Below are 144179 nucleotides of genomic sequence, written 5' to 3' on the forward strand. Positions count from 1 at the left end.
ACGTTTTAAAATTCTCCTAATTTTATTGTTTTAATTATTCCCTTTCAAACTTGCCCCCTCCATCAGTGCGCGTTATTGCAACTGTCCACCTCTCCCTGCCTTACGATTTTTCTTGTCTCCAAATTTTTTTTCTGGTCAAAACTAAGTGTGGATTCGTTTATACCAGACACTAGACAATGTCATATAAAAACATCAGTTGATTTAAAAATGTCGACCAGCCACCCCTTGGTCGATCTTATCTGAAATCACCCTGCAGTAGATTCCTAGCAAACTTCGCTCGTCGCCCGGGAGTCGCTCGCATGCGATCTTTGGCGCTGAGCCTCGTCGGTCATAAAAAAAACATCGTATTCGATTGTTGGGTGCATCGGAATAAATTACAGCACACAACCTATGGGTTAGCTTGAAAGCCTTGCGCGAATAAGTAGTCGCAGGGCCGTTTCTATACCATCAAGCGGCCTGGGCAAACTCCGGCCGTGGCGCCTCCCCCACCACGCCTTCTTATATGCCCCTCGATGCCCCTGACCGCACAGGTCGCACAGCCGATTTTGATCAGCCGCTAATTATGAATATGAAAATGTGCATTCTTAGCGACGGAGGGTTCGCGGCCGCAGCGATTCCCGTTTATGATTGTGTTTTCTGCAGGGAGAGAGCCCATACTTAGTTCCTACATTGCCAAACTTTACAAATCGTAATATCACGGCCACACGCATTTGAGATATTTACTCTTGGCAGAATATCGTTTATGTTCTCTTATAGCAAAAACATCTACATTTTTTTGTTGCATTCGTTTATGACAACATGATTTCAAGAACGGACATCGAAGTTTTGTCCGTTAGACGCTGTCCACGCTTCCCACTGCGGTCGCTCATCTGCACCCGCAAGCAAGGTTACCGGAGTTCAGGACCAGGTCAAAATACAGGCCGACAATGGCGGCCTTCGGAGCGCGCCGGCTGGTGGTGGCTCGGCTAACTCACGCACTGGGAGGAGATCGAACAGTCTCGCTGGAGGCGAGACTGTTCTTGTTTTTTTTTGTTTTTTTTTTGTTGTTGTTTTGTTTTTGATTATAGAACTCGAAGATGTCGATTCGAAGGCCGCCCCTCGTGCGACTAAAGCACTGGTCAGAGCGAAGCGCTCGTGCCCAGATCATGCCAGGCAAGGTTTAATTTCTTTGTTATGCTGTGTTGGAAAACACGGGGCTCAGGGGACATCAAGCTCGATAAAGCGCCCCCTACAGTTGGATCTCCTGCCCAATACGTTGTGGGAGACCATACTTGGGTAGTAATTCAATTACAGTAATTGAATTACTGTCATTTAATTACTTTTTTAGTGATTTATAACTGTAATTAATCACTTTCGGCTAAAAGGAATTGTAATTGTAATTTAATTACTTTCTAGCATAAGTACTTCCAAATTAAAATTACCTTTGCAAGACTTTGTGGAGCCGACAGAACCTCCCTGAAAGCCTCAGCGTTCGCACAAGCGGCCTAGCGCTCGGTGACACACTCGCAAACATAGACACGCACGCACATGCACGCATGACAAAAATACTATTGCGTTGTTTGTTGTTTTTGTTGCTTACACTGCGGGCTGAGCGGCAATCCTCTTTGGAGTCTACTTCAACGGCACCGTGTGGCGCCGTTGAAGTGGACTCCAAAGACTTCGTCTTTTGATCGGTCTTTTTAATCTATACAAAGTTGTATAAAAATGTTATTTGCATTTTGAAATTCTTTCTTTTGTAGCTTCATGCTTTTGAACATAATTTTGTCAAATTATATCTTGTATAAACCCGTGTAAAACTGTTGTGATCTAGACTATTGGATCATGCCGCATATATGTATCTAATACTTATCTGTTTTAGTATGTCTAATTCTATAAAACTGTATATTTGGCAGTATTAAATTTTGCTATTGAACTTATATGAATTCAATGTGTATATACTTGATATGTATGATGTGTTATATGTATATGATGTATTGTAATGTACGTTGATGCTCGCTGCATACCAAGAGTGGACTAAGGCCTTGTCAGGCACTCGTGCCTTTTCGCGACTCCAACTAACTATAGGTGGCGCCACTCATTTTCTAAAATGGCGGTTAAAGTGAGGATCGGAGATGCGTGCCGCTCTTGAGTCTGTCTAGTGTGCTGGCTTTACTGAGCGGCACAAATTATTTCTGGTAATACGAGGAAGCTATAGGGTGTTATGGGCGCAGGTCACCTCTTTATCCTCAAAACAAAAAGGGTGTTTAGCGTAATATTTACGCAAGGATGCGCGTTTTAATTCTGGAGCGAAACCGAAACTAATCTCTATTATGGAATGAAAAAACGGTTAAAGTGCAGGCGAGCTGGTAAGTTATACATTATGATTGAAAACCTGAGACTCTGGTTTGAAAAACGGAAACTCGTGAAGTAGAAAGAAAAAGGGACAGACAGCGCCTCAAACGCTGTCTGCCCCATTTTCTTTCTACTTCACGAGTTTCCGTTTTTCAAACAACAGTCCCAGGTTTTCAATCATCCTGTATACTCTATTTTGGATTTAATTTCTCGGTATAGGTCTTAATTTCGGATTCTTTCATTCCTCAAGATGTGTCTCACATCGTAATTATTTACTTAGAAAAGGTGTTCGCGGAACCTTTATTTTGTTACATGCATGTTCGATCCAGGCTGATATTTTTAGTTGTTTAAAAGATCAGTGTTGATAAATGTGCGTTCTCGCTACCTTTTTTCGCTCAGATAATTGTCATGGGAAACAATGAACTGCGAGCCTTTTAATGGGTTTTTGGGTGTTTAGATGATTACTTTTTTTAACATTATTCCTAGCACAGAAATAAGAAAATTCCAATTTTTACAAATGTCCATAATAGGTATAAATTAATAAACGCTGTTCTAATTGCAACAACCCACAGACGGAATCCTAGTCGGACAGCTGAAGTGTGTGTGTGTGTGTCTATAGCAACGCGTGACGCATAGGACTTTATATTACATCCAGTGCTTGACTGTTGGTCTATCTTGAGAACGATGTCAGAATTTTTCATATGCTAAAAAGAAAAAAAAATTATACCTTTCTGGATGAACTATGATCTTGGCGTTAATTAGGAGCATACGTTGCCGCGATTGGTATTAATAATGATATTAAAATTCAGCCATTGTAATACGTAATTTTTCAAGCGTTGCTTATAATCTAATTTCAAACGCGCGAACAAATATGACAACCAAAAGTGTGGTAATTATCATCACTGGTGCCAATTGCAGCATTTTAAGTTACCAAGTAATAAAATAAAAATAGTCTAAAGTCAGTGCAAACATTCTAGCTATTGTGAGAAATCCATTTAAAATTACGTTAATTGTTGTTAAATTATATTTTCCTATAACAGTCGCGACTTCTGACAATTAGAAAAACCTAAATCACCGCCAATATCCTTCCAAACCAAATGACCAAAAGATTTTTTTTTTAAAATTTAATGATTACTTTTTAATAAAATTTATTTATTTTCATTTTTACGCTCCGTCGTTTTTTTCAATCTCAGCCTTTCCAGTTCGAAGGAATGCCTACCATGCTTGCACGTGTGATAACTGCAGCACCTTTCGTTGGCGTTGGAATTCGGTGAAACAGTATTGAGTTTTAGTATTGCATTTACGAGCGAACGCAAGCGCTGTGTGTTTGCGTTAGCTTTGCGTGTTCACACTGCGTGTGTGAGGAGACCGAAATTGCGGTCTTGGATGGCGCATGGCGATGAGGCGCAAGCACAACGTGGGACTTTCAACTCTAACGCAAACGCACACCGCTTGCGTTTGCTTCTTTGCGCAATATTAAAACTCTCCAGTAAGGTACAATCCCGTACCAGCTGCAGCGCTACATTGGGACAGTGAAGAGTGCTGTTTGCATTCGGAAATGAAATTTCGCGAGCCATGATGGCGAGCAGTTCCGCCGTGCCCTCTAAGCAGGAGAATCGGGGGACCCTCACTAGTGCGTTTCTCGTTTCCGCCGCGGGAGGGCGAGCGTCGAGCTGGACACGCAATTAGGCTTAGACCCCCTCTGTGGAACATGTATCCGCAGAAACAAATAAATAAAGACATGTTACGTCATTATAGGAAATTTCCCATAATGCAACGCGAAGTTACGCCGACAACCGCTGACGCCGGAAACGGGCGCCTAAGTGCTGCGCTCTAAAAGAAGGCACATTATAATTTCAGCCCAAATTTACAGTTTCCCCGCTAAATTTAGCGAGAAAAATGACGTCACATGACGTCTGGTTCCGTCACCGATGAAAAAATTCAGTTTCTCCTCTAGATTTAGCGAGAAAGTTGACGTCGCGTGACCTCAACACCAATTCCATTCCCCGCTATATTTAGTGTGGAATTGAATTGCTGTTGGGGTAGTTTAACTCCAATTACAATTACTACTACGTGAAAAGTATTTAATTTCAATTAGAAATTACTTTTCAAAAGTAATGAAATTATTTTACAATTACTTATTTCTGAGAGCGACCCGACTTTGGCCATGTAACTTTAAACGAGTTGTATAGAATGCAACGGATTTGTTCGTTCCTTGCCTGAATGTTGGAGGGGGCTTAAGCATCGCTGCATAAATGTCACGTATGGTACTTTCCTTTTATGGATTTTGTTAAACTCGTGGTAGAAATTGACAGTTTGCGGCAATGAAGTGCTACGTTCTTATATTTTAATAAATAATATAAAGTAGTTCCTATACTGGAAGACGCCAGACGGCTAACGAAAAAAATTGGATTGACAGACGTTGTTCGCTCGGCAAATAAAAATGTGAAAATTGATCATGTATAAATATTTTGCAAGAATTAATAGAAAACTAAACTCCACACGCGCTATACCACCGCATTCACATACAAACAGCATGATATTATAAATTATTTACACCAAGTTAAAATTATAATGGCTCAAAAATATATAAGAACCGAATCGGGACTTCCGAATCATTGGGGACAATATTCACAGGTGCGAGGTCAGTCTCCAAAATGCTTATGCAAATAATATCCGAAGTAAAACCACCAGGAAATAAACTTGAAAATAATGCAAATACAAATATGCGACAGTACTGGAAGAAGGACCTATAAAACTGACAGAAAAAAAACGCAGACAATTAAAATTCCCAAGCTCAACTAAAAGCTGAAGCTCTTTTTCTTTTTCTTTTTTTTAATGTTTATGCTATTTAGTTTTGCTCGCTCCGCAGATGGGGCCACACGGCGCCGTTGAAGTAGATTCCAAAGAGGATTGTCTCTCAGCCCGCAGAGTAAGCAACAAAATAACAAAGAACGCAATACTATTTTTGTTGTGCGTGTATGTGGGTGCGTGTCTATGTGTGCGAGAGCTTCACCGAGCGCTAGGCGGCTTGTGCGAGCGCTGAGGCTTTCAGAGAGGTTCCGTCGGCTGCACAAAGTCTCGTAAATGTAATTGTAATTGTGCCTGCAAATTTGCAATTACTGACACTAGAAACTAATTAAATTACAATTATCATTCCTTCTGTCTGAAAGTAATTAATTGCAATTACAAATAACCAAGAAAAGTAATTAAATTACTGTAATTGAATTAGTACCCAAGTATGGTATACGAATACATTTTATAGGAATTCCGTAACGAAGGGCAGAACAAACGTAAGGCCGTATAAAAGTATCGCAACCGGCGACGGAAATTCGTCGAGCTCCATATTTTGCGTGGGCTGACGACGTTTGTGTCAGGTTTTATAACAGTAGCAGCTTTCACGCCGCCCTGCGAAAAGCTCGATCGTGTAGGATTGCTTCGAACAGCAGCGCTGATGTGTGCAGTCACTCGTTTTTTCTTGAACGACCTTGTCGAGACTTCTTCAATACCGGCGTCAAATAAAAGCGATCGTGCTGGGCATCGTATGCTTCCATTTTATTCGGAGACCGTCTGGCACTGGGGAGGAAGCGGATATTGCGTAAAAGCAGCTGAAGAGCCGCATTTATTATTTTGTTTTCTGTGCCCTTCAGTAGGCGCTCCGAGGACTCCAACTCGAGTTACTCTGTTGGATCTGTTCGGAGCTGAGGGAACCGCTACTGAACGCGCCCATTGTTTCATAAAGCTGTCAGCTTGGAGTCACAAGTCGCAGCGTTTAAATTTCGTCTTTGAAGGCATAGATTCTGATAAGCAGAGGAGCAAACGTTATCAATTAGATCCGCCATTGTAAATTGTGTGAAATTATAACACCGAGGTACTTGAAACTCTCCACATTGCTAAAGTTGGCATTTCCTATATTATAATAAAGAAAGACACTTTTTTTGCTTGTTATGCAATATTTGCCAATTTACGAAACTTTATCCGCATTTGCCACTTCTCGCTCCGTTGTCTTAAAATTCCAAATTCCTTTTAAGGTTTAGTTGATCATTCCAGTTGTTCATTGGAGAATAAGGAAGGCACCCATATGCAAATAGCTTTCGCTTCGTTGTTTTCTGCGTATGTGAAGCAAGTCACTGACATTTATTAAAAACACAAATGACCACAAGACTGAGCCTCAAGGGATGCCGATAATTCGGGAAAAAGCAGCAAAGAGACTTTCATTCGTATCAACCCTGACTTCAATTTGATAGATTAGCCTCAATCCACCGTCCCCCACTTTCTTGTACATTAACGTCTCGACGCGTGTAATAAAATTAGAATTTTTACTGAAAAACAACAAACATCGCAATGTTCCAATAGGCAGTAAATAAACGTTTGGACGCGTATGGCTTTTATTTCATGGCTCTGCAAACTTTTTTGCACTTAATCATCTTGGCCACATTCACAAAATTGTCAGTTTCCTTGTCAAAAAATTGTAAAGTTCCCGATGTCTGTAATTTCCTCGGTATCATAGAACGCAAAGCATTTAAAATTTTGATATTACAATGAAAACTTTTCATTCCACAGGATGTTCCGGAACGTTGGCCATGTTCACCACATTACGGCATAAGCCTTATCTTTTAGTTTCCATACAAACTTTGTATGGCGTATACGATCAAAGAGGGGCGGATGCACTGGTTGCCTGAGGGAAAAGGGGGGGGGGGGGGGTTCAGCGTGTCCGTTGTTTAAGAAAACCGCCCCCCCCCCTTTCTCCGCTTTCCCGCCTTAATATTTTACACATACGGAATTCAAAGGGGGGTCAGGACATCCGGACACCCTCTGAATCCGCCGCGATGGTCAAACGCCTTCGTGAGAAGTTTCTACAAGCTGTGTTATGGTCGACAGACCGCTTCCGAAAATCGTGCTGGTGTTGGTATAACAACATCCCGATCTCCTCCAGAAAAGAACACACATATCTCGAAATAATGTTCTTTCGGTATCCTTCTTAGGAAATGGGGACTACACGGGCAAATAACCAATTTTGCGGAAGAAACTGTCTGTTGGTGCTCTGTCAAACATAGTTTTAAGGTAATGGACGAGCCACTCGGAATACCGCTCTTAAAATGCATTTGCTATGTTGTCTAGACCTGCTGGTTTTTTTTTTCATGAAGAGAAATAATTTTAGCAAACATTTCTGGTTGGCAAAATGTTTCTTTCTAGCACAACCGCGCTTTGACATGACCTCACTTGTGTGTCCTTTTTCCCAGTTCCACCATCGAAGTCAGAGGAATCCTTGTCGCCCAGCAAGTCGAGTCTGAGTTCCGTGACAGGCTAGCGTCGGTGGTTCATCGTCAGGAAGTCCGGGCGCTTAGAAATCAGTTACGACGCATAAATGATTCATATACTGGTTATTAAATCAATCAAGGCCTATGTCACATACAAGTTCGAACTTGAAACGGCTCTGTAGAACGCAAATCAAACTACGAAATACGATTCAAACAGAACTTGATATAAAACACCCGAATACGCAACAGCAATATACCTGGCGCTTCCCCACCTCAAACACGATCGAACGACATGTCGGCACTGTATTTAGGGTCAACACAAACACGACATGTTTCTCGCGCCTTATTGTCGTTCGCGCGCAATCCATTGAAAATGCGCTAAATTTGCCTTCTAAGACGTAAAATGGGAAGAACAAATGAGTGCAAGGGAATATATTTTAAAATATCCATGTTTATTTTTTCATCACATACGGTCTATGTCGCACCAAGTTCAGACTTGAAACCTTTCTAAAACGCAAACCAGAAGGCAATCAACTTTAATTTTGACGGATTGAGCGTCACGGCGACTGTACGTTAGAAACCGGCAAGAACAAGATGAACGTTCGTTGCCAGAAGCGTGGATACAATGTACCCACGAAGAGAGCAATGAACTCCGAACTTGTAATCCGAGATATGAGATCGCTAGTAAACGGCACAATAACAAGTGAAGCTGCTACAACCAATCAACGTCATGTGCACAAAGACATCAGATTCCCATCCCTACCGGTTTCGATCTGAGTGAGCATTGTACCGTCGTGCGGTCGTGTGTATCACTACAGCGCGGTGCACGTCAAAACCCCAGGCTAGTGATTGTACTGCTGCTTTGTCCTGCTCGTGCCGTTACTTGGATGGAGAGCAGGGCAATGGAGTTGAATGCGAGAAGGTTTCCAGTAGTGATTTAATGTTGCAGCCGCGCAAAAGGCGGGAGCAGGAAAAGTCTTCAGTAGCAACACAAAAACAACATGGCGCGCATACTACTCCCAAGCAGGGGGTCGCTCCGAGAGCGGCACTCCCCCTGGTGGGTACGCAACAATCCCTCCCCCTTCCCAATTTGCACTTTAGACAAAGCCATTCAAATAAACTGGCCGTCTGACATGGCGAGTACTACGGGAGGCTGTTCGGCTTGTGTCTGTGTGAAAGTCATGCGGCTTAGAGGCGTCACTGCTTTGTGGCTGCTCAGTAGGCTCAGAATCCAAATACCGGCGCCGCATTTGATCCGTGTGTCGCCACAGTTCCCGGCCTTTAGGTGTTCGAGTCCGGTATGACAATGGCCCTACCACCTCAGCAACAACTGCGGGAACCCAGCGTGGTCCAGAAGCATAGTTCCGCACATACACCGCGTCGCCGGACGAAAAACTGCGTGCTGGCTCTTGCTTTTCTTCAGTGTGGACGGTCTGGCCGTGGTCGTCTCTGACCCCGTCTGGGTGCAGTCTGTCCAGGAGTGTCTTGGGACGGCGGTTGAAAAGCAACTCTGCAGGGCTCCTTCCCGGGTTTCTGCATGGAGTGACATGCTGCTGGAGAAGGAAACTCGTTATACGTCGGGCCCAATCACTCTGGATGATTCGCTTCAAAGCATCCTTAGTTGTTCTAACCATGCGCTCCGCCTGCCCATTGGTGGCTGGATGAAATGGGGCAGATGTCGCGTGGTAAATCAGGCCGCTTGCCAAGAACTGTCTGAACTTCTCAGACATGAACTGTGCTGCATTGTCCGATACAATAGTGTCAAGTAGTCCGTGAGTCGCGAAAAGGCGACGCAGGCACTTCATGACAGTGGCACTGGTCATGGAGGGCACAGAGATCATCTCCAGCCACTTGGAGAAAGAGTCCACAGAAATGAAGAAAGCTTGCCCCTGAAAAGGGCCAGCAAAGTCTATGTGAAGACGAGACCACGGCGTCCTTGTTCTCTCCCAGCGGTGCACGGGGGCCCGAGGGGGATCTGGTCTCGATGCCTGGCATGCACCGCACGCGTTCACCTTGTGCTCAATGTCAGAGTCCATCTTTGGCCACCACACGTAACTGCGGCCGAGGGCCTTCATACGGACAATCCTTGGATGCGCACTATGCAGTGCCTCCAGTACCTGAGCTCGTCCTTCAGTGGGGATCACAACTCTGTTACCCCACAGAACACACCCCTTGTACACCGAGATCTCATGCTGTCTCTGATCATAGGCCTGAAACTCGCCACCCAGACGCCCCGAAGGCCAACCCCCCAGTGCCCAGCTCAGAACACGAGACAGCACAGGGTCTCGCCGCGTCAAAACAGCAATGTCTGTGGCCTGTAGAGGAGGCTTTGTAGACAACTCCAGCATGAAGATCTCTAGTAACGGTGGTGGTGCACAGACAGTTGCAGGCGAAGGCAGTCTGCTGAGTGCATCAGCGTTGGCGACCTCCTTCCCCGGACGATGAACCAGTGTGTAGCTGTAGGCGTTCAAAAGGATGGACCATCGGAGCATTCGAGGGGACAGAATGGGTGGAGTCACCTTGTCAGGCACAAAGATTCCCAGGAGAGGCTTGTGATCGGTTACAATAACAAACTAACGGTAACAATAACAATAACAGTATTGTTATAAACTTTTTAGAGCGCAGCTCTTAGGCGCCCATTTCCGGCTCGAGCGGCGTCGGCGTCGCCGTCGCCGTCGGCGTAACCACGCGTAACCCTCGTAACCCTCGTGAGGGTTACGAGGGTTACGAGGGTTACTCTCACGAGGGTTACGGGGTTACTCTCGCGAGGGTTACGAGGGTAACCCTCGTGATCCTCGTGAGGGTAGCAACCCTCGTAACCCTCCCGAGGGTTACGAGGGTTACTCTCACGAGGGTTACGAGGGTTACCCTCACAAGGGTCACAAGGGTTACCCTCACGAGGGTCACGAGGGTTATGAGAGTTACCCTCACAAGGGTCACGAGGGTTATGAGTTACCCTCACGAGGGTCAGGAGGGTTACCCTCACAAGGGTTACTAGGTTTATGAGAGTTACCCTCACGTGAGAGTAACCCTCGTAACCCTCAAAAGGGTTACGAGGGTTACTCTCATGACGTTTACGAGGGTTACCCTCAAGAGGGTCACGAGGGTTATGAGAGTTACCCTCACGAGGGTCACGAGGGTTACCATCACAAGGGTTACTAGGGTTATGAGAGCTACCCTCACGAGGGTTACCCTCACGATGGTCACGAGGGTTACCCTCACGAGGGCCACGTGACCCCCTGATGTCACGTGACCCCTCCCCCCGCCGTGGTCACGTGTCCTCAGGGAGTCACCTATCCCTCAGTACCCTACCATCCTATCCCTTAGTACCCTTCCATCCTTCTCCTCAAGAGCTGCGCTCTAATCCGTCGTTACAGGGAGTTGTAAACGGTTTTCATTTTTTTTTTGCATTGAAAAGATATTTTTGCCAAAAAGAAAATATATTCATATTTATTTCCAACCTTAGGATGAGGGAGGTTGCCTATGAAACTAGGTCTGCAGACGCATGGTTAGTGCCGCACTCCAGAACGAACTACGGAAATCAGACATTGAAATATATAGTATTTCGTTTTTTTAAATCGCCTGAGTGAGTTGAATGTAGAAGTTTTGAATGAAACCATAAAAGATGTACGTTCCATGTTTGTGAGAGAATGCCCCTGGATTTTGTAAACTTGGCTAAATCGATTACTTTCCCCCTTCCCCCCTCTCCCATCTAATGTTGTTTATTTTTGTGCTATAAGTGTGATAGTGAAAAAAACATTTGTATGTACATGCTGTCCTCTTTCGCTGCTGTGGGGAAGCAGAGGCTCGTCAAGCAACAACTGAGTTGCTTTTTTCTCTGTCTCCCCTCTCCAAACGGAGAGAAATAAAGAGTTTAAGAGTTTAAGAGTCTGAAACTCACGACCGTAGAGATAGTAATGAAATTTCTTCACGCTGGACACTATGGCCAGCGCCTCACGATCAATCTGCGCATAATTACGCTCCGCCTCCAATAACGTACGTGAATAAAATGCAATAGTCACCTCCCTGGAGTCGTCCAGCCTGTAGCTAAGCACTGCCCCAATACCCACAAGGCTAGCATCGCATGTCAGGACCACAGGCATGGTTGGGTTGTAGTGTGTCGGAACTGTGTTTGAGGACCGGAGGCTCTTCACCGCATCAAATGCCTTTTGCTGCCTCATTCCCCAGGTTCACACTGTCTTCTCGTTCAGGAGTCGGTGGAGAGGCTCCGCTTTGCCCTTCAAGAAACTGTGGTAGAAATTGAGCAAGCCGTGGAACGCTTGCAACTCTTGCTTGTTTTTTGGAGGAGGTGCCTCGTGGATCGCTGCAACCTTTGCCTCTGTGGGGAAGATGCCGGCTGCAGTCGCACGAAAACCCAGGAAGTCAACGTCAGGCACGTTGATTATGCATTTTTCTCTCTTTACCCGGAGGCCTGCATCCTTGAAACGCTGAAGCACCTCGCGAAGTCGAGAGGCTAGCTCCCCTTGTGTAGCAGCAGCAATGAGAATGTCGTCAAAGTATGTAACTTCTCCGGGAATGTTCTTGAGGAGGCCATCCATTAACATCTGGAAAATTCCAGGAGCACTGCTTACGCCATACTGCAGCCTCTTCACCCGGTGTGCCCCACGATGCGTGGCGATTGTCTGAGCATCAGCTGACACTTCATCAACTGATAGTTTTTGATAGGCCTGCGCAAGGTCTAATTTTGCAAAGCACTTTCCGCCAAAGAATGATGACAGCAAATGACCCACGGCGGGAATCGGATACGGGTGTTGCTTGAGAGCCTTGTTTATTGTGGACTTATAGTCTCCGCATATCCTAACGTCACCATTGCTCTTGAGTACAGTCACTATGGGGGTTTCCCACGTCGGCTGCGTCACAGGCTCCAGCACTCCCTGTCGAACGACGCGGTAACTCCACTTCCACCTTCTGCTGAGTTGCAAAAGGCAGCCTTCAATTTTTCAGGCGGATTGGCGGAACGCTGATATCCAGGTGCAGGGAGACTGGTGGTCCCACATAGTCTCCCAAACCGTCTTCAAATACCTCACTGAACTCCGACAGAATGGTGTCGACTGTCAATTCTTTTTGTCTGGGAGACACCTGTCATGACAATGCCCAGTGGTCGAAACCAGTCAACCACCAGCAGGTTGGTGCGGGTGCCCCTTGCTACCAGTACCGTCAGCAGGCCCACAAGCTCCTTGTATTCCACGTGCACGCTGCAGGCCCCGACAACGTACGTCCACTGGGCTCAGCTGATAATCAACCACCGTCGAAGAAAAGTCAGTCAGCACCAGTTTTCCACCGCACTGCTGGAGACGGCGGAATGTCTCCTCGGTGAGGATCGAGAAATCCGATCCAGAGCCCACCTCCATATCGCAAATCTGGCCTTCAATGAACACCTTTGTTCGTAGCTTGCAAGGCGCCAGTGATCCTCCAGCGCCGACGTGGTTGCTGTAGTAGCACTCGTCATGTGGCAGAGCGGTTAAGTTGTATGCCGCTCTCGAATTCCGTGGCTGTCGAAACGGCAGGTTTCGCTGTTGGCCACTCGAGCTGCCGGCGCGGCAGACTCGTTCGATGCGGCCGGTTCTTTTGCATGCCCTGCACTGCGTGTTCTTGAATCGGCAGTCGGCGCGGAGGTGCGCACCTCCACATCCGTAGCACGTGCCGTAAATCGTAGCCTGCGGTTCCGTCTGCCCGAAGGCGGCCGGTTTCTGTCATTTCACTTGGTTAGTCGCGGGAATGGTTGCGGCAGGGTCATTCTCTTCAGACTGTCGGACAACCCTCGTGCCTTTCGCGGCCGCTTCTGCCGCCAGAGCCTCCTTCTGGGCCACGCAAAAAGTCAACTGTTTCTTTGCGAACAGTCGGTTCTGCAGGTGCTCATTGCAGAGTCCGCAGACGAGGCGGTCCCTGGGCATTTCTTCCAGGTTGGGGAAATTGCAGTGCTGGGCCAGGCGTCGGAGCTCGGCGATGTAAGAAGATACTGTCTCCTTCGGGCTTGGTTCCGCTTGTAAAATGTGTATCTGCGGACTATTTCCGATGGCTGCGGTGAGAAATGGGTCTTGAGCACCTCGGGCACCTCGGCAAGCGTTTTCGACTGCGGTGCCTCCGGGGCTACGAGCGATTGCAGTAAGTCAAACGTGTCCGCGCCGCACACGCTGAAGAAGAGCGCCAACCAACGCTTGTCTCCCGCCACTGTGTTCGCATCCAGGAAGAAGTGAAACCTTGAGACGTAGGAGTCCCATTTATCTGGCGTGTGTTACGTCTTAGCTGCCATCCGCCGTTCGGCCAGGCGCGACGCGAGTATGACACGCTCCGGTGGTAGCCAGTATGGGACAACGCCCCCTTTATTGCTTCGAACACAGATATATAGAGAACGCCACGACTAGTGACGTCAACAGGGAAACTGCTATCGGCTTGATAACAGCGAATAGACAGGATGTAAAAAATGACAATGCAACATTTCTTCTTCTCTTAATATTGCAAACGATCGATCGGTTTCCGTGTCCGCGTTGAGCGTCGTAAGGCTGGCATGGTCTTGACCGTCGGGGGCTGGCACGGCTTGCTCGCTCGGTGGCCCCTGGCTGTCCGGCTGTCCTTGTGTCACAGGCGGCCCGACGTTGTCCGAACCGTTTTTAGGGCCTCCCAGACTTTCAGTCGGACCTTGTCTGCCGCGGACCTGGTCCATGTGTCGACGGACTGTTCCCTCCGGAGTCTCGATGACCAGCATCCTTGACCCGAGCTTGTTCTGGACGGTCCCCGGTGACCATCTTTCACCTTGGCCGAAGTTGCGGACCCACACCGGCGCCCCGAGGTCCCAGGAGTCTCCTTGAACCTGCACATCGTCGGACAATAACGCAGGCCGGAACGGTACACTCATGTCCAGGCGCGAACGAATGCGGTACCCGAGAAGTATTTCCCCCGGGGACTTGCCACACGCTAAAGGCGTCCGACGATAATTTATCAGAAGCTGCGCCAGCCTTTTTCCCAAATCTCCCCCAGTTAACTTAGCGAGGCCGAACTTGATCGTCCTGACTGCCCGTTCAGCCAACCCGTTAGACTGAGGATGATAGGGCGCACAGCGGAGGTGACACACATTGTTTCTTTTCACAAAGTCTTCAAAATGCTGACTAATGAACTGACTAATCCTGTCGACTGCACCAGCAGGTCTTCCAGCTCTCTCGTTGAGCCTGCAACCACGCTTGACACCAGAGGGTCCAGTAAGTTCAGTTTGCCGATTACGTCTCGACCACACAGGCTTGGTCCGGGGCAGTTCACAACCACGAGCGAAGCCGGCACCGTGACGTCATGGACGGTCGCCCTCATGTGTAGCTCCCCGAGGATGGGCAGCTGTCCCAAGTAGCATCGGAGACTCAGCTTGGTTGCCGACAGCGCCGGCCAATGGTCCTTGTGCTCGTTGTACACTTCACGGGGAATAACACCAACAGGAGAGCCCGTGTCGACTTCCATGGTCAGTCGTACTCCCCCCCAGGAGATCTGCCTTCGGACCGGCGGTTCAAAACTTGCCCGTGTTCGACGTTCTACCGTGTACACTGATGCCAAGTCCAGGTCCTCTCCCTCTGACGCCGTCGCAGCTGCAATCGTCGAGATTGGTCGTCCTGGAGTTGCAACGTCATTATGCGCCCCACATTTCTTCGCGAAATGGCCTTGTCTGCCGCATCGGAAACATCTGGCGAATCTGTGCCGACACGCGTCCCGTGCATGTGAACTGCTTCCGCATCGCTCGCATTCTTCTTTTCTTGTATTGTACCTCCTTCCCAGGTCTGGCTGCTTTTGGGACTTTCCGGCTATTCTGTGTAGCTCCACTTCATTTTTCACCTCCTGGCTTTCCATGTTCTTTACCTCCTTTGTGGCTACCTCTGCCGCGGTAGCCAAATCTTCTGCCTCTGCCAAAGTCATGTCTCGCCTTGCCAGTAGTTGACGTTGGACTGTCTGGTTTCGCACTCCGCAAACAATGCGATCCCGCAGCATGCGGTCCAAGCTGTCTCCGAAATTGCAATTTTCCGCGATTTTCCTTAGTTCCACGATGAAGTCTTGCACCGACTCGCCTTCCCGCTGTTGCCAATTGAAAAACTTGTAGCTTTCAGCTATTTCGTTAGGCTTGGGCGCGTAGTGTCGACCCAGGATGCCGACAACTTCCTTGTACGTTAGTTCGTTGACCCTTCGAGGCGCGCATATTCCGCACAGTATTCCAATCGGCCTGGAGCCGAGCGCGGCTAACAACAGTGCGCGCTTCCTCTTATCTTCGGTAATAGCATTTCCTTCAAAGTAGGCTTCAACTCGAACAACATAAGTTTCCCACTTATCTTCTGCGTCGTGGAAGAAGGGAACTTGAAACGCCGTGGCCGCAGTTGCCATTCTTGGGCTGTCCTTGCTTGTTGTGCCCGTTGAGTGAGTTCAGCTCGTCGCCACTGTTACGTCTTAGCTGCCATCCGCCGTTCGGCCAGGCGCGACGCGAGTATGACACGCTCCGGTGGTAGCCAGTATGGGACAACGCCCCCTTTATTGCTTCGAACACAGATATATAGAGAACGCCACGACTAGTGACGTCAACAGGGAAACTGCTACCGGCTTGATAACAGCGAATAGACAGGATGTAAACAATGACAATGCAACAGCGTGGACGTATCAAAAGGCTCGATCTGGCCTAGCGCGGACGTCATTGTCCCGATGAACTTGTAACTGTGCTTGAAGGTAAGCACTTAGACGATACCGTGCATCCTCGCGCCACTGTTGTGTCCTGCTCGTGCCGTTATTTGGATGGAGAGCAGGGCAATGGACTTAAATGCGAGAATGTTTCCAGTAGTGATTTAATGTTGCAGCCGCGCAAAAGGCGGGAGCAGGAAAAGTCTTCAGTAGCAACACAAAAACAACATGGCGCGCATAGTATACTCTGGAACAGGGGGTCGCTCCGAGAGCGGCACACCCCTGGTGGGTACACAACAACTGCACTGGCTAAATTTCTCATCTACAGCTGAGACACCGGACGCCCGTTGAGGTAGACTAAGTTCAGGTTGTGTAAACTTACCCACGCCCCAAGTGTTTTTAAAGACGTCATACACCGCAAATGCGAAGTCGGCTCGGTAATGAAACAATTCACACGGACACCGACGAACCGATCAGATCGACGTCAAGAACGAAAGTGCCGCAACGCGCTCGCTGGTTATAACAAAATGCGATTCCCCGTTGAAAAAGTTCAAACTAACACGGGAACTGCTAATTAAGAGTGACGCAAAGCAAGATTATAATGTGTTCTTGGGGCATTAACGTGTTTTCTATCGCTTTTCTGCTCCTACAACTTACAACATGAAGATATTTCGTTGGCATTAGTTTCTCAGTCGTTGGAAGGACGTTGTCAGTGGGCCTCCTCTTTTTCGTCGTTCGCTCGTTCTCTCTTTCCTCCACACCCATCCGCCGAGACAGGCCTACACAAGGCAGACCGCAAGTTCGTCTGCTTCTTTTGCAGGGGTTGTGGTGACGTCAGAACGCCGAGCTCTGATTGGTTGTTATTAAAGGACAGTGGGCAGACCTCTAGGGAGCTTCCTTGGAGGTCTGCCCAAGCAACCTCCAACAAGCATAAAGGCAAAGGTAGCTTTGCCTTTATGCTTGTTGTCCGGAGTTTGGACTCGCAGTACTTGAGGTACGCCTACCAGACGAGGTCATCATATTTGACGCTCTGTTTACCATGGGTTTTCGGTGTGGCTGCAACCGTATACATTGGGTACTGGCACTTTTTTTTAGAACCAAAGCTATTCAATAGCAGTAAATTGCGACTATGTCCTCTGGGAAAGATGAACTCTTCGTCACCATCATATCCACTGCTGCGGCTATAGAGGGGAGGCCTTCATGTATCGTGACCAGAAGCACCGTTTTGGCTGGGACAGTCCCGTTTTAGGGATTCATACCTTCCGTCCCGTCATTTTGTCTCAATAAACTTCATTGTGAAACCAATACCAAGCAAGTGGATGAACCCCCCACCCCCAAAAAAAATAAAAAAAATTTTTTTCTTGTATTAGAGTAAACGTAGTATAGTATGTTATCTCCTGTGGAATCTATGTACCCGGCGGCAGCCAGCGAGACTAAGGGACCCAGACATCGGCCGCTCGGCGCTGACCAATCGCAGCAAGCGGCAGTGACCCGGCTCCTTGGTCCCGCTAGGTCCCACCGAGTAGATTAGGGCCCCTGTAGAAAACAATATTTAGTTGAAAAAAGACAAGCGCCGAAAGACCAGGACAAGGTAAGAAGACGACGACACAAGGCGCACCTTGTCCTGGTCTTTCGACCTTGTCCTGGTCTTTCGGCGCTTGTCTTTTTCCATTATGAACCAACTGGCCCAACTCACCATTTTGTTGCAATATTTAGTTTTTTCTCCAAGTCCATGTGCCAATATTTTTATTTTTATTTTTTTTTTGCGTAAACGTGCAATTTTGTGTGCGCACAGAGGCCAGCAAGAAAGTTGTTTATTGAATCGGTCGAGGGGAGCAGCCGTCAATTCACGTCGTATAGGTTTTTTAATAGAATCAAAAGTATCAGGGGACACCTGAGCGGCTTTTCATACCGTCCGCGGTGCAGGGCTCTTGCTAGCCGCGTCGGCATAGGTATCTTTTAAGACGATTGAGTCTTTTTTCTTTTTTTTTTGCTTCCTGATAGTTAACGTTTTGATTCGCTTCTAATAACAAGGTGACTTTTTCTGCCTTCCACACCGCGCAGACATAGAAGTAAGCCGGATAAGAGACTTCACGGTTCAGGCACTTTGACGACATGTCTCAAACGTCGGCTACGTGTTCCTTTGACCTACATTTGGTACAAACTTCAGATCGTCGGTAGCTGTGCGATCCTTGGCCGTACCGTTGGCACCGGAAATACCGCTGCCTATTTGTTATGTAAGCTTCCACCCCGCGGTAGACATATCCAGCTTTGACAGTTCTATGGTGAACACGACGTTGAAATGTGACAATTAAATGTTTGGCGTTTCTTTTCCATCACCGACGAAACATAAATCGCCTGACGGCGGCAGCACCAGACGGTCGAAGAGCTTCCAGTATATCGTCTTTACTAATGCCTAGGAGGTCGTCCTTTGACAGCACACACCGCACTGTGTTCGGGATTGCCTAGAGACTCACTTGAAATTTGACATAAAAAATTGTTGTCATTCTCAAGGGCGCAGAACTTTGAGTTCCCGAGTCGACCGCCACCAGAAAGTCTCAAAAATATAACATTTTTACTTTGAAACTGAAACCGATCAAGATTTTCAGAACGTCGGCTACAATAAATGGCGAGAGCTTGGCAGCCGGCTTTCGCTGTCTTCAGAGTGAACCACAACGAACTTGGAAAATGCTTCAGACTTCGGAGCTACTTAATAAGGGGCTCCAGACAATGCTTTACAGAGGCTTGCCCTAACGGTGTTTCAAGAGAGGTACCGCGATAGGAGGGCAAAAGTATTTCAGAAACTGCAGCACACCACCCACCACCGAGCCCAAGGAAACACCCCATAACAAATATGACTTTGCTGAATTCGTCACACTACTCGTATCACTCAGAAGCTATACCCAAGTGTGATTGTAGGAACAGAACCCGTTTCCACCCAAAGTTAGCCGTTGAAACCTAAAAAGGTGAAAAACGAAAGAAGAGAGCGTAGTCGCTGGAAGGAAAGGGGAAACAAAAATCAACAGAAGCAAGGGGAGGGTAGAAGAGTCGACAGAGTGAATCAACCTGGCCGGGCCTTACCACGACACCCGTCGTGCTAAGCAGAGGCCGAAGTGGTGCATTGCCTCGCCCAGAGGTCCCGAAGCGTCCAAACCTAGCCCGGATTCTGCTCAGCCACCAAGATGCTATTTTCCCCGGACATGGGCATGCCACGCAGAGCCGGGCGTGGGTGGGTGAACGCACGTGGCTCCGAATCCCTGATCGCGCCGTCCACCAACCTCCTACCGACGAAGGTGCCCCCCAGGCGGGGACTGGGTGACGGTATTCGACTTCATTATGTGGCGTAGGTGCAAGCCATGTACAATCACTGAGAAGGATAGAACATCAGAAGTCTCTTTCGGACGCCCGGTCTATACAGCGCGCGCTCGTCGCCTTTAGCGTCATCTGGCGTCACGTGAACGCCCGAGACTAACAAGACGCCGAAGCGTGATCGGTGGTAGAAATAAGCCGAATAAATACCCCGTGTAATTCACTGGAATTTTTTTCGCCGAGAGCTCACTTGGTAGAGCCGTTTTGATGTCCTTCGTGTATCGCTGGTTCGAGTCTGGCTTGCAGGGCGGAAATGTTTGTTTTACAGCGAAGCTCTTTTTGGTTAGAGTTCCGTGGAGTTTTCATGTGCGCGACCAAACCCTCTACGCTCGCACCGCACCCACGCGCGACATGTGCAGGCGTCTCCAGCAGTAACTGTTCTAATGCAAAAGCTGAAAACAAATGGCATCTTGCACGGGCGTTCGTCAACGCTTTATTACAGCGAAGATGTTTATGGCTAGGGTTGCGTGGATTCTTTCTGTGCGTGACCAAAAACTCTACGCTCGCACCGCACCAACGCGCCACATGTGCAGGCATCTGCAGCAGTAACTGTACTAATGCAAAAGCTGAAAACAAATGGCATCTTGCACGGGCGTTTGTCAACGCTTTATTACATCGAAGATGTTCATGGCTAGGGTAGCCTGGATTCTTTCTGTCCGTGACCAAAAACTCTACGCTCGCACCGCACTCACGCGCCGCACCGCACCCACGCGCCACATATGCAGGCGTCTGCAGCAGTAACTGCTCTAAAGCAAATGCCTAAAGCAAAAGGCATCTTAAACGGCCTTTGTCAACGATTTATTACAGCGGAGATGTTTATGACTAGGGTTCCGTGGATTTTCCCTGTGCGCAACCAAACAAGCTACGCTCGCACCGCACACACGCGCCGCATGTGCAGGCGTCTGCGGCAGTAACTATTTCAATGCAAAAGTCTAGAACAATTGTCATCTTGCATGCATTTTTGTCAACGCTTTATTGCAACAAAGCTGTTTAAGACTAGAGTTCCGTGAATTTTTTCTGTGCGAGACCAAAAACTCTACGCTCGCACCGCACTCACGCGCCGCACTGCACCCACGCGTTACATGTGCAGGCGTCTGCAGCAGTAACTGCTGTAAAGCAAATGCCTAAAACAAATGGCACCTTGCGCGGGCGTTCGTCGACGCTTTATTACAGCGAAGATGTTTACAGATAGGGCTCCGTAGATTTGTTTTGTGCGTGACCGAAAACTCTACGCTCGCACCGCACTCACGCGCCGCACCGCACCCACGCGTTACATGTGCAGGCGTCTGCAGCAGTAATTGCTGTAAAGCAAATACCTAAAACAAATGGCATCTTGCGCGGGCGTTCGTCGACGCTTTATTACAGCGAAGATGTTTATAGCTAGGGCTCCGTAGATTTTTTTTGTGCGTGACCGAAAACTCTACGCTCGCACCGCACTCACGCGCCGCACCGCACCCACGCGTTACATGTGCAGGCGTCTGCAGCAGTAACTGCTGTAAAGCAAATGCCTAAAACAAATGGCACCTTGCGCGGGCGTTCGTCGACGCTTTATTACAGCGAAGATGTTTACAGCTAGGGCTCCGCAGATTTTTTTTGTGCGTGACCGAAAACTCTACGCTCGCACCGCACTCACGCGCCGCACCGCACCTACGCGTTACATGTGCAGGCGTCTGCAGCAGTAACTGCTGTAAAGCAAATGCCTAAAACAAATGGCACCTTGCGCGGGCGTTCGTCGACGCTTTATTACAGCGAAGATGTTTACAGCTAGGGCTCCGTAGATTTTTTTTGTGCGTGACCGAAAACTCTACGCTCGCACCGCACTCACGCGCCGCACCGCACCTACGCGTTACATGTGCAGGCGTCTGCAGCAGTAACTGCTGTAAAGCAAATGCCTAAAACAAATGGCATTTTGCGCGGGCGTTCGTCGACGCTTTATTACAGCGAAGATGTTTACAGCTAGGGCTCCGTAGATTCTTTTTGTGCGTGACCGAAAACTCTACGCTCGCACCGCACTCACGCGCCGCACTGCACCTACGCGTTACATGTGCAGGCGTCTGCAGCAGTAACTGCTGTAAAGCAAATGCCTAAAACAAATGGCATCTTGCGCGGGCGTTCGTCGACGATTTATTACAGCGAAGATGTTTACAGCTAGGGCTCCGTAGATTTTTTTTGTGCGTGACCGAAAACTCTACGCTCGCACCGCACTCACGCGCCGCACTACACCTACGCGTTACATGTGCAGGCGTCTGCAGCAGTAACTGCTGTAAAGCAAATGCCTAAAACAAATGGCATCTTGCGCGGGAGTTCGTCGACGCTTTATTACAGCGAAGATGTTTACAGCTAGGGCTCCGTAGATTTTTTTTGTGCGTGACCGAAAACTCCACGCTCGCACCGCACTCACGCGCCGCACCGCACCTACGCGTTACATGTGCAGGCGTCTGCAGCAGTAACTGCTGTAAAGCAAATGCCTAAAACAAATGGCACCTTGCGCGGGCGTTCGTCGACGCTTTATTACAGCGAAGATGTTTACAGCTAGGGCTCCGTAGATTTTTTTTGTGCGTGACCGAAAACTCTACGCTCGCACCGCACTCACGCGCCGCACTGCACCTACGCGTTACATGTGCAGGCGTCTGCAGCAGTAACTGCTGTAAAGCAAATGCCTAAAACAAATGGCATCTTGCGCGGGAGTTCGTCGACGCTTTATTACAGCGAAGATGTTTACAGCTAGGGCTCCGTAGATTTTTTTTTGTGCGTGACCGAAAACTCCACGCTCGCACCGCACTCACGCGCCGCACCGCACCTACGCGTTACATGTGCAGGCGTCTGCAGCAGTAACTGCTGTAAAGCAAATGCCTAAAACAAATGGCACCTTGCGCGGGCGTTCGTCGACGCTTTATTACAGCGAAGATGTTTACAGCTAGGGCTCCGTAGATTTTTTTTGTGCGTGACCGAAAACTCTACGCTCGCACCGCACTCACGCGCCGCACCGCACCTACGCGTTACATGTGCAGGCGTCTGCAGCAGTAACTGCTGTAAAGCAAATGCCTAAAACAAATGGCATTTTGCGCGGGCGTTCGTCGACGCTTTATTACAGCGAAGATGTTTACAGCTAGGGCTCCGTAGATTCTTTTTGTGCGTGACCGAAAACTCTACGCTCGCACCGCACTCACGCGCCGCACTGCACCTACGCGTTACATGTGCAGGCGTCTGCAGCAGTAACTGCTGTAAAGCAAATGCCTAAAACAAATGGCATCTTGCGCGGGCGTTCGTCGACGCTTTATTACAGCGAAGATGTTTACAGCTAGGGCTCCGTAGATTTTTTTTGTGCGTGACCGAAAACTCTACGCTCGCACCGCACTCACGCGCCGCACTGCACCTACGCGTTACATGTGCAGGCGTCTGCAGCAGTAACTGCTGTAAAGCAAATGCCTAAAACAAATGGCATCTTGCGCGGGAGTTCGTCGACGCTTTATTACAGCGAAGATGTTTACAGCTAGGGCTCCGTAGATTTTTTTTGTGCGTGACCGAAAACTCCACGCTCGCACCGCACTCACGCGCCGCACCGCACCTACGCGTTACATGTGCAGGCGTCTGCAGCAGTAACTGCTGTAAAGCAAATGCCTAAAACAAATGGCATCTTGCGCGGGCGTTCGTCGACGCTTTATTACAGCGAAGATGTTTACAGCTAGGGCTCCGTAGATTCTTTTTGTGCGTGACCGAAAACTCTACGCTCGCACCGCACTCACGCGCCGCACTGCACCTACGCGTTACATGTGCAGGCGTCTGCAGCAGTAACTGCTGTAAAGCAAATGCCTAAAACAAATGGCATCTTGCGCGGGCGTTCGTCGACGCTTTATTACAGCGAAGATGTTTACAGCTAGGGCTCCGTAGATTTTTTTTGTGCGTGACCGAAAACTCTACGCTCGCACCGCACTCACGCGCCGCACTGCACCTACGCGTTACATGTGCAGGCGTCTGCAGCAGTAACTGCTGTAAAGCAAATGCCTAAAACAAATGGCATCTTGCGCGGGAGTTCGTCGACGCTTTATTACAGCGAAGATGTTTACAGCTAGGGCTCCGTAGATTTTTTTTTGTGCGTGACCGAAAACTCCACGCTCGCACCGCACTCACGCGCCGCACCGCACCTACGCGTTACATGTGCAGGCGTCTGCAGCAGTAACTGCTGTAAAGCAAATGCCTAAAACAAATGGCATTTTGCGCGGGCGTTCGTCGACGCTTTATTACAGCGAAGATGTTTACAGCTAGGGCTCCGTAGATTCTTTTTGTGCGTGACCGAAAACTCTACGCTCGCACCGCACTCACGCGCCGCACTGCACCTACGCGTTACATGTGCAGGCGTCTGCAGCAGTAACTGCTGTAAAGCAAATGCCTAAAACAAATGGCATCTTGCGCGGGAGTTCGTCGACGCTTTATTACAGCGAAGATGTTTACAGCTAGGGCTCCGTAGATTTTTTTTGTGCGTGACCGAAAACTCCACGCTCGCACCGCACTCACGCGCCGCACCGCACCTACGCGTTACATGTGCAGGCGTCTGCAGCAGTAACTGCTGTAAAGCAAATGCCTAAAACAAATGGCATCTTGCGCGGGCGTTCGTCGACGCTTTATTACAGCGAAGATGTTTACAGCTAGGGCTCCGTAGATTTTTTTTGTGCGTGACCGAAAACTCTACGCTCGCACCGCACTCACGCGCCGCACCGCACCTACGCGTTACATGTGCAGGCGTCTGCAGCAGTAACTGCTGTAAAGGAAATGCCTAAAACAAATGGCATCTTGCGCGGGCGTTCGTCGACGCTTTATTACAGCGAAGATGTTTACAGCTAGGGCTCCGTAGATTTTTTTTGTGCGTGACCGAAAACTCTACGCTCGCACCGCACTCACGCGCCGCACTGCACCCACGCGTTACATGTGCAGGCGTCTGCAGCAGTAACTGCTGTAAAGCAAATGCCTAAAACAAATGGCATCTTGCGCGGGCGTTCGTCGACGCTTTATTACAGCGAAGATGTTTACAGCTAGGGCTCCGTAGATTTTTTTTGTGCGTGACCGAAAACTCTACGCTCGCACCGCACTCACGCGCCGCACTGCACCCACGCGTTACATGTGCAGGCGTCTGCAGCAGTAACTGCTGTAAAGCAAATGCCTAAAACAAATGGCATCTTGCGCGGGCGTTCGTCGACGCTTTATTACAGCGAAGATGTTTATAGCTAGGGCTCCGTAGATTTTTTTTGTGCGTGACCGAAAACTCTACGCTCGCACCGCACTCACGCGCCGCACTGCACCCACGCGTTACATGTGCAGGCGTCTGCAGCAGTAACTGCTGTAAAGCAAATGCCTAAAACAAATGGCATCTTGCGCGGGCGTTCGTCGACGCTTTATTACAGCGAAGATGTTTATAGCTAGGGCTCCGTAGATTTTTTTTGTGCGTGACCGAAAACTCTACGCTCGCACCGCACTCACGCGCCGCACCGCATCCACGCGTTACATGTGCAGGCGTCTGCAGCAGTAACTGCTGTAAAGCAAATACCTAAAACAAATGGCATCTTGCGCGGGCGTTCGTCGACGCTTTATTACAGCAGATTTTTATAGCTGGGTGATTTCATTTGAATTCGACCAAACTTGTCGGGGGGGGTCTTTAGATTTAATCGTAAAAAATATATATGATACCCGAATTCAAATGAAATCACCCAGCTATAAACATCTGCTGTAATAAAGCGTCGACGAACGCCCGCGCAAGATGCCATTTGTGATGAAAGAAACTGCCTTTGAAAAAAATTAGAATTGTATAGTTTGAGAGAAAAAAATTCTGAGGCGCTGCAGGGTAGAACACGTCAAATTCCCAATTTGATTTTATCTCGACTTTAGCCGCCATTTACAAAATATCGAATTCTTGCAGAATTATTATATTTATTACGCAATATTTACGCAGACTTGGCTATTTTTAGAGGTAGATTTCTGTCTTCTGTTATTTTAAATTAATTTTCTAAAAAATTTCAAACATGCAACCTAGAGCAAGTGTGACGCAACTTCGGACAGCTATATAAAACGAACGGTAGGGCGCACTGACGTGAGACAGATATCTGTGCGTAGCTATCAATGTAAGCTATCGATTGACATGTATCTTCTGGTTATTGTGTTTACCGTGTTGTTTTTATTCTGCCACAAATATAGACAAAAATAAAAAATATGCAAATTTTGAAGTCAATTTTCTCAAATAAGCCATTTTTTATTTCGTTCATACTTTTTTAATTTATTGCCCAGATTCTGCTTAATAACCGGGTATAAATATTGCTTGACCTTTTTTTGTTGTAGTTTTAGGACAACCAGTTGAATAAGTCATTTTTATCGCGTAATACCAACCTCCGGCTCCGGTATGCGGGCTTCACCGCAACATTGATAATTGGCTCAGCAATATCAGATTTCACTGAAAACTACTTTACCCCGTTGAATTTTTACTAATATATTTTTTAGAAAATCAGTAACGTCATAAAGAAATGAGAGATGGCTGAATTGACGAAGTGATGTCTGCGAAGTCACAGCTTGCATTTTCGAACGTCGCCACGACAACGTTTTACTACTGAGGTTGCACGAAACTTATATATTTAAATTATTTGTTTGAACATTGTGCCGTGATAAACAACAACAAAAGTAAATTTAGTTAACATCAATGTTAACTAGCCTAAGCGAGTGGAGAGATCCAAGACGTTTCATCCGTTTCGATCATGTCGGGTTGCATTCTACGGCACTATCCAGTCCAGAAAAACAATATCCCCGTTTATGCGTTTCAGACAATCTTTATTTTATACAAACATTATCGGAAAATCGGCTCGAATTTTTTAAATTTACCGCATGGCATTCTTTCGCCTATCCTTCATTGGCCCTTAGTATTCCGAGGTACGTGAAAAAAAAATTGACTACATTTTGTCCATCCTTCGGCTTTTGGACTACTTGTTGCATACGTTTAAATTTTTTGGGCTACGCACAGCATATCGGAAGTTGCTTTTCAGCTTACAGTAATCATACTCTTTTGTTGGCAGTATGCAATAAAACATTCATAGGTAACAGTTTAACAAAATCACTCTATTTATTGAGTAATTTATTTGGGTTAACAAGGCACACCTATAGAAACACATAATTTTTCACAGAAGCGCAAATGTACAAGAAGAGGCTTTAACAACAAAACAAAACAAAGCCGTAGATCATCTGAGAGTTCCGCACGTGCACCACAGAGGTTCATGCATTAAGACGAAGATAGAACAGCTCGCTCAAGCTGCACTTCGCCCCTTTCGCGTCGCCACACGTGCGAAGCGCGGATGCCTTTCCGAGTCGGTACGCAACTCCACTCTGTTTTCTTGATTCTGCGGAAGTCACTCACCTCCTTCTCGGTTAAGTTCATGAGAGTTACGTTTTTGACACGCCTTCCAACCTTGTCCACAAAATCTACTGATGTTCGGACGAGCTGCTCCTCCGGTGAACGGAGGTTGTGCACCGTTGCGTGGTGTTTGAGAAGCCCTCCAACCCCGTCACAAGAGTTTTTACCATGCCCAGAGGCAGAAAATATCCACTTCAATTGGGTATGGCCCACTCGTTCGAACTCATGCAGCTGAAATCTATTTTTAAAATGAGCAGGTGCCCCGTCGGATATGTACGTTAGTGAAGCATAAACTGGGATGTGCTCCTCCAGCCAGTCTTCTATAAGTCTCAGAGCCAGCAGCGCATGGGAAGTGTCATGACATAAGTCCTCACAGACAACGCCGAAGCATTTTGAGCCTTGCGACGTGGATGCCACACACGTGAAAACAGAGAGCTGACGCTTGTGCCAGTGGTACTCCTGTATCTCGTGTGGCAAAATTACCGTCCAGTTCTCCGCAAAATCGAAGTGCATGACGATGTGTCTTGAGGTCACACTAGACTTCTCAATCCGTATGGCTTCCCGTTGTGTCCTACGAATAAAATCGTGCGTGGAAAACCTTGTGGCCCATTTCTGTAGCTCTTTCAAAAAGGCGCTGGAGTCGGCAGTCTTGCTTATCAAATTACCATTCTCCCATGTGAAAAATGTAATTTCCTCTTCAGGCACCATTTCCAATGATTCTAAGGAGAGTCTGTCAGTCGAGGGGCAGTCTTTGCATTCGCCTCTGAAACATTCGGACGAGGGTTCAGGGCAGAGGCACAAAGCGAGAATCTCCTCTTTTGTTATTTTTTCTTCTCGCATGCTGTTCAGGGTGGAAAAGCACAAATCGAAATTCGTACAGCACACACATGCACAGACAGTCTGTTCAGGGTTTAGCTTGACCCACTTTGGCCGCAGCGAGTAAAATTTAGTCAGACCTAATTTTGAGTCCGGGTTTGCTTCCTTAAACAGCCTGTACGTCTCTCGGACAGACCTTGTCATATACCGCTTCACGACCACATGTTCTTCGCCATCCTTCAGAAGCTTAACAGCATCTTTTTTGTTTGGGCTCTGCCGAGAACAGTCGAGATCGTCGTCGGTGTAATATTGCGTGGCTGCCCGTATGGTGTCCTCGCTTATGCTTCCACCGTGATAAGGCTCCGGACGCTCCCATACGCCGAACCGTTCACGAAGCTGCTTTGATTTCTTCAGAAGGTACTTCGATGCCTCAGGAATTAGCCGTTCTACCTCCCTAGTGGCTACGCCCTTGGGCACAAGCGTGAGGAGCTGACATCTCTCCTGGTAAGATGCCGCCTTCACAAAGGCCTCTCTGATGTTTGCCCACCACCCGTCGCAGCCGAGGCATGGTTGATCACTGCGAGAACTTGACCCACTTGGCTCCAAGGTATATGCAGTCGCCAACTTTTTTCGTACCTGTCGGCTGTGTGATCCTTCAATCTCCCGCTGTTTTCTTTCAGCATATGCCTGACGGCTTTTCGGGTTTACTGTAGAAGGCATGCGCAAAGGAGTTGTTTCAAGCCCAGCAGCAGAAATCTCTTCGTTAAGACCTTCCACTACTTCGTGCTCTTCGATGCAGCTTGCTGGAGAGCTCGAGCATGGATCACTGACAGATGATGAAAGCTTCTCACCGGTGTACTGGAAGCAGTTCTGGCAGAGCACGTCATCCAACGCAAGAGCCGCGGCTTTCGATGGAGGCAGGATCATCTTCAAGGCGTCTACGTTGAGATCGGTGACATAACGAAAACGTCGGTTGCGGTATACCCTTCGCTTATGTCTCTCGAAGTAGTCCGCGCAACTCTTTCTTTTAAAGCTGAAAACTGCAGCCATGACTGAGTTCAAAATAACGCGTTCATTCCTCGGGAGGTTCCGGCTTTCTGCTTTCGACGCAGTTCCGCAGTTCTCTTATACAAATTCATTGCTGCAAGCCCTCTTCTTATATTTTTTTTATTCTCTTATACTAGATGAGTTTGTCAAATATAGACACTGATTAGCGAATCAACCTAAGGACGCCAGAAATGTCATGGTGCGTGTTATTAGCTTACAAGTAAAAATAAATAATGGATAAGAGAAACAGACAGACCATAGCACCAGGGGCTCAAAGAGGACTACAAACATTAGTTCCGGAGAAAAGCGCTGCAACGAAGACACAAAATGATAAGCCAACCAAACCTTCCTTTTTGTTCTGATGCTCTTGCCGACACTGTGGCCATGTTTGTACTGGTGATAACTTGCCACCCTTGAAACAAATAAGTATCCGCAAAAGCTGTATGTATACAGTTACGACTCCATCGACCGGCGTGATAATGTCTAGTGTTTACTGCATTTGTTTTCTCCTTTTGACAAACTTGACCCAGCCGAGCTACAGAAACTTCGGGCACCAAAGAGTCTCAAGCTTCCGCCCATAAATTTATTGGGAGAAGGACAAGGACTGCTTCACACAGTTCCACTTCGCTGTGATGCATTGCGACAGCCTGTGACGACGCGAGTTCCACTCTAACAAGATTAGTATAACCCTCTTGCAACGGCGCACGCCGAGGTCAACTAAGAGTCGCATGGTAATCTTCATGATAAGAATCGCAGCCTTTTGCTGGCGCTCGCGAAGAGGTTACTGAACCTATACTTCACCTAACAACTGGACCAGTTGCAACTGATGTAACGAACATGGCTCTTTCTTTTGATGTAAAAACAAACATAAAGAAAAGCGCCAGAAAACGTGCATACCCAGCTGGTAAGCAACACACGGGAAATCAATTAAAAAAGTTTGAAAGAGAAAAAAAAATTTGCCTACGCCACTTGCCTTCTGTCATTTTTTGTGACATTTCTTTTTTTGTAAAAAGTATATTACTAGGAATGCAACGAGGTAAAGTGGTTGTCAGTGAAATCTGATATTGCTGAGCCAATTATCAATGTTGCGGTGAAGCCCGCATACCGGAGCCGGAGGTTGGTATTACGCGATAAAAATGACTTATTCAACTGGTTGTCCTAAAACTACAACAAAAAAAGGTCAAGCAATATTTATACCCGGTTATTAAGCAGAATCTGGGCACTAAATTAAAAAAGTATGAACGAAATAAAAAATTGCTTTTTTGAGAAAATTGACTTCAAAATTTGCATATTTTTCATTTTTGTCTATATTTGTGGCAGAATAAAAACAACGCGGTAAACACAATAACCAGAAAATACATGTCAATCGATAGCTTACATTGATAGCTACGCACAGATATCTGTCTCACGTCATTGCGCCCTACCGTTCGTTTTATATAGCTGTCCGAAGTTGCGTCACACTTGCTCTAGGTTGCATGTTTGAGATTTTTTAGAAAATTAATTTAAAATAACAGAAGACAGAAATTCACCTCTAAAAATAGCCAAGTCTGCGTAAATATTGCGTAATAAATATAATAATTCTGCAAGAATTCGATATTTTGTAAATGGCGGCTAAAGTCGAGATAAAATCAAATTAGGAATTTGACGTGTTCTACCCTGCAGCGCCTCAGAATTTTTTTCTCTCAAACTATACAATTCTAATTTTTTTCAAAGGCAGTTTTTTCATCACAAGGATTCGGGTATCATATATATTTTTTACGATTAAATCTAAAGACCCCCCCCCCCCCCGACAAGTTTGGTCGAATTCAAATGAAATCACCCAGCTAGGGCTCCGTAGATTTTTTTTGTGCGTGACCGAAAACTCTACGCTCGCACCGCACTCATGCGCCGCACCGCACCCACGCGTTACATGTGCAGGCGTCTGCAGAAGTAACTGCTCTAAAGCAAATGCCTCAAACGAATAACATGCAATTGCACGGGCGTGCGCCAACGCTTTATTACAGCTAATCGGTTTATGACTGGGGTTCCGTGGATTTTTCCTGTGCGTGACCAAAACTTTACGCTCGCACCACACCCACGCGCCACATATGCGGGCGTGTGCAGCAGTAACGGTTCTAAAGCAAAATGCTAAAACAATTGGCATCTTGCCCGCGCGTTCGTGAACGCTTTATTACAGCGAAGCTGTTTATGACTAGGGTTCGTTGGATTTTTCCTGTGAGTGACCAAAAACTCTAACCGCGAACCCCCGCCCCCCCCCCCCACGCGCTACATGTACAGGCGTCTGCAGCAGTAACTGCTCTAATGCAAATGCCTAAAAAAAATGGCACCTTGGACGGGCGTTCGTCAACCCTTTATTACAGCGAAGTTGTTTATGACTAGGGTTCCGTGGATTTTTCCTGTGCGTGACCAAAAACTCTACCCGCGCACCCCACCTACGAGCTACATGTACAGGCGTCTGCAGCAGTAACTGCTCTAATGCAAATGCCTAAAATAAATGGCATCTTAGACGGGCGTTCGTCAACTCTTTATTACAGCGAAAATGTTTATGACTAAAGTTCCGTGGATTTTTCCTGTGCGTGACCAAAAACTCTACCCGCGCACCCCACCTACGCGCTACATGTACACGCGTCTGCAGCAGTAACTGCTCTAAAGCAAATGCCTAAAACAAATGGCATTTTGCACACACGTTCGTCAACGCTTTATTGCAGCGAAGCTATTTATGACTAAAGTTCCGTGGATTTTTCCTGTGCGTGACCAAAAACTCTACCCGCGCACCCCACCTACGCGCTACATGTACACGCGTCTGCAGCAGTAACTGCTCTAAAGCAAATGCCTAAAACAAATGGCATTTTGCACACACGTTTGTCAACGCTTTATTGCAGCGAAGCTATTTATGACTAAAGTTCCGTGGATTTTTCCTGTGCGTGACCAAAAACTCTACCCGCGCACCCCACCTACGCGCTCATGTACAGGCGTCTGCAGCAGTAACTGCTCTAAAGCAAATGCCTAAAACAAATGGCATTTTGCACACACGTTTGTCAACGCTTTATTGCAGCGAAGCTATTTATGACTAAAGTTCCGTGGATTTTTCCTGTGCGTGACCAAAAACTCTACCCGCGCACCCCACCTACGCGCTCATGTACAGGCGTCTGCAGCAGTAACTGCTCTAAAGCAAATGCCTAAACAAATGGCATTTTTTCCCACACGTTCGTCAACGCTTTATTGCAGCGAAGCTATTTATGACTAAAGTTCCGTGGATTTTTCCTGTGCGTGACCAAAAACTCTACCCGCGCACCCCACCTACGCGCTACATGTACAGGCGTCTGCAGCAGTAACTGCTCTAAAGTAAATGCCTAAAACAAATGGCATTTTGCACACACGTTCGTCAACGCTTTATTGCAACGAAGCTATTTATGACTAAAGTTCCGTGGATTTTTCTTTTTTTGTGTGACCAAAAACTATGCGCTCGCACCGCAATCATGCGCCGCACCGCACTCACCTGTTACATGTACAGGCGTCTGCAGAAGTAACTACTCTAAAGCAAATGCCTAAAATGAATGGCATCTTGGACGGGCGTTCGTCAAAGCTTTATTACAGCGAATCTGTTTATGCCTAGGATTCCGTGGATTTTTCCTGTGCGTGACCAAAAACTCTACGCTCGCACCACACCCACGCCCCACAATGCAGGCGCCTGCAGCAGTAATGTTCTAAAGAAAAAGCCTAAGCAAATATAATCTTGCACGCACATTCGTCAACGCTTTATTACAGCAAAGCTGTTTGTAACTAGGGTTCCGTGGATTTTTTCAGTGCGTGACCGAAAGCTCTACGCTCGCACCGCTCCCACGCGCCACATGTGCTGGCGCATAGCCTCCTCTATGCTCACAAAGCGATGTAGTTCGACGATGGAGCCAGAGCGTTCCCGATCGCAGATTTTGTGCGCGAAGAACCTGTGGCACAGAAAATTTCTCGGGGAACCTGGACGTCAGCGCACAGCTTTTTCAGTGGCGAGGACCCGAAACGTGGTTTTCAAACCCGACGAGAAAAGACGCGGTCGCGCGAGGAACGCCAGGAACACGAGCGGACATTCTGTCGCTCGGGAGAAGTGTGTTTCGGCGCCTCGCCGCAGCAGGGCGCCCGTCACGAGTCTCTCCTCTAATCCGTTGTCTGCCGCTCTACCTTTTCAATTTCGGCAGCCGCTTCTCATGGTGTTCTGCTAGGCTTTGTCAGAATAGAGGAAGCTATGACACGCGTCTGCAGCAGTAACTGTTCGAAACAAAAACCTAACACAATGTGAACCTTGCACGCGCGTTCGTCAATGCTTTATTTTGGTTATTTACTTCGAATCTTATATACAAAGAAGGTGTTGAAGCTTGGGTAATTTAGCAATTTTCGTGTGCGTGACAAAAAACTCTACGCTCGCACACTTCTATCTCTGTCGTCGTTTCAAGCGCTTGCGTGCCTAGTTTCCTATCCTCCCGCTCTCCCGGAGTAGCGGTCCCGTTGCGCGTGTCTAGTTTCCGCCGGGTGGTGGAACCATCGCGCCTGTCTAGTTTCCTCCGGCTCCTCGGGGCGACGATAGTCGTCCCAGCAAATGTATATTAAAAAAAACTTTCCACCTTTCCACTATGGTAAAATAAGAAGACCAGCGAGGCTCTACTATGGTGGGTATGAAGTAATGGTCGGCCGTAAATAGGCAAGCCAGAGTGGAAATACTGAAAAGGTTTCCGCCATCTATGAGCGACGGCGGCCACCAGAAAACCGGCAAGCCGGATGTCTGGTTGCCGCCGTCGCTTATAGATGGCGGTAGCTGTGGGGAGTGTTGTGTCGACATTTTTTCGCTGACGGAAAAAATCCTGGCGTTGTAAAGACTAGAAAGACAAGCTGCCGTTTTCCATCGTCAATTTCACTTTTTTCGTCGTAATGAGGAGGTCGCGTATATTCCGGGATCCCGAAGAGCAACGCGCCTACGAAGAGCAACGGCGGGAACGGCAACGAGAATGTTAGCGGCGGCGGCGGGCCGCCACTAACGTTCTGTGTGTGTGTACTTTTCGTTACAATGACCATGGGATCAAGACAATGCATGTGTTCGTATCTTTGCTCAAAATTATGTGTCACGTCTATGTCGTGTGCTAAACAGCTTCGCTGGGCATCCACCTGCACAAAGTGAAATGGCTCCCAATTTTGTTTTTCTATGTATTAGCATTAGAACGTTAGTTTAAATGAAAACCCTTCGGTGTCTTTAGTTTGCAAGCGCCAGGGAGAGCGGGATAAGGAGGGGAAGAGGGTGACGCGTGCGACGCTGCCATTGGTCCGAAACGCTGATGTCAGCACACGTAAACCTTTCCCTCTCTCTCCGGAGCTGATAAACAGGCAGACACCACCGGGTGAACAAAAGGTAAGGGCACAAACGGGCTGGTGGTGGGTAAACATTTCGAAAAAAACCCGAGACTGGGACAATAATGGACGGACAAACACAAAGTCTCAAACACAGCTGAATTTTATTTGACAACGAAGGGTGCTTATATAGGCGTCAAATCCTACACAAATCAAAAGAGACGAAAGAAAGAGAGGGAGAATTGGGGAAACCCGTGCCACAAGCAGTACAACAAAAAACAAGTATTACAAAAGAACTGAGAAGTGGTGAGATCGTTTATACAAAAACAAAAGCAAAGCACAAGGACTAAAGTGCATTAGTCGTTTATACAAAAACAAAATAGAAGGACCAAAGTGCATTAGTCCCCAAGAAACCCCAACACTATAACAGGAAGGACGCAACGAACAAACGACCAGAAAACAATAAAGCGAAATGACTTAAAATCGGACAAAGGCCTCAACAGAACAATTGACAAGACGCGCAGACATCAAATTTGTAGGAACTTTCTTTGTTCTTTATATATTGTGAGGAATGGCTTATTTACCGCATTCCCATGATTCATGATTGTCATAAATTCTTTTATCAAACGCTTCCGATCATCCTTTTCTTATAAGATGACTGTTGTTGAGTCCCAGTTAGGTAGACAATTATTGCATTCAACTTCATGTTTTGATACTTCCGAATAAGGATCTTCGTTTTTGACACAACGTTTGTGTTCGGTGAGACGATCGTTTATACAGCGCTTGGTATGTCCTATGTAGCATAATCCGCAATCAAGCGGGATCCTGTATACTACTCCCGACACGCAACTGACCTCTTTTAGAGCGCAGCTCTTAGGGGCCCGTTCCCGGCTTGAGCGGCGTCGCCGTCGGCGTCGGCGTCGCCGTCGGCGTAACCAAGGTCATCCCAAGGTCACGTGACCCCCAAGGTCATCTCAAGGTCACGTGACCCCACGTGACCCCCTGAAGGTCACGTGACCCCTCGAGGTCACGTGACCCCTTCCAAGGTCATCTCAAGGTCACGTGACCCCAAGATGACCCCACGTGACCCTTTGAAGGTCACGTGACCCCCAAGTCACGTGACCCCTCTGAGGTCACGTGGTCGCCTCCCCAAGGTCACGTGACCCCCAAGGTCACGTGACCCCTTCCAAGGTCATCTCAAGGTCACGTGACCCCACGTGACCCCCAGGTCACGTGACCCCTCTGAGGTCACGTGACCCCTCTGAGGTCACGTGACCCCCCGAGGTCACGTGACCCCTCCAGGTCACGTGACCCCAAGGTCACGTGGGGGTCACCTTTGGGGTCACGTGGCCTTGAGGTCACCCCCAGGTCACGTGACCCCCTCCCCGAAGTCACGTGACACCCCCCCCCCCCCGGAGCATATTAAAGAATGAGGGGAGGAGGAGGAGAAGGGGGAGGGGTCTACCCTCCCCTCAGTACCCTTCACTCCTCCTCCTCAAGAGCTGCGCTCCAATTCGGCGTTACAGGGATTTGTAAACGGCTTCCACTTTTTCCTTGTGTTTTTAGTGCACCATGCTCAGGTGGAAGCAAACGGAGTCAACCGATTCAGTCTGTAATCAGTGCTGAAAACCGTGCTAATACCATACTTACTACCAATGGATATAAGATTATGCGAAATCTGGCGAAAAAACGGAAGAACTACACGCTTTGTGGGTTGAAGAACACTTTGGCACTTTTTTTGAGGGAGATGAGAAACAACAACTGATTGAACACGTAATCTTGAAGGTACCCAGCAGCTTTAAAACGGTCAAACAGGCGCTTGAGAGCAGACTCAATGAAGTGAGAACATGATTTTTTTAAAGCGCTGTTGACCAAATTGCGTACTATGCCAGCCTTTACATGTTTTGAGTGACAACTGTGAAATGGAAGGAGAGGTTTTGCATTTGGCTTGCCGTATTCCCAGCACAAATTGGATGGATGTTTCAGCTGTAGATCTAAAAATTGCAAGTTACCCCTCTCTGGTCTATCTACAGAAAACTTTCATTCTGGAGAACTGCTAAGAGCAGCCTTTTCAAGTGATGCCGCTAAATTAGAATTGGTACTGCAGATCAAAAGGTCGTCGACGTACCGCCTTACAAGAACGTCACTAGGAGAACGGTTCCGGACAATATAATGGAGCTTTAAATCTAGATAACTTAAATAAATCTCTGACAAAATTGGAGCAACTGCCGAACGTATGCATATTCCACGTTTCTGAATGAAATCTCGATAATTGTGTTGAACCGCAGTTGCTTTTAAATATATATCAAGAATCCTAAGGAAGTAGGCTAACCCAATGCCAGAATGTGACTGGAATCTAACAAGAATGTTTTCAAGAAACTGACCTTACTAGACGTTACTTGAACGCGTAGGTCAGTTTCTTGAAAACAGTCTGTTTTCGAAATGTTTAACCACCACCGGGTATTCGCCAAACGAGCTCTTCGTTGTCGTCAAAGAAGCGTCCCATGGCTGGCGTGGAGCCAGAGAGGGGAAAGCACCGCGGCGCGGTGGAAAGCGGGTGTGCCCAGTTGCCGCTCTGCCGTCGCCGGTTGTTCTTCGCTCTGGGTGTCCGTAGTTGCGGTGCGTGGGCTGTAATATGTGGTGTAGTTATAACGATGAATGTGGCTCCCTCCACGAGTGATATGGATGTGGTTCTCTCCACGAGTGGTATGAATGGGTTCTTTCTACGAGTAATATGGAAACCATGTCCAAGGGCGTCGTAGCACTCTGACAGGCAGAGTGCAGAAAAGGAGTGAACCAAATTACAGGAAGTTTCATGGATTTTTAAGGATTGGGCTAGCATGACCCTTGGGAAGCGCATCACATATCCCCCTTGGGAAAACGCTAACACTGACCCCGTAACGAGGCGACAAAAAGGCACAAAAAATACTGGAACCAAAAAAAAAAAGCCAAAACAATGAAGTGAAGGGGTCAACGTTAGCGTCTCCCAGAGGTAGACGATACTAACGCATTCCCTAAGAATCCACCAATGGATTTTCCTCAAATTTTTCTTGCGAACTCACAGGCAGCAACAACGGCTGCGGGAAATCATTTGATTGATGATATCACCGGGAGTTTTCGCGAACGAAGACCATGCAATTTGCCTGGGACGTTCCCACTAACACCCGTCGCTGTAGAAGGCTTGTAAACGTGGAGTGCAAGTGGTGACAAGCCTCACTCCCTCTGTATGGATGCCACGCCAGAGGAGATAACGATCGAGCAACTTCGATATCCAGTTTCTACAGTCCTGGTTGCAAAACATTGTTATCTGCAAAGTAAGTTAGCAATGATATACACCCCCAGGCTGAGGGCGACCGCCCCCCACCCTCCTAAAAATTCTTTACGTAAGGTACAGAAACCTATTTAATACGACTCTCCCCCGACCCCCCGCGGGCCCATTCCCAGATGTTTGTTGCATCTACGTCCTAATTGGTAATCTTGAATAAACCCCAGCAACAGATATCGACCACAGCAGAATAAATTCGCTTAATGTATTAGCCTGAACATGCACATCTTTAAGATTCAAGTACAATTTGATATTTTAATATTCACTATATTTCATTTCATTTCATTTATTATACTCTCAGGACCCGAACGCATTACAGAGAGGAGTGGAATTATACATCAGTATTAAGTGAACAATGAAAACAAAACGTAAAAAACAAAACACAACGTACAGAATCGCTATGGAACATTATTAAGAACATTAGTTATGGCGGTTTTAAAATCAGCAGCGTCTGTAAGTACGACTACGGATGCGGGAAGGCGATTTCAGTCGGCGGAGGTCAGGGGTAGGAAGGAGGCATAAAAGGTGGAGGTGATGCAGTAGGGGATTCCTACTTTTAGTGAATGTTCGGTGCGCGGAGATGTGTATGATGGTTCTGAAAATAATGAGGTTCGAAGTGCTGGGTTAGAGTGATACATTTTGTGAAATGAGCAGAGGCGAGCTATTTTTCTACGAAAGGAGAGGTTGGGCAAAGATAGAGACGCTTTCATGGAGGTGACGCTGGCTGCACGGTGATAGAAAGTATAAAACGTGCGGAGCGATTTTGAATGGATTCAATGGATGATGCTAGGGATACGCCAGGGTTCCACATAGAGCCTGCATACTCAAGTTTGGTGCGCACTAAAGTTTTATATAGGAGAAGTTTAAGGGAAACAGGGGGCAAGGAAAAAGTTTCTTCTGAGGTAGCCTAATAAGCGATTAGCGTTGTTAGTGATATATTCGACTTGGATGTTCCAGGAGAGATCGTTAGTTATATGAACACCGAGATATTTATAGGTTGACACAGAAAGCAAGGTGGAGTTATTAATACAGTAGGAGGGACAAGTGTTATTTTGACGGGACACTCTCATGGATTTACATTTAAAGGGGTTAAGTTCCATAAGCCAATTATCGCACCAGCGGGTGACGTTGGTAATATGGGTCTGAAGAGCAGATATGTCAGAGTCGTTAATGATTTCCTTATAAATTACACAGTCATCGGCGAATAGGCTCATAGAAGAGCATACATGCGTGGGAAGATCGTTAATATATATAAGAAATAAAAGTGGACCTAATACGGAACCTTGTGGGACACCGGACTTGACACGTGAGGTTGAAGAATTAGTTCCGTTAGCGTGAACAAATTGGTAACGGTCTAATAGAAACGAGTTTATCCAAGCGATTATATTAGGATATATGTTAGGTTTACGGAGTTTGTGAAGAAGCAGCGCGTGAGGAACCTTGTCGAAAGCTTTTGAGAAATCAAGAAATATGCAGTCAGTCCTGGAACCGCGGTTAAGTGTTACGTGAAGGTCATGAGTAAAGGTTAGGAGTTGAGTTTCACATGAATAAAACCGTCGAAATCCATGTTGCGCTGTGTTAAAAAAAGAGTTTGAGTCTAGAAAATTGAAAATGTTAGTGTAAATGATGTGCTCAAGGATTGCGTTGTCTTTTATATTTGTTCGTAAATTTGCCGCGCGCAGGGCCGAGAAAGCAACGCTTGGTCACGGACTTCTAGAAGATTCGCGTTTATTCTTGCTCCGGACGTAAATTCTATCATTTATTCTTGCTTTCTTGTTCTCGAAATTGCCTGTTCATTCTCGCCACAAACCCGCGACGCTCGAGCCATCTTTGCCGAATCTTCAAGAATGTGACGCACCCTAGATAAGGAACCGCCCGCAACCTTGTCAAGTCAGTATCGCTCTCGCTTGCTGTTACGCCACCAAATCGCCGCCCGTTTTTCCTGCTGCCTCGACGCTCGTTGTTTATTTTGTTTGGCACAGATTCTGCGATTTTTATTTTCCATTCACTGTTCATCCTCTCGTCGCCTTCCTTCGTGACATTTCTGGTGGAGATGCGGGGTGCCGCAGCCCATGAAACGTACCCCTCCGAGGCCTCGCAGCGAAAGCGCAGTCCAGGCTCAAGAATACCGTCCATGGAGACAACCTAGATCCGAGGAAGCCACCGAGCTAAGGATCAACCTCCGGAATTCGGACTTTTACCGGAGCCCCAGAGGAAGACGTCGACGAAACCAACTATGACCTTCCGGGGACTGCAAACAGACTCCCGCCGCTGCCTCCCCCGTCATTTACCTGCCCGTCGCCCCCCGTACGCCGACGCCCTTCCACGCCGAAGTCAACGAGGGCGTTGAGGACAGAATCCAACACTATCAGCGCGTGGTACGCCAAAACGGATGGACTGCCGAGCAGTACCTGGATAACCTCTACTTTTTGCTGGAGGGTATTGCGATGCACTGGTTCGAGAACCACGAGGCTTCGCTCACGTCGTGGGACATCTGCGTGGCCGAGTTGAAGCGGACCTTTACGAGCCGCAACACCGCCGGCAGCGGGCGGAGGATCTTCAAACACAGATTCAGGCCCCCAACGAGAGTGTAACCAGCACCGTTGAATATGTGTTACGCCTAAGTGCACGCGCCGGCCCGCAAGCTACCGACGAGAAAAGGTTGCGTTTCCTCATAAAAGGCGTGAAGTGCGAAATCTTCGGCGGACTTACTATTCGCAACCCCCGACGACCGTGGAAGAATTTGTTGCCGAAGCAACAAACGTCGAGCGGGCGCTGGCGGCTCGAGCTCGTCACTATCATCGGCTCAACGACGTCTCCAGACTGGAATCGGTCAGCTACGAGCTCAACACTAGCGCCAACGAGCTTCGCGAGATTATCCCCGACGTTGTTCGCGAAGAACTCAAGAAGCTGCCGCCTGCTGCCGACGCCCCGGCGTCGCTGTCCATCGCCGAAGTTGCGCGGGAAGAGCTTCAGAGAGCCATTGAACCCCGGACTCCTGTCAACCCTGCTCTGCTCGAGCAACCGACCCTGAGCTACGGCGCCATGGCTCGACGACCCCCGCCAACAACCCGCCAGTACAAGCACCAGCACCCCCTCGACGGGGAGCGCCTACGCCGTATTATGCTCGGCGCACTGAGGAACAAACTCCGTACGTCCGATCAAGACCCCCGGCGGCAAGGAAGACGGACGTGTGGCGCACGGCTGACCGACGCCCGCTGTGCTACCACTGCAGGGAAGCCGACTACGTGTACAGGCGATGCCCCCACCGTCAGCTTGGGCTTCGCGGGTTCGCACCGAACGCATCCCGCCCGAGGAGTGGAGAACGACCGCCGGACATCGAGGAGTACCTACATCGCCCACCGTCACCAGCACTCGCCTCCTACCGGGGATCCCGTTTGCCGTCAGGACGACGTCCACCGTCGCCATTTTGTAGGTCCCGCCAAGAGAGCTTGGCTCCCCTATCTCGTTGGGGAAACTAAGCGCGGAAACCCCTGGAGGTGGAGTTGCCGAAGACGACCGTCGAAAACATCTTTCGAGAACGGCGGAGGGTCTCCACTCTAGCGACGACAAGCATCGGAACGACGATCCTGCAACGGTGCCCAACAACCGCAACGTTGTCATCGACGGCCACGACGCGTCGGCACATGTGGACATCAGAGCAGCTTACTCTGGTTTGAGTGGGAAGCTCTCTCGCCGACTTCGAAAAGTCACGATGCCTTGGGACGGCCCTCATATACGCAAGAGGATACCTGATCACACCCGTTGGGACGTGCACTGCTTGCGTCGAAATTCACAGGGAGGCCTGTCCAGTAAAGTTCGTCGTCCTTCAGGATTGTGCGAAATTCACCATCCTTGGCATAGACTTCCTGTGTGAGTACGGCGCGTGATCGACCTTGGAGCAAACAGGTTGATGCAGCGAATGCCCGTCCTATCTCCGGATGGATCCAAAACGACGCCAGCCGCCATCCGACTCATTGGGGACCACGTGAATTATTCGCCGCGGTCGAACATTCTTGTGCCCATTGTCACCGATGCAGTTGCATGCGGGGAAGTCCTTTTAGAAGGCAACGTCCAAATCCTTCTCGGAAAAGGAATAGGCGTCGCAAGGGGCGTAATGGAGCTGCAGGATGCACGTACTGTTGTCCTCGTGACAAACTTTTGACGGGAGGCGCAGCACCTCACGAAAGGTGCCGCTGTAGGCCACGTAGGAGAACTCCGGAACGCCCCCGAAATCGCCGCAATCTCCGATGAGCCCTCGCCATCTCAGCCGTACTGAACACCGCCGCCACAGCTGGACGTTAACCACAAGTTCAGTGACACGGAACGACGGCAGCTCAGGGACCTCCTCGCCGAATACAGCGACTGCTTTGCGACGACGTCGAAAGTGCAACAATCAACAGTTGCAAAACGTCGCATCGTTACCAACGACGATGCGCACTCTGTGCGTCAACCACCGTACCGAGTATTCCCAAAAGAAAGAGAGGCGATTCATGAAGAAGTACAGGAGATGCTCAACGATGACATCATTCAGCCTTCTAGCAGCCCGTGGGCCTCTCCAGTCGTACTGGTGAAAAAGAAGGACGGAACGATTTGATTCTGCGTAGATTACCTGTGGCTCAACGCGGTGACGAAGAAAGACGTGTATCGGCTTCTTTTCATTGACGACACACTGGACCGGCTGCGCCACTCCCGATACTTGTCGTCGATGGACCTGAAGAGTGGCTACTGGCAGATCGAAGTCGATGAACGGGACCAAAAGAAGACCCTTTGTCACGCCCGATGGACAGCACGAGTTCAAAGTGATGCCCTTCGAACTGTACACGGCGCCAGCAAATTTCCAGTGTGTCATAAACACCGTACTGGCTGGTCTCAAGTGGCAGAGCTGTCTTCTTTACTTTGACGACGTCGTGGTACTCTCGGCCAACTTCGACAAACACCTGCGACGCCTTTGGGCCGTTCTTGACGTAATCAGAACCACCGAGTGCACACTTAAGTCGACGAAGTGGCGATTCGCCTACCGCGAACTAACGTTTCTAGACCACGTTGTCAGCAATGAAGGTGTTCGTCCTGACACTGAGAAGACTCGCGCCGAAGCAGAATTTTTTTCACCGCCCACCGACAAGAAGTATTTTCGAAGATTCCTGGGACTTAGCGCGTACTACCGGCGATTCGTTTAAGATTTCACCAAGCTTTCTGCGCCGCTCACGCAACTCACAAAAGACGCCGTCAACTTCGAATGGGGTGGAGAAGAACAGCAGGCATTCGACAAGCTAAAGCGACGATTCAGTCGCCACCGATTCTCGGCCACTTCTATCAATCGGCCGAAACGGAAGTTCACACGGACGCCAGCAATACAGGACACGGAGTGGTACTGGTCCAACAACAAGAGGGCGCAGAGGGCGTGATCGCCTACGCTAGTCGGACGTTATCGAACGCAGAACGCGATTACTCGACTACCGAGCAGGAATGTCTGGCCGTCGTTTGGGCCATCACGAGATTCCGCCCGTACTTGTATGAGCGCACTTTTCGAGTGGTCACCGACCACAACTCGCTGTGTTGGTTAGCCAGCCTGAATGGCCCATCGGGACGCTTCGCTCGATGGGGCCTACGATTGCAAGAGTACGACGTGACCGTGGTCTACAGGTCAGGCCGAAAACACAGCGACGCCTACTGCCTGTCCAGAGAGCCCGTCGAGTCAGCCACCGGCTGTGCCAAAGATGACGGCGATGACGATTGCTTTCTTGGCGCAGTGAGCGTTAAGGGGTATTCACACGAGTGAGAAATCCCAGGAATTTCTCCACGGCAGGCGCATACCGCGACGAAAACGTCAGGCTTTGCGATGTGCAAAAGCATCGCGTTTTCGTCTCGTGATGCGCGCGTGCCGGGGAGAAATCCCCGGGATTTCTCCCTCATGTGATTACCCCTTTAACGGCAGGGCAGCGCTCCAACGGGACGATCCTTAGCTTCGAGCACTGATTGATCTCCTATAGGGACAAGGGGGAACGAGTCCCGAGCCTTTTCACGTGCCCTACCAACATTCAGCGTCCGGAAAGGTATTCCCTACAAAAAGCTCTTCGAGGGCAGCAACTGGACGTGGCTCCTGGTAATCCCTACAAGTCTTCGTGAAGAGATCTTCCAAGCCTGCCACAACAACCCGATATCTGGTCACCTTGGCTACAGCAGGACTCTCGCAAATATTCGAGAAAAGTACTACGAGCCCAAACCCCAGACTGACCACCTCTACACACGATCGTGCCATGAGTGCCAGCAATGGAAGAAACCGCCAACGAAGCCGGCCAGTCTCCTACAGCTGATCGCGCCCCAGCCTGCACCGTTCCAGCAGATTGGAATAGATCTACTTGTACCTTTCCCGCCGTCGACACAGGAAAACCGTTAGATAATCGTGGACACCAATTATCTCACCCGGTAGGCCGAGACAAAAGCACTTCCGTCGGAAACCGCCGTGGAAGTAGCCAAGTTCTTCATTGAGTTTATCGTCCTCCTACACGGCGCTCCCCAAGTCCTGATTACGGACCGAGGCTCATCGTTCATGGCTCAACTGGCACAAGAGGTACCCTGCCTGAGCCATACCGACCACCGCCGAACCACGGCATACTACCCACAGACCAACGGGCTGACGGAGCGACTAAATAAGACCATCGCCGTGACATGATCTTGATGTACGTGAACGTGAAACCCAAGATGTGGGATAATGTGTTGCCCTACGTCACGTTTGCGTACAACACGGCGGTTTAAAAAAACACTGGGATTACACCTTTTCAGCTGGTGCACGGCAGAAAGGTAACAACGATAATCAACGCCATGCTGCCCCACGGCCCAACGGACGACGGCACCGACGGTGCCCAGCTGGCCACCCGACGGGCAGAAGAGGTACGCCAGCTAGCCCGCATTCGCATAAAGGAGCAACAATGTGTCGACGCTGGCCAGTACGGCCTTCGTCGCCCCGACGCGGAGTTCCAGCCCAGAGACAGGGTGTGAGTGTGGACGTCCATTCGCCGCCGCGGCCTCAGCGAGAAACTGTTAAAACGCTGCTGTGGACTCTACAAGGTCATTCGCCGCCTTGGGGACTTGAACTACGAGGTACTCCGCGACGAAACCCGACCATCAGGACGCCGCCAGCCACGACCCGAAGTCGTCCATGCAGTTCGACTCAAGCCGTTCTACGCGCGTAAGGATTGGGACACTGCATGTTTATTTCGTCTCATCGTAAACTTTTCAGCCATTTTTGCTTTCCTTTCGCGTTGCACAGTGACGAAACGCTTTTAAAGCGGGGGGGGGGGGGGGGGGGGGGGGTTGTGCCACGCGCAGGGCCGAAAAAGTAACGCCCGATCACGGACTTCTAGAGAAGATTGGCGTTTATTATTGCTCCGGACGTATTTTCTCTCATTTATTCATGCTTTCTTGTTCTTGAATATGCCTGTTAATTCTCACCCCGAACGCGGTACACTCGAGTTTTCTTTGCCCAATCTTCGAGATAGTAGCCGCGTTCGATTTACTTACGCCTCCTGCACCAGTGCAGAAAGTGTAGGGCGGTGTCCTTCCGGTCCTATCTAAATGCACATACCAGAAGTAGACTGCCCTACACTTTTCTCCACCGGTGCAGGAGGCGAAGTAAATCGAACGCTGCTAGTGATGCACTCTCGATAAAAAGCCGTCCGCGATCTTGTGGAGTCGGTCTCGCTCTCGCTTGCTTTTACGCCGCAAAATCGCTGCCCGCCTTTCCTGCTGCCCCGACGCTCGTTTTTTATTTTGTTTGGCACAAGTTTGCCGAGTAAACCTTTATTTTCAGTTTACTGTTCATCCTCTCGTCGACTTCCTTCGTGACAATATTGCCTAAAAGGACCACATAGGTTGATACGACAGCGTTCCTATTGCGATATATTTCAATACGCTGATCGATGGTCTTTTTTTTCTCATGGGAACTCAACTAATTTTGGAAACGAAAGAATATTTGATATCGCTTTAGAGCACCTTAGAGAATCATAACCAAAGTATGACCTCGGAATGACCCCTGGATCCATATTAAAAATAGCATAAAAATGTAATCATTATAGTAAGTTACAGATCAAGAAGGTAGCGGCAAATGCCCCTCAAGGGGAACCATATATCCCTCCGCTACCTCCGCATCCAATAGCGTCCCATCCTTTCCGTGACGTCGCGGCCAACGCACGTGGAGGGTCCTCATCTTTCGACTTTGACTTAGCATTGTGGAACCCACGAGAGGGAGATTAGAGTCTTTCCCCCCCTATGGAAACAAATACGACTTTCGGGGATTAGGCTCCCCCTCCGATGAATACAAAGGCTCTATCAGGGGCTCGGTTCCACATCCAATGAATACAAAGGTCGCTTTCTTAAAAAGCGGGAGTCGGAGACAAGTTGGCATCACTCTGTAGCCAATATCTATTTATTGAAGCGGAACGAGGAGTGTTTCCAGTGAACTCTTCTTTCGACTACGTAGGGATTTGAAACGGGCGCATCACGCTTGTGGGGTGAGCTTCTCGCACCTTCTTGAATTGTAACCGGCTATAGCATGTTAACAGGTAGTAAGCACAGCACGTCAACCTGCTGCTGAAGCCACATTCTAGTCCGAGCTTTTAACTGTCTGAACGGACGACTGGAACTGCGTCTTGAGAGTGCCATTGGGCGGCGTTTCGATTTCAATACACTGCTTCCAAAACTTCCTGCATGCAGCACAGCGGGAGTTGCATTATGGGACCTCTTTGGCCATAGAGAGGAGTGGCGTGGTTTCGGTTTAGATTGCCCATTGGCGAAATAGTGAATCTCAGCAGTGAAAGAAAATGAAGTCAGCGATCGCTCGCATTACACCTTTTCATCCTCGTGACAGCACTCGTTGAAACACGGACTTCCATCGGCCCTAAGAACCTGTCTAGACTCAGCAAGGAGTAGGAGTGCGGCCGGCCGCGTCCCGTTCCTTTCTAGCGGCCTGGCTAACACCCCAGAGTGCAGCGTGACCCTCACGGGTCACGGATCATTGAAGAAGCTTAGGATATTGAGGAGACAATCGAACATGATGACCAGTCTAGTATACAACTTATACCTGCTATCTTAGTGCTGCGTTTACCTGCGCACAAACTCTGGCACGTCCGGAACCCAAAGAAACGTGCCAGAATTCTGTCCGTATTGGTCGCAACACAACCAGCATTAAAAACTTAAGGAAAGTCACATAATCGAAAGTGCAAGAATGTCATTTTGCGGTGAAAGGATGTGGTGAAGCGAGTTTGGAAAATCGAAACCGAAACTGTCGTCAATGAGATCCCAAGAGGCTTTGCGCGGAACCAAGCAGCTTGGATCCCTTTGATTTTGCAAGAGGTCTATTGCAGAAAATCTCATGGTAGTGGCTTTTGCGACTTCGAAAAGCGTATGCACCTTAGCACGAGAATGACGTCACCAGGGCCATCGCTCCCGTTGCCTCCCAACAATCAACAGTTGCATTAAAAATATATATTGTATAATTTAAATACTTGAGTCGAGTTCAAATCTGTCGTATTGCAAGTTCTAGTAAATTAAGAAGAGCTGTCCTTAAAGGGAAACCAAAACGGTTCTGTGTTTGAGGCAGCACACTTCACTAGTCTTTATATTTGGCCTCCAGAACCTCGAATTTCAAGATTTGTTTTCTTTTTAATTTGGCGCACGGCGGTTGCAGAAAATCATTTCAAATTACCACCGAAGCCGCTCCTTCCCGGAGCGTGACGTCATAAAATGAAGTTACGGAATCTCCCCGCTCGCGCATCTTCACCGCCTATCAAAGCTATGCGCGCGCACTCTTGTTCTTTTCAAAGAGGTCAGAAAAATACTGCACGACTGTGCCACACTGTAAAAAAGTATGTGTGTCTACTTCCACGCACAACACTTGGAGAGCCAATCACCGCAACTTACGGAGGCAGCTCAGCGAATGACGCTGCCCAAACATATGTTTAGACCAAAAGACGCAGTCTGAGTTGTGACATTAAGCAATGCAAGCGTGACGTTTTGCATTACTTAATGTCACAACTCAGACTGCGTTTTTTGGTCTAAACATATGTTTCGGCATTGTCATTCGCTGAGCTGCCTCCGTAAGTTGCGGTGATTGGGTCTCCAAGTGTTGTGCGTGAAAGTAGGCACACAGACTTTTTTTAGAGTGCATCGCGGCGGAATTCACCTGGCAAGCTTGAAATTGCCCGCGCTGCCCACACTAGCCACACGTGCTTTGCAGCTGAAAGATCCTCTTATGACGTAACGACTGGTCGGAGGTATTTCATCTTTTCTCGCGTTTAACTACATCTTCAAAAAAAAGAGAAACGAGCGTGGTATTTAGATTTACGGGATACAACTACGCTAGAATCAACCTTGATGTTATTTTTTTTAAGGAAATGTTTCAGGTTTCTTTTAAATTAAAACCTACACTGTAAACTCCGCTTTACCGTAGAACCTATAACCAATCTTATGAGGGCGTCAATACATTATTTTGTTATTTCATCGCAGTTGTTTCCTTTCTATGAAGAACTCATAAATACGAAGGTTGCACAAAGGTATTAACGTGGAAGTAGGGCCGGGTTTTGAGTGATTGTGTTTAAAATGGCTGATTGGAACGAACGGACGTCCATGCGTCATTTTTTATCCGTTCTTACCAAAACAAGAAATAAAAATTACAAAAAATGTACGCTACAATTTTACAATTGCTTGTGTTAATTTTGCAACCAAACAATTAGGATAATTCATAGGAAAGATTTTACCAGATTTGAAATTTTACACCATCATTCACGTTAAGAAACAGCCCTGTTTTTTTCTAAGAAACGTGCAGATTTTTATTCTGAATGCAAAGTATCCACTACGTAATGATGCCTAGGGGATTGCATCAGCTTGCCGAGGGGTGAATGTCTCGCATAATGTAAAGTTGTTCCTTCACATATGCGTACGTTTAGGAAGTATAGTTCAGTCACCTTCAGGGGTCAAAAGACTCAAAAAGAACAGGCGTGCCAAGCTTGTGCGTTACGGCGTTGCCCGCTAGAGGAACATTGATAGCACGCATGATGTAAAAGAACACGTCTAAAGGCATTTCGGCACGACCACAGCAGCGGTTAAACGAAGCTTCTTGATGCTGTCAGCTTTACAGATTCTTGAAGATATCTAGGTTCGTAAGCACCATAATTTGTCTCAGCAGTGTATGATTCGAATAATAGTTGCTTCCGTGAAGGAATATACACAAGATATTATTGTAGATGTATTAATATATTAAAGTGATAGCTTTATACACTTTAAAAAAATGGTATCACCTTACACCCTTGTCCGATATAATACACCCCAAAACTTCATTTCGACGTACAGCGCCCTATAGTCGAATAGACGGCCCCAAATTTTACGAGGGGCTTGAAAACGATACGATATAACTTATTAAATTGCTAAAGTACGTATCAAAGACCAAAGAAAGAAAACACGGAGCTTTTGCAGTACGGCCAAGAAAACTCCGATAGTCTTTTTTGTAGTCAATAATACGTACATCAGCTATCTTAATAAGTTGTACCACACGGCTATCAAGCCCCTCGTAAACTTTGGGGCTGCCTGTTCGACTATAGGGCGCTGTACGTAAAATTGAAGTTTTGGGGTGTATTATATGGGGCAAGGGGTGTAATAATACACCCTTTTTCTGAGAGTGGCCCGTGGCTGAAGCGGTGGTTGCTGAGGAGTAAGATCTTGTAATCAAGGTCATACAACGCCCACGGCTGAAGTGCTTGTGGCTGAAACGATGGTGGCTGAAGCCTAAGCTCCGGTCGCGTAAGATCCTAGGCGCGGTTGATGAAGCTGACGTGAAGTTGTCTTCAAAGTGGTCCTAGACGCCGTCCTTGACGACGTCCTCGAAGTTGTCCTAGACATCGTCCGTAAGGACTCGTCCTAGACGTCGTTCTCGAAGTCGCACTCCAGAACCTGGTCCTCGGCGTCGTCCATGACGCCATCCTTGACGTCGTTCCTGATGTTTGTATGGCATAGGAAACCATTTCATTACCGTACCATTTCCCTCGTATTTGTTTTCACTAACAAAATTTGTTCAAGGCTACCGCATTTCATTGCGCCGAGTGGATTAAGCAAAGTTGCAACAATTTCTTTTTTTACATTTGGAAATAGCCGTTTTCTTTAGTGACGATGTACTGTTCAGTGAACTTTTAGTGTAGCCGTGCTCCTTGAATAAAGAGCGCCATTTGTCCAAGCCCGATGAGTTATATATCTTGTGATAGTGCGATTTCAAGGCCAGTGCCCGCCGGAGATCGTTTGAGAACCACCAAGCACTTCGGATACTATACTTTACCGGTATAAAGCGCACTAAAGCAGACTTGACAATATCTGTCAGCCGAGAGACGGCACAGTCAACGTCGGTATATTTCAAAACAGTGTCCCAGTAAGTATCGTTCAGATGCATGCACAGTCCCAAGTTGTTAGCACGAGCGTAATGAAACACAGGAGCCCCTATGTTTCAGCAAATAGTAAATGAAAAGGAGGCTATTACTAAAAGAAGAGGTGCCACTTATCAACAGGAATGACTTGATAGGGAACAGCGTCCTTCGACGCTTTGAAGTTAGTCATACACAAATCAAGGACATTACAGGCAGCATTTACGGCACGCTAATTTTTTTTTGTTGCTTTATTTGTTTTGCGGATTTCATTTATTCGCAGGGGGGGGGGGGGGGGGGCAGAGATAAAGGCGTGTGCCTGACAGCGCCTCTGCCCCCTTCAGTTCATACAGCAGAAATAAGATTACAAACAAGTCACAAAGAGAATAAATAAAAAGAACACCATTGTCATAAAAACAAAGAGAAAAACTTATTATTGGAACATCTGCAAATACATAGAATACAAAGTTGCAACCCAAACAACTACACAAGCTACAGTCTTGAACAATGTGGCGCCTCATGCTTTTCATAATTCAGAAGACAAAATAAAATAAATATAAATATAAAAATAGACACCACCTTTTACATATCTATAAGAATATAATATAAATATATATAAATGAATATAAATAAATTATAAATGTATTGATGAAGGCCGTTAAAATTCACGAAACTGACTCATTCATGCTCACATCAAACGCTCAGATTCGTAGTGGACATGCTCAAATCCCAGTTAACGCCAGGTATATTACAATCCCCGAAAATTAAACAATGTACACTGAAAAGTCAATGAAATTAGAAATGTGGGTAAGGGCGTGACCTGGTATAGCAGGGGCATTACGAGGCAGAAAGTAGTAGTTCCCGATAAGCAAGTTAAGTCCGTTGGTGACTCGAACTTCAGTACAAACGCATTAATTTAGCTCAAGGTCAAACCGTTGAAAGCACGATAAAGATTTGCATACTGCCGTAAGCACGCCTCTCCCCAGAGTGGAGATAACCTGTCGACTCACGATCACATCTAAAAACCCAATAATCAGGGCGAAAATACTCAGAACTAGAGATAGATCCGGTTAGCTAATTTTCAGTGATACATAATATATCAAAATCTGAGGTCAAAACCGATGCAAAGAAGGAGTCCGACTTTCACGGGCATCCGATAGTAGATTTGAGTATTACTCATTTTGGTACGTTATCGGTAGTTTCAGAAGGTTCGGAGTCAAACAAAGGACCCCCAAAACACCTAAATAAGCACCCTTCGGGCCACACAGAAGCATCGTTAGTAAGACTAGAGTTAGCAGCTGTGCTACTTATATGGAAACAAGCATAATTATTATATTTGCTACGTAGCTTCTTTCAGGTAAAAGAGCCTACCTCCAATGCGGTAGACACAAGTTCACTTAGGACCTCACACGTAGTAGACGGATGAAGCCTCGAGACGAACAGGGCAGGGTTAGCAGGTGGTCGAGGCACAGAAGACACATGGCAGTGTTTGCGCTCGCCCAATCCGGGAGGCGGACATCCTTGGTAGAACTGAAGAGTTTGTACCCGTCACCTGGTTGATCCAGTCCTTTCGTATTTTCGGCGACGCTAGGACTCGGCACGGCACGCGAAGGTGACTGGCAACATGTTGGCGGTGCCCAGTGGACCCAGGCGCGACGACCAGCCCCTTCAAATGAGGACGAGGAGCAGAAGAAGCTTTCGTTCGTGCCACCTTGAGGTAGGCCGACTCGCTGTTTCTCCGGTGGAACCAATGGCATCAGGCGCGGTAAATGTCAGTTCCGAAATCTGAAAATTCAATTTTTGAAGATCGCCACGAGTGGCAGTGTTGTCATCTCGAAGGAACCGAACTGTGCTGACAAGTTGGTCCCCTCTCTCAATGAGCAACCTCGAAAGCCCGTCGAGACTGCATTGCGCGGCCCCTTAATGCCTTAATGGCAATACAGTTTTCGCTGTCAGAGACGCCGCTCTCGGAAACATGGGCCAACATTGTCTGGGTCACGCCTTTTCGTGCATAAAGCACTCTTGTATATGTACTCACTCCGTCAGTCATGTAGAAGCTGTAGTCGTCCGATTGAATGTTAAGGCACTTGCAATGAAAACAGTGCACTACAAGCAAGGAAGTGTTGTCGACAAAAAACTGAGCGGAGCACTTTCCGCACACACCCTAACCCCCGTCATTCCGGGAAGAAATAACGGGGAGTAAGGACAAACGATTAAAGAACCAACACTTCTGGAAGCTATACTTAAGGTATTTTTTGCTGCGTGTTCGTTTTGACGGTGCACGGCACCATGTCTTTATGCATTCACTTGTTCAAGTTGAGCAGGCTTCCGTTTTTCAATTTACATGGTTATATTATTTCTGTTTACATGCTAGAAAAACGTGTGAATTTTCATTTTCTTGTACAAGATAAAGTCCAGTATAATGTGGACAGGGCCGGCCTTACGTCATCAATCGCCCTGGGCAAACTCCAGCCGTGGCGCCCCCCCCCCTCCCACCGCCCCCTTTTTCTTATACGCCCCTATAGCGACGTGGTCGGCCACTGCTCAGATGTTCATTAACAGCCTGATGTCCTACCTAGTAGATATATCTACTATGCGCGACATTAGGTTGTTAATAGACAGGTGAGCAATGGCCCAACACGAGCGTTTCGTCAAACGAGAAGCGGTGTGTTATAAAAAAAATATTTTATGGGGCGCGGTGGCGCTTCCCTATATTGATGGCGCCCTGGGTGACCGCACAGGTCACCCACCCCTAAGGCTGGCCCTGAATGTGGACCGCAACGGTTCACTTTGCTGTCGTTAAAGAAAGCAAAAAAAAAAAAATGAGGCGTTTTTTAGTAATACGGAGCGCAATTTTGTCTGCTTCTTCCACAGGTGTTCCGACGATGTTAGAACGCCAAACACTTATTGGCTGATTGAGAAAAAAAATGGTGGGTAGACCTCAAGTTCATCTAGCATTGAGGTAATCCCACTCCTCTTCTAATCAAAACCAATCAAAACTTGCCGTCGTTCTGACGTTACTGCAACCCCTGCGCAAGATGTAGGCGGTTTGCTCTCCGCGTTAGGCTTTGGACGTTGCTTGCTGTGTGGACTCCGATCGTAGATTTAAAATATTTGCTTAAGATATTTTACATAATCGAATGCACTTCGTTGTTAGGTCAATTTCGTTTTTCTATAAACTCTGACGGTAGGCGGCGTATCGTGCCGTAGGTCCGTAGGCAAGTTCGGCATTAGTGCATCAAATTTAAGACTTCAGGGCCTCTCGGGTAGTTGACGAACTCAGAAACCGACAGATAAAGCTTGTGGTAATCAGTGTGGTATTCTCGCTCTACAATAATTACTGCCTTATCGGTTTGTGCTTCGCTCGTCTCCCAGGGAGTGACACAACACAACGAGAAGACAGCGAATGGGTCGGTACCTTCCGGTTGCTCGTCCTCGAGAGCCGGCAGTCCGGGCCCACCGACCCTGGTTGTCGCCCTCCGTTCAGAGCTCGCAGTCGGAGCCTGTGTCCAGGTCTGCGGATCGTCCTTCCCACGCCAGCGCTGCGTAGGCTAGCTGCCCCGGGCTATCACAGCCCGAGTCTCGCTGCGGAACTACCCCGGGATTGTCATGGCCCAGGCCGGTATGTCCAGGGCTCGTCGTTCCCACCTGTTTCGCTCCAAATCTCGCTGTTGGACCGCTCCTGGGTTCGCCAAGGGCCAGACCAGCCAGACAGGCTCCGTCGTTCCTGCCCGGCCCCAGCCTCGCGCAGCACGCTCTATCTCGCGCCAGCTCGTGTCTTCTCGGCCGACCGTCTGTCACGTACCCTCCCCCCTGTCTTCTTTCACCCTCGTCTCCCACAAGCTTTATGTATTATCCTTTCCAACAAAACCTCTGTACACCCTGTTGTGACAGAGCGGTTGTCCGGCAACTTTGGGCACGGCAGGGAGTCGAGCCAGGGCAGGAGCTCATGTGGTAGCCGGAATCGGGAAGGACCAGAGAGCAGGAGGGGTGTCTCGTATATAACCCTTTATAAGTTTATATATACATATGGACAGGTTACATCAAGTCAAGAACACATTCGAAAACACCCAGTAGCAGCCGCCTGCTGCTGCTTTTATAACGTCACTTTGCCCACATCCCTAGCAGGAAATCCCCAGGGTTCATTGTTCGTACCGTCCAGACACGCCATTTCGCTCTCCCTCGCGCTCCGCAACACGCGTCACGCACACCGGAGGGCCAGGCGTCCTTGGCCACGAGGTCGCCGGTCAATCTCGGCGGACAATGGCGCCAGCGAAGTTCGGACGGTGGAAGAGCTCCCTAATTGCAGGCGTCCTGGCTTCTGTGCGTTAGGGGATAATGCCATGGGCGATCTCATTTGGGGAAAGTGCGTAAATCCCTTTCCTTTGAGGAAAATAATCCCTGGAGAAGCGAAGGAAGAGGAACAAAGGACAAACACAAATCTTCAAACACAGTTAGGTGACTGGTGAGCGACCGAAAAAATCCGTCTTGTCCGGGTATCGAACCCGGGGCCCCTCCATTATATGTGGAGCGCTCTACCAACTGAGCTAACCAGGGGTCAGACGTCAGTACTCAGTTAGTAGAGCGCTCCACCTGTAATGGAGAGGTCCCCTGTTCCATACCCGAACCAGGCGGATTTTTTCGGTTGCTCACCGGTCACCTAGCTGTGTTTGGACATTTGTGTTCGTCCTTTGTCCCTCTTGCTCCCCTTCTCCAGGGATTATTTTCGTCATTCTTGTCCAGCTCGCTTGCACATTTGCATTTAAATGCATTATGATTACCCCCTCCCTTGTCGAGGGCGTCCCAAGTCTGTCGGGTCGCCGTACGTCGAGGCCAGACCGAAGCAGGGGGGAGAGGGGCCGGAAGGTAAGGACTGATGAGACTGGCGTCCGTCACCTCGATAATCCTTCCTTGGAGGCCACGTCTTCCCTTCGTAAGATGCATGTCGGCAAGGAGCTGGCGGCCGGGGGAGCGCGTGGCCTGGGCGCGAGACGAGGCTCGTGTTTGGAACGGTTGGGAACGACACGTCAGATCGCATCGCTTGCAGCTTGTAGATAATGTAAATAAAAGTTTGCTTGAATGTAACCATCGACGACTGCCAGAGGTTCCTACAAAACATTTAGGACGTGTGAAACTTCAAGAAACAGTTCCTCTCTTTGTTCAAGCAGAGAGGAAAATTGCACTTCTGGCATGATACAAAGGATTTTGCCTGGCAACTCGGCAACTTGCATCTTGCCCGTGTCTCCATCCATAGGGGGAAGTTGTCCGTCTTGTCCAGGCGAACGTCCTGCGAGAGTACTGCAGCTGCAGGACCACGTCTCCTTTTCTCGATGAGTTGAGCCTCGACTTCGTTGCTCGGGCGCCTTCGTTTTCTCTCGGCAGGTTTTCCAGCTTTGCAGAGACCTTCAGCTACAGACAACTTGAAGTCAGCGAGCGGCATTCCTTTTCCATTCCTTCGCCTTGAGAGGAGCCAAGAGTTTACTAATGCCAAATCAAGGACATGAAAAAATATCTTGAGATACCATTTATTTGATCTGATTTGAATTCTTTAAAGCCCTAGCATGGAGTCCAGAAGATCCACACCCCCCATGTAGCTGTTGTAAACTTTCACCGACTGCGGGCACGGAACCATCAGGTATTTTTTTTTCGGTCATACCTCTCAGCTTCAGCCACTGAGCCACTTCCAACATAGGTAGACAAAGTGGTCACCACCTTGTTGTCATACCACGCCACGACACACACATCGACACCGTCGACTATTGCGGCTCGTTCAGTCATGCTGCCACGTCCGTTGGCTTTCAACTCGGCTTCTTTTGGTAGCTTGCACCCAGGCAATCTGTTGGCTCTCACTGTTCCTAAAGGAAGCAAGCCCTTCTTGGCAAGTTGAACAGCAAGCGGCACACTGGTGAACCAGTAGTCAAAAAAAAATGTTGTGCTTCTTTTGCTCAGGAACAGTCTTGCACAGTCGCAAGACTACCTTGCTGCTAGCGCCGAGGTCTGGACAGTCAACCACTACGGTGTTGTTCTGAGCGCCAGCAAACACTTCAATGTCATAACTGAACCCCGATATTCCACTCAGTACAAATGCCTTGTATCCCCACTTGTGAGGTTTTTTGGTGTTATACTGTTTAATTGATGATCTTGATTTTGTCGGAATTATTGGCTCATCTACCGCAAGATACTCCTCTTTTGGAATCAAGTGCAGCCGCGCGTTTAGCATGTCCAAAAGCGGTCTGATTTTGTGCAGCTTGTCGTGAGATGGGTGACCAATGGGGACAAATGTGGTGTAGTCGTTGACATGGAGGAACCGCTTGAGCTCCTCCCAACGGTTTCACGATAGGATGTCCGAAATAGCATGCTGCCCGATGTGACTGCTCCAATAAAGTCTCGTCGCTGGGAGCTTCACAATGGACATGTAGAGAATTGTTCCAAAGAACTGTTCAAGTTCTGCTCCAGTTACACACACTGGCTTGTTGGGCTCACACTGTACTGAGTACAGGTTTGTCTGATCGACTATGTGATCCACAATCTCAGGAGTAATAAAATATTTGAAGTATTGAAGAGGTGTGTCGAGTTCAGTAACTTCTCGTGGAAGTGTGGCACCACCGGAAAACTTCAGGGCCTCAGGATCATAGACGGATGTTTTTTCTTTCCAAGTTGGGATGTTATTCTTCTGCTTTTTGATTCTTGTGGATGGCAGTGTCACAGGAAGGCGGTAGGCCTCCCGAGTGACGGTGTGAAAGAAGGGGACCGCTGACCGAGCGATAGGGCCACGCTCTGGTGGAGAGTCTTACCAATGAAGAGAGACGGATGCGTGTGTGGGATATATAAATGACGTTTAATGCGACCGTCCGCCTTAGAGTTCTCTCTCGCACTGTCAGTCCTGGCGACCCCGCGGTTCCCGCACTCTCTTTGTTCCCACGGTAGGTTGTTGCCCCCTCGGTCTGACCCCTGACCCTGAATCAGGGTTCTTCTAAACACTAAGACCCGCCAGGCAATTCGAGCGCTGACGAAAAACACATTCCAGCAGCGAGCCGCCAGCTCGCCTCGTAAATCTGGGGCTGCAGAGACCTGTGTACCCCCCCCCCCCCCCCCCAAAACCACTCTAGGTTGTGTATAGTACCAAGAAACACCGAACATGCGGTCGCTTCAACGAAGCTCTCCCTGCGTAACCTGACACGCGCCTGGCCGCGAGCTCATCCGCCGAAGGCGGTCGTTTACTTCCCTGGCCATTATTCTTCCGCAGACGTCATCACGACCCCCGTCGTTTTCTGGAACAGCCGGTTTCTGTGACAGGCAGGAGCTCAGCATCATCGACCGATTTTGTATCAGATGATGAGAGGTCATGCAGGGGTACAGTTTCTTTCCCTGGTGGCACGTAAAGGTCGTCACCATCGTCAGACAGCTCACTGTCCTCGCTTTCATTTCCATTTCCAGGTGGTCCCTTGCCAAAGAATTTCCGAGAATTCAGAGGTCTAAGAAGAGTAAAACACGTACATACTTCAATTACAATATTCAACGTCACCATAGCAGACTGCATGTTGTGCCACATATGGCACAAAAATAAAAAAATAAAAAATGTTGCAAACAAAATATCAGGTCAGTGCTAACATAATATGCGTCTAGGGTATCCTAAACAGATTAGAAACAACTTCTCAATTATTGAAATAAGTCACATGACAAGAACTTACCGTATGTGCGATGAACTTTCACAGAACGAACCCACCTGCACGAAAGATTCGGAAACCGAAATAATACGGCTGTCAGTTTAAAATGCCACCGACAGATGGCACTACTTGCTTGGCGCACAAAGCGGAAGTATGTGCCATATCTGGATCCGCATGCAGTTTGAGCACAAGGCATAGCTGCAATATCTTATATATTCTTAACCGGTGTGTTCCATATATGACCCATTATGCGGTAAAGGGTTAAAACGTGCGATAATACACTACACCTTTTTATAAAGATGTAAAACTACAATATTCCTTCTCGTAAAAATGTAGTTACCACAGTACACTTCTTTTTCGGGGTGTACACAGTGGCTGGGGACCCAATAAAATGACTGAACAAATAATTTACACAAATGAGTCGCCGAAACAGCACGTCGGTACGTGGCCAGTGTCGAGGTGATTTTGGGCCGAAAACCGGCTCCAATATTGGCCTGATGTACGGTTTTGCGCTGGGCCTCGTCCCGACGTCCGGCAGGTAAGGGCCTACCGATGCAAATAAACGATTTATGCCTAATAGCACTGGCACCACTGATCTCTCAGTAGGCTGGATCGCGGATAGAGGCCTGTATAGCTGGGGTCCAGCGGCACCACCGGCAGTCATCGCTTGACACGAGCTAATGCATGCTATAGAAGAAACGGGAAAACTCAATTTTATTACATTAGTATGTTGTTCTCGACCACGAAACTTCTATCGTGCTGTCCGCAAATAACAGTTTATATTGTCGGCAAGAATATTAAACGCGTTAGAATACCACTCTTTTTTAAATAAATGTGTGGTTGAGGCTCGAGGGCGACTTTGTTGGGCGTCAACTGTGATGCGTTTAATCTGACAAGGGTTACCGAGAGTTACGGTGGAGTCATACGTGATCTCGAAGTCATCAGAGCTCAGCAAACGATAAGTTAGAAGGCCTTTACTGGGGACATTTGCATCGTTTTAACCGGTTGTACATAGTACTTCTGGTGAAAGCTTTTTCTTTGAACTGTTCTGAGGGCTTCCGTGATAAACTGAAACTCGGAGCGTGCCGTTCAGTCGCTGAACGTGTCATTTATTTAGCAACCGAAGCAAGCGGCGTCGGTAAAGTCAATGGTGCTCCGGCCTATATTTTTTTTTAATCGATGTTTGAACGTTTGACGAATGTCTACTTAATCTCCTTTGGCGCAGTATGGCCATAGCTTTGCGCCATAAAGCCCGTAATCAATCAATACTTGATATCCAAGCATCCGATATAATGTTCGCAGCACGTCATAAAATACTCGCCCTCGAGCACCGCGTACAAGCTTCCTACTTTTGCGTGTTTCCCCCTTGTACTTGCCTATATTGCCTGTTGTCAAGCGATGGCCGTTGGTGATGCCAGTGACGGGCTCCCGATCCGCGATCCAGACTTGCAGTGTGAGAGTTCTAATGTATTGCACCCGCGGAGTGCTGCACGGAGAACCGGCCTCGAACGAACTTGCCGAATGCACCGAGTGCAGACTGATGCTGTCGCCATAGGTGTAGAAAAGTACCGATCTCAAACCGAAACTAGCGCCTTTTTGTTCGACGTGGTGGGTGGGAATGCGAGAGTGCCAGTCGCTGCCATCGTTTATCTATAAACGTTGGTTGCTGCAATGTGGAACTTACATTTGCGATGACTTCCAATTAAGCAACTCGGCTGTCAGAGATATCTACAGACGGCGTAAGTTTCCGAAACCAGCTGACTACAAAACAGCATACAACTGAGACAATTCTTGGCACTATACGCGCTAGAGCTTGCTTCGTTTTAAGCATGGTATTATGAGTGAACCACTGAAAGGATTCGGCTTAAATCTGGTCAGCTGGAATATCTAGCAATACGTTTCGTAAGACTTTTTGTTTCCCTGGTGAGGGTGTTGAGAACGAGAGCTTTCTCAAACAAAATACGACGGGGCAAGATGGGTGCCGTTCCAATATGACTTTGCTCAAGCTTCGGGCAACGTCTCCGTGTTTAGCTTTCCCGGACGCTGAGTGAATGCGTCACAGGCTTCTGCTGTGGGAGCTTTGTCGACAAATGTTCCACTTTTCACTCGCACACGAATGATGTGAGATCTCGCGGCCTCTGTGTTTGTCCTGAGCCTTTCATTACATACTGGTAGGTTTCAGCGTCTGTACGGCAGCATAGCGACTCAAATTTTGCAGATAAAGCACGGGTTGTCGATTCTTCCCTTCGTGAAATATCGCACGCTCACAATTCAAGCTAGCGTTTGAGTTTGTGGCCCGCAGTACGCGATTTCAAGCAGAAAATCTACTTTTTCTTTCGGTTCCGCTGCGCGAATACCTGTTCGTAGCAGACGAACTCCCGTCGTCTGCTCTCGCTTCTCGTCTAAACGAGGCATGACAGGATCGAATTTCGCCCAACGGCGATACAGAGCCCAAAGACCCCCTTGCCAAAGACAGCGCACAGCGAGCGGAGAAAACGCTCGCTTCCCCGCGCTGTCTCGTGCTCTCCTGCACCGCCTAGGGATCGCGGGGGATTTTTCGTCAAAAGTTTCGAAGTTGAGCGCGCGCAGGGAGGGGGAAACTTTGCGGCGTTCTTTTGGTCACTCCCCCTGCTACGTCAGCAAGCAAAAAATGTTTTGTTCCACGAGTTTAGCGACCCAACACTCACGCAAGGAATAAATATCAAAAAGTCACGAGTAAGTGTTGCGCAACAGGCTCAATGCGCCAATAGTCTGTTGCAACGTAATATCGGCAGTAGAAGCTCTGCCTGCAATGCCAGCTTTTCTTTCATAACACTTCTGCGTCTCGTGAGAATGCTCTGCTAAAACACGTGAGAAGGCAACGAAGGAGCGCCCCACGTGGAGTTTCTTCAAATCCTGTGACGCAACAGTCATTTTTCTTTTCTATATTAATTGTTCACCATGGATGGTCGTATGACGTCTTTGTCGACATTATTCAGCAATAGAAACAGTGGAATTTTTTTCTAGCTCAATCCCTCAACTTCGTAGGGGGAACAATGCTCAAGCAGCAAATAGGGTGCGTCTCCACGTCACCTGAAGGCAAATTCCATAACGATTTCGCCTTCCTGCGTCGAGAGCCCGATGATGTTTATAAATCACGTGCATTTTACAATAAACAATTCAGTTGTAAGAAGTCCTCGGTGTCGTCGTGTGCTCTCTCTCTGTCATTGAGGCGCTTAATGTTCTTTCTTGTTACTCCCATTTACGCCAATTCGGTGAGAGCAATCCGCGATCATGGTTTTTCGGTGTGGTATTGGATGCAGTACAAGATCAACACTCAAAGGTAAGCACTTTTTTATGCACGATGATTTAGATATATCTTAGCATGCTTTAAACATTTTTGATACCCTTGTCATCTGACGAACTAAAAGGTGCAAGCAATGTCATCGAAATTAATCTGCATTGATCAATCTGTAGTGACCTTTTGTAGCAGGCAACTCGTGACAAGCGGGCTACTTTGGTAGAAATTATCAATATTTGTTGTGGAATGTTTTCTCGGTTCGAATAACTCTTCGTCTATAAATCTAAACGAATGTTGTTTTTAATTTACACATTCAGAAATAATAAGGATTTCACAAGAAATTAGTACAAATAAGTCCAGTGTTTACAAACGCCGTATAGAAATATAGACGTCGACGTTAAAAGATGTTATTCTTGGGATCTTGTCCCAAAACAAGTTAATTGTATTTAAATCCTAATGATTCTATAACACTATTGAGAACGCACTGACATTACCGTTTTCTTTTAGTGACAACTCTTACAATTTTGTTCCTTGCCCTGGGTTGCGAAAATAACGCTGATACGGAGCAAGATGTTATATGCGATATAGATTTGCTTAATCTGACGCGATATGAGGATGTAATGACCAAAGAAGATTTGGAAGATGCCGAAACAGCGCTTTGCATTTACATCGCAGAAGAGGCTGAAGAGGCAAGTTTGCGTTGGCTTCTTTGATTTTGCATATCATGAAATCGCTTGAGCGCGATCTTAAAATAGAATATTTCTAAATTGAGGTAAAACCTCGTACACCTACATATTTCCATTATAGTGCTCCCAGCAAAATGTATTTGTCTATAATTTCTCCAGATATAACCTGGTTACTTTGAATCAACTGTGATTAGAAAACGTTTGAGCAGCCCGGATATGATATATATTCGTACACTCAATAAGTGGTGCAGAAATTAAAAAGTTTGCAACCGGTAATGTTAAAAAAAAACTCCCAAACAAAAAGACTTTAGTCGAAGACCTCACTTTTTTTTTAAGTCAAACTTTCATAAATGCAGTTGCATTGTCAGGCTTTAAAGTTGACCTCAGCCCTTCACTATACACTATCTACGCTAAGCAAAAATGTTCCAGAAGCAGGAACCAATCGTGATAAAACAAACTACACCGACTTGACGTAACAAAAATAACTGTTTAATCAGACGTTTTCTATACCAGTAACACATCACCAGTGAGGTCAATGTGGCGGGAAGGGGAAGACACGACAATCAATTGTACTATCAAAAGAGGTTCAAGTACTTTTGGGGAAGTAGACCGCGGTTGGCGTTGTAGGCCGATGAATTACTTTGGATGCACCACAGCTCTGTATCTTCGTGAGACTCACCTTTATTCATGCATCGATATTGACAGATTCTCGAAATAAAAATTGTTATCCGTCGTTCAAAAATTGTCAACAAGTTCAGTCTGACTTTGGGCATGTGTGGCTTTCGCCACGTCTTGCTTGTGCTCCTTGCGAAGAGTAATACATTTTCAGTCGGTATCCCTAATGCACGACGAGTCAGAGTCCATAAAGTTCAATTTCTAGACAACCCAACGCTGGAACTCCGAGGGATGCTGTCTTTCGGTCTGGCTAACCAGCAGACACCGGGGCTTTGAACTGCTTTATGTAACTCCCATCATATGTTTAAATCCCGGAGGAAAGCTCACTACTTTCGTGTGGTCGAAGAAAAGCTCACCGGATTTTTTTACCAACCCGCGGAAAAGCTCACCTTGAATGAAATGTTTATGCAAGGTCGTCATAATTGTTTTAAAATGCAACCAAATCTACAGGTGCCTCTGATGCATGCGGTGGCCATTTCAAGTGAGGGTGCTCTGTTGCAACCTTCGTTCCGCTTTCATGTCGACCGTTTTCGTGTGACTATTTAATTCTGACGTAGCCGGGATGCAGAAAATATCAGCGTACTTTCTTTTCCGATATAACAAGAGATTATAATTTAAATCGTAACATTGTACATATTTTGGCAAATGTGTGAAATTTTGACAATGCGATCGAGGTAACGGCAGCCGAAAAATACTTCAATTAAATAAACATGGTTCAGCTCAGTGAACGCTCGGTTTATAGATCTTAGGTGAGCTTTTCTTTGCTTCGGCCAAAAGGTCGGTGAGCGTTTCTTCGCATCCGACGGTTTGGCGGTAAGCTTTTCTCCTGCGAGTTTATCTCTCTTGAGCTTTCCAACGGTTAGCTACTCTTCGCCGCCCCTATATTTGCCTTCTATAGAGAGTTGTTATTATGTAACTTATAAGCTAGTAATAAATCACAACATAAGTGTTTTGCAGAAGGGTTTGGATGTGGGCTAGTTGGTTGAACATGTTTAGGGGTTAAAAGCGCTAAAAACGACGGACGAGTAGGAGAGACACACACCACAGAGCGCTACTTGTAACTGGTTTATTATTGGAAAAACCCCACGTATTGCGAAACCAACAAGACACACATCCGATTCAGTTCCAACCGTCGCTAATCACAATTCTTACTCTTACACCATGCATGATCGTAAAAACGATAACTCTGATTCAAACAGGGTTGTCGATGGGGCACTTACACACGTACCCTCGTCACACTCGGAAATAAAAAACGCTTCCGTTATCTCCCTTGTCTTTCTATTTTTGTTTCGTGCCAAGATGGCGGTGCTGTCTAAATAGGGTACACAGTCACACCTACTGCAATTAACTGCGAGATTGCCAGAGGGGGCTGACCTCAATGACAGGGCATGTTCCCTCAGTCTTTCGTTCACGCATCGGCCCGACTGCCCCACGTATACCCTCCCACAAGACAGAGGAATTCTGTACACTACCCCCACTCTGCATCCTACGTATTTTGTTGCGTGCTTTTTCTGACGAATATCCAACCGTGTGTCACCTCGTTCCACCCTCCCACTTAGCTTGCTTAATTTCTGTGGAGCTGAAAGGAGAACCGAAATGCCATGCTTTTCCCCTACCTTTTTGATGTTATGGCTAACGTTATGTATATACGGTATCACCACTGGTCTTTTATCTGGCTTGCCCCTCCCTTCCCTCTTCCCTCCTCCACGAAACTTTTTTAGCAAGCCCTCTAACACCCCCTTAATGATCTCACAGGGAAAGCCTCCCTCCTCCAGCCTCCTCACTTGTAACCCGAAGCTTTCGGCTACGCTGTGCTGACAGGACTTCGTTAAGGCCGCGTTCAGTCAGGTTGTGGCGATCCCCCTCTTGATAATCTTGGAGTGGTTCGAGTCATAGGGCAAAACACCTTTTTTCGCCCTAGGACAGTAAGTCCAACATACATGCGACGGGAGAAGGGCCAACTTCAGATCCAAAAACTGTAAACAACCCTCCAGCGGGTTCTCACTTGTGAAATTCAAGCCCGAGGCGCTAGTTCTGAAAATCTCCAACATGTCTGACACAAACACTGACTCCCCTTTTTTCCGGAACAGAACAAGGTAGTCGTCCACAAATTTGAATACATGGACGACTCCTGCCTCCAATCTATTCTTAATGTCCCTATAACACTTTGCTATGTACAAATCACTTAACACTGGAGCCACACTCGCACCAATACACACACCTTGCTTCTGCACGAGCTGTACGTCTTTAAAAACAATATATTGTTTTTAAAGACGTACAGCTCGTGCAGAAGCAAGGTGTGTGTATTGGTGCGAGTGTGGCTCCAGTGTTAAGTGATGTGTACTTAGCAAAGTGTGATAGGGACATTAAGAATAGATTGGAGGCAGGAGTCGTCCATGTATTCAGATTTGTGGACGACTACCTTGTTCTGTTCCAAAAAAAGGGGAGTCAGAAAGGGCGGTGTTTGTGTCAGACATGTTGGAGATTTTCAGAACTAGCGCCTCGGGCTTGAATTTCACAAGTGAGAACCCGCCGGAGGGTGGTTTGCAGTTTTTGGATCTGAAGTTGGCCCTTCTCCCGTCGCATGTATGGTGGACTTACTGTCCTAGGGCGAAAAAAGGTGTTTTGCCCTATGACTCGAACCACTCCAAGATTATCAAGAGGGGGATCGCCACAACCTGCCTGAACGCGGCCTTAACGAAGTCCTGTCAGCACAGCGTAGCCGAAAGCTTCGGGTTACAAGTGAGGAGGCTGGAGGAGGGAGGCTTTCCCTGTGAGATCATTAAGGGGGTGGTAGAGGGCTTGCTAAAAAAGTTTCGTGGAGGAGGGAAGAGGGAAGGGAGGGGCAAGCCAGATAAAAGACCAGTGGTGATACCGTATATACATAACGTTAGCCATAACATCAAAAAGGTAGGGGAAAAGCATGGCATTTCGGTTCTCCTGTCAGCTTTACAGAAATTAAGCAAGCTATGTGGGAGGGTGGAACGAGGTGACACACGGTTGGATGTTTGTCAGAAAAAGCACGCAACAAAATACGTAGGATGCAGAGTGGGGGTAGTGTACAGAATTCCTCTGTCTTGTGGGAGGGTATACGTGGGGCAGTCGGGGCGATGCGTGAACGAAAGATTGAGGGAACATGCCCTGTCATTGAGGTCAGCCCCCTCTGGCAATCTCGCAGTTCATTGCAGTAGGTGTGACTGTGTACCCTATTTAGACAACACCGTCATCTTGGCACGAAACAAAAATAGAAAGACAAGGGAGATAACGGAAGCGTTTTTTTATTTCCGAGTGTGACGAGGGTACGTGTGTAAGTGCCCCATCGATAACCCTGTTTGAATCAGAGTTATCGTTTTTACGATCATGCATGGTGTAAGAGTAAGAAGTGTGATTAGCGACGGTTGGAACTGAATCGGATATTGTCTTGTTGGTTTCGCGGTACGTGTAATTTTCCAATAATAACCCAGTTGCAAGTAGCGCTCTGTGGTGTGTGTCTCTCCTACTCGTCCGTCGTTTTTAGCGCTTTTAACCCCTAAAATAAGTGCTTTGCTATCCAAGTTGAAGTTGTGCAAAAATTATTACATTCCCGGCTTAAGCTATGTTCTCTTCCCGAAGTCTATGTTGTATACAATGCCCGAGTCTCTTGATCCACACATAACACGAGGCGGGTCATTCAATGTGACTAAGGGGCCTAGCTTATTAACCAGGAAAACAAAGAAGAAAATCCTCATGACTGAAGAGGGGTATGAACTTGGGCTAGTTGGTGATTCATAGATTAAAGGGCAATCTGACAGTACACTGCAACAGACGTGGGCGTGTCCCGAAGTTTGGCACCACCACTATCTCAGCCAGAAACCAAAATAAAACTACAAGGGAGATATCCGAAGCGTTCATCATAATGAAGTACGTTGAAAGCACGTGTGTCAGGGCTCCATCGATAGCCTTGTTTGACTCGGAGGTGCCGTTTTTAAAATCGAGAAGTAAACGGTAGACAGATAAGCACCGGTGTGATGATGTTGCAGTTATTTCATCACATGTCTTGATTTCAAGGTGTGTATGTGTATCTATATATATATATATATATATATATATAAAACTGAGAAGAAAAAAACCCTTAGTGAAAAACAGCAACAACGGACGATTTAATCTTCGACGTTTCGGCCGGAGTCCGGCCTTCGTCAGGAAGAACTTTTACAGATGAACGCGGGTGGTATTTATACAATGCTACGGTCGAGTCCAAATTTCGGAGGGGTGACGGTTGAAGCTTTCGAGAGAGGGAAGCGTAGGGCAGTTCTTATCCGGGTGAAGAAGCTTGACGGTCGGTGCCAAGTTTCAAGGACGGCGGGATGACGGTTGGAGCTTCTTGAGAGGGGGCGCAGGGTGACTTTGTGTCCGGGCCGGCAGCGGTGACCTATATAGACGATAGCGTACAATAGACGAAAGTTACACGCGCAAACTAAAGTGCTGTCTCAAAAAAAAAAAAAAAAAAAAAAAAAAAGGGGCGGCACGGTCACTTGTGTGCATGCAGGAATGCATGAGTCAAACCTGGAAGGGAACAATGTTAAACCTAGAAGTAAAAAGAAATACAATAGACATCAGAACCTGGAAATAAAAGAGAAGTTGATGGTCCAGTTCCGGCCCCAAACACAGTACCACTGTTAACAACAAAATCTAAAAAAAAAAAAAAAAAAAAAAATGTTTTTGGATTGTTGTTGCTATTCGTCTGTTAGCATTTTAATCGATGCCAGAGTACCGGGGCTTTCATTTATTCCTTGTTTAATAGTGTTAAATCGGTAAATTAGGTAGGATTCACGCTGTTCACGTTCGCGATTTGATTTAAATCCAGATTCTAGGAGCGTCACTGACAATTTATCAAAAGAATGTTTTGGGAGAGCGAGATGTTTGGATAAAGGCAGTGCCGGAAGATTTATGGCGTGAGATTTGTGATTATTAAAGCGCAGTCTAAATGCCGTTCTAGTCTGCCCTATGTATTGCATTTTGCATACCGTACACTCCAATAAGTAAATGACATTCGACGAGGCACATGTTAAGTTTCCTCTAATTTTGATCGAGAACTGCGAGTGCGTGCTGCTGGCCGTGCTTGTGTGCTGCATCTGTTTACAGATTAGACATCCTGGGTGCCTGCAAGGCCTACATTCGTTAGGTGGTGGCGATGAATTTATCCGAGAGTTTACTAGCGCGTCTTTGAGGTTACGCGATCGTCTGTGGACTACCCCCGGGGCGGATGGAAACGCGCGTTTAAGGCGCTCGCTTTGTTCGAGAATGTTATAATGTCGTCTCAAGACATTATTTACATTAGGATGGTTTATGCTATAAGTTAGACATAGATTTGTGCGTTGTGTGGCGCTTTGCGTGGGGCGCGGGCTGATGAGGTCTGCGCGGTTCAGTTGTGTGGCTTTTCTGATTGCATCGTCGATTATACGGGGTGGATACTTTTGTTTCTCTAGCACTGACTTTAAATTTTGACTGCTCGCATCAAAATCTGTCTCTTTTGAACAAATTCGTTTGAAACGATGAGCTTGGCTATAGGGAATGCTGTTCTTGCAATGGTGTGGGTGGTCGCTTTGATAATGAAGGTATTGCTGCCGATCTGTTGGCTTACGGTACAGGCTCGTGGCGAGTTTACTTTCGTCTATCTTAACGTTGACGTCTAGGAAGTTTATTTCGGTTTGAGAGTACGAATGTGTAAAGCGGATGCTCGGATGAGCAGCATTGTATCGACCTATGAAGTCCACCAGCTCCTCCTCAGTGTGCGACCATACAATAAATATATCATCTATAAACCTTTTGTATATTAGCGGCTTTACGGGACATTCAGAAAGAAACTGAGATTCTAATTTTCCCATGAATATGTTGGCATAGTTCGGGGACATTTTGGTGCCCATCGCGGTTCCGCTAACCTGCCTAAAGTATTTATTGTTAAATTCGAACGTGTTTAGTTCTAAGACAAGCCTCGCTAGAGTAGCGACGACGTGTCCATCTGGGGTATCCGGTTGTTTGTGGAGTTCGTACATGTCAATTAAAGAGAGTATTCCATCATCATGTGGAATATTCGTATACAGCGATGACACATCGAGTGTAACGAGGTATGATTCTTTTGGTATGCATAAATTTGATATTTCTCTTAAGAAGTGAGTTGTGTCTTTAATGTACGAATCAAGAATTGTAGGTATATGTTTAATTAAACTGTCTACATATCCTGATATGGGTTCGGTTACTGTACCTATTCCGGATATGATTGGACGCCCTGGGTTACCAGGTTTGTGAATCTTAGGGAGCATATAGAAGCGGCCCGGAGAAGGCTGTACCGGTTTCACTAATTTATGTTCGTTAGCAGTTATTCTGCCCTCGTCTAGGAGATCCTTAAGAACCGAGGTCACAATCTGAGTGTGGTGCGCCGTAGGGTCATCCGCGAGAGGTTCATAAAACTTTGAGTCATTTAGTTGGCGGTTTCCTTCTCGGATGTATTCAGAAGTGCTAAGAATCACAATTGCTCCTCCTTTATCGGCTGGTTTTATCGTTATGTCTGTCCTATTGCTCAGGGTTTTTAAGCTAGCCCGTTCGGACTTAGTGAGGTTATCCCGTCTTCCCGCCTGCCTGCGATATTCCCGCATTATGTCTTTTTGCACAGCGGCTATGTATAAGTCAAGACAATCATCACGGTTAGCTTTTGGCGTCCAGTCGCTCGTTGCACGCTGCTGGGAGGTGTTAAAGCTAGAAGTTTTGTCCAAGAAGTATTCCCGCAATCTTAAATTTCGAGCAAAGTTGTCGAGGTCGCGTAGTAATTGAAATTCGTCAACAAAACCTGTGGCGGGACAGAAATTTAATCCCCTCGAAAGGAGTCTTTCCTCTTCTGTTGATATAGTCACGCCAGATAGATTAACAATTGTTGTGCCACAAGGGGCACTAGTGCTTGACCTATCGTCTGTTATGCTAATATCCGGTTGAGTATGTTCGTTATAGTTAAATGATGTCGTGAGCTGAGGTAAAACAGGGTTAGGAACCTTATCGCGCTGTAGCTTACGTAGCTTGATTGTTGCGAGGTCATGGTGTTTCTTTTTATCAAATTCAGATAGGGCGCTAATTTCGGATGTCGATAAGGGGCCATTTGAACGGAGAAGTGTAGCGGTCGCGGTCGTTAACTGTTTCACTTGTTTGTCACTATGCTGAATCGCTATTTGGACCAGTTTAAGGGAACCTTCAAGGAGAACTTGTTGCCATTCGGATCGGTCATGTTGGTCGAGGTTTGTGCAGGCGGGCGGAAGGGAAAGCGACATGCCCTTCGGGGTAATGCCTGCGTTAAGGTACACTAGCAAGGTTGATTTATGGAGTTCGTGCCTAATGCGTTTATCTGAGAGCTTTCGTACTTTAAGAAAAGTGGTACTGTAGTTTGGAGTGGAGGAACTGGACTCACCGAACTGTCGTCATTCGTCTTTCTTCGGGTGCGGGGAGCTCTCCACGGCGGGCTTTCGCAGGTTGTAGCGCTGCCTTGGGGTACTTCTTGGCTGCTGCGGGCGTTGCCTCGGTGACACACTCTCGGCAGGTGTCGGGTACTCATCGACGTAGTTGACGCTCTCGCTGGCTGCCGGGCACGGTGCTCGCGGGGTCCCCACAGGGGCAGCTGGGCTCTCGATGCTCTCGCTGGCTGCCGGGCACGGTGCTCCCGCGATCCCCACAGGGGCAGCCGGGCTCTCTGGACTGGCGTGGCGGGACCTGGGACCCTCGGGGCGCCTGGGTTCCTCTGATGCGGCTCTCCTGGTGCAGTTGGCGGTGGCGGCGGTGGGGATCTCCGATGACCACCCTGGCGACGTTGTACTTGCTCCACGTTGCAAGATAGACTTCAGGTTTGCGGCGAGGAGGGCGACTCCCGTGAAGCTCGGGTGCAGCCCGTCAGCCGCCAGGACTCGAAGAGGCGGCAGCGACGTGAAGTCGTGGTCCAGGAAGGTCACCTTGCCTGGTTTCCTGCAGTAGCCCTTGACAGTCAAGGGCTACTGCAGGAAACCAGGCAAGGTGACCTTCCTGGACCACGACTTCACGTCGCTGCCGCCTCTTCGAGTCCTGGCGGCTGACGGGCTGCACCCGAGCTTCACGGGAGTCGCCCTCCTCGCGGCAAACCTGAAGTCTATCTTGCAACGTGGAGCAAGTACAACGTCGCCAGGGTGGTCATCGGAGATCCCCACCGCCGCCACCGCCAACTGCACCAGGAGAGCCGCATCAGAGGAACCCAGGCGCCCCGAGGGTCCCAGGTCCCGCCACGCCAGTCCAGAGAGCCCGGCTGCCCCTGTGGGGATCGCGGGAGCACCGTGCCCGGCAGCCAGCGAGAGCATCGAGAGCCCAGCTGCCCCTGTGGGGACCCCGCGAGCACCGTGCCCGGCAGCCAGCGAGAGCGTCAACTACGTCGATGAGTACCCGACACCTGCCGAGAGTGTGTCACCGAGGCAACGCCCGCAGCAGCCAAGAAGTACCCCAAGGCAGCGCTACAACCTGCGAAAGCCCGCCGTGGAGAGCTCCCCGCACCCGAAGAAAGACGAATGACGACAGTTCGGTGAGTCCAGTTCCTCCACTCCAAACTACAGTACCACTTTTCTTAAAGTACGAAAGCTCTCAGATAAACGCATTAGGCACGAACTCCATAAATCAACCTTGCTAGTGTACCTTAACGCAGGCATTACCCCGAAGGGCATGTCGCTTTCCCTTCCGCCCGCCTGCACAAACCTCGACCAACATGACCGATCCGAATGGCAACAAGTTCTCCTTGAAGGTTCCCTTAAACTGGTCCAAATAGCGATTCAGCATAGTGACAAACAAGTGAAACAGTTAACGACCGCGACCGCTACACTTCTCCGTTCAAATGGCCCCTTATCGACATCCGAAATTAGCGCCCTATCTGAATTTGATAAAAAGAAACACCATGACCTCGCAACAATCAAGCTACGTAAGCTACAGCGCGATAAGGTTCCTAACCCTGTTTTACCTCAGCTCACGACATCATTTAACTATAACGAACATACTCAACCGGCCATTAGCATAACAGACGATAGGTCAAGCACTAGTGCCCCTTGTGGCACAACAATTGTTAATCTATCTGGCGTGACTATATCAACAGAAGAGGAAAGACTCCTTTCGAGGGGATTAAATTTCTGTCCCGCCACAGGTTTTGTTGACGAATTTCAATTACTACGCGACCTCGACAACTTTGCTCGAAATTTAAGATTGCGGGAATACTTCTTGGACAAAACTTCTAGCTTTAACACCTCCCAGCAGCGTGCAACAAGCGACTGGACGCCAAAAGCTAACCGTGATGATTGTCTTGACTTATACATAGCCGCTGTGCAAAAAGACATAATGCGGGAATATCGCAGGCAGGCGGGAAGACGGGATAACCTCACTAAGTCCGAACGGGCTAGCTTAAAAACCCTGAGCAATAGGACAGACATAACGATAAAACCAGCCGATAAAGGAGGAGCAATTGTGATTCTTAGCACTTCTGAATACATCCGAGAAGGAAACCGCCAACTAAATGACTCAAAGTTTTATGAACCTCTCGCGGATGACCCTACGGCGCACCACACTCAGATTGTGACCTCGGTTCTTAAGGATCTCCTAGACGAGGGCAGAATAACTGCTAACGAACATAAATTAATGAAACCGGTACAGCCTTCTCCGGGCCGCTTCTATATGCTCCCTAAGATTCACAAACCTGGTAACCCAGGGCGTCCAATCATATCCGGAATAGGTACAGTAACCGAACCCATATCAGGATATGTAGACAGTTTAATTAAACATATACCTACAATTCTTGATTCGTACATTAAAGACACAACTCACTTCTTAAGAGAAATATCAAATTTATGCATACCAAAAGAATCATACCTCGTTACACTCGATGTGTCATCGCTGTATACGAATATTCCACATGATGATGGAATACTCTCTTTAATTGACATGTACGAACTCCACAAACAACCGGATACCCCAGATGGACACGTCGTCGCTACTCTAGCGAGGCTTGTCTTAGAACTAAACACGTTCGAATTTAACAATAAATACTTTAGGCAGGTTAGCGGAACCGCGATGGGCACCAAAATGTCCCCGAACTATGCCAACATATTCATGGGAAAATTAGAATCTCAGTTTCTTTCTGAATGTCCCGTAAAGCCGCTAATATACAAAAGGTTTATAGATGATATATTTATTGTATGGTCGCACACTGAGGAGGAGCTGGTGGACTTCATAGGTCGATACAATGCTGCTCATCCGAGCATCCGCTTTACACATTCGTACTCTCAAACCGAAATAAACTTCCTAGACGTCAACGTTAAGATAGACGAAAGTAAACTCGCCACGAGCCTGTACCGTAAGCCAACAGATCGGCAGCAATACCTTCATTATCAAAGCGACCACCCACACCATTGCAAGAACAGCATTCCCTATAGCCAAGCTCATCGTTTCAAACGAATTTGTTCAAAAGAGACAGATTTTGATGCGAGCAGTCAAAATTTAAAGTCAGTGCTAGAGAAACAAAAGTATCCACCCCGTATAATCGACGATGCAATCAGAAAAGCCACACAACTGAACCGCGCAGACCTCATCAGCCCGCGCCCCACGCAAAGCGCCACACAACGCACAAATCTATGTCTAACTTATAGCATAAACCATCCTAATGTAAATAATGTCTTGAGACGACATTATAACATTCTCGAACAAAGCGAGCGCCTTAAACGCGCGTTTCCATCCGCCCCGGGGGTAGTCCACAGACGATCGCGTAACCTCAAAGACGCGCTAGTAAACTCTCGGATAAATTCATCGCCACCACCTAACGAATGTAGGCCTTGCAGGCACCCAGGATGTCTAATCTGTAAACAGATGCAGCACACAAGCACGGCCAGCAGCACGCACTCGCAGTTCTCGATCAAAATTAAAGGAAACTTAACATGTGCCTCGTCGAATGTCATTTACTTATTGGAGTGTACGGTATGCAAAATGCAATACATAGGGCAGACTAGAACGGCATTTAGACTGCGCTTTAATAATCACAAATCTCACGCCATAAATCTTCCGGCACTGCCTTTATCCAAACATCTCGCTCTCCCAAAACATTCTTTTGATAAATTGTCAGTGACGCTCCTAGAATCTGGATTTAAATCAAATCGCGAACGTGAACAGCGTGAATCCTACCTAATTTACCGATTTAACACTATTAAACAAGGAATAAATGAAAGCCCCGGTACTCTGGCATCGATTAAAATGCTAACAGACGAATAGCAACAACAATCCAAAAACATTTTTTTTTTTTTTTAGATTTTGTTGTTAACAGTGGTACTGTGTTTGGGGCCGGAACTGGACCATCAACTTCTCTTTTATTTCCAGGTTCTGATGTCTATTGTATTTCTTTTTACTTCTAGGTTTAACATTGTTCCCTTCCAGGTTTGACTCATGCATTCCTGCATGCACACAAGTGACCGTGCCGCCCCTTTTTTTTTTTTTTTTTGAGACAGCACTTTAGTTTGCGCGTGTAACTTTCGTCTATTGTACGCTATCGTCTATATAGGTCACCGCTGCCGGCCCGGACACAAAGTCACCCTGCGCCCCCTCTCAAGAAGCTCCAACCGTCATCCCGCCGTCCTTGAAACTTGGCACCGACCGTCAAGCTTCTTCACCCGGATAAGAACTGCCCTACGCTTCCCTCTCTCGAAAGCTTCAACCGTCACCCCTCCGAAATTTGGACTCGACTGTAGCATTGTATAAATACCACCCGCGTTCATCTGTAAAAGTTCTTCCTGACGAAGGCCGGACTCCGGCCGAAACGTCGAAGATTAAATCGTCCGTTGTTGCTGTTTTTCACTAAGGGTTTTTTTCTTCTCAGTTTTATACCCACGCCTTCGGCCTCCCGCCACCATGCCCGTTATATATATATATATATATATATATATATATATATATATATATATATATATATATATATATATATATATATTGGAAACGTACTTTTCAAATAGGTTGTGAAATGTGAAGCTTTGACAATGCGATGGTGATATATAATGGCCGAACATACTTCAATTGAATAAACATGTTTCAGTTCAGTAAAAGCTGTTTATGGCTGGGGTTCCGTGGATCTTTTGTGTGCATGACCAAAAAATCCGCGCTCGCACCATCGCACGCGCGGCACGCGCGGCAGGCACGGCACGCGCACGACTTCCCCATATAAAAGATTCGAAGTAAATAACCAAATAAAGCTTTGACGAACGCCCGTGCAAGATGCCATTTGTTTTACGTGTTTGCTTTAGAAAAGTTACAACTGCAGACGCCGGCACGTGCGTCGCGTAGAACAGCATTCCCTGCATTCTCCTTGATGATTGGGTAATTTAGGAATAGGTATATTCAGCAGATTAGTTATTAATGGGCACCATTATCAAGATTAGTAGACTCTCAGGTAGATAATAAAAGTTTCTCAAAGATTTCCCGCTGTGCGACCCGCGTCGGCCATGTCTACGCTCGCACCGCCCTCTCTTTGTCGTCGTTCACTTCCAGGCGCTTGCAGGGTGGCGTCCCGTCGCGCGTGTCTACTTTCCGTCGGGTGGTGGTCCCGTCCCGTGTATCTAATTTCCTCCTGCTCTTCGGGGTGGTCCTGTGTCGTGCGATAAACAGATTCATTGGTCATCCACCCTCCCAGAGCGGAATGGCTCATGATTTTTTTAGCGTTTTTACACTCTAAACCTGGTGACTGACTATAACATGCGCAAGTTGAAATTCAGCATGAGCATTCTACTGTGGTCATTTGCTGAATTCGCTTGCAAGAGAGGAGTGGACGCTTCCTTGTGTAACGAACAGAGAAGTACAAGCGCCGTGGTCGCTTTCTAAATGGTGCAAATAATTGTTTTATTTGTACTGGGTGTCCCAGATAACTTGCACCAAACTTAACAAAAAAAACGGAGCGCTCTGCGGTTGCGAAAACCTATTGTATGATCTTAGAAAGTGTCCTGGGAAAGTGCACAGTTTTTTTTCAGTGCGCCTAATTAATTAGGTAATTGTGACTAATTAGCTATTTTTAATTATCCGTTCAAGAGCCGATGTGTGAATTGCAAAGTTGTAGAGCGCATTCAGAAAAACCCAATAAAGGTGTTCCTTACATAATGCACTTTGTGCGCTTCTATTTTTTTAGCCTACACAAAAAATGAATGCCGCCGGATTAGGGCGCAGCTCTTGAGGAGGAGGATGGAAGCGTACTGAGGGATAGGCGACTCCTTGAGGTCACGTGACCTCAGGGGGGGTTCACGTGACCTCGGGGGGAGGGGGATCACGTGACCTCAGGGGGTCACGTACCCTCAGAAGGGTCACGTGACCTCGGGGGGGTCGCGTGACCTCAGGGGGTCACGTGATCTGGGGTGTCGTGACCTTGGGGGGGGGGGGGGGTCACGTGACCTCGCAGTTACGCAGACGGCGACGCCGCTCAAACCGGAAACGGGCTCCTAAGAGCTGCGCTCTAAAAAAAAAAGACCACGTGACAACGCGTTAGCGCGTCACGCTTGCAGCGCTCTCCGACGGGCTCTGAAGGAACGAAGTGGCAGCAGGTGCTCGCGTATCTTCGGGGACAATTCAACACGAAGCTCGGTCTCGGGGTCTCGGACCATTCAGAGCACGTCTGAGAGCGCTGCAAGCGCGGCGCGCGTAGAGTGCCTTCATGTTGTTGCGATCGGCCTTGGCCGGGGCCGCGTCTCTTCCTTCGCCCTCTCGTTGTGCCCGCCCGACCGTCTTGTTTATAATCGGAAACCACCCGTCTGAGCCGTTGTTTATGCTGTTATGAGCCGTCTCGATCTCCCTGTGTTTGTGAAGATCGACCTTGCATTTTGGTGCGGACGACGACCAAGCGAACGTCGAGACGGTTGGCGTGCGATCCGAACCATTTTCGCACGTTCAACCGAAACCGGAGAAGCGTTTCTCTTGGGCTCAAGGGCATCAGAACCGACGTTCCCGTCGGTGTGCTTTGTCTACGGAGTCTGCCTTGCGTGTGCCTTCCACGAGAACGTTGCCGTCGGTGTGTTCTGTCTACAGCGTCTGCATTCCACGGAGGCGTCTGCATTCCACGAGAACGCCAGACAGAATCCGACCCTGAGCAGATAGGTAGTCTGTTGTGTCTGCGTCTACAGCGTGCAAGACAATCCCCTACTAGTCGCCCTCAATTCGGAGAAGAACAACGACCGAACATCGGGGTTGAGAGGAGGAGGCTGACGTCGAGGCCAACTTTGGAATGCGGCACGAACCAACCAATGGCACGGCAGCTCCAGAACACCGATTTTATTATATAAGGACCTATTCGCTGCCCATTCGGTGCTCTCCGACGATGTAGAAACTGCTGTATATATGTTATTAAACAGAGTTAATCGTAAGAGACCCTCCCGTCTCCTGCTGATGTTCCTGCCTGGAGTCAGTTTGCGATCCCTGTCTTCGCCTGGCCCTGCCTGAGGCTGCCTCGGGAACTCCTAGGTCGCAACAATGCACATGTTGTAAGTTGAACTCTGACTCGGAGCTCGGGAGGGCAAGAAACAAACAGAAAAACCCACTAAGAGATGGCGATAAATCTTACGTGGTAGGGCGCAGCGTAAGAACGTAAACAGACAGGACGAAAAATAAGCACAAACAAAGAAAAAAGAGACGAGCCCGAGGGAAAGCACGTGGATGCTCAGGTAACCTCGACTGGCACCTGACGGACTGAGCTTTGCCCGCGGCCTCACGTCTTGTTTACACCAGCTCGGGCGAACTTGAGCAAGACGAGATGTCTGCCGCCGCCATCAACCATCTGGGTGTGCGAAAAGCGGACCGGGAAAGAAGCGAAATCTGAAACGTCGGTCGGAGGAGAGAGAAGGGGGACGCGAGCAACAGCAACAGCCCGGTGTGGGAACAAGAGAGATCGAAAAGAAACACCACGAACGACGCCACGCAAAAGAACTCTTCTCTCTTTAACGAAGCTTGAGTTGTAGATTTAGACTAATAAACAGTTCATATCGGGTTAAAAAAAAGCTTTCTGGTGCCGAAACCCGGGATTAACCGCCAACGTAGCCCCGAACGGAGAAATGGCAACTCAAACTACAATCGGCCGACTGAGACGCAGAAGAGCAATGGTCCGAACGTCAACAACGAAACTCCTGAACGAAACCGACGTTCTGCTGGCCACGGTAGACACGCATACGGGTGAGCTTCAAGAAAAGTTTGAAGTTCTGGTGTCCAAAGAATCAACGTTAAAGGAACAGGACCGCGAGATGGAAGCATTCGCGGACTGCGAATCGATAGAAGAGGAGATGACAGGCGCGGACGTTTACCATGAAAGAATCAGCGTAACGAAGACGCGATTGCGAAAGAAGCTGACAGAACGTGAACAAGCCGCTGCCAGGTTATCTTTGATGCAGAACACGGCCGTCAAAACTATCGCAGTTCAAAGACGGATGACTACGACAGTGAAGCTCCCGAAACTTGAGATAACGAAATTCCAAGGCGACATACAAGCATGGCAAGGATTTTGGAGCCAATTTGACTGCACCATTCACCAGAACGAAACTCTCTCGGAAATCGACAAGTTCAAGTACCTCGGAAGCTACCTTACCGGCAAAGCTGCTGCGGCAATTGAGGAACTCGCCGTTACTGCCGAGAACTACAAAATTGCAATCGACCTTTTGAAGGAAAGATTTGGTCAACAGGAGCTGATCAATGAAAGCCATCTGTCACGACTGCTAGAGATCAAACCAGTCCATGACTCCAGGAACGTCAATGCACTCAGAGCGTTATACGATGAAGTGGAGACGGGAGTTCGAAGTCCTGACGCCCTGTGGGTTCAATCGGATACCTATGGAACGACGCTCCTTACCGTTCTTCGAAAGGTCGTGCCGGCCGATCTGAGCCTGGAGTACAACCGGAGGTCCGCCTTACGAACAGCGACAAAGCACGAGCTGAGAGACTTTCTGGACTTCCTGAAAATCGAGATAGAAAGCCGAGAAAGAAGTTTATATGGGTCAGGACATTCCGTGCCACGAACCGAGGATCAAAGAAGCTTTGGTGCAAGGAAAGATCAGCAGAGTCGTTATCCTCCTTCTGCATCTGCACTAACAACGGCAGCAGGCCTGGATGAAAAAAACTGTGTGTTCTGCAAATCAGGTGCTCATCGGACTGCCGACTGCACATCCTGAATGACAAACGACGAACGCAAGCGTGTTCTGAAGGCTGAAAACCGATGTTATCGTTGCACCAAGAAAAACCATCGAGCAAAAGATTGCAGAAGTGCAAAGTGGCTGAAGTGTGCGCAGTGTGCAGGGAGACACGCAAGTGCCATGTGCCACCCGAACTTCAAGCCTCAGCATAAGACTACGGCAAAAGAAATGGCGGACACCGGTGAAACATCAACTTCGGAAGGAACGACACTACAGTCAACGCTCAAGATAAACAAACTTAGAAAGGAAAAGGGGAAAGCGAGTACTTCTGCAGACAGCTCTAGCCTGGGCAGAAGGTGAAAGAGAGCGTTGCCGGATTAGACTTAATTCTCATCGACGGCGGAAGCCAGCGGACTTTTATTCGCCAAACCGGCTCCAAGAGGCTTCACCTGAAGGAACTGGATGAGGAGGACTTGACTATTTTCACGTTTGGAGATGCAGCAACGAAAACGAAATGCAAGCGAGTGGAACTGTGGCTCCGCAGCCAATACGACAGAAGATACGTAAAAATAGAAGCCCTCGAGGTTCCTCATATCTGCTCAGATGTCATGAACAACCCCTCCGAGAAACTGCGGGGGCTGCCCGACGGAATGAACCTCGTGGATGTGGAGCTCGGGAGCAATCCGTGCGAGGAGGAAATAAGCCTTCTCATCGGAGCCGATCACTTCTGGGACATTGTGAACGGCGGTGTCAAGCGCTTGGATGGGAAGCTGATGGCAGTCGACACCATCCTCGGGTGGACACTTCAGGGTCCCGTTACCTCTACTTTGCGGGCATCTTCTAGCTCGGATTCCCTCCAACCCTGTCTCTGGATGAATATGACACTGCAATACTTCGCTCTCGGCAAGAGGGTTTATTCACTCACTCATTGCCTTGGGGGGGGGGGGGGGGGGGTTTCGGGATCGGGGGACGGTCATCAGCGAGGCCGGGGGAGAGTCCGCTGCCACAGCAGCTTCTCCGAGTCACAGCGGTGGTCGTCCACACCGCGTCATGGGGACGTCGTCGTCCAGGGTTGCTGTCCGGTCCGTTTGTCGAGTCCGCCACTCGACGTAGTGCCCGCACTTTCCCCGCGCCTGCGTCCGTCTCCCGCCGAATCCCGCGCCAGCGTCCTCGTCTCATTGTCACCGCTGCACCATCCTTCGTGTCCCGCCGTTCGAGAGCGCTGCCGTCCAAGAGAGGGTTCCTTTGTCCGGCTTCCCCTTTTCAAGCCTTGGGTCCTTTCTTCTGGGAAGCCAGTCTCGTGACGTCAGATGGCTTAGGGGAGTGGTCCAGCCGGACCTTGTGCTGCGCGAGGCCATGGCCGATCCCCCGAGGCATGACGCATGTCGGAGGCATCGAGTGCGAGGTACCGGAAATTGGGGTCCGGAGGTTCGGCGCGGGGGAGGGCAGCCAGATCTCCACACCTCCCTCCCCTCAAGGCTCGGACTCAGGGGGGCCCAGGGTTGCGTGGTCCCCAGGACCTCAGGCAGGGAACTTGCTCAGCAGGCTCCGGCAGGGAGCTCGCTCAGCTGAGCGTCACCGATGATGACGAGCACCCTCGATGATGATGATGGCATCAAACCAACCAAGTCAGCGGTGAACGTTGATTCACTGGGGAGCTCGTGACCGATGGAGCACGGTCCACGAACTGGTCCGGAGCACCACAGCTCACAACACGGGCGGGCACTCAGGCACACACAATACGCCGGCTCTTAAAGTTCGCTTACGTCCCTAATGTAACACACAGCGAAACGCGCAAAAACGAATACCGGCACGTAATACCAGACAGCGCGACGAAACCAAAATCTTTCGATCGTTGGACATGCCACGAAATAAAAACAAAACTCTTCATTTCAATACCAACAGGCACGCAATCATCAAAAACGTCACGCGACACGTTCAAGAGGTACATAAGAGGAAAACCATTCCTTAACTAAAAAGTATGAGCACTCACGGCATACCCAAATCGTGCCTACGCCCACTATACAACGTTTGCTCCTATAAAGCTCAACCGCATTCTTTTAAAACAGAAAACAATCTACCAGGGCGTTAGAACCGCACACCTCTGACAACAATATTAATCTCTAGCACAATCTCGAAAAACGCACAAAACTTCAAAAACTAACAAAAACCTCCCGTAAAACAGAAACGGCCATAAATCCTGTCCCGTTCGCGAGGTGAGACTCGGAAAAAACACGCTGGCAACAGTAGCAATTACCCAAAACAGGCACCCATGCACTCGGCGTTCGCGACACCTGAGCTGCAAACACGCTACAGCCAAGCTACGCAGCACGCCTTCATCAGAAGGGGTAATCACTTTACTGAGAGGCCGTTGTTCCGTGGTACCGGCCACTTACACCAGTACAAAGGGAACAGTACCTGGATCGTGCGAACAGCAGATCTCAGTGGACAGCCTATTTACACGGCTATGTCCGTAACGTCTGGGCATCTACCAGACGTTACCGCTTCAACTCTCGGAGGTGACCTCCCAACAGGAGCGACGAGCGCGTAACGGCGGTCCGCACCGAACCCCGCACGGGCTCGACAACCGCAATAAGCGCATCGACGCACGTTAGAGTTCTCCCCCGGCCAAACCCCGACACCGCATAACTAATAAGTCTTCCAGCTGATGTCAAGGCCGGCCGGGATCGAGCAATAAAGGTACGCCGTCAACGCGTCTCGCAACTCTTCAACGTTCTCGAATCGAGCAACGTGTCCACATACAAGCGCAGTTGGTTACGCACAAAGCTCGCCCCCAGCCAAGCCAACACACCGCATGACTGAAAAGTCTTCTTGCGACTACGAGGACGGGCAGGATTCGAACAATGTAAGTATCCCACACGCGCACCTCTCAACTTCCGCGCAACGAGCGCGATACCGAAATGCCAAATAATCTAACGGGCCATTCTTGGAGATGGACGAGCTAATAAACTATATTTGCTCTGCATAAACAGTTTCTGCAGCGTCGAGGTGTCTACCGCATTTACCGCCGCATTCCAACACCCGCTACCCATTCATGCAAAAGCTGCAGTTTGTACAGCGACGGTCTGACCCAACGCACAACAGTTATAGGCCGCCGACGGCCATGCCGCTGCCATAATTTCTAGGCTTCCCGGGCACGTACCCGCCGACGTGAACCGTACGTTTTCCCGGGCCAACCGCGCATCTGTACAGGATAAAACTATGAACAACTCGTCACATCCTCGCAAGACCACCACTCCCCTCGTGCAGGTTTTCACTGCACGAGCCCAGCTCTTTCCCCACCTAGCTGTCTTTTCTGCCCTAAATTTATAATTTCACTCTAGTCCAGGACTCTGCACGACCAATTACGCTCTCTACACCCTCGCGTCCCAACGCAAACCCAAACACGGCTGAGAACCGTACTGTATCCGGCGGCAGCACAAAGCGCGGGCTAGCCGCCGCTCCTCCGGAGACGTCGAAAGCAAAATGAAAGAGTAACTCCCGCCGCGAGGTTTAGCCATCGATATGGCGGTGTGAGGATCCGGAACCAACTGTGCGCACAATTAAACGGAAAATCAACCTCACGACTCTACAACCAGATACGCACGTGTCATGCCCATCGCGTCAGACTGGACTCCACGGAGCATTACACACGCACAGCCACTGATAAAGTGAAAACGGAAACTCTGTGGTTTTCGGGATTCCGATGTCCACGCACCGGACATCGCGTACCCGGCACGATTTAGTGGGCTCAGCCCCTAAATGTAGCCTCTGGCCACAAGGTACTCGTTGAAAGCGATTGCGGCCGGAACCACAAGAGCGCACCGTACCTTGAAACGCTGTCATATAATGAAGCTCAAAACCGTGCTGACAGCTCAAGCAAGGCCAACTGGGAGCTAGCATGCGGTCAAACCGAGACGCTAGTCTCCTGCCGGACAAAATGCAATACGGGAATAATTTCCAAACACAGTACATGCAACCGCCATCCGCAATGGGTGCGTTCTCCACCCGGAGCGATGCCTCTCTAACGCGTCCGATCGGTAACAAGCGTTCCAAAACATTAAATCGATACGCGAGCAAAGGGGTTTAGGCGCTTCACATCCCCTAAACCGTGATCCCGCATCTTTCCCAGCGGACGTGAACGGCCGGAGGCGTAGGTGGGGTGAAGCCCGACGCTACAGGCCTCGAAAGGTGCGGTAATTTCGACGCACACAGCGCTCTTGCGTAGCAGGATCAACCTGCCAGCATCGAACGGTGCGCTGAACAGCAAATACTCATGGCGCTTCTCGTAACGGGGGATAAGTAATTTCCTGACTGGGCTGGGACAAAGGGTTAATCCCTAAAGACAACGGTCAAAATCCACGCCTCCCAGTCAGACAGGCGATAATGTCAGGGCCTCCGTGCGGCGCTCCCGCAACGAAACTTCGTGCGGCGCTCCCGCGACAAAGATGACCCCCCAAAAGAGCGTGAAACAGTGCCCCAATTCAACCGGAAACAGGTTGGGAATCGAAATGCCTGCCTGATCAAAAATCAGGCCCCACGTTGCGGCGCCAGTTTATGCCGGCATCTTCTAGCTCCGATTCCTTCCAACCCTGTCTCTGGATGAATATGACACTGCAATACTTCGCTCTCGGCAAAAGGGTTTATTCACTCACTCATTGCCTTGGGGGGGGGGGGGGGTTTCGGGATCGGGGGACGGTCATCAGCGAGGCCGGGGGAGAGTCCGCTGCCACAGCAGCTTCTCCGAGTCACAGCGGTGGTCGTCCACACCGCGTCATGGGGATGTCGTCGTCCAGGGTTGCTGTCCGGTCCGTTTGTCGAGTCCGGCACTCGACGTAGTGCCCGCACTTTCCCCGCGCCTGCGTCCGTCTCCCGCCGAATCCCGCGTCAGCGTCCTCGTCTCCTTGTCACCGCTGCACCATCCTTCGTGTCCCGCCGTTCGAGAGCGCTGCCGTCCAAGAGAGGGTTCCTTTGTCCGGCTTCCCCTTTTCAAGCCTTGGGTCCTTTCTTCTGGGAAGCCAGTCTCGTGATGTCAGACGGCTTAGGGGAGTGGTCCAGCCGGACCTTGTGCTGCGCGAGGCCATGGCCGGTCCCCCGAGGCATGACGCATGTCGGAGGCATCGAGTGCGAGGTACCGGAAATTGGGGTCCGGAGGTTCGGTGCGGGGGAGGGCAGCCAGATCTCCCCAACTTCTGCGGCAATCTACTCGCCAACAACTGGAGTGATGAGGGTGACTGTGTCGGAAACAAACGACGTGGAAATTTCAGCCCAGCTCAGATCATTCTGGGAACTTGAGCACATCGGAATAGCTGACAACGTGACGAAGACTTCACAGACGGAATTTCCCAGCGAGTTCAAGAAATCCGTAAAGTTCGAGAACGAACGGTACCAAGTTTCACTGCCACGCATTGAAGAAGGCTGGCCAGGTCAAGTGGAAAATGCTCGCCAGGTTGCGGACAACAAAGCAGAAGAAAAGAAGGCAATGGGGTGTTACAAGTAACTGCACCAGCTCTGTTTCCAGTTTTCGACTTGTTAAGGTACAACTCGGCAACCAAGGTGATCCGCGTAACTGCTTGGATCAAACGTTTCGTGAAGAATTGTGCCAAGACAGCAGACAAACGAAGCGGACCTCTCTCAAGCGAAGAACTGATAGAAGCCGAAACGTATTGGCTTGCCATTGCGCAAAACGAGACTTTTGTACCAGAAATCACGAGCTTGCGTGAAGAAATACAAGTTGACAGAAAATCGACCCTCAGGAACTTGAACCCATTCCTGGACAGCGACGGATTGGTTCGAGTGGGTGGACGATTGCAGCACAGTGACAACAGCGAGAATGTGAAGCACCCAATCGTCCTTACCGCCCTATCACCCTTTCACCACCCTTCTCATCGCTGGGGAACACCGTCGGCTGCTTCATGCTGGGGTTCGAGACACGTTAGGACGGCTACAGGAATCCTACTGGACCATCAGAGGACGACAAGCCGTAAAGAAAGTAATTTACAAGTGTTTCACCTGCCAAAAACAAAGTTGCCTGCCCGCATCCGAACCACTGGCTCCCTCACCGGCGGACCGAGTCATAAGAAGCGACCCTTTCAGCATCACGGGGGTAGACTTCGCAGGACCTTTGATCTGCCGTCAACGGAAAGGAAGCAGCAAGTGCTACACCGCTTTATTCACGTGCGCTGTTACACGGGCGGTCCACCTGGAGCTGGTGAGTGACCTCTCCTCCGCCACATTTTTGTTGGCTCTCAAGCGCTTTGTCACACGGCGCGGGACCAGCACGACAGTATTTTCTGACAACGCTTTAACATTCAAACGAATGTCGAAGGACCTTGAACTAATCTTCCGTGCCATCCGGTCTGAAGAAGTGCAGCCATACTTCTCGAATCACAGAATCCGATGGAAATTTATCGTCGAGGGGGCTGCATGGTGGGGCGAATTTTGGGAAAGAATGGTGCGATACGTCAAGATGTCTCTGCGCAAGGTGTTGGGACGCAGCAGCTTGGATTTTGAGGAACTACCGACTGTACTGGCCGAGGTCGAGGCCGTCATAAATTCTCGCCCTCTGACGTACGTATACGCCATCGCCGAGGAACCAGAGCTACTTTCTCCAGCTCACTTCCTAGTAGGGAGGAAACTAACGAGCCTTCCGCCACATCGACTACCAACGGAAGCGCTACCAGCTGGAGATCAGCTTGCTCCAAGATGGAAATACCGCACTGCGGTGGTGGACAATTTCTGGAGACGGTGGCGGCGTAAGTATCTGCTCGAACTAAGGTCAGCGCACCTGGTCAAACCGACTGTTTCATCGGGACTCCAAGCTGGTGACCTAGTTCTTCTAAAGGAAGACCGTCTACCAAGACACATATGGAAAACCTGCAGAATAGAGGAGACCATTCAAGGAAGGGACGGCAGAGCAAAAGCATGTAAGCTGATCCTACCCGGGGGAGGAAGGCTTCGCCGGCCCATTCAACATGTGTACCCGTTGGAGTTAAAAGAATGACCATGCCCGCTCATTCCGGGGGAGATTGTTGTAAATCGAACTCTGACTCGGAGCTCGGGAGGGCAAGAAACAGAAAAACCGACTACGAGATGGCGATAAATCTCACGTGGTACGGCGCAACGTACGAACGTAAACAGACAGGACGAAAAATAAGCACGTACAAAGAAAAAAGAGACGAGCACGAGGAAAGCACGTGGATGCTCGGGTAACCTCGACAGGCACCTGACGGACTGAGCTTTGCCCGCGGCCTCACGTCTTGTTTACACCAGCTCGGGCGAACTTGAGCAAGACGAGATGTCTGCCGCCGCCATCAACCATCTGCGGGTGCGAAAAGCGGACCGGGAAAGAAGCGGAATCTGAACCGTCGGTCGGAGGAGAGAGAAGGAGGACGCGAGCAACAGCAACAGCCCGGTGTGGGAACAAGAGAGATCGAAAAGGAACACCACGAACGACGCCACGCAAAAGAACTCTCCTCTCTTTAACGAAGCTTGATTTGTTTTTGTTTGGCAATGTATTTTAATTACTTTTGGAAAGTATGCAGGACAGTTGGTAGGACGCTAGTGTGTGCATTCTTGTCACCGTCCTGCACAGGGAAGGGGAAGGGGTGAGAAAGAGATAGTATAGTAGAGGATGTGAGAGGTAAAAAATATTTCAGAAGTTCAATGTCCACACTTAATAAAACAATCAATAAACCGCCAACACTTCAACGTCAAGCCGCTGGAAAGGTGGTATGATCGTGATTTATCTTCATCCCAGAGGAAGAGGTCAGCTGTGCCGATGCCGTGGCGTGTGCCCTCTAGGTGTCCTGCGGCAACGCAGTTTTCTGGAGGTTGGAAGTCCGGCAGGAGGGTGCGAAGATGACTAAGTCGTGTGCTGGGAATCTTGTCTTTCGTGCTTGACGTGTTTATTTGGTGCTGCGCTTTCGTTTATGTTCGGCCTTTCGTCACACTACAGGAGGTTTAGTAGCACTACAGGAGGTCTAGTAAGCCAGTGACCCGTAAGAAAGCAATTAAGTGCCTCAGAGCCCTGTTGTTATTTGCTCTGGGTCCTCTTGGCCGTAGCATTTCTTCCTCAGTGTTGCAAGGTAATCCGAGGGCGGTGTACCTTGCACGGAGCTGTGTTCTTTGGTCATCTAGCCTCGTGCAGTGCGCCAGGAGGTGTGCTGCGTCCGCCGGTACATTGCATTCTTCACAGTTGGGGTCGATGTGCCTCCTGAGGCGGTGCAACCAAACCGGGGTGAATGCGCTTCCCGTCCTGAGACGGTGCAGCACGGCGACCGTCGCCCTGTCTAAGCCACATGGGATCCTGGTTGGGCGTTCCCCCGACGCGATGCCTGGGTCTGGGTGCTGGCTGGTTATCTTCCTCCGTATAAGGAGCTTGGCGTCTGCAAAGAGAGTAACCGCGGATGTCGGGCATGTGAGGTCCTTGTGTGCTTGTGATGCAAGCTGGTCGGCAATTTCGTTTCCAGAGATGCCGCAGTGACCAGGTAGCCACTGGAATGCCAGCCTATGTCCTAGTTGTTTGAGTCTTATGGCATTATTCGCCACGACCAGCGCAAGTGGAGGAGCACGGTGAAGGCTCCCGAGCAGCGCAAGTGCAGCCTGGGAGTCGCTGAGGATGACCCACCTTCTTGTTGCGGTGTTCTTTGCGATAATGCCGCGCACAGCCAGGCCAATGGCCGCTAGCTCAGCGGTCGTCGATGAGGCGTGAAACAAGAGTTTCTCCGTGAGCCAATTCTCTTCTGTTTGGAAGTACGCGGCCGCGGTGGCCGTCTTGTCGGTAGGGTGTACAGAGCCATCGGTGAAGATGCGCGTCCAGCCGTCGTAATGCAGCTCGAGGTGGTGTTCGGTGAACTGCCGTGCAGTGGTAGTCGCTGCACTTTTCTTGCTTCGCAGGTCGTCGATGTGGAGATCGACGAGGAGCGGGCCAGGTTCTTAGTGTCCTGTTGGGAGCTTGGGGATTATAGGTGGTGGGCCCGCGATGTCCACAAGTGTAACTGCTTGTCTGCCCATTTCCGAATCTTCCCGTGCCGCGATTCTTTTCGCCAATGCGGTGGTCGAGAAGCAATTGTTCATTCGTACCAGATGTGTCAAGGCTTGTTGCTGTGGTGCATTGGCGACGGTGTTGATGTTGGCCTCTACTAGTGTACGTTGGGATGACGCGCAGCGTGGGACACCCAAGCATACACGGAGTGCCACTCGTTGCACTCTTTCAATGTTTTCGAGTTGGGTTTGGCGGAGTGTAACAAAGGGCAATGCGTAGAGAGGCCGTGCAAGAATTAGTCCTCTATACATCTGGAGCATCATTGCCTGTGTCGTGCCCCAGGTGTTGCCTCCTAGTGATCGGAGAATGTTTGTGTGTTTTTTCATTGCTAGGATGACACATCGCACTGCTGGCCCCCAGGTGAGCCTTTGGTCAATTTTCAGCCCGAGATACGTTGCTGTTGTTTCGATATTGATCTGCTTCGTGCCGATGAATAGCTTTGGCCTGAACTTATTGATTCTTCTTGGGGCATAACAGATAGCGACCGATTTTTCGCCAGATGTGTTAAGCCCGAGTTGTGCAAATCTGTAGATGGTGTTCGTGATTGCGCGCTGCACTTCCCGCGCCATTGTCTGTCTTCGGTGACTTGAGGACGTCGCCCATAGCGCAACATCATCCGCGTATACCGCCATGTTGATTGGGTAGTTGGGTTTTTCGCCTACTTTGGCTGCTGTGGGTAGGGACGATATGGCTAGAGAGAAGAGCAAAGGACTTATAACACTGCCCTGTGGGACTCCCCTGACGATCTTTCTTGGTTCGCTGAGGAGGCCCCCGACACGGACACGCATTGTTCTCCCACTCAGGAAGGCACATACATACTGGAATGGCCTTCCTCTTACGCCAAGTGCTCTTAGCGCTGAGATGATAGTTGTGTGCGGAACGGCGTCAAAAGCCTTACTTACGTCAAGGAAGACCATCACCGCGGACCATTTTTGTGCCTTCGCCTGTTCGAGCGCGCTGATCAGGTCCCCGAGGGCGTCAGCGGTACATCGATGGTGTCGGAATCCCGCAAAGCAGTCGGGAAGCGCTCGCGTCGCCTCTAGGTTGTAAACGAGGCGACGCAGGACCATTCTCTTCATCAGCTTGCCAAAGCAATATGTGAGAGAGATGGGCCTGTAGGATGTTATATCCCTGGCAGGCTTGTTTTGCTTGAGAAGTGGTACTGTGATGGCTTCCAGGAATCGGGCAGCTGTGCTGTGCGCCAGATATGGTTGATGTATTCTAGCAGAGCAGGGTGGTACATTTCATCGATGTTTTTCAATGCTTGATTGGTTATGCCATCCAATCCTGGTTAGGATCGGTGCCGTGGAGATGAGCGCAGCGCAATTTGCAGCTCATGTAGCTTGAAGTCAGCGTCTGGGCTTTGCATTGGAGGTGCCGTAGGTTGGCAGAAACTTCTCCAATTTTGTGGAGCCTGGTCTGTTGTAGGTGTGGTAGGAGCGCTGGTAAAAGCGTCCGCCAATAGCTCTGCGATGTTGAGAGGTGTGAGGTTTCGTACAAGCCCAATGCTGAGCACTGGTGTTCTTGGAGATGGTCGCCTCGCGAGTGCGTTTGCCATTTTCCAGGCTTTGCTCCCGCCGGCGCGCTTGTGAAGTGAACCGCAGAGGAGCCTCCACTGGCGTCGGGCTAGCTTCTTTCTGTGTCTCCTAAACTTTGCGTCTAACCTTCGGTACTTCAGGACGTCCTCGGGGCGGCCCGTGCGCCAGGATCTCCTCTGGGCCCTTCTTCTCTGAGCTCTTAGTTCGAGCCACTTGAGATTCGGATTAGGTCTCGAGCTGGGCACTTGTACAATCCGTGTTGCCGCTTCAAGTGCGTTCGAGATGACGTGCTCAGTGAGATCGATCCCTGACTTGAGTCGCTCATCGAGCAGTGCCCGGTATTTGTCCCAGTGAATAACGTGGCATGTTTTGAGCTTGGACTTCGGAAGTTTTCCTATGATGATTGGAACGTGGTCACTCCCCCAGCTGTCCGGTTGAGGTTTAGTTGGAAGTCGCAAGCTGGGTGATGTCAAGGTGAGGTCGATCACACTCCCTTGTACCCCGGCGCGAATGAATGTCGGCGTTCCGGCCGTCGTGTTTCTGAGTCCCATATTGTCGATGGTCTGTTGCAGGTTTTTCCCTCTCTGATCCGTTTTAGAGTCTCCCCGCGTTTCCGAATGCGCATTGAAGTCCCCCGCGAATACAATCGCATGTTTTGTGCGGGCACGTATCGCGACGAGAACTGTAGGGTCCCACTCCCCTGAGGGATGTATGTAGCAGCAGACCAAGGTTAACTTGGTTTTGGCAATCTCCATCTCTACTGCTACGAATTCAGAGTTATCCGTATTGAAGTCACTGAGATCGAGTTCAATCGGTGCATGCGAAGTATGGACAAACAGGGCCGTTTTTGGTTTATCGCTTCCATTTGATGGGGTGCCGTGGTAATAGATGTAATCGGATAATCGGAGAAGGTTCGGTTGTATTCTTGGTTCCTGAATAGCGAGCGCGTCTTAGGTGTTCTCTTGCAAGTGTTCTCTTAGTTCCGGCAGACGTTGCCGAATTCCATTGCAGTTCCACTGAAGGATGGACACTGACGTTTGGCGTTGGTTGCTTCTTGTAGTTTTCTTATTGGTGGCTGCCATTGCGTGTGTGTGGACCTTGACTGCAAGCTACCGGGTCGTGCGTGACTTTTCGGCCGTAACGCGCATGTTGGGGATGTGGAAGCCTGTTGTAGTAGAAGACGTAATCCACTATGTGTAAGATGTCTGACAATCTGAGTCTCTGCTTAGTCATAACATTGACTGCATGAGCCATGATGTCGTCGTAGAACCCTGGAAGTCGTGTGTTGAATCCGTTACAATTGCATTGGAGGGAAAAACAGGCATGGAGTTGAAGTCGAACTGTAGGTACTCTATTAGTGTCCCCTGTCATGGTTTAGAATACCCTAGAGATAAGAGACTCTAATGAAAGGATTGCTCTGATCACTTGATGAAGCGTAGATGATGATGATATTGTAGCCAATATTTTGCGGAGAGTGGTAAAAACTAGCGTGATTATCGCTTTAAACGGAAAGGTGGGCTCCATTCCACTGCTTGCTTCGGTTGATACCAGCGCACTTGGATCTGAAGGTGTGCGCGAAGTAATGGTTTCGATGCTTTGCTTCTCCCAAAATGATGATGTTTGGGGACCTTCTTGTGTGACTGTTGCGGCATCATCAAGAGTAGTGGTTGTGTTCCGGTTTTCAAGCGGAGGGAACTCTTCATCAGTTGCTGGTGGCACAGCCTTGATGCTGGTGTTCTGTTGATGTTTTTCTTTCGTGGACGGTTTCTTGCTTGTTTGTCTCCTAGCATGTATCGCCTCTTTTGCCTCACGAAATGTCGTATTGTGTTCTAGCTTATATCTTGTCACCTCTGTCTCTCTTGCCTTGATCGGACATTCGGCTGCGTTAGAGGCATGGTCTCCTTGGCAGTTCACACAACAGAGTTAGGATTCACACATGCCATCATGGCATTCTCCACATCGAACGCATACTTGTGATTCTGATGAGCACGCAGCTGCTATGTGGCCCAACTTGTGGCACTTATAGCATTGCAGGGGGCGTGCTCTGTAGGGAATGACCGCGGTTCTTACAAGGCCCACCTTGACGTGCTGATGTGCCTGTTTTCCTGCAAATGCTACCCGTACGACAGGCGATGTTTTGCCAAGTCGCTTAACTTCTACTATGCCCATAGAAGACTGAGGTTGGGCCTTTACGTCGTGCTCTGTGCAATCTAGATCAATGTCGCGTAGGACTCCAAAACAGTTTGAGCGGTCGTTCGGTATAAAAGCTTTGACCGGTACTGTGCAGAGCTTGTTTAGCTTGAGGAGCTCGGCTTTGAATGCTGGTCGTTTCACATCAACTGCAACGATGTTTCGGGCTTTGTTAATCCGAACAACAGTGACCATGGTTGGTGCAGCGTTGTTCAGGTAGTCTGTGAGCTTTAACTTGCTGAGTGAATCTACTTTGTGATTCTCAGTAGGGGTAAACAGTACGGTGCATCCTACTTGCAAGTTGGCGCCATCCTTGGAAGATGATGCATCGCTCTTGCTCGTCTTTCGTCCTTTCTTTCCTTGTACGACCTCGTATGCGCCGTCCTCAGATTCCATGCCGTCATCATTTTGAATGGTCAGAATCGTCAATGAGGAGCTGTTGATTGCTTCGGAGTTGGTTTCCATTAGCGGAATTTCATCAACATCTTTCAAAAACGTGCATGGACTTGCCTGCTCTTTGTCTGGTTTAAGGGCAATCTGTGTCTTCGGTTCCGAGGCGGACATTTCTGCAGATGTTCTAGCCTGCAGAATGGAGGCTTTTTGTGCATATGGATCGTATGCTTCTCTGGTGGTAGGGGATCGTGATAATCTGACCTCAGGAGCACAATTTACAGGCTATTGAAGTATAATTATAGAAGAACCAAAACGGGGTTACCCTGAGCGGTGTCGTCGTCGTCTTCCTTTCCGCTTGAGTTGTAGATTTAGACTAATAAACAGTTCGTATTGGGTTAAACATTGCGGTTGTCATTTAACAACAGCACACACGCGCTTTCGCTCTCCAGAACCGGGGGCGCGTTGTCAAGTGGTCTTTCTTTTTTTTATATATATTTCGCGGGCTTTCTTTTTAGGCAATAAAAAGAAGCGCGCAGAGCGTATCATGGAGGAAACACCTTAATTGGGCGTTTCTCAATGCGCTCTAGAACTTTTCAATTCGCACCTCTGCTCTCAACGAATACCTAAAAAAATAGATAATTAGTCGTCATAAACTAATTAACTAGGCGAACTGAAAAAAAACAAAAAAACTTGTGCAATTTCCCAAAACGCTTTCCAACTTAAAATTGGTCTCACTCTCGCAGGGCCTTCAGTTTATTTGTAAAGTTTGGTGCAAGTTCTCTGTAAACAATAAAGTGTATCTATGTTCATATTGAAATTAGGAATTTAGACGTTTTTTCCCTATAGTTTCGCCAGTACTGATTGGCAGACTAGAAACAAAAACATTGGCTGGTAGGTTTTTCTTTTTGGTCACTTTCTAGCTAACTTTTTGAAGACTGTAACAACATCTCAGTCCAACGGCGACTAGTGAAAGCTGATTTATAGAAATTTATATATTTCTTTATATTACCCTATTTAAAGACTTCTGATTTCAATATCTATATTCGTAAACGTCTTTAAGTGGTGCTTCCAACGTAAATAAAGAAATAGCTCCGTTTGTTTGTAGTGAGTTATATCTTCAAACTGTGTCCTTATTACATAAAAACGCTGTCATTTTAAGCGTGCAGGCTACTACTAAAAAGTGTAAACTCGATTAATTTGTAATTGTTATATTCTAGGGTTTCAGTTACATTACAGAGTATTTTTCACAACACACAAAACAGATATAGAAGTTAAATAATGTAGATAAGAGTGTAAGATTTTTCATTTGATCTAACACAAGACACTTCTCATTACTAGATTGTCAAAAAATTCAAGGAGCTCGGACAAGCCGCATCAGTTCTCCTAGATAAAATGCTAAACGAGACTGCCACCCGGTTCGCACGATCGACCTCCACTTCGAAGCTTCATGCCGGGATACTTTTTCTCCGGGTAAAAACCTCCGAAGCTTAATTTTCAAGCTCTGGGACACGTCATGACTATTGTTTTCTTTTTTGTTTACCTTTATGCCTCTTTGCAAGTAGCAGGGGAGCGGGGTAGTGCCATCCGGTGAACGGGTACTGGCCACCCACACTTGGAAGAAAAGCAGTTCACTTTCCGTCAGGACACCGATACAGATAACCACGGCGAACAGACGAATTCCATGGCGAATGACGGATATAAGATTAGATCTGAAAAATGCTATTGGCGCAGGGACAAGGAGCAAGTGAAAAGACGGAAAAAGCGCCCGTATGAAGGCGAACTGCTTACCGCGACTCCAGCTGTCTATGGGTGGCGCCACCTGTTTTCCAAAATGGCGGTTATAGCGAGGGTCGGGGATGCTTGCCCGTATACCAGTTGCTGAGCCCTGTCTCCCACTGTTTTCATGAACCACGCCGCCAGCCGTCGCCCGGTTTCTTATGTAACTAAGCAAGGGTGCAGGCGAGCTGGTTCAATACTTGCATGGTAACCCTGAAGCCGGCGAAAAGAAGGGACGTAGGACAGACACAAAACTCCAAATACAGCAAAAATTTTATATTACCGTCACGTCCTTAAATAGATTTACGACCAAGTGTCTGTCCTATGGTCCGTTCTTTTCCCCGGCTGCAGGGTTACCATGTCGGTTTCTTATGTTTTAGTAGTGGTCACCATGTAACGTGGCTGACGACCAGTGAAAAGGGAAAACATCTTATTACGTTTATCAACAAATTTATATTTTATTCTTGTTTTGATGAGGCTGGCAACAACTACTAATTTAATCTAATAAGATATAGTACAAGCCACAGACATATTCTCATTTAAACGCATTAGATTTTGCAGAAAAACGAGTAATTAGTGAAGGTGTTTAAAACAAAAATATATGTTGACTCTGATATGTCTCCTATTTCACAGGTGGCTCAGGGTCTATTCGGTGGTTCTGATACCAAGTGCTATGACACAGTCGGATGCTTTACAAAAGGCGGTGATCTGACTCTTCCCAGCGGCTTCCCAAGCTCCCCCGAGAGTGTCGGCACAAAGTTCAAACTTTATTCTAGGCAACACAAAGACAAACCAGTTGAAATTTCTGAATCTTCGCCTAAAGAAACCTTAAAGAGCTACTTCAGTACCAAGAAGGACTTGGTGTTTATTATTCACGGTTTCGGACAAGGGGAACACAGCGAAATACCCATTAAGATGAAGGACGCATTTCTCAATAAGGTATAGACTAATCTAGTCGTCTTTGAATGTAACTACACGGTTAGCCGCAGGACGAGCTGTTGGGCGACTACTGCCGCTCAATGCCTTGACGATTTCACCTAATTTTGTTTTTAAAACTTCTCAGGGCGTACACAGATGACCAACTGAAGGCTATGCAAGGACAAAATGGCTAGTACCTGAAACAGAACCGCCCCTCGCGCTCCCTAGGCGACTGGTGGCCGCTAAAAAAAATCCGCCTGGTATCAGTTTCAATCACGGGGCCTCGCCGCCAAGACTAATGAAGCATTCTACAAACTGAACTAATCGCGCGCTCGCAGTCAGTATAGGGCAAACGGATGTAAACCGTTGCCACCAATTTTGGTCATGGCCACCGGAGGGGCTTTAGGGGACTTCCCTTAGAAATCGTGATGTCTAATCATTAATGTCTGATCTCACCCTTACCGTGTCTAAGATGAAGGCAAACGGATGTTAACCGTTGCCACCAATTTTGATCATGGCCACCGGAGGGGCTTTAGGGGACTTCCCTTAGAAATCATGATGTCTAATCATTAATGCCTGATCTCACCCTCACCGTGCCTAAGATGAAGGCAAACGGATGTTAACCGTTGCCACCAATTTTGAGCATGGCCACCGGAGGAACTTTAGGGGACTTCCTTTAGAAATCATAATGTCTAATCATTAATGTCTGATCTCACCCTTACCGTGCCTAAGATGAAGGCAAACGGATGTTAACCGTTGCCACCAATTTTGAGCATGGCCACCGGAGGGACTTTAGGGGACTTCCTTTAGAAATCATAATGTCTAATCATTAATGTCTGATCTCACCCTTACCGTGCCTAAGATGAAGGCAAACGGATGTTAACCGTTGCCACCAATTTTGATCATGGCCACCGGAGGGGCTTTAGGTTACTTCCCTCAGAAATCATCATGTCTAATCATTAATGTCTCATCTCCCCTTTGACGTGGCTAAGATGAAGACTGTGCGAGAGTTAACATCCGTGTTTCCTACTTACTGCTAGCTCTTGTTTATCTCAGTTGGTAGAGCACACCGATAGTCTCGGGATTGATCCCAGGGTCAAATCTCGGACCGGGCAGGTTTTTTCAGCGGCCCCCAGTGCCCTACATACCCAGCCTCCAGGGCAGTGAACAGGAGGCGCCTCGGTCGGCTGCTGGTCAACGCGAAAGGTCGCGTCACCGAGCGATTAGACACGAGCGCTGCGTCACGGTTCGGAACGGCGCTCGGAGATTGGAGCCCGAGATGATTACGGCCGCGGGCCGTCACTTGGTTGCGAAAATTCCCCATAAGGCGGCGCCTCTTGTCCAAACAAACTTCATTGCCCGGTGGGTAGAGGGCGCTAGTTGTGCTCATTTTCAGGTGAAAATCAATTTATCCTTGAATAAATTTTCTCCAGCTTGGGGACCTCCACTAAAAAATATTATATCCAAGCTCGACGCTAGTTCACACATCTGCGTTTGAGTGTGATTGCGGTGTATTTCAACATCTTGAGGCCGCTAATGACGAAAGAGCCGGTACACCGGTGTCACCTGTTAGGAAGCGCTAAAAACACTCCCTTCTTTAATACATGTGTCTGTACTAAAATATTTTGCAGTATTCTGCTAGATGAAATCTACGCACTATCTATGAGAAATTGTCGGATATGACATTAGCTAAAATTATTTTAATCCCATAATAAAAAAAAAATCGTAAAAAAATAGGAATATACTCAAATCGAAAGTGTTCTAGGGCTACCCAATACATGACGTCACTGTGGTCTCTCGTCCCAAGAGCAGGATATTCACATTTACACAACTACCACCATCGATTGATCGTGCCGCTAGTGCGCCTATTGGTTGCCTATGACGCATCGTCATTTCTGGCTCATGACGAATCCTACAGGCAATTGCAATTGTTTCTGTTGGTCAACAACGTGTCCCCCCCCCCCCCCCCCCTAGAAAAATGCACAGTTCTTTTTTCTTTTTTTTTCGATTGTACCAGTAGGTTACGCTTTGCTGAACGCTCACTATCCGCTCCAACTTAGCGCTAGAGGTCCGTGCAAGATATCGAAGTTTGAGAACTAACCGTTCTGTAGTTTTAAATTTTATCGTTTGTTTCTTCTCTGAGAGCATGCAGTGCACTCTCGACAGTTGGTGTGTGTTCTGGCTTACAAGTTACAACCTCCATGAACGTAGAGAACATATAAAAACAGCCATAGCACGCAGTACCGAGTGAGTCACGCCAGAGCCGCATATGTAGAGAGTTTGGTCAATGGGAGGTGCGGGCAGAGCCAGGGCGTGCGTCAGGCTCGGAAAGAGGGCTTGGCATGCTCTCTTGACCAACCAGAAGCCGAAAAGAATCCCCTAGCGGTGGTAGCGAGAAACAGTTCTGATCGAAAGTCTATGTTCATATACAATTTTAACAAGTGCGTAAGAGTGAAATGTAGTAACTCTTTGTGGTTGAAAATAGAGTCACGTGTTGTTTTGATCATGATCATTCCAGGGGGGGCAAAGGTGGGTGAGGAGGAGTGGCAAATCCCGTGCGCCGACACCCGGGGTCCCGAGTGAACGATCGCAAAAGAGAGCGACAGAACACGAGAGAAAGAAAGCAACGTTGCCATGGTAAACGCGAAGAGTGAAAACTCTCAGCAATATAAACAGTGATAATTTAACGTTGTAAACGAAATTCTGAGCTATTCCAACGCTTATAAAAAGCAATCAAGTTATTACGCTGCATTAACTTCCCTTCTGTCGAAATCTCGTAAATCTGGTGGTTGCGCAGTTTCGTATTCCTCAACCGCGCCCACCCGCGCCGCACCGGCGGAGCCGGGTATATGGTTTAGTTTAGCGTTAACGCGAGGCCGTACATCTGCGCGTTATGCAAAAAGAAAGCTTCGAAAGGAACGCGAATATCTTTCCACCGGTAAGTTCGTGGATTGTTGAAGTTCACGAAACTGCTCTGATGATGTAACCGTGTTTGGGACCCCGAGGGTCTGCCTGCATGATCCGCCGCTTGCGGCAGCCAGAATGTATGGGAAAATGGCGGACCTTTTCCTCTAGAGTTAGTATGTATGATCTCTATGGATCATTCGGATCCATAACTCTATGTTCGGATCATTCAGAAAGATGTAAGAAACGAATGCACCGCTCAACTCTGTTTTGCGCGGACAGTGTGTGACCGCCCGGACGGCAGATTCCCGGCCCTCGGCGTTTGGCGTACGGATTATGTCGATTGTTCCGCTAGTCGCACTCGTCCACCATCATTTTTGATGAGCTTGATTGGTACATCACGTGTACCATATTTTCAGCCATCGAGAGTTACTCCAATGGAGTTATCAGGTTTGTTTCTCGCGACCACCGCCAGGGTATTATTTCCGGCTTCTGGTTGGTCACATTCGAATTTCTGAAGACGCCCTGGAACACGCCCAGCCCGCTTTCGGCCAATGGCGCCTCCTCAGTTGTCTCCTATACTTCCCAACGAATGGCCAAACTCTCTACATATACGGCTCTGAGTCACGCTAGCGCTCGATCCCGTGTTTACGCCCACATCAATGCCAGCGCAAGTTTGCACGAGTTTGCTACATTACACCTACCGTTTTCTCAGCAGTTGCTGCCTTTTCACCAGTCATTTTCGACAATATACCATATTTACTCGAGTAATTGACGCACTGTTTATCAAGGAAGCCTGCGCGTCCACTTTCAAGTGGAGCACACGAATTCTCAATCGTCGCAATCGACGTAAGAGACCCAGAAACTCACAAGACAAAAATAACGTCCTCACGGAAAAATGAATAAATTGCAGATTGCATTTTTACGAGGTATTGTTTTTTGGTCTCCGTATTCACCAAGTTTATTGTGTAAAACGCGACAATTGACTGTCTGTGTTCCCTGTGGGAAGTTTAAAGTGCGGTGTACTCTCAGGATTCCACGACGTGGCATCTCGGCGGAAGATCATTTTTTTCTTTTCCTCAGACGTAAAAAAAAAATAATAATAATAATATATTACTTTACACATTATCACTAAAACGCATAGTAAGGTTCTCGATAGGTTGTAGACGGTGGTTCCTCCTCGATGGTGTGGAGGAGGATGGCTTGCGTTGGACGGTGGCGGTGGTGTAGCAGGTCGGGCCAGACAACTGTTTACGCAAATTGCTTCTTTGCAACAGTTTAATAAAAGACAATTTAACATACGGGATACAGGAATACAAACATCGACAACCCGAGCCCCGAACTTGGCCGCCGTTAGAGGGCGGCTCCTTTTTCTCCAACGGTACCGAACCAAAGACCCCTCCTTTGTCTCGCCTGTGCTCTTATCGAGAGCAGCCTGTCCCTCTTTCCCATTTTCCTGTGGGGGTCAACATTCTCATCCGGCGCTCCGAGCCCAGGGCTAGACGGCGCCAGGCGTAGGAGGCGCAGACGAGTCTGGCCCTCAGACACGACAAATCACCCCTGGCACTCTGAACGCCGGCTGGAGGGACAGGTGCCGAAAGACGAAGCACAGCGCCCGAGACACTTCTAGGAAAGCGACCGGCACTTGTCAATGGGAAGCGACAAACGACTCTCCAAGGAAACAGCCTCAAGCGGTAGCACTGATCGACTACCAGAGAAAAAAGTGAAAGCCGTTTACAACTCCCTGTAACACCGAATTAGAGCGCAGCTCTTGTGGAGGAGGAGGGAAGGGTACTGGGGGGGGGGGTCAAGTGACCTGGGGGGGTCACGTGACCTTGCGGGGTCACGTGACGATGCCGATGATGCCATCAGTGACGTCACTGATGACGGCATCAGTGACGACGACGATGCGGATTCCGATGACGTCATCATCACTGATGACGTCATCCGTGATGATGACGATGACGATGCGGATGCCGGTGACGTCATCAGTGACGTCAGTGATGATGGCGATGACGATGCGGATGCCGGGGACGTCATCAGTGATGATGATGATGACGATGAGGATGCCGGTAACGTCATCAGTGACGTCACTGGTGACGTCATCAGTGATTATGATGATGACGATGCGGATGCCGGTGACGTCATCAGTGACGATGATGTCATCGGGGAGGTCACGTGACCTCGGCGGGGGGTCACTTCACCGCGGGGGGTGTCACGTGACTTCGGGGAAGGGGGGGTTACGTGACCTTGAAGGAGGGGGGTCACGTGACCTCGGGGGAGGGGTCACGTGACCTTGGGGTGACCTTGGGATGACCTTGGGGGTCGCGTGACCTTGGGGTGACCTTGGTTACGCCGACGCCGACGCCGCTCAAGCCGGGAACGGGCCCCTAAGAGCTGCGCTCTAAAACACTTAACCGCGGAGTCTCCCCAGGCTCCAGCTGCAGGCAGCCGAGCGGGGCGCGGAACGCGCCGCGGCCTGTTCCCGAGTAACGCGACCCCCGCAGCGCAAAGGGAGCTCCCCGCCCCGCGCACAAACTTCTCCCTTCCAAAGGTCGTAAACATCCCCTAGTGAACCCCACACGTCTCCCCCAAATCGTTCGCGCAGGGCCTCCAGACGAAGTAAGACAACAAATAAAAAGGTTCCGGAACCTTACACCCATCTAACACACAACATTGTATATTCCACAAATATCCGTGAATCACATTTTCATCAGAGCATTCCGATATCCCATCACTGCTACCTACGAAAGATGCTCAGTGAAGGATGCAGTCAGAAATGTTAACCTCAAATTTAAGCCTGCGATCTAACACTGAGGATGATGTCCCACGTGTTCGCATCATTCTCAGAACGGCATCCTAGATTATATTTTTTATTAACTGCAATCGTCTGTCGATTGCGGTAATTGACTCTACGGGGGCTCTGAGACAAAGTGTACGTATATACATTATTTTCGATTGTGTACCTCAAGAATGCTCAGCTGTGTCTATATCATCACCTCCTACGAGCGGGTAGAGTTATCCGTTATAAATTTTGTTCCCCAAAGCAGCAGCGTCTGATCTTGTCCATTACGCCCTAATTCACCTGGGAGTTGAATGACCGATTTCAATTACGCTTAGGCTTATAGCAACGCAGTCTAGGGACAGCATAACCCCACCCAGTCAGTCTACAAGCAGCCGTGCTTAAATAAAACTTTTAAAAAAAAACGTCTTCCAAGCATTCGTTTTACGCGTCATCTTATCCTTTTTACTATATACGTCAAGGCTCTACTGTAGACGTTTTAATCTAATTGTTTTTTTACAGATAGATTGCAACTTCGTCGTTGTACTGTGGACTGAAGGTGCGAAGAAACCGTTGTATAATATTGCTGCAGCAAACACGGCCCTTGTTGGAAGGCAGATTGCGTTGCTTCTTAGGAAGCTAACTGGAGAATTTCCAGAGACTGTTTTGAGTTCAGAAGTTCACTTGATTGGCTTTAGTCTTGGTGCCCATGTCGCCGGATTTTCTGGAAGGACTTTTACGTTAATAACAAATAAAACTATAGGAAGAATAACTGGTAAGCATATTTTATGCTGATACAGATATACCACAAGTTCATACGAATATAAACGTGGCAATATTCATTTTTTTAAGTGTTACTGCAGAGACAGCCTGGAATATTAATAAAAAACGTACACGTTTGTGAAATGTGAACATGAAACAAATCAGTAAATGCCGTCGTATAAGCATAAAATAGAGTTAAGAACAACCAAGTTAGAAATCACAATCTCTTCGTAAAATAAGCGATCCCAGGTCCAAAATTAAAGTGGAAGTCTCAGGCAATACATGCCACTCGGTGATTGTGCAAAAAACAAAAATATACTTTTTTTTTTTTTGTAATTGGGTACACGTTTATTTTTCTTTTATTCGAAGAATATACGTGAGTTGGACCACATTCCTTCGTGCATCCAAAAAGCGATTTTTGTTAATTCTCGTCGGGTGCTGAACATAGCATATAAAAACTTTAAGCCCAGGTTTTTTTGCCCCAAAAATGGGGGTATTTATCCAAGTATGTTTTATATCTTTCACGCTGAAATTTCCGACTCTACTTTTTTTTCTAGTAGATCTTCTGGCACGGCTCTTCATTTTTACAACTTTCGGTGCGGGTCCCAAATAACACACGCGTATTCAAGTTGTCGTTCTCACTAAGCAGCAAGAGACTCAATTTTTCGGGAGCACTACGCAGGTTATGAGTAAGGGAGTGATGGTTCATCCTACATAAGTAATTAAACAAAAAGTGTGGGACAAATTCCAGATGCTTACATTAATGCATTGATTAAGTTTTTGGTCATCAAACAAAGAACTCTTTGAGATAGCATTATGTTTTAACTAATAGTAACGTCTTGTTGTGAAACTTATTACAGCGTTAAGCCCTAGTTCCCAAAACTTACACCACTCAGAAATCCATTCTATATATTATCTTAAAATGGCGGCACTACAAACACTGTTTACTCTGCTACACAAATGTAGATGCATCTGCATCTACCTTTTACGCCCCTGGAACATGAGCGGCGTCAGTGTGACTGATTTTAGTGTTCTTCCTTCAGAAGTAGAGTTATATTCTGTATGATTAGTCATTTTAAACTGGTCGACTGTTACAGTCCACCGCAGGTCAAAGGGCGATCTACACACTTGCGTCGAGTCCGACAGGGTGGAACTGCAACGACTTGCGACGTACGCGTGTTGTCATGACAACAGCCGCGTCGGTTCCAGCAAAACGGGGTACAAACCGGTTTTGTTGGAGTCGACGCAGCCGTAGCAACCCGTACGTCGCAAGCCGTTGCAGTTGCACTCGTTCGAACTCACGCAAGTGGGGAAACCAACCTTAAGAAAAGTCTATGAAAGGCTTCGCTCCCAAAGGCCTCTTCTACATGTTCAAAACAAGCGATTGCGAGTAGTCGAGTGGAGGGGAGAAACTATCATTACTACGTACCAATAGAGCTTTGAGAGGAGGGCCTGTCCCGCTATGGTTAGCCTGCAAGACCAATTCGTGCTATGTCTCCGCAAAGTATTTGCGCCGACCGCGAACCGCCGGGGAAGCGCTTGCCTTGACAACTTCTATGCGTTGAAATGACGCACGCTGAAACGTGGGTGAATACGTCGAGAGTGCGCCTTATGTGATTCGTCCTTTCGACCTAGGAGTTCGTGTTGACAATTCACTTTCGTTTAGTAACCATGTCCCTGTAGCTGTAAATGTGGCACAAACAATAGACGTGGTTTTGTGATTGTGTCACCAGTTTTGGATACTTTCTTACCTTTAGTTCCGCCACGCCTAGAATTTGACTGGGTCATCTGGAATGCTTTGACTGCATCACATAATTTTGTAATTGAGTATATATAAAAACGAATAGTAAGGATATACTATACGGCAGACACATTAGAATGGGTTGGGAAGGGGGAGTTCCTTCTGGTATAAAACGTTACTGCGCCGCCTTGTATTTCTCTAAGCTAACTGTAAGGAGGCCATTCAAATACTTAAAATTCTGGCCCACTGTAGTTAATGGCAAGGTAAAATCACTTTATTTAATGAGATCGATAGAATCGTCGTGTTCTTTCTTAAATAACTAGGAAAGTCGCACCTTCTGATCAGTCATGTATGTCCTCTATGTCCCCATTTATCGAGAATTAAAGAAAGATGATATCAACCTACACGATTTGAACCTTGATATTGGAACTTGTTTCGGGACTTCTGTTTGCATAGCTGCAAATGGATATTATCTAATTATGCCAATCCATGCCAATTGTATTGGTATTCCTTTCTTCGTTCATTTGATGATTTCGTTTCATTATATATATATATATATATATATATATATATATATATATATATATATATATATATATATATATATATATATATATATATATATATATATTTAATTTTTTCTTGGGGTGCTTGTGCAATACATATGAGTCCCATATTGTTGTTTCTGGGCACAAGAAAATAAAGATATATTAATAATATAATACATAAACCGTTTTTCAGGACTCGATCCAGCCAACGCCTTGTTCACGAACTCGGGTGTGCAGTTGAGAGCCAGTGACGCAGATTTTGTTGACGTCATTCACACCAACAAAGGAAAAGCCTCCAGTGGAAAAATGGGGATTGATAAGCAATGCGGTCACGTCGACTTCTATCCGAATGGTGGATCAAGACAGCCGGGGTGCAGCTGGTTCAGTGCGTTTATAATTCTTAAGTTACTATGTTATTACTTTTTCTTTCTTTTTTTTCAACTGGATACGCTTTTTGGCTTTGTGTTCGGAATGTGGTGAAGCCGTGATAAAAGCATGGCCTCGAGCTCGACGCTGGTTGGTTTTGAGTGGAGGAGAGAGGGGCGGGGGGAAGGGGGGAGGGGGGAGGCCGTTCCAGTAGAAAAAGCATTCGCGCCAGGCGGGAATTGACCATTCAGGTTTTTAAACGAGTGCCTTTCCAGCATATCACGACACACTTTCTGTTTCTTTTTTCTCTTTATTGCTTAAATACATCATGCAAAGCATACATTTCGAAGACGCAATGACATATCCAGTAAGCACACAAACAGACATTTGCAAACCTCGGCAGCACACTTCGGCTGAAGTCATCAGACGGACCTTAACGTAACCAGGCCGTCTAAAACTGGCAACCAATCTGGAGTTTCTTCTAAAACGGAATACATTTTCTGAAGTTGGCTCATACTCTGAGTAAAATAATGACACGCGGGTCGCATATCAATGCCGGCGTCTCGCACAGCCAGGCGGCCTTTTGATAAACTGTACAGGCCGAGGACCATAAGATTATATCATATGGAACAGACTCGGTTTTATCGACTGGTAGGAAAGGTATCAGACGTGTGTTTAGCAAAAGTTTTTTTTTTTTCAAAGTCCTTTGTAGAATTTCGAAAATAGAACACAGCGTCCCAGCTGTCCAAGAACAAGTGTTCAATGGACTCAGGTTGCTTACACAAAAAGGCAATTTACAGCCCAGGGCACAAAGGTATCCTTGTATTGTATACCCTTTTCTTAAGCGGGAGTGTCCCGTTTTGTAAATTGAAAAAGAAAGTTTTAATGTGCGTTGGTATCAACATTTTTTTTACAATGCGAGGGACAGCATGTCCCCCGGCGCAGGTACAATTAAGGCTAGCGGTTTCGGTAAGGCGCCCGCGCCATTTTTCCGTCTCTTATCTGGCTCAGCCAAGGAGTTTAGAAGTAGTAGGGGGGGGCCACGTTGGCAATATTGGTGAAGCCTAGTCATAAAAAGTTTAAACGATATCGTGCCCAGCGTGACCGCAGATCTGTCTGGCGATTGGTGCGCGTGACATGTCACGTGTGAGATGGATGGTTGATTGTAGAAGGACTCCTTGCAGGCTTGTGCGCACTCCGTCCGGTAGGTTTCATCAGATCGAAGGCTAGACGAAGGCTAGCTACGGTCACGTGGTGTGGTGAGAGTAAGGAGGACAATGAGAAAGAGGTGAGGCGTCAAAGGAGCATGGCTTGTGGAGGCTACGCGGCTGACGTCATGCCCTCTCCTACCCTTCTATTCTCCATGGGCCCAGCCTTGTACCTGCTCCACAAGCGGTAACTTCAGCGCACTACTGCGCTTCTTACGCGCTAAAATTCTTTCTAAAAATGACTCATTTAGTGGTTTTCAATAACGCTCAGCAAGTTTCTAATTGGAACCATATCTCTATTCTCACTAATTAAAAAGTTAATTAGTAAATTTTAATTAATCAGTGACATATCGCAAAGATTAGCCACCCACATAATGCCATAATGTCCCCCTGGGCGTATAACTCACTCGCCCAAACCACATAAGTGTAGCTTTCACGGTCTTTTGTTAAAACAAATCTGCAAGAATAAAAAACTACCCTATATATATATATATATATATATATATATATATATATATATATATATATATATATATATATATATATATATATTGTTGGGAAAGAAATGGAGGACAAAGAAGAAGCCTCACGCAGGTGCATTGGGTGCGCGCAGTCCAAAAATCCGCCGGAACAATTTTTGGACCGCCATGACCCCCAACATCAGCAAGTACGTTCGAGCATGTCACCAATGCCCAACAAAGAAATCCCGCACCACAAAGCCGTCGGGACTGTTATAATCTCTTGTCCCACCTGAACGGCCATTTCAACGCGTCGGCGTTGACTTTCTCGGCCTCTTTCCTCGATCGACCATGAACAACAAATGGATTATCCTAGCCATCGATCACCTGACGCGATACGCCGAAACCAAGTGCGTTCCAGCCGCCAACTCCTTTCTACACAGCATTTTGTTACGTCACGGAGCTCCCCAGCAGATCATCACCGATCGAGGCACCCCGTTCATTTCAAACCTCCTCGAAGACGAATTGCGCCTCGCATCAACCGTTCACGACGTCACAGCTGCACATCACCCTCAAACCAATGGGCTAACCGAGCGCCTCAATCACGCTCTAGCGGACAAGATCTCTATGTATGTTTCGGAGGACCACACTAATTGGGACACCGTCCTTCCATATGTAGCCTACGCCTACAATACCGCCCGTTAGGCTACTACCGGTTACTCTCCTTACTATCCTTTGTATGCCCGTGAGCCACTCACCCCACTTGACACAGTCCTACCTTATATTGAAGATAACACGGTTGAGCATTATACAGCAGACGTAATATGCCGGGCGGAGGACGCCCGCCAACTCGCCCGCATTCACACGTTACAGTGTCAGCAGCAGCAACAATTACGTCAAGCAGACCTTTATCGCCCGGCCCATTACAACGTTGCAGACGCGGTTCTTTTGTGGACCCCTTCACGCACCCCCGGTCTCTGTGAGAAACTTATGAAGCGGTTCGTAGGCCCATTCCGTGTACTGCGACAACTCTGGCCAACCAACTATGAGGTAGCCCCACTTTCGTCGCCTCGAGATCGCCGCTCCAAATCAAGCTAAATTGTTCATCATATCGCCCGTATGAAGCCATACTACCGCCAAGAGAACTAATTCTACCACAAGTGCCGGATGACCGGCCCTTTCGACGGCGGGGGATATTGTTGGGAAAGAAATTGAGGACAAAGAAGAAGCCTCACGCAGGTGCATTGGGCACGCGCAGTCTCTTCCCCGAAGGACATAGACAACGGTCGCAGAGCATTGTATTTATACATCCTCTCATTTAATACACCTATATTTTCACGCTCACAATATATATATATATATATATATATATATATATATATATATATATATATATATATATATATCAGTGTGTCGAACCGAAAAAAATACGGGTTCGGTTACGGTTCAGGTTCAGGTAAATTTATTTTGTTCCGGTTCAGTTCCGGTTCGATTAATTCGATCCGCGAACCGGTTCGGGGCGCTGAACCGGTTCGCGAACCGGTTCGGAAATTATAAATGACAAATTTCAACATCAAAATAAATTACAAATAAAACATCTGAAATCAGCACATACGAAACGGGATACATCGTAGTGTAAGGCTCAGGGATTTCTACCAGGAGTGGTTTTATTATATGCACTCAAAGGTTACCTCACCGACGTTTACGCATTCGGACTTCATCTAATTGGGTCCGACGCAGTAGCTGTAAAATCCGCGACCTCCTTACAAACCCACTTACAAGTAGAACTCGCTAACTATCCCGCCACCTCAGCGTGTAAGCAATTGAAGGAACAGTGGGGAGAAAATACAGTATTCTTTATTTGAACTAGCCTTCGATAACTCAAATTAGACCCTTAAAGAAGTTTTCATTAAACAAAATACGGAATATAAAAAACACTTCACCGAACGCAACGCCAGAAGGACGTAATAGGATAAATATTAAAATAGAAGAGTTCGCTGTCTCACAAATATGTTAGCTGCTAGGTGCCTATACGAAACCGGATGCATTATTATCAAACTCCACAGCCTTTTCTTTTCTCATTCCGATGCAAGCAAGCTTCAAGAACTCACGCGTTCTAGAAACGTGTTATGAATTGTGCGCACAGCAGCATTTAGGATTTATGAGATTGTAGGAAAATGAAATCTCGTGACGCGATTTTTTTTTTTTTCTTTGCACAGCCTTCCAATTCTCTTTCTTCCGTGCAAGCCGCGACCAGCGCAATGCTGGTTCCTATGTCAAGATTCATGGATGCAGCGTTTGTCAAGATTCATGGATGCAGCGTTTATATTCCTAAGACTGAGTGGAGAAGAAAAATATGTAAGCGAGGTGTGTGTCAGTTGACGGCACTTAAAAAACAAATGGCATTGATAGCACATTCATTGTCAACAGCGCGATTGCACATTCATTGTCAACAGCGCGTGGCCGAACCGTTTTGACATGAGCCGGTAACCGTTATTTTTTTTCCGGTTCAGTTCCGGTTCGGGTTCATCGCAATAACAATATAACGGTTCGGGTTCGGGTTCAGTTCCGGAAAAAATACCGGTTCGGTTCCGGTTTTCGCTTCGGTTCCGGTTCGACACCCTGATATATATATATATATATATATAACTGAGAAGAAAAATCCTGAGACTGGGAATGAAATTTGAAAGAAAAAGTGAAAGCCGTTTACAAATCCCTGTAACGCCGAATTGGAGCGCAGCTCTTGAGGAGGAGGAGTGAAGGGTACTGAGGGGAGGGTAGACCCCTCCCCCTTCTCCTCCTCCTCCCCTCATTCTTTAATATGCTCTGGGGGGAGGGTGTCACGTGACTTCGGGGAAGGGGTCACGTGACCTCGGGGAGGCGTGACCTGGGGGTGACCTCAAGGCCACGTGACCCCAAAGGTGACCCCCACGTGACCTTGGGGGTCACGTGACCTGGAGGGGTCACGTGACCTCGGGGGGTCACGTGACCTCAGAGGGGTCACGTGACCTGGGGGGTCACGTGGGGTCACGTGACCTTGAGATGACCTTGGAAGGGGTCACGTGACCTTGGGGAGGCGACCACGTGACCTCGGGGGTCACGTGACTTGGGGGTCACGTGACCTTCAAAGGGTCACGTGGGGTCATCTTGGGGTCACGTGACCTTGAGATGACCTTGGAAGGGGTCACGTGACCTTCAGGGGGTCACGTGGGGTCGCGTGACCTTGAGATGACCTTGGGAGGGGTCACGTGACCTTGGGGGTCACGTGACCTTGGGATGACCTTGGTTACGCCGACGCCGACGGCGACGCCAACGGCGACGCCGACGGCGACGCCGCTCATGCCGGGAACGGGCCCCTAAGAGCTGCGCTCTAAAAACCCTTGGTGAAAACAGCAACAACGGACGATTTAGTCTTCGACGTTTCGGCCGCAGTCCGGCCTTCGTCGAAGGCCGGACTATATATATATATATATATATATATATATATATATATATATATATATATATATACACACAAAACTGCTTCGTAGGACGACGAAAAGTGTATAAGAGAGTGAACTGACTAATTTTTATCTTCCTAATATCAGTCAATTCATAACTTTCCTTTTCAGGCATTGGCTGCAGTCACAGGAGATCGGCGGAGTATTTCGCTGAATCACTGACGGACGAAACTTGCAAGTTTGTGTCGTATTCCTGCACCAATGGGCTGCAGGACAGCGTGGACGCGTGTAATAAAAACCAAAGTGACCAATCCGAAATGGGATACTACAGCAAGGACGCACTAGGACGGGGAGCGCAGATGCTGCCAACAAATGGAAGACCCCCGTATTGCAAAGTGTGGTAACGAGAGTTCATTGAAATTTACACCCAATCAATCTCAGATCAAATATTGGACCAAATAAAAACAACGAAACTGTATTCAAGTATAGCTACTAATTACTTTTCAATTTATCTGCCTGTTGAGATGAATTTTCGTCGTTTTTTTTTTTTTTTTTTTTTTTTTTGTAGTCCCAATTATTGACGAGCTGAACTCTAATATGGCATTTAACTTGTCTGAACCTCCTAAAATTCAGCCTAATCCCGATCAGGGCGACGAACCGACCAAGAACCGGACACGAAACGTGGAAAGAATCCCAGGGGCGGATTTAGAGGGGGGGTCCGGATGTCCTGACCCCCCTCTTGATTTCTGCTTGTGTAAATTTTAGGGCGTAAAACGAAGGAGAGGGGAAGGGGGTTCCTAAACATATGGTACGCTGACCAACACCTGACCCCCCCCCCCCCCCCCTCAGGAAATTCCTGCATCCGCCCCAGAAGACACCGTTTCTATGCATTATAAGTCTGACGTTAGAATAAAATGTAACAAAGTTGGGTCACTGACACTCGCTCGACGCGAACCGAAATCGAGTGCCGATAAACCCGAACCGAAACAAACACGCGAACATCCTTTTCGGTTAATAGTTTACTACTACGCAGTAAGTATGTTCTAGCTTTTAATTCAATCCCCAGCACCGTTTTCTTAATCTCTACGTAAAACAAACTTGAATGATAGCCGAATAGCCGGCGACGAGTGCCCGAATATGCAAGGGGGAGGGGGGCTGGAGCAGACAAGACTACCTTTAGCTTTTGAGGTGTCATGGACAAGAGAACTGAAGAAAACATTTACGGTCTGGGAGACCTTAGTAGATACCTCCATCAGTCATCGTTGTTCGTTCCAAACAATGATTTCTTTTTTTTTCTTGCAATCAACAGTTTTTCTGTTTGTTTTCTCTGATATTAAAACGCTTGCGAAAAGTTTTGTTACAGATATACTAACAAAGAAAAAATGTGTACTGAATAAATATCTTATTTTCGTAGCAAGCAAGATGACTAAAACGGCAATACATTCTGTTCAAACAAAAAATCGCGTGGTATTAGTAAGTGCATCGCTTGAAAACAAATCTGGAGAGAATACAGGGTGTTCCAGGCGCGGATTTAGGGGGAAGGGGGGGGGGGGGGGGGGGGCGACCGCCCCTCCTAAGTTTTTCAAGGTCAACTTTTTTTTCAATACAATCATTGATATACATTAGCTAAAAGTGTAGTTTTTGGTGACATAGCAAATATTGGGTAAACAAAATAGACTTCACCAACGTTTCGACCGTTTCCGAGGTCAAATGTGCGCAATACCTATAAGAAAGGCTTGTTAAAAACGTTGACAAAAGTTTTTCGAGCCAAGAAAGAGGATAATACGCGAGAGAAATAGAAAATACGCCGGACCGCCAAGTTACCAGTGTGTCCTTTAGTTGCAAGAGGTTTCAAGGAACCCAGTTCTAAGAGGTCGCAAGAGTGCGAACGGGCCTTAACAGACGTCGATTCTACGTTTTCTTTGGGAAGTTATTTTGAACGTCGAGCACAAAACGTCCCAACAATGTCCTGAGCAACACCTTGACGCCATCGACGTCAGTTCTACGTTTTTTTGGGAGGTTCTCGAAACGTTGAGCGCGAGACGTACCAACAATGTCTGAGCAGCACCTTGACCTCATTGGTAATAATAGACGTCAGTTCTATGTTTTCTCCGCAAAGTTCTTTGAACGTGGAGCACGAGAAGTCCCAACAATGTCCTGAGCAACGCCTTGACGTCATCAACATTATTTGTTTTGTTTTTTTAGGAGGTTCTTCGAACATCGAGCGCGAGACGTCCCAACAATGTCCGAGTCGCACCTTGATATCATCGACATTATTCGACGTCAATTCGTTTTTTTTTTTTCAGGTAGGTTCTTTGTACGTTGAGAGAGAGACGTCCCAACAATGTCTCAGCAACACCTAGATCACCTAAATAAGCGCCTTATAGAGCCCCCCCTCCCCCCCCCCCCCCAAGGTCCTCTTATATCACTTATAAAATTTCTCGTCAATGGCAGCATTTTTTATACTGTGCATGCAATCTCCCTTTCAACCTGGCCGAGCTGCAGAAATCTCTTCCTATATTATCATTCTCGCGATTGTTGTCTTAGCAGGAATTGCTTAACAAGTTGAGAATTCACAACAACAAAGACCAGGATTTAGCTCGGAGTCAGCGGGGCTGTTTATAGCATTTTTAGAGTTTCTAATTTGATATCAGCGTCTTTGCATCTGTAAAAGAATGATAATAATGTAAGAGATTTTTGCAGCTCAGCCAGGTTGAAGGGTGGACAGCATGCAGAGTATCGAAGACGCTGACATTGACGAGAAATCTTAAAAGGGATACGACAGGTCCTTAGGCACTCTTGGACGCTTGTTTAGGGTGACTCCGAATTACACCCAAACCTGTGTAACCATGGCAGTGGTCGAAATTACTGGTATCGCCGCTGTTCCCGAGATCACCTCGTCCGGGGCCTGCGTTCCACGGTCCCTGGTCACGTGTCGTTGAGCTCCCCGGCGAGGGTGCCGACTGCCATGGCAGCCGTATCAACGCCACCTTGTCCCCCGCCGAAAGCGCACGCCTTCGGCGTTGTCGTGCCAGTAGGCACATCGGCGGACGACCTCTGATGGGGGATCCGCCATTTTGGGGTCGCCTGAAATTTTCTCGGCGCAGCACGTAGAAGGTACAAAATTTCAAGGCGTCGTCAACCCCCGCACCGACGCCCTCAAGCTTCGCGAGGCCGGCAGCGTCTCTATCGCGAACCAGTCAGTCCCCATCGTGCCGGCGGGCCCGCAGGTGATGAGTGTGACCTGCTCTTCCTGCCGACGTTTGTATGTAAAACATGTTAGGAAGAGTTTGTATGTAAAGCATGCCAGGAAGAGCCAGGATTTATTTCGGCGAGCTTCTTGACCACCTTCCGTCGCGCATGTGTGGCACCGGTGGCATCCGCTAGGGGCACTCTGGTTTGGTTGTGAACATGAGTTAGTCCATAAGCATTACAGCAATAAGGTTCTTGTACCTCCATATTAAAATCCCTTCAAATCCTCAGTCACAGGCAAAAGATATCAAATTCTCGGTCACAGGTTCAGATAACATTCTCAACATGTGCAGGCATCCAAAAGCACAACTGCACACTGCAAGGAAAGACACCATATAGCAAAACGTTTTATTCAAGATAATTCTCTTATTGAAAATGAGTAAAAGGGCACCATCCAACACAAAAAACTGCCACATCGAAAATAAAGCTAGCAGAAAAAGAATTAACAGAAGGTGAATAATAAAACAACCAAGAGAACATTAAAACTTTGTGCTCCAGTTCTTCATGCCGGAACAAACTAACAAAGGAAACATTGCTACTGCTTCCATACTTTCTTCTTGAAGTACTCCTGTGCCTGAAAAATCAGAAGAAGAAAAAAGCAGTGCACGTTAGCTAGGTTACAGGGAAGTTCTGGCGAAATTTCTATAGTCAGAGATCTGCATAAAAATTGGTTCGACACATTAATATACATTTGAACAAATAACCCGATTTACAAGTAACAATAATATTTTTTTTTCACCAAGTTGCTCTACTAGTAAAATTTCAAACGGGACATTACATGTAATAGGGGGGCAGTACACCTGGTTCCCGATTGGCTACAAGAAGTTTGATAGTATAAAATGGTTGCTGAAAATACTCATGCCAGCAAAACAAAAACAAAGAAGTGCAAAATACTAAAGAAAAGGCTAAGTGCGCAGGCGAGGTTGGGTTTATATGTACGCTTGAGAAATAAACCAGTTAGCCAAGTTTGAGACGTTCCCTTCGGTGTCTGTGCCTTCAACTAAAAGTGTTTTTCTTTTTCATTTTTTGCACCACAGTCCCAGGTATTAAACAACATGCAAAAAACTGTTTTTAGACTGCCTGCTCAACTTTCAAGTTATGCAACATGTGACACCACCCCACCGGAGAGTGCAGAAAGTTTGAATATTGGTATTGGTATAACCCTCACTTGGCATTTTGTCAATATCTATTTTTAATTCAGAGATATTGAACGCATGTCGGAAAGAGCAAAGCGGGTGTTTCGAAAATCTGTTCAGTTTGGGTAGCTCAAAAAATCGGCAGAGTTCCCCTTGAACTGGCACACCAATTAAAGGTTTGTGGGATATAGGCAGTTGGAACTCACGTTGCAAGGCGCCGCTTGTTTCTGGGGTTCCGCACCAGTACGACGGACCTTCCGAGCAGTGCTTGACGCCGAGAAACTTTCACTGCTCCGTCCCATCCGAGCACATGTCGACAAACTATGCCGAAGAGGAAGCAAAATATGTTTAATAAGCAACATTGATTCACAAATGCAGTGTAACGGGATTTAAAGATAAGAAGGTAAACGGCGGTGATGCAACTAAAGGTTCTTCTTTAGGATAACATATGGTTGCGCTTCAACGCCCGAAAATATTAACAGTTTTCTGTAACACCTTCATACTGTGAACATTTATTAAAGGGAAGCTAAAGAACTTCTTAAAAAAAAACGAGATAGAGGTGAATGCTGATTTGTTTTTATCCCATGATCCTGAATATGATGTTTGTTTTCTTAAAGATGTGACAAAACACGAGAAAACACAAGAAAACCTCTGATCAGTCGTGATGTCATACTAGGATCTTTGGACCGTCAAGTGCGTGTCGCTCATGTGGGCAGCAAGTGCAATAGCAAGCTTTTCCAGGTATAGTCCCCTTCACTCACAACAGTTGTGACGCCTCTTTCCAACCTATTTGAAAATAACAAGAGAGCGCGTGCATAGCTTTGACAGGCTCTGAAGATGCGCGAAAGCACAGATTCCAAAAAGTCGTAATATGATGTCACGGCCCAGAAAGGAGGAGCTTCAGTAGCACTTTGAAAAATAATTTCTGCAGCCTTCGTGCACCAAATCTTAAAAAAATTGTAAAACCGCTCCACTTCATGGGAAAATAGAGGACCAGCGAAGCTGTTATTTTTACGACTTCTAGGACGATGCCTAGAGGATGACGTCTAGGATGATCTCAAGGACGACTTCTAGGGCGACCTCGAGGACGACGCCTAGAGGACAATGCCTATTACGACCTCTCGGACAACCTCAAGAACAACTTCTAGGCCGACCTCAAGGACAACTTCTAACACGACCTCAAGGACGATGTCTAGGACAACCGCAAGAACGGCTTCTAGGATGACCTCGGGGACGGCGCCTAGAGGACAACCTCTCGGACGACGTCTAAAACGACCTTTCGGACGACGTCTAAAACGACCTCTCAGACAGTCTCAAGGACGACTTCTAGGACGACCTGGAGGACGATGCCTAGAGATGAAAACAAGGGATCAAGACCTCACTATCTAATAATGCCAAAGAAGGCTGAATCATGCTGGTTGCCCCCTCTTTTTGTTTTTATTTATTCATACTTGCCACGACCAATGAGGAGTTTTCTGTCAACATCCGCGGAAACCTTTTTTCCCAAATCCTAGCACATAACAGATCTGCTGAAATAATCTCAATATTCGTGATCCTGGAGGCCAAATAAAGGTGATTTAAGTGTTTTCCACGATCTAGGTGTTTTTCTTCAAACAGAGGACCGCTTCAATTTCCCTTTAATGCAAATTTTTGTACCTGCATACTAGTTCCAAAATACTGGAAACAACTTGTATTATGTAGTGCTTTAATTTCTTAACATGAAAAAAAAGAGCATCATATACATAATATGTTTCTTTGTAGGCAAGTACCTTGTTCTTCGTAAAATGGGAATTACCATACGTTCCGGTGTATAAGTTGTGGTTTCTTTCGAACATTTCTTAATGCGCGTTATACAACGATGCAACTTACCATAAAATGCCAGGTAAGTGCCCACCCTACTTTCACTGAAAACCGGGTTAACCTGGACATGAGCGCTTGTCTGGTCAAATCAGGCACTTAAAGTACAGGGTGTCACAAAAGAAAATTTACACGGTCTTTTTTACCGCAAAAATATACTAGGCATCGCCGAACGCTCATTCTCCGCCCAAAGGTAGCGCTATAGGTCACAACCAGATGCCAAAGTTTCAGCCCGATCCGATAACTTAATAAAAAGTTATATATGATTTTCTGAAAATTTCAATGGGAAAATGGTGGCCGCCGGAGTTTTCGAACACATGGGGCTCTATGGCACCAGAAACCGAAAACGGGCAAAAATGGGCTCCATTTTCCCATTGAAATTTTCAGAAAATCACTAATAACTTTTGATTAAGTTATCGGATCGGGCTGAAACTTTGGCATCTGGTTGTGACCTCTAGCTCTACCTTTGGGCGGAGAATGAGCGTTCGGAGATGCCTAGTTTATTTTTGCGGTAAAAAAGACCGTGTAAATTTTCATTTGTGACACCCTGTATAACTTAAAGAATTCACAAGTTTGGGAAATGTTAATAGTGGGCGCTCGAACGAAATGGGCGCTTCCACGGTATTTTACGGTATGTGCGGATGTTTTTCTTTCTCTCGAAAAATCTTCATGGTGGTACTGCTTCACAGGGCACAAGATCAGACACACTTAAAAGTAACTTCACGCATACACAGGAAGAACACTCTTGCAGCGCTGACTGACAACTCAAGTGTATTATGCATCATCTTCATCTTCCTTCACTCCGATGCAAATGGCAGTGAAACAAAAAAAAAAACGGGGATCATATGAAAAAGAGAAAAGGAAAGAACAGAAAAAGGATTAAAAACAAAATATAGAAGGAAGAAAAAATATAGAAGGAAGAAAAATAATGAATTTCCTGTACAGCGGACGTTGCTGCTGTGCTTGTGCTATATTGTTCAACTCTTTTACGTTAAGGCTAGCGAAGGAGTACTAACACATATTCTATCTAGCCTTACAATGTTAGCGGTTTCTGCTATTTCTCGCGTCAGTATGTTCCTGCTCCGTCCCAGTATGGTGCATTTGTCCAGGAGGGGAGAACAACCACACTCTCTGAAGTGGATGCCTAAATGACCCAAGTTGGCATTTATGGCATTTTTGTTATGCTCACGAAGTCGGTCATTTAGACAGCGACCCGTCTGTCCGATGTAACACTTGCCACATGTAAGGGGGAAGGAATAGATTACTCCCTCATTGCAGGACACGAACTTGGTCCGGTGGTTTTTGATGCATCCAACTGATCAACTAGATGTCACTTTCACCTTCTTGCACAAGCTAGAAAGTCTTTTCGGCGCGGAGAAAACAACGTCTACGTTGACTCTGTTGGCCATTTTCTTGAACTTGTGGGATGGGTTGTGGATGTATGATACACTTGATTTGTCAATCAGCGCTGCGCGAGTGTTCTTCCTGTGTATGCGTGAAATTACTTTTAAGTGTATCTGATCTTGTGCGCTGTGAAGCAGTATCATGAATAACCAACTCGCCCAACTTGTTTTTATGCGCCACACGGCATCTTTTGTAGAACACCTTAACTATGGAGCCTTAGGTGGTGTTGCCCCTTCCAGGAGGCACTGCTGTCGCCGCAGTCTTCTTCACTTTTCATAACTGACTCGGAAAGCGAGAAATTTGACGGTTTCTCCAAAGCAGCCAAATATGGATAGGTAAGGCAGTGATAATAAAGCTTTTACAGCATGCGATTGACGTTGTTTACTTCAGCCATGGTTCCTTATTCTTTTGCCTGTCTAGTAACGCTGAAAGGTAAAAGACTTGGTATATACAAGCATTGCCAAAACTTTTCGCAGCTCTTTTTTAGTTTCCGTTTGATAAGCAGCTTTTATCTGACATGCTCTAGCCGTGTTGCTACTTATAAAAGGAAGGATTGCGACTAGCTGATCTTTTAGAGGGAACAAAAGGAGTGTGTCAAGATATACCTATCTGCCTGTGCGTTGTTGCTCGCGTCGTCTCTATAACTAGGCCTAGTGGTCCAAAGCTTGGATCACGAGTGTCTGGCATGTTAAACTTTCTTTCGCTTAGCATGGTACACTTGCATAAAGCCGACCACCTACTCATTTCGCACGATTTACGTCCTTTTGCTACGAAACACTCGATTGCTTCCGCCAGACAGTGTCATGCATGAGCATTTCTCGAGAGTCAAAGACGTGAGAGTTGTTGCGCGTCAAACGGTACATATGAACTAGCCGATTGTGCGATACTTCGAGTTCACGATACCGATGTACGTAAACATTTTAAAAATTCATCGCTTGATTCATGCAAAGATGTGCAACTTATATACCAACTTTTCTGCTAAAACAGCGCAATATACAGAACTGTGCCTTGTAATCCGGAAAATACGGTACCTTCATACGTAAAATCACATCCGTCCAAGACGTTGCATCTCTGTGCAGAGTGCCCCGCCCCGAGTTGTCCCACCCGGCCCACGAGCCACACCCATTAAATCTGCCTCTGTTTTATCCCCAATTACAGAATGTCTGTTCCAGCACAGCATATTCGAAGTGTGGTACAGTGAAATAGTACTTACAAAATAAAAAACCTGCAAACATAGCCATTAATGCGATAATTCATTCACTGTTTTCCTTTCTTTATTTAACTCACTTCTGAGGAACGTACCACAATATCATACAGACAGTAATTTCAGTGACTGAATTTCCGAACACACAAATAGCCATGACCTTCTGGCAGAGGTAATTTCACCTGCTCGCTCAAAAAAAGTTGTACCCTATGTAGAGCTTTAGCATAAAACAGCTACAACATGAGAACTGTTTTACTGCACAGTGAATGCAAGCCCGATCCTGTTACCTATCTATGTCTGGTGAACTCCAGATATTAGTTCGCGTTATTAACTTAAATCATTTATGCTCACCTTGCAGATTTCATGGCTGTTGCCAATGTTTCCGATGGCGTCGTGCAGGTAGGGTCCGTGCAGGTCAACCAAGGATGCACACTAAAAAAACATAAGTGAGCTTGTACATTGAGCTAGATGGTAGTGACCATAGAAACCTTTATACAATACGAAGCTTTTTTTCTCGCTTCTGGCATATTAAATTTTTTTCTCTATTTTGTGCAGATCCAGATCATTCTCAGCATTTATGGAATGCATTCAAATCTAGGGTTTCATATAGTATTGTTTTCAAAGTAATGTGTCTTCAGAGCAAAGATAATCATCACTTTGAGTAGACACCCCCGCTTTCACATCATTGCACCAATGTCCTTGATGTTTCACAAAATAATGTTGCAACACCATCAAACCAACGTCCCTCCTCATTTAATAAATACATTTTTAGAGAGACATTGACAGTGTCTGCTCAGCGCCGACTACAATCCATTACACACCCCAACAAACCACTGGATGTCCATTGGACATCCGATAGATGTCCGCTCAAGATATTCGCACGTCCCGAGGAGATCCGTAGCCGTCCGACGGACGTCCCCAGGACATCCGTCAGAGTGCCAAACGTAACAAACTTGCATGTCCGTCGGACATCCGAAATGGGATCCTTCTGCAGGCCAATTTCGGATATTCGGTTGGCATGCCTCAATTCATTCTTTAGCCCAGATATGCTGTAAACCAGCCAAAGCACTAACTTGAGCCAATTTTTACTAGGCAGAATTTCTTCGGATATCCCGTGAACATCCGATAGAGATCCGATTCAGATATAGCGAACATCCGTGGGACATCCGTATACGTCCAACGAATATCCCCGGGACATCCGGCAGAGCGCCAAAGCGAACAAAATCGCACATCCGTTGGACATCCGAAATGGGATCCCTCTGCAGGCTCATTTCGGATAGTACCTGTACATTCGGAAAGTACCTGTAATTGTGTGGCATACTGTAAGGTGATAATCCCCGGCGTGGGCAAGTCCTCTCTGCACCGTATGGCCCTAAGAAAACAAGTTGGAGACTGTATCGGTATGAGTGAAGATAAATTTTGCAACACTTGGAAAATACCTGTTGCTGAGTAGTGTAGTGTAAGGTGTTCGTCCCTGGCATGGCAAGGTCATTTCTGCACCAAGGTGAAGAAGAGATGAGTGCACACAACTTTCACACCAGAACCGGAACATACCTGTAGCTGAGTGGCATGGTCTAAGGTGCTACCTCCTGGTGTGGTGGGCAGCCCTTGCTACACCGCATGGACCTAACAAATCAAGTTGAAGAAAGTATTGCCGCGCGCAAGGCTGAGAAACAAACGCTCGGTCACGGTCCTCCAGAAAGTTCCCGTTTATTCATGTACCGCGCGTAACTTCTATCATTTATCCCTGCTTTTGTTTTCTAGAAAGTACGTGTTCATTCTCGCCCCGATCACGCGACGCTCGAACCGCTTTCGCCGAATCTTCGAGATAGCGGCGCACTCTAGATAAGAGGCCGCCCGCGACCTTGTCGAGTCAGTCTCGCCCTAGCGCTCGATTCTGCTGACACGCCGACATCGACGCCCGCGACGCTCTGCTTTCTTCTGTCTCCTTCTTTATTTTTGGCACAAGTTCGCCACATCAAACGTTATTTATTCCTGTTTATTTCTTGTTTATTAGTCACCACCCGTGACATTTTGGTGGAGGTGCGGGGTACCGCATGTTCGTGCAGCGCAGCCCCCCAAGTTCCCGCACTGCAAGTCCGAACCCAAGCTCCCGAGGACCCAACGAAGACCAGATCGAGACTCGATCAAGTCGCCGAACCCAAGGGCTACACCCGGAATACGGACCTTTACCACCCAGGACCAGGCAGCCGACGATGGCCAACCAGTCGCAGACCCCCGCCGCTCCTGCCGTCGTCTACCTACCCGTCGCTCCTCGGACACCGGCTCCATTCCACGGCGAGCAGTACGAAGACGTCGAAGACTGGATTGACCAGTATGAACGCGTTGCCCGCCACAATTGCTGGACAGACGAGCAGCGCCTACACAATGTCTATTTTTCGCTTGAGGGGACTGCCAAGCACTGGTACGAGAATCATGAGTCCTCCCTGACGTCGTGGGACATTTTCAAGAACGATCTCAAGGCTACCTTCATCAACCACCACCGCCGAGAGAGAGCCGAGGACCTACTGCGAACCAGAACCCAGGGCCCCAACGAGAGTGTCACCGGCTTCGTAGAGGACGTCCTGCGCCTGAGCGCCCGCGCCGACCCTCGGGCTACAGAGGAGAAGAAGCTACGAATCCTCATGCGGGGCGTGAGAGAAAATATCTTTGGTGGCCTTGTCCGCAGCCCTCCGACAACTGTCGAAGATTTTGTCGCCGAGGCAACGAACATCGAGCGTGCCCTGCAAGCCCGAGCCAGCCACTACCAGAGGCTACCCGGCGTCAGCGCGGTTCCGCCGTCCGCTTGCGACCTTGGGTCCAGCATCCCAAGCATTCGCGAGATCATTCGCGACGTCGTCCGGGAGGAGCTGCGAAAGCTACTACCCGCCGCGGACCGACCAGCTTCGCTCTCCATCGCTGAGGTCGTGCGGGAAGAGGTGCAGAGAGCCATTCAACCAGAGGCTCCCATCAGCGCAGCAGTCTCCGAAGAACCCGCGCTAACTTACGCCGCAGTGGCCCGACGTCCACCGCCTCCTCCTCGCGCCTATGTCGCGCCGCCCCGACGCCAGTCTCCTGCGCCGCAGCACGACCGACGCCACGACGACCAACCCCAGTACGCCAGCCAGGAGCCCCGTGCACCCCGGAAGACCGATGTGTGGCGAACACCCGACCGACGCCCTCTGTGCTTCCACTGCGGGGAGGCAGACCACACCTACCGCCGATGCCCATACCGTCGACTCGGGCTGCGCGGATTCCACCCAAGCGACCCGCGCCCCCGGTATGGTGAACGCCCTCGGGAGATCGACGAGTACCTGCGACGACCCCAGTCCCCCGAGCCTGCGTCCCGCCGAGAGTTCCGGTCGCCGTCACCGCGACGTCCAGCTTCGCCGATGCACCGACCCCGACGTGAAAGCCTGTCGCCCCTCGCTCCTCGCCGGGGAAACTAGGCGCGGCAACCCCTGGAGGTGGAGTTGCCGAAGACGACCGACGTAAAGAGCCTCCACGAACGACGGAGCGCTCCCACTCTCCCGACGATACGCATCACAACGACGCTCCTGCTTCGGTGTCCAACAACTTAAACGTTGTTATTGACGGCCTCGACTCATCGGCACTCGTGGACACCGGAGCAGACTACTCAGTCTTGAGTGGGAGGCTCTCTCGCCGCCTGCGAAAAGTCATGACGCCGTGGGATGGACCCCAAATACGAACCGCCGGAGGACATCTCATCACGCCAGTCGGGAGATGCACTGCTCGCGTCGAGATCCACGGTGAAACGTGCCCTGTGAAGTTCGTCGTTCTGCAAGACTGTTCGAGGGACGTTATCCTCGGAATGGACTTTCTCTGCGAGTATGGCGCCGTCATCGACCTCGGGGCAAACCAGTTGACGCTGCGGAAACCTGTTTTACCGCCGGTAGAGACCAACACAACATCAACCGCGATCCGAGTTATCGCCGACCATGTGAACCTACCGCCGCGGTCGAGTGTTTTCGTCACCGTTATGGCCGACGCCGCCATGCACGGTGAAGCTCTTCTGGAAGGCAGCGTCCAACTGCTCCTCGAAAAAGGAATTGGCGTCGCAAGAGGCGTAACGGATCTCCAAGAAAGACGTACAACTGTTCTTGTGACGAACTTTCGAGAGGAGCCGCAGCACCTAACGAAGGGTACCACCGTGGGCCACGTCGAGGAGCTTCAAGCGCCAGCGGTGGTCACCGCAATCTCCGAGGAAACCTCGTCGCCACAGCAGAAAAGCACGACGCCGCCGCCGCTCGACATTGACCCCGAGCTCCCAGCTACGAAGCGCCGGCAACTGATTGATCTCCTTGCCGAATACAGTGACTGTTTTGCCACGACATCAAAGATTCGCCAAACACCAATGGCGAAACATCGCATTGTTACCGACGACGACGCACTTCCTGTCCACCAGTCGCCGTATCGGGTCTCCTTAAAGGAAAGGAAAGTGATTCAAGATCAAGTCCAGGAGATGCTCGACGACGACATCATTCAACCCTCAAGGAGCCCATGGGCGTCCCCAGTCGTCCTTGTAAAGAAGAAGGACGGAACCCTGCGGTTCTGCGTGGACTATCGTCGACTGAACGCCGTGACAAAGAAGGACGTCTATCCGCTCCCCCGCATCGATGATACGTTAGACCGACTGCGCCACTCCCGATATTTTTCGTCGATGGACCTGAAGAGTGGTTATTGGCAGATTGAAGTCGACGAACGTGACCGGGAGAAAACTGCCTTCGTCACTCCCGACGGACTATACGAATTCAAAGTGATGCCGTTCGGACTTTGTACAGCACCAGCCACCTTCCAGCGCGTCATGGACACCGTGCTGGCTGGTCTGAAATGGCAGAGCTGCCTCGTCTACCTGGACGATGTCGTGGTATTCTCACGAGATTTCGACGAACACCTCAGACGACTTCGAGCCGTGCTTCAAGCCATCAAGACCGCCGGCCTGTCACTCAAGCCAACAAAGTGTCGGTTCGCCTATGGGGAACTAAAGTTCCTTGGCCACGTCGTGAACAACAAGGGTGTTCTACCTGACCCCGAGAAGACCCGCGCCGTAGCTGCATTTACGCCGCCGTCTGACAAGAAGGCCATGAGAAGATTTCTCGGACTCTGTGCCTACTACAGGCGCTTTGTTCGAGACTTCGCCAAGCTATCCGCACCGCTGACACACCTCACGAAGGACGCCGTAAAGTTCGAGTGGACAGAAGAACACCAGAGGTCATTCGACGAGCTCAAACGAAGACTCCAGACGCCCCCGATTCTTGGCCATTTCGACCAGTTTGCTGAAACCGAGATCCACACCGACGCCAGTAACACCGGACTGGGTGCGGTACTAGTCCAAGTGCAGGACGGAGCCGAGCGAGTTATCGCATACGCAAGTCGGACGCTGTCTAAAGCGGAGAGGAACTATTCAACGACCGAAAAGGAGTGCCTCGCTGTCGTATGGGCAATAACAAAGTTTCGCCCATATTTGTATGGAAGTTCTTTTCGCGTAGTCACAGACCACCACTCGCTCTGCTGGCTGGCGAATCTGAAGGACCCCTCCGGACGCCTCGCTCGGTGGAGCCTACGACTGCAGGAGTTCGACATGGCCGTGGTGTACAAGTCCGGCCGGAAGCACAATGACGCCGACTGCCTGTCAAGGGCCCCAGTCGAGGCCGGTCCTGCCTGCACCAAAGAGGACGACGATGAGTGTTTCCTCGGCGCTCTGGATGTAAGCGACATGGCAGCACTCCAACGAGACGACCCTGAGCTGCGAGCACTCATCGAACACCTAGAGGGGCAAGGAAGCGCCGTTCCCCGCGGTTTTGTTCGAACACTGCCAACCTTCTCCATCCGACAAGGCGTACTGTACAAGGAGAACTTCAGCGACAGCAACACGGCGTGGCTGTTGGTGATCCCTTGCAGTCTTCGAGAAGAAATTTTTCAAGCCTGCCACGATGACCCGACGGCGGGACACCTTGGTTACAGCAGGACTCTTGCGAGGATACGCGAAAAGTACTTCTGGCCCAAGCTTGCGAAGACAGTACACCACTACACCCGATCTTGCCACGAGTGTCAACGAAGGAAGAAGCCACCGACGAGACCGGCAGGACTTCTTCAGCCTATTGCGCCGCCATCTGCCCCATTCCAGCAAATCGGTATGGATTTACTCGGACCTTTCCCACCGTCGACGCAAGGAAACCGATGGATAATCGTCGCAACCGATTATCTCACGCGGTACGCCGAGACAAAAGCCCTTCCATCAGGAACGGCTGTTGAAGTCGCCAAGTTTTTCATCGAGTCCATTGTCCTCCGGCACGGCGCTCCCGAAGTCCTGATCTCAGACCGTGGATCATCATTCATGGCCCAGCTGACGCAAGAAGTCCTTCGTCTCAGCCACACCAGCCATCGTCGCACCACGGCGTACCACCCGCAGACCAACGGGCTGACGGAGAGACTCAACAAAACCATCGCCGACATGATCTCCATGTACGTCGACGTGGAGCACAAGACATGGGACGAGGTGTTGCCGTACGTCACATTTGCCTACAACACGGCCGAACAAGAGACCACCGGAGTGACACCCTTTCAACTGGTGCATGGGCGCAAAGTAACGACCATGCTGGACGCGATGCTGCCCCATGAGCCAGCTGACAGTGAGAGCGACGACGCCCAGGTGGTTGCTCAACGGGCCGAAGAAGTCCGCCAGCTTGCCCGACTCAGGACTCAAGACCAGCAACGCGCCGACGCGGGCCGCTACAACCTTCGTCGCAGGGACGTTCACTTCCAGCCCGGAGACAGGGTGTGGGTTTGGACGCCCATCCGTCGCCGCGGCCTCAGTGAGAAACTGCTGAAACGGTACTTTGGACCATACAAGGTACTTCGTCGCCTCGGCGAGCTGAACTACGAGGTGATGCCCGACGGAACACGAACATCGTCACGCCGCCCACCACGACCTGAGGTCGTCCACGTCGTGCGCCTGAAGCCGTACTACGCTCGATAGGACTGTGGACCTTATGTGCATGCTCCAAAAGACTCTTGAGTTTATCGTTCTTTTTTATTTTGTTTTGTTTTACACTGCATCGGGGCGATGCACTTTTAAAGGGGGGAGTAATGCCGCGCGCAAGGCTGAGAAACAAACGCTCGGTCACGGTCCTCCAGAAAGTTCCCGTTTATTCATGTACCGCGCGTAACTTCTATCATTTATCCCTGCTTTTGTTTTCTAGAAAGTACGTGTTCATTCTCGCCCCGATCACGCGACGCTCGAACCGCTTTCGCCGAATCTTCGAGATAGCGGCGCACTCTAGATAAGAGGCCGCCCGCGACCTTGTCGAGTCAGTCTCGCCCTAGCGCTCGATTCTGCTGACACGCCGACTTCGACGCCCGCGACGCTCTGCTTTCTTCTGTCTCCTTCTTTATTTTTGGCACAAGTTCGCCACATTAAACGTTATTTATTCCTGTTTATTTCTTGTTTATTAGTCACCACCCGTGACAGTATGAGTGCAGACTAATTTCGCGACACATTTAGAACTTTTTAGTAGCCGAATAGCATAGTGCAAGTTACTAACTGTTTTACCGTAACATGGCAAAGAGCGAACGCTGCAGCCCCGCAAGACTGTCAGAGCGAGTTGCGTGACAATGTAGCCGTCGTGCATTCCTCCCGTGGAGTGCTGTCATGTACTTTGCTCTGTCACTTCAATTGGCTCACGGGGGCCATAGCTTTCACCCTTAGCCAAGCTATGGTGAAGCGGAGTGTACTATAAGAGTGGTAACTTGGGCGAGTTGGTGATGCATTAGAACCAAAAAAGTATGAAAATTGGACGAAGGACGAGTGAGAAAAATGCACGCGACAAGCACTGGCTTACAACTGAATTTTTATCAGGAAAAAACATGAAACCCTCGAACCACCAAAACATGAAACACCACCAATCTTATCAATGTGATTACAATATTGCTTCGTAACGGTGTCCTTACGAAGCAAAAAGGCGCCATTGGCTAGAGTAATTCTGCAGTAAATGCATATGAAGCTTTTTCCTGATATTTCCAGATACTAGCTATTTATTTATAACAATTTCTTTTACAACTGAATATAAAATGTTGCTCAATATATTTTGTTACTAACTTCTTAATATTTATGGTCCACGCGTTTACTTTTCATTTTTCTCATTTACTGCGGAGATGCACGCCTCGGAAGCCAGGGAAGTGCAGCTTCCAGTTTCCTACTACTACTCTAGTTCACTTCACTGTACGTAATTGTACTCCTACCATCGCCACGACGCTAACGACGCGGCGCGTTGCGGCAAAAGGGCAAATTAAGTACCGTGTTGGCGCGGCACTCGCAACAGATTGCGCGGTACTCGCCACAGATGGCGTACCCTCCCCTCCCGTCTTCTTCTTTTCTTCACACACAAAAACGCCCCGCCAAAACAGTGCCCCCTCTCCCGACTTCTTCTTTTCTTCTTTTTTTACTTTTTCGTTTTTCCCGACCGAGTTGTTTTGGCGTACGCTTTGCGCGAAGGCACTGAGCTTCCCCTCCCACTTAGGGGCTGCTTTGTACAAAAAAGTAAGACGTAGATAGTGCTTTTGTAGTGGAGCACTACCGCCACTCGGAAGCGGCGATACTAAAAATTTTAACCACAACACAGTCACCGTTTTGAACCTGCTGCGCAGCACCGCCAATGAGATTTGTGTTTCCCATGCCGTCCAGCTGCCATTTCAAGTTTTGAACGCTGTAAGACTCTGCAGCATATTCGTTTCTCTTACCAGAAGTAAAAGAGAACACGTCACTTTTTCACGGAATACCGCGATTCCGCCGTGTAATCGCAAACCAAACATCAAACCATTTCCCAATCTGCAGCCGCGTATGGCGACAACGAGAACCATGGCGTGATATACAAGATTTTAAGTAATTTGAAACGTAAAAATACTTTTAAAAGTCTGTATTCAGTACCCTAGCTGAAATGCGGGAGAAGTGACCGGAGGAGTGCGTGCCTACGCTCGCACTCCTCCAGGACGTCCTCCTCCCTGAGGATCTCCTGGCTCAGGCGGTCCGCGAGGCTGGCCTTCCCCCCCTCTCGTCTCTGCCCTCGCCGGTTTCCGGGACTTCCCCGCTCGCCGGCTCTTTGAGCAGTCCCTCCTTTCCTTCGGTATCCCCTTCTGAGGGATCCGACGCAGAGGAAATGGACGAGCTCTCTGCGCCGGCGTCCGGGCCGCCCCCGAACTCCGGGGTGGACTCTGACCCCGAAAGTGGGGCGGACAATTTCGAGGATGCCTCTTTGCGTATCTTGCGTTGGCTCGCCGTCCATCACCCCTTCCCCGATCTGGGCGGGTCCGGGGACGAAGACGAGTCCACCGACAGCCGACGCCCGGCGGCCTTCCCGGCCGGGCCTCCTCACATGCCTTTCCGCCCTAGCGACCTCCCACCTGAGGTGAACTAGGACCTTGTGTCCACAGTTTTTGGTTACGCGCCCCCTTTTGATCCTTCCGCCCTCAACTTTTTTGCGACAAAGACTTCCGTCTTTAACGGTCGTCCTTCTCCCCCTTCTCAGCTCCCCGTCCTCTGTGACGCGGTAGCATCGATGGAAAAAGCCGGACTTATAGAGGTCACGCAACGCGGTCCTTACCTCTCCCCTATCCAAGTAGTTCCGAAGTCCCCAAAGAACTCCCGCTTCGTGTTGGACTTCTCACACTTAACCCCACACTTGCCCAGCCCGGCTTTTTTGTTACCACCCTTGCTACGAGTCATTACCATGTGCCCCTTACCATCACGACCGTTTTTTTTACGAAAATCGATCTCCGTGACGCCTTCTACCATTTTCGTTACACCCCAAGACACGGGCCCTGACTTGTTTCCGCCTCGACGGAGTCACCAAAAGGAAGCACCAGTATAAGGTGCTTCCTCTTGGGATACGCCCAAAACCCATCTACATGCAGACATTGGCGACGGCAGCCTTAGCACGTGAAGCTCGCGCTCGTGGTCTCTGGGCCTGGGCACATCTCGATAACCTTTTGTTTGTTCACACAGATTTTTCTTTCCTTGAATTTCAGACTACGGTCTTTTTGGAGGACCTTCTCCGCTGCGAATTTCGTTTAAATCCCACAGACTCCCAGTTCTCCCCTGTCCGTTCCATCATTTTTCTTGGATTCTTTTTGGACGGCTCGACAGAACGCATTTCCCATAGGCCCAGTCGCTTTCGCGTTCTTCTCCGCACGCTGACTGCCCTTCAGGCTCCCCAGACTATTAAAGTCTATCGGCATTTGGCTGGGCTATAGACTTTCTATTTTTCTTTATTCGGCGCACATTACCATGTTCTCCGTCCTTTGCATGTTGCGTCAGCTACCGGCGTTCCCCTTCCACTTCAGTGGGTGGAACTTTTCAATTTGTTTTGGCAGCCTTACCCGCATCAATGCCATTTGCCATCACGACAGTGACTCATGAGGCCTATGCCGACGCCAGTTCTTTTGGATTTGGGATATGCCTACCCCAGGGAAACATCGCTCATGGCTCAGATGGGTATCAACCCTCGACAACCCGGCTGACGGCCCCTCTCGACTCCACCACACTATTTCCCCTGCTCTCTGGCCTGCTCTCTGGCCTGGGAAGACAACTCAGCGACTGGCCGTCTGTCAGGAGACCGGTCCTATATATAGAGCCGGCCCCCTGGCGGCACCCCCAATCGCTTTCACGGGAAATAGTGTGGTGGAGTCGAAAGGGGCCGTCAGCCGAGTTGTTGAGGGTTGAGGCCCATCTGAGCCATGAGCCTTTATTTGTCATCAACAACACTGACACAAGTGCTTCGACCACGGAAAAGGTCCGTCCGTGGCCCCGCGTGAGGGCAGCGACGAGCGGGGGGGGGGGGGGGGGGGGGGGGGGGGAATGGGGCAACGAGAAGGGTCAGGAGGACGGCCCACAGCCCGCGCTTGTAGATGGTGCCTGGGGTGCGGGTCAGGACTGCGATGTTTCCCTGGGGTAGGCATATCCCAAGTCCAAAAGAACTGGCGTCGGCATAGGCTTCATGAGTCACTGTCGTGATGGCAAATGGCATTGATGCGGGTAGGGCTGCCAAAACAAAATTGTAAAGTTCCATTCACTCAAGGGGAGGGGGAATGCCGGTAGCTGTCGCAACATGCAAAGGACGGAGCACGTGGTAATGTGCGCCGAATAAAGAAAAATAGAAAGTCTATAGCCCAGCCAAACGCCGACAGACTTTAACAGTATGGGGAGCCTGAAGGGCAGTCAGCGTGCGGAGAAGATAGCGAAAGCTACTGGGCGTATGGGAAAGGCGTTCTGTCAAGCCGTCCAAAAAGAATCCAAGAAAAATGATGGAACGGACAGGGGAGAACTGGGAGTCTGCGGGATTTAAACGAAATCCGCAGCGGAGGAGGTCCTCCAAAAAGACCGTAGTCTGAAATTCAAGGAAAGAAAAATCTGTGTGAGCAAACAAAAGGTTATCGAGATGTGCCCAGGCCACGGTGTAAGATAATACTCTTCAGGTGAGGACAGCGCGCTCCTCGCGCAGTGCGGATAAAGTTCGCTTTTCACTCTCTCTCCTTCTCTTTCTCACTATGGTTTCAAGCGACTCCGGCAGATGACTCGTCGACCCGTGGGCACGGCAAAGACGGCTCGTGCCGCCTCATGCTCCACATGCGCAGAGCTCCAGCGAGGTTGTCGCTCGCGCAGAAAGACCACGGCGTACCGAGGTGTCATGGCAACGAGATAATTTTTTTTCGCTCTCACACAGTTTTGCCGTTTGGCCGCCAGTGACACTTTCAGCCACGGGCACGGTGGCCGCGGAATAATGCAGCCTTTCAGATGCACGTCGAACGACCAAACGGCGAAACTGTGTGAGAGCGAAAAAAATGATCTCGTTGCCATGGCACCCCGGTACACCGTGGTCTTTCTGCACGATCGACAACCTCGCTGGAGCTCTGCGCGTGAGGAGCATGAGGTGGCACCAGCCGTCTTTGCCGTGCCCACGGGTTGACGAGTCATCTGCCGGCGCCACTTGAAGCCATAGTGAGAGAGAGAAAGAGAGAGAGTGAAAAGCGAACTTTATCTGCACTGCCCGAGAAGCGCGCTGTCCTCACCTGAAGAGGCAAAGACACCATGACCGTGGCCCAGGCCCAGAAACCACGAGCGCAAGCTTCACGTGCTAAGGCCGTCGCCAATGTCTGCATGTAGAAGGGTGCTGGGCTTATCCCAAAAGGAAGCACCTTATACTGGTAGTAGACTACGTCGAGGCGGAAACGAGTCAGGGCCCGTGTCTTGGGGCGCAAACGAAAATGGTAGAAGGCGTCACGGATCTCGGTTTTCGTAAAACACGGTCGTGATGGTAAGGCGCACAGGGTAATGGCTCGTGGCAAGGGTGGTAACAAAAAAGGCGGGCTGGGCAAGTGTGGAGTTAAGTGTAAGGTTATCAAGCTAAAACCAACAACCATATATTCATTACTTATAAAACTTGCAATTTTCGTTGCAGTGAAGCCTTTTTTTTTTACTTCAACCTTTCGGGGCGAGTAATTTAGAAGCCTAAAATACATAATTTGCCTCGGGTAGGTGGCGCAAGATGCCGCCCGCTACAAGGTCTCTCTGTAGTTAATATCTATCTATTGAAGCAGAAGGGACGTTTTCAGCGAACTATTTTCTCGACTGCGGAGGCGTCTGAAGCGGGCGCGTCACGCTTATAGGGAGGAGCTTCTACTACCTTCTTAACTTGTAACCGGCTATTGAAGATTGGCGTTTATTCTTGCTCCGGACGTATTTTCTCTCATTTATTTCTGCTTCTTGTTCTCGAAAATGCCTGTTCATTCTCGCGCCGAACGCGGTACGCTTGAGCCTTCTTTGCCCAATCTTCGAGATAGTAGCCGCGTTCGATTAACTTACACCTCGTGCACCACTGCAGAAAGAGTAGGGCGGTGTACTTCCGGTCGTATCTAAATATACATACCGGAAATAGACTTCCCCACACTTTTTCTGCACCGGTGCAGGAGGTGTAAGTAAATCGAACGCGGCTAGTGATGCACTCTAGATAAGAAGCCGTCCGCGATCTTGTGGAGTCGGTCTGGCTCTCGCTTGCTGTTACGCCGTAAAATCGCTGCCCGCCTTTTCTGCTGCCTCGACGCTCGTTCTTTAATTTGTTTGGCACAATTTCGTCTAATAAACCTTTATTTTCAGATCACTGTTCATCCTCTCGTCGACTTCGTTCGTGGCAATATTGCCTACAATGACCGCATAGGTTGATACGACAGCGTTCTTAATGCGATATATATTTCAATACGCTGATCGATGATCTTCTTTTTTTATTCTCAGGGGAACTCGGCTAATTTTGGAAACGTAAGAATGTTTCATATTGCTTTAGTGCACCTTATAGGATCATGGGCTCGGTAGCACCAACCCAAGCAGGATGAATAATCCACTCCTGTTCTTCACGCAGATTCCGCTATGGCAAACGCCTGCAGTTATGCCGCGCACAGCGCTTCACCATGCCGTGAAGATGAGTCAACGAAGCCCATCGCAATGGTTTCTACGCCTGGACGCAAGCAGCAGCAGCAGCAGGGATGAGACTGCACCGTGCTACAAGTTCGACAACGTATCGTCGTCCTCAGTGACGTCACCAGCGCCCTACAAACACCGGGAGCGTCCGTCCGCTGCCTTCAGTGGTCTCGGTGGCACCAACCCGAGCAGGATGAATAATCCACTCCTGTTCTTCACGCAGATTCTGCTATGTCAAACGTCTGCAGTTATGCCGCGCACAGGCGCTTCACCAGGCTGTGAAGATGAGTCAACAAAGCCCATCGCAATGGTTTCTACGCCTGGACACAAGCAGCAGCCACAGCAGGGACGAGACTGCAACGTGCCACAAGTTCGACAACGCATCGTCGTTCCTCAGTGACTTCACCAGCGCTCTACAAAAACCGGGAGCGTCCGTCCGCTGCCTTCAGTGGGCTCGGTGGCACCAACCCGAGCAGGATGAATAATCCACTCCTGTTCTTCACGCAGGTTGGTAAAAACCGCTATCTGTTCAAATCACTACGTGACAACTCTGTTGTGCTAGTGGTGCTGCCGAGCCCCGGCTGTGTTTTGAATATTGTAAATGAATGCTTCAATGTATTTTGTTTGCTGCCGCAATTATGCGGGGATGTCGAACTTAACCCCGGCCCCCAGACAGACGCGCTACAGCAAATACTTGACGGGCAAAAAAAGATAGGAGCTGACATCACGGAGCTAAAAGACAAACTAGGATCCTTAGATAAGCGGCTAGAAGCGATTGAGGGGTCCACCTTGGCTTTGAAAGATCTCTCTGCTCAATTTAAAAAATCTCAAGAAAAAATAAGAACCTTAGAGGCCTCTACCAAGAAACTCGAAAGAAAGAGGGATGAGTTTTAAAGAATAGAGACCGACGCAACAACCTCATAATGTACGGAATTAAAGAGGGTGACAATGAGACCGAGCAACTGCTGACGAACGCTGTAGTTAAAGACATTTTTTAAATCAAATTGGGAGTTGAGGTGAAGAGTGTTGAGGGGGTTCACAGGCTTGGAAGGATTTAACCGGGGAAGGTCAGGCATGTCATTCTTAAGTTTTGTGACTTGAAGGAAAGGAATGACGTACATTGAAATTCGTGGAAACTTAGGAGCACAGCTATTTTCATAAACCAGGATTTTTCTGCCCATGTTTAAGGCTTGCGAAATAAACTATGGAACAGTGTCAGAGCAAATAGAGCAAACAAGGAAAAAGTGACGATGTCATTTGATAAGCTAAAAATCGGGGACACGGTATATCGTTGGAACGAAGATAGCGACGAAAGGAAAGAAATAGCCCCGCAAAAAGTGGAACGTCTCGAAGCCCAATCACAGAGTCACCCTACTTGCAACAACGACCTGACAGTTACCAACATGAACTCACGAAGCATTATGAATAAAATTATCGATCTTGAGCACATTTTGATAGAGCGTGATCCTGATGTTGTAATGATAACCGAGACGCGGTTGACTCCTTTCGTTTTTGATTGCGAAGTCATTCCTCCGGGATACAAGATTTTTCGAAATGATCGAACGACTAGGGGTGGTGGGGTGGCTATTGTTATCAAGGATGCTTTGGTATGTACTGACATTCGAGAAACCTCTAGTATAGAGGACAAATGGTGCAAAATTAAAGTAGGTAGGGCCGAAGTAATTCTTGGGGTGATATACAGACCAGCTTGTATGGGAATAGAGTTCGTGAGGGATTTGGGGGAAACGTTTGCTAAACCTGCAGTTCACTTCAAGAGAGCTATTATTGGTGGGGACTTCAATTTCGGTGACACTGATTGGAATGGCTTTGTATCGGCACACGGGGAATCCGCAATCTCGACTTCATTCTTGGACCTTATTTCTTATAATAACCTTACGCAGCTTGTTGAGGACTGTACGCGGATTCAGAGTAAATCTAGTTTAATATTAGACTTACATTTTGTCAGCGACTCTTTGTTGTGAACTTCATACAGCCGCAAGGTGATGCCCGGAATCTCTGATAATTCCATGGTGCACTTGTCTCTCCCAATTAAAACTCAATCGGTTAGAAAACGTACGGTCGTTACGTACAAAGACTTCAGTAGAGTGGATGATGAAGGTGTGCTCGATAAACTAGAATTGGCCTTCGACGAGTTTAAGGTTTTGAGTGAGAGTCGCACATCGCACATTGATCACCTGTGACATTTCTTTACGAAACTAGTTGTAGAGTGTCTTGATAAGTGCGTCCCTACCAGAACAAAAAGAAAGCGGAACACAATATTTGGATTAACAGAGAGATTATTCGGCAGAAACGAAGGATCTCACGATGTCGTGCTGAAAACAAAAAACAAAACAAAAACAAAAAAACAGCGAATCCTCGCGAACGTGATAGCTTACGGCTACTCAGCAGAAATCTTAAATCAATGATTAAAAATGCTAAAGACACATATTATAACAAAGCAATGGAACGTTTTATGACTTCGTCCCCTGCTAAATTCTATAGGCAACTTTCACCCCGAAAAAACAGTGTTGAAATACTTGATATTGAAGGCCATTAAATACAGAACGAAACTGATATTGCTAATTGTTTTAATGAATACGTTTCGAGTGTGCATTCTAGTGATGACGGAAATTCACCAACGTTTCCTTGACTGGAGAACGTGCCTCCCATTGCTGACTGCATAATGACAAGAAAGGGCATTTTTAATTTGTTATTGAATCTTGATATTATTAAATTTCCAGGGCCCGATGAAGTTCCTAACGAATTCTTACGAAGATACGCAGAATCGATTAGTCACTACCTTTTGAGAATCTTTCAAACGTCACTTCGTCAGGTGATAGAACCATCTGAATGGAAACTGGCGAAAGTTATTCCGATACTAAAATCTGGTGCTGCATCTTCAGTAGCCAACTACAGACCAATATCATTCACATCAACTTGTGGGAAACTTTTGGAACACATAGCTGCTGCACATATACGTCCTTTTTTATCAGAACATGGATTGCTGGACGACAAACAACACGGATTCCGGCGACGCTTATCAACCACGATGCAGCTTGTAGAAGTGTTCACAATTTCGCAGAAGTTTTGAATCGAAGGGGACAGGTGCACGTCATTTTTGTCGATTTTCAAAACGTGTTCGACCATAGTCAACCATAGGAAGTTGCTAACGAAACTACAACTGATGCTTAAGAACCCTAAGCTCACTACATTGATTAAATCATTTTTAAGTGGGAGAACGCAATTCGTAGACATAAAAGGTAGAAGGTCGAATACGTGCGAAGTTAGATCGGGGGTCCCTCAGGGGTCCGTGCTTAAGCCCTTGTTTTTCTTGATGTTTACTAATGACTTGGTTTCCAACTTAACCGTACACGCCAGGTTGTTCGCTGACGATTGCATTCTTTTTACCGAAGTAAAGACTGATTCGTACCAACTTAATCTCAACAGATCTCTAGCTCAGATTGGTGACTGGTGCAAGGAGTGGCAAATGTCAGTAAAGAATTCTAAGACTGTGTTTCTGACTATTACTCACAAAATAAAGGCATTAAATATTCAGTATAGTATACACAATGAACCACTGACCCGTGTTTTAGAATACAGATACCTAGGTGTTACAGTATCTTATGACCTTCGTTGGGGGGCTCACATCAACAATATAATTAAAAAAGCTAACTGAAAACTATGGTTTCTGCGCGAACCTTGAAGGAAAGCTCGAGTGACACCAAATTAACAGCGTATAAGTCGCTAGTGCGACCACTATTAGAGTACGCGGGGGAAGTTTGGGATCCTCACGCAAAGTGTGACGAGCTAAAACTGGAGAGCGTGCAGCGGCTGGCTCTGCGTTTATTTTTTCCAGGTTTCGCAGGCTGGACTCTCCCACTGAGCTGTTTTCCAAAGCAAATCTCCCCTTACAAAAATATCGACGAAAAAATAAAAGACTGAAATTCTTGTTTAAGATATGGAATAATCTGCTTTTGGTTGACAAAGATAGTTATTTGACACCGTATAAGTCGAGGATCTCTAGAAATAAGCGCAGTCATACTCTACAACAGTACCGGTGCCTGAAGGACTGCTTTATGTATTCATTGTTTTCCATTGACTATCAGCGATTGGAATCTACTCCCCGAGGCGGTGGTTTCCTGTCATTCCTTATCCTCGTTTTGGGCTCGAATTGATATGTACAATGAGGACTCACTGTATTTCTAGGATTGGTTTTCTTGTGTCACGGTCGCTAAATATTTATACTTTGTGGTATTGTTGTAATAGCTGAGTGGTGATCTGTTGTATAGTTGTTTTTATGTATTATTTATTAACCCACACCTATTATAGTCCTAAATAGAACAGGTAGTATGTGAAATAAATAAATAAATAAATCATAACCAAAGTATGACCGCGATATGACCCCTGGATCCATATTAAAAATAGAATGAAAATGTAATCACTTTTTAGCTAGTGAGGCGCAGCAAGTCAGCCTGCTGCTGAAGCTACATTCTAGTCTGAGCTTTTAGCTGTCTGAACGGACGACTGGAACTGCGTCTTGAGATGTGCCCTTGGGCGGCGTTTCGATTTCAATACGCAGCTTCCAGAACTTCCTGCGGGGGTTGCATTATGGGACCTCTTTGGCCATGGAGAGGAGTGGCGTGGTTTCGGTTTAGATTGCCCCGTTGACGAATTAGTGAATCTCAGCTGTGCATAAAAATGAAGTCAGCATTACACCTTTTCATCCTCGTGAGAGCACTCGTTGAAACACGGACTTCCATCGGCCCTTAGGACCTGTCTAGACTCAGCAAGGAGTAGGAATGCGGCCGGCCGCGTCCCGTGCCTTTCTAGCGGCCTGGCTAACACTCCAGAGTGCAGCGTGACCCTTACGGGTCACGGATCATTGAAGAAGCTTAGGGCATTGAGGAGACAATCGAACATGATGATCAGTCTAGTATACTACCAGGGATCGGCAGTATTTTAAATACAAGTATTTGAAATACGTATTTGAAATAATTTGTGTATTTTGCATTTGTATTTAATTACAAATTGGGTAATGTATTTGACGTGTGTATTTAAATACTAAAACGAGGGTATTTCAAATACAATTGTAATTAAATACAATTTTGTCGGCGAAAATACATTCCTCAAATTTATTGTCACTGTCCAGAGCAGGAAGAAAACCACGTTCTGCACCGAATACAGTGTCTCTCAATCAAGCACAAGCGTTTAGTGACTTTGTGATTACGGTGCTAGTCCAGGGCAAGAATAGTGATGAAATCGACGTCCACGGGCAGACTGGCTATATAAGTGCCTGTGACAACTTGTGATGCTTTCCAGCCTGATTTTCATCCATAGTTTTGTCACGAACATTCTAAATGTGCGGGTCGTCCAGATTTTCGTAACTGGTGCGAGTTGCAACAATAAAAATTTCTCTAGCTAGTGCTGCGCGTCTTGGTCGTCTCGGTTCTTTGTTGGTCTATACCAAAATGTATAATTGACAAAAAAAGCTGCTTGAAGCTCTGTACTTTTTTCACCTATTACATCCAAGCTGACTACATTTTTTTTAAATTATATTTCTATTACCTTACAAGAGCCTCGCAAACTAACTCCCGAGTGTGCGATGCAAAATTAAAATGAGATGCCCAGAAACCCGTTGCAGGTGTCCTGAAGTCGCTGACGCAAATTTTGAGGAATGTATTTGGAAAAGTATTTGGAGGAGACCAAATACATTTGGTTATATTTTTATCTTGTACTTAAATGCTTTTTTGGAAATGTAATTAGATTTGTAATTAAATACATTTTTGACGAAGTATTTTGTATTTGTATTTTGATACATATTTGCATGTATTTTGCCCATCCCTGTATACTACGAATACCTGCTATCGCAGTGCTGTGTTTACCTGCGCACATACTCTGGCACGTCCGGAACCCAAAGAAACGTGCCAGAATTCTGTCCATATTGGTCGCAACACAACCAGCAGTCACAAATCGAAAGTGCAATAAAGCTAGTTAGCGGTTAAAGGAAGTTGTGAAGCGAGATCGGAAAATCGAAAGCGAAACTGTCGTCAATGAGATCCCAAGAGGCTTTGTGCGGAACCAAGCAGCTGGATCCCTTTGATTTTGCAAGAGGTCTATTGCAGAAAATCTCATGGTAGTGGCTTTTGCGACTTCGAAAAGCGTATGCACCTTAGCATTAGGAGAACTCTAATACGTTGTAGGCGCAAACTATGGGTATAGCTTGCTTGTAATATAAAGTAATCATATTTATTTAAAATTTATTTATTTTTCTAAAAATTGACAAACATGCCTGCTCGAACGACAAATGGCAAACTTTGGAGGTCTGTATCTCATGAAATAATTTAATCATTATGATATAATTTGCAGATATTATTCTACTAATATAAAGCTAATATTTAAAAAATAACTAAGGTATCTGTGTGTTACAATAGTTAGGATATATTTAGTCAAACATGGAAAAAAAATCAAACAAAGAAAAATTCCGATGTGAATAAAAAAAAAACACCACCCTCGATTTTTTTTAAATTTAGGTAACCTGTTATACTCTATTTCGGAATTCATTTCCAATAAAAACATGTTGCATCATTTTATTGAGAAAGAAGATACAACTCCCCAAAGTAGGGTCCTTTTTCAAAGCCTACACTTAGCAGTGTTTTATACAAGAACTGACTCTGAGTTCCAGTTTCATGAAACCAACACACATCTTTTATATATTTTTATTCAGATGAGGCCAATGATAACTAAAGAAATCGTTCACACACTTAAATTAAGGAGAAACTAGTGTGTACAAAGAGGTATCATATTACGGACTAGTGATCCGAGAAAAGATCATGCAGCCATCGGCCACTAGGAACTTTGTTTACTTTATTCTCCTGCGACACTACATGCTATTCCCTCTTCCGCTCTACTTTCATCTCTCTCTCTCTCTCTCTCTCTCATATATATCCCTGATATATATCCAGAACAAAAACATGTTCAAGCATTCCCTTTCTGCGTGGTAGTGTTCTGTGGCTAGCAAAAATCATTTCCTCGCTAAGCTCACGATTATGGCAAAATAGTTGCCGGAAACCGCAGACGACACTCGTCGCTAGTTCTGGCAAAACGGCCGATACAATCTTTTTTTCGCATTTCCCCGCTCGCTGTCAAGGACAAGGGGGTTCGCTTCAACCAGCAAAACATGGCCGCCGACGCCTGTTTACTGAGCAGTCATGCCTGTCACCATCTCACTCGCTGGCGTCACGGGCGATAATATCAGGCACAAAGGGGCACACCAACCGGAAGCATTATCCCCAAATACTCGAGCCTCGCGTAAATACATAGAGTGTAAACGCTGTCGCCATGTTATCGTAGTAAGACCGCCGCCCCCCCCTCCCCCCCCAACGGGGGACTGCAGTACGCGACGGCGTACTAACACAACGGCGACGATATCGACATCGCGGGCTCCGAATTTTCCCATAGTTCTATTACACGGGCATTTCTCGAAACACTTGATATTGTGTACGCCCGCCTGGAAGGATTTCAGGCGCGTAGTTAAGATAAGGCGGTTCTCCGCCGCAAAAGAAAGCAATTTCACAAAAGCTTAAAGCGGCGGCGACGCGTGTGCGGTGAACGCTTGTAGTTTTGGTACAGGGTGTGTGTGTTCTCGTTGTTGACACCAGCCGGCGATAAGGCACTGCAGGCGGTAGCTCAGTACAGCAAGGGCTAATCCGAGTGACCATCAACGTAACCCCACCGCCAACCCCTCGCGAACCGGTCGCCGACATGGCTCAGGCTGTGTCATGAACCACGTGGTAGAAGCTCGGGTGCTTTCATATCAGCGCGTGGAGGGACGACAGTGCGATTCCGGAAAGTCTTTTTCGAAGGCCGCTGACCACAATTTTTTGTCTGGAGACTTTCCCTCTTTCTTCCTTTGACGTGGATCAAGCTTTGCCGACAGCCTCAGTTGTGACCTCTCTTTTCAAATGTGCGTTTGCAGTGAGTGAGCTCCTCAGCCTCGGACTTGTCACTTGTGCACCCAGTAGTTCTTTCCCTTGGCAATTATATGCCATCAGTTGGGGTTTAATTTCTATTATTGTGTGTTTTGTGCAGATTACTTTTGCAAACACAAAAAGACTATACCAAAGCAGCGGAATTTTAGAAGTGTTGGCGAGTTGGACCTAAACTCGTTGAAGCAAATTCTTCCGCCTGACTGTTCCACCAAAGTGAGTGCGACGGACTACCTGTGCTACCATTGCTTCATGCACATCACTAAGGAGATCTCGATGCGAAGCTCAGAGCAGTGCCCTGACATATTTGTGCCAGCTGAAGAAGCAATTGAAGATCTAAATCGCAGCATACTACCTACAGATGTGTCGCCGCTGAGACAACCAAGCGTCGTAAGAAGTCGGGACAGGCCTGCCTATGTCAAGAGAAAGCAGACAGAACTGGAGCAGGTTGCTGTCAAGAATATACGCTCAAGGCTACGTATTGCGTACGACAGGGACGCACCATCGGGGTCGTCCGAACCAACATGCTCCACATGCACTGAGTGGGTGGACAACTTTCGGCAGGCCTTTGAAACCGCCACCTCTCTCCGGGAACGTTGTCAACTGCTTAGACTCCTGCCGTCAACACTAACGAAGAATGAGGTTCAAAAGATGATTCCACAGGCCTCAATGTACCTCATCAGTAAATCCCGAAAACTCAAGAAAAAGCATGGCGTGTGGTATGAGCCGGATCCTTACACGAGGTGCAAGGTGAGCCCTGAGAACCTGTCTGCTGCCCTAGAGTACTTCACGAAAGACGAGCTACAATGTTCGCGCCAAAGTCCCAACCAGAAGGACGTCATCTCTGTCATGCTCAACGGAGAGAAAACGTTCGTGCCAAAGCGCTTCATGACACGCTCAATACGAGAGGCCTTCCGTATATACAAAGACAAGCATCCCGATTCCGGCGTTGGGCTAACGAAATTTTATTCGTTGCGCCCTAGATGGGTCCAATGTATTCCACACCAGGAAGTGTACGTTTGTGTGCGCTGCGCCAATTATTATCTTTGTATTGCCGCTCTAGAGAACGTTACAGGCTCAACATTCAACACTTTTGAAATGAACTCGGCATTTCTGTGCGACCCAGCAACAGAACTGTGCCTTCAAGGAGACTGTGATCACTGCCCAAAAGGCCAGTTTCTTACACTCCAGGAACTTGATATCCCGGAGGATGAAGAGATTGTGCTTGCAACATGGGAGTCCGGCGACCTTGTGAAAAAAACTTTGGAACCTGAGACTTTCCTAAAAGTCATCCAAGTGACGGTTGGAAGTTGGGTACTTCACAACCATATCCGGCAAACGCAAGGTAAAGCGATCTACGATGAAAAACAGTGCATGCAACGCGGGAGCATTGTCTTTCATTTTGACTTTGCTGAAAACTGAACCATCGTGCTTCCTGACGAAGTGCAAGCATATCACTGGAAAAAAAAACAAGTTTCGATATTTACATGTGTAGTGACGACAAGAAAATCTACAAACAGCTTTGCCATCATCAGTGAGGACCTGTGTCACGACGCCGCTCACGCTTGCTTGGCTCTAGAAAAAGTGAAGGAGTGGGTTGAAGACAACGTTGCGGTATACTCGTACGTGACGTACGTAAGTGACGGCGCCGCCAGTCATTTCAAGAATGCTACCAGCTTCACCAATTTGCAAAGGACGATTGCCCACAAGCCCAGTGGTTATTTTCTGCATCTGGACATGGGAAAAATGCATGTGACGGAGTTGGCGGACTCGTGAAGCACCAGGCCACGCTGAACAACCTGAGAGAACGTTCAGTAAGCGCAATTCAGACGGCCAGGACAATGGTGAGCGTTCTGTCAAAGAAACTGAAAGGCGTGTATCTTGTATATCTGGACGAAAATGAGGTTGTTCGGTATCGTGAACAAAAAAAAAGAAGACTGGCTGACGGTGCGCGCCTTCCCTGGCATTCAGTCTTGGCACGCGTGGCGGCTCAGCAAGTCATCAACAGAAGGGACCTGTGACGTATATGTAGCACGGACAGTCGGATCTGCTTGGAAGCAACTTTATTAAATGGGTACAGCGAGGAAAACCTTAGCGTAAAGTGCCGAATTTGATTTCCCAAGGACTGCTCATTTTGAATGCAGGGACATCTTATTTATCACATTTTTCTTCACGGGGTATTTAACCTACTGTTTTTGTTGGTGGTTACTAATAATTTTTATCTGATCACTATAAAAAAAAATCCCAAAATGTTATCCTCGAGCAGGATAAAATATATCGGCTTGCCACGATTCATTCATACACCGAGAGCATCGAAGCTGCTCCAGTTAGGCACTATGGCATCCGTCACCTGAAATTGTTTGTAATCGTAAATACACAGCCAACCTAAATATCTTACTATTATATCTTTGTTTTTGTGTGTGGAAGTAAAGTTATTTATTTTACTCTAGATGTAAAATATACCGGAAGGTACAACTTCACACTGCATCATCTTTTCTCAAATCATTAGTCTCTAATATGATACCACTTTGTACGCTTATGTAAAATGCTGTATATAGTTTCTCCTCCCTTTTACTGTGTGACCGATCGCTCTTTTTATCAATGACCTCATCTGAATAAATGTATATAAAAGATTTGTGCAAGTTTCATGAAACTGGAACTCAGAGTCACTTCTTGTATAGGACACTGCTAAGTGTAGGCTTTGAAAAAGGACCCTACTTTGGGGAGTTGTTTCTTCTTTCACAGTGCAATGATGCAACATGTTTTTAATAGAAATGAATGCCGAAATAGAGTATAACAGGGTACATAAATTTAAAAAAAAATCGAAGGTGGTGTTTTTTTTTTATTCGCATTGGAATTTTTCTTTGTTTGATTTTTTTCCCATGTTTGCCTAAATATATTGTAACTATTGTGTCACTCAGATACCTTATTTATTTTTTCAATAATAGCCATATATTAGTAAAATAATGTCTGCAAGTTATGTAATAATGATTAAATTATTTCATGAGATACAGATTTCCAAAGTTTGCCATTTGTCGTTCGAGCAGGCATGTTTGGCAATTTTTAGAAAAGTAAATAAATTTGTAATAAATATTATTACTTTATATTACAAGCAAGTTGTACCCATAGTTTGTTTGTAAAAAGCTTTAAAATTCTCCTGATTTTATTGTTTTAATTATTCACTTTCAAACTTGCCCCCACCATCAGTGCGCGTTATTGCAACTGTCCACCTCTCCCTGCCTTACGATTTTTCTTGTCTCCAAATTTTTTTTCTGGACAAAACTAAGTGTGGATTCGTTCATACCAGACACTAGACAATGTCATATAAAAACATCAGTTGATTTAAAAATGTCGACCAGCCACCCTTTGGTCGATCTTATCTGAAATCACCCAAAAGAACACGTCCAAAGGCACGTCGGCACGACCACAGCAGCGGTTAAACGAAGCTTCTTGATGCTGTTAGCTTTACAGATTCTTGAAGATATCTAGGTTCGTAAGCACCGTAATTCGTCTCACCAGTGTATGATTCGAATAATAGTTGCTTTCGTAAAGGAATATACACAAGCTATTATTGTAGATCTATTATATTAAAGCGGTAGCTTCATAGGCTCAAGCACGCTCAAGGTCATGTAATCAAGGTCACGTGACGCCCGTGGCTGAAGCGATGGTTGCTGAGGAGTAAGATCACGTAATCAAGGTCACGTAAAGGCCCGTGGCTGAAGTGCTCGTGGCTGAAACGATGATGGCTGAAGCCTAAGCTCCTAGGCACCGGTAGATGAAACTGACGTGACGTCGTCTTCAAAGTGGTCCTAGACGCCGTCCTTGACGACGTGCTCGAAGTCGTCCTAGAGGTTGTCCGTAAGGAGTCGTCCAAGACGTCGTTCTCGACGTCGCCCTCCAGAACCTCGTTCTCGGCGTCGTCGTAGACGCCGTCCTTAACGTCGTTCCTGATGTATGTACGGTGTATCAAACCATTTCATTACCGTGCCATTTCCCTTCTAATTGTTTTCACTAACAAAATTTGTTCAAAGCTACCGCATTTCATCGCGCTGTGTGGATTAAACAAAGTTGCAACAATTTCTTTTCTTGCATTTGGGAATAGCCGTTTTGTTTAGTGGCGATGACTGTTCAGTGAGCTTGTAGTGTAGTAGTAATTATCAGAAAGTGTAGTTATTTTCATTTCGTGCAGGCAATTTCGAAAAGTAAAACATTTCCACAACTTCTTTTTTTTTTTTTAAGCTTCCTATGAAATGAGCTTTGTTATGGGTGTTAAGGCCACACATTGTTTAATTTGGAAACAGTGATGTTAGTTGAAGAAGACTGTCATAAAGCACCGGAACAAGTTGTCTCGAAAACTGCATCGACACCGGTAGCATCTTGCGCTACCACGTTTCTATCGCACAATAAAAATTACCGTCGGAAAAGTAACCATAACATTCTACACCTTAATTCAGCCATTTTATGGACATAACGGTTTATCCGTACGGGTAAATTATTATTAAAAAAATGAAAGACGTTTATAATTCCTTGCAAGGCCGAACTAGAGCGCAGCTCTTGAGGAGGAGGGAAGGGTACGGAGGAGGCGGAGGAGCATACACTCCTCTCCGTACCCTCCTCTCCTGCTCTCCTGGAATTTAGCGGGAAAGTTTAGGTAAATTTCCCGCTCTTGAAAAGGGGGCGGGGGTACGAGGAGGAGGGTATGCCCCTCCTTTTCCTCCCCACCTTCGCCTCCTCTTTCATTCTTGAATTATTTCCATTTTGCGATATACCTCGCTAAAGAGTTTGAGAAAGATATGTATACACAGGCTGTTTTTTTTTTATTATTATTATTCTTTCAGATTTATTTTTAAAAAGCCGTGAAAGCTACACTTACGCGGTTTGTGCAGGTGAGTTTTACGGCCGGGGGGAACATAGTATAGGGAGATAGTCGCAACTATCAGTCGGCTAATTAAGTAAAATTTGTTCATTAACTTTCTAATTATTACAAATAAGCATATTAGAAACTTGCTGAGCATCATCGTAAACCCCTAAATCAATTGCAGGGGCAGCATTTTACGGCGTTCTGTAAAAACGCTCCCTTTGGACGCGTTTCTAGTAGATTTCGGTTTCTTATCGGAGCGCATCACCGCGGACGCCGTCCTGCTCCCCAGTGGCTGAGACGCGCAACAAACATGCGCCCTACTTCCCTCCACTCTACGAGGGAGGCGAGGGGGTGGCTTCGCGCCGCGACCGCCGGGGAGCAGGATCGCGGTCGCGGTCGCAAAGATCCCCTCCGATAAGAAACCGAAATCTAGAAACGCGTCCAAATGGAGCGTTTTTAAAGAACGCCGTAAAATGCTGCCCGGCGTTATATCCTCCCAAAAATAGTTGATTTAGCGG

General features: G+C 47.9%; 1 protein-coding gene, 1 long non-coding RNA gene and 1 pseudogene across 2 annotated transcripts; 1 reads left to right on the forward strand and 2 right to left on the reverse strand.

Moving 5' to 3' along the window:
- Positions 1 to 8703: 8703 nt before the first annotated feature.
- LOC121837084 lies at positions 8704 to 13062 on the reverse strand (annotated as a pseudogene).
- A 47819-nt stretch (positions 13063 to 60881) lies between these two features.
- Positions 60882 to 108954, forward strand: LOC115308808 (phospholipase A1-like). The gene is made up of 7 exons (XM_040220379.1): positions 60882 to 60930; positions 61396 to 61577; positions 92912 to 93043; positions 93983 to 94288; positions 100476 to 100728; positions 103198 to 103389; positions 108648 to 108954. Exons 1-7 carry the CDS (start codon positions 60882 to 60884, stop codon positions 108878 to 108880), a joined length of 1347 nt encoding a protein of 448 aa, XP_040076313.1. The 3' UTR covers positions 108881 to 108954.
- A 9677-nt stretch (positions 108955 to 118631) lies between these two features.
- On the reverse strand, positions 118632 to 118957 carry LOC8041051. The gene is made up of 3 exons (XR_005717691.2): positions 118884 to 118957; positions 118769 to 118823; positions 118632 to 118701 (listed from the first exon to the last, which is right to left on the reverse strand). It is a non-coding gene; the product is annotated as an uncharacterized LOC8041051 (long non-coding RNA).
- Between the last annotated feature and the right edge of the window lie 25222 nt (positions 118958 to 144179).

Source organism: Ixodes scapularis, unplaced genomic scaffold, assembly GCF_016920785.2.
Source record: "Ixodes scapularis isolate PalLabHiFi unplaced genomic scaffold, ASM1692078v2 PGA_scaffold3__209_contigs__length_174095766, whole genome shotgun sequence".
In the NCBI taxonomy this organism is placed as follows: domain Eukaryota; kingdom Metazoa; phylum Arthropoda; class Arachnida; order Ixodida; family Ixodidae; genus Ixodes; species Ixodes scapularis.

Coding starts and splice junctions, on each gene's coding strand:
- LOC115308808 (XM_040220379.1), top strand. CDS start 60,882: ATGGTTTTTCGGTGTGGTATTGGATGCAGTACAAGATCAACACTCAAA. Junction 93,044..93,982: donor CCGGGATACTTTTTCTCCGG/GTAAAAACCTCC, acceptor CCTATTTCACAG/GTGGCTCAGGGTCTATTCGG. Junction 94,289..100,475: donor AGGACGCATTTCTCAATAAG/GTATAGACTAAT, acceptor GTTTTTTTACAG/ATAGATTGCAACTTCGTCGT.